This window comes from Molossus molossus, unplaced genomic scaffold (genome assembly GCF_014108415.1).
Source record: "Molossus molossus isolate mMolMol1 unplaced genomic scaffold, mMolMol1.p scaffold_m16_p_18, whole genome shotgun sequence".
Lineage (NCBI taxonomy): Eukaryota > Metazoa > Chordata > Mammalia > Chiroptera > Molossidae > Molossus > Molossus molossus.
Window position 1 is genome coordinate 31,308,630 of NW_023425353.1, and position 130,111 is coordinate 31,438,740.

Below are 130,111 nucleotides of genomic sequence, written 5' to 3' on the forward strand. Positions count from 1 at the left end.
ATAATATTCCATCGTACAGATAGACCACATTTTGTTTATCTACTCATCAGATGAGACACATTTGAGTTTTCCCACTCTGTGGTTGTTATGAGTAATGCTGCTCTGAACATTTGAGCACAAATTTTTCTGAGGACACGTTTTCATTTCTCTTGGAAATATACTTAGAAATTGGTATGTATTGCTGGGTCATATAGTCCCTCAATGTTGAACATTTTGAGTAACTGCCAGACTGTTTCCAAAGAGGGTGTATCATTTTGTATTCTCACCAGCAATGTATGAGAGTTCCAATTTCTCCACATCTTTGCCAAGACGTATTATCTGTCTTTTTTATTATAGCCATCCTAGCGGGTACAAAGTGTTATCGCACTGTGGCTTTGATTTGTATTATCCTAATGACTAATTCTGTTGAGCATCTCTTCGTGTGCTCATTGGCCATTTGTATCTGTTCTTTGGGAAGCTGTCATTTAGAGTCTCTGCCCGTTTTTAAATTAGGTTATTTGCCTACTCAGATTTTAGCCCTTTCTCTATTAAATGGATTGACTTTTAATTACGTTAGGATCTGTACATATTTTAATTCAGTCAGTATAAAAATACTCATTTTAAAATGTTTTTGTCTCCCATGCGCCAAATTGTGTACAATTTTTTACATCATTCCAAAGTTAAGATGGAAGACACAGATCACGAGACATTCAGAGGGACAGACATGAACAGCCAGGAAGACAAGGTTAAGCATGCAGCCTACCAACCAGAGTGTTTGAACACCTGTTGCCCACCTGAGGGGTCTGCACTGGCCATGTAAGGCAGATCAATGCCGGCACCCTTCTTACAGGCTTTCGAGCTGAGTGGGAGTCGGCCTGAGAGCGAGGACCAATGGCACAGGACCCGCCTCTGAGACAGAGGCCAACTTGACCTAGAGGCAACAAATTTGGAAATGACTCATACCTAGGGGAAGCTTCTGTGCCCCCCTCCCAGTCCACCACCCGTTCACCCACCTATTCTTTCATGCCCACACGGACACCTAGCCAGCCTGAAGGGGGTCAGTTACATACGAGTTCACATGAGCAGGAGATCACAGACTGTGTCTCATTCAGCGTAAGAAGCATCCTCTGAGCATCTACTAGGTGCCAGGGTCTGGACCAGGCACCGCAATATTCAGCAAACCATATCCTGGCCTGAGTTCATCACAGTCCGGTGGGGAAACAGGCAGCTTCTGTCCCATGTGATCTGTACTTATAAAGAGGGTCTCACAGGAGGTTTAGGGGCACAGTGGGAGAGTGTGGCTCAACCTGGGTGTCCGGGAAGGCTTCCTGGACAAGGGACCCCATCTGGCTCTTGATGATTTAATAGGAGTCACGCAAGCATCCCTGACTCAAGGCCCCAGCCAGTACCTACCCCAGGAAGGGGGACAACTGCAGTAACTGCAAGTTCATGTTTATTTGATCAATAATGTTTATAATAACTGAACATCTGTACTCTTCATGTTTTTCTTTATTGGTTTATAAACTTATTAAACCTTGGTCAAAAGGGACAAAACTCTTGTGTACAAGAAATTTCCCAATTACAGGCACTTTCTTCAACCCAGCTCCCAATTTAAACAGGTGTGTTATGTTCCCAGGTGGACTAGCTTTCTCAGGAGCAGGGACAACTTCGCTTTGTCTCTGTCTTCCAGGGCCCCTAGCAGGACAGCAACCCCCCAGAGGACAGGAACTGCATCTTTTCTGTGTCTGAGTCCCCCACTCTGAGGGCAGAGTCTGGCCCACAGGAAGGGTCTGATTAGCACTGGAAGATGGAGGGCAGCTTCAAGGCTGAGCTGAACTGGGCAAGCCTTAGCCCCAGGTTAGGGGCTCAATGGGCAGGGCCAGGTGGCATTCATTTGAGGTCTCGACAGCACAGAGCCTGGCACAGTGCCCGGTGCACAGTTGTCCAATGCTTGGCTATTGAACGTGGCTGAAACATTTCAAATGGTCAAATACAACTGAACCATTTTGACAGCATGATGGCCTACTTTTAGATGACTTTGGGGGAGCTAGAAATGAGCTGGCAAGAGTGCTCGGTGAGAGATTCTGTCCCAGCAAAATTTACATCCATCTAATGTCCCCTTCCTACCCCCTACCCTGAGTTCTGGTCTGAGCTGTGTCACCTAAAATGGAGCATCTAAGGCATCAGTTGGGCGTTCTCTGAATTAAGGGTTTTTACTCCACAGGGAACTGGCCGCTAAGGAGAGCTGTTCTGTGTCAAGGAGCCTGGCACTACTGAACCTTGGGTACAGGTAAGAAGGGGGACGGAATTTTAACATATTAGTGTTAGGGCTCTTGGCTAAGCAGGCACAAAGCTTTATGATAAAATCCACTTTCACTCTTTTTCAAATAGAAGAAGAAGAATTTCACGCACCAAACAAAGCAAAGAGGTGAGCAGGTACCAATGTGCGCTCACTGGTCCCCACAGCACCGCGTAAAACCACAAAAGTCGTTTCATTCGAATGGCAAAGTCCATTGGGTTTTAGTGATGGTGCTCATTGTTTTTCTTTTTCTTTTTTTAAAAATATACATAAAATAATACACACACATGGCATTAAACAATCAATAATACCATAAAGTTTACAATGAAAAAAAGCCTCTCCTGACTTCACGAGTGTCTGCGTCAGGCGATGATTGATGTTTACTTAATCTTCAGAGCCCCTCACTGGGACACACCCCGCCCAAACCTTGTTTCCAATTTTGTACTTGTAGTTCTTTTTCTTAGAGGGCCCCCAAATTGTATAAGCTCCAGGTGCCACCAAACCTGGATCGGCTCCTGTCTGACCTCCTCACTATCCCTAATACCCCTGTCCTGCTCCCCAGAAAAAAACTTCCAAATCTCTCTCTCTCTTTTTGGTTAATCCTCACCCAAAGATATTTTCCCACTGATTTTTAGAGAGAGTGGAAAGGAGGGAGGGAGGGGGAGAGAAAGAGAGAGAAGTATCAACGTGAGAGAGACACATCGATTGGTTGTCTCCTGCAGGACCCTAACCAGGGCTGGAGATCAAACCTGCAACCCAGGTACATGCCATTGACTGAGGGTCAATGTCCCAACCATTGAGCCAAACCAGCCAGGGATGTTTTTTCTTTATGCATCTTTATCTCTCTAAGCAAGACACATGTAAGGCCAGTCCTAATGCATTCTAGGCTGTGTCATCCACTACTATTGTAAAGGTGAAAACCCAGCCCTCTCTGTCTTCCCCTCCCCCAGCCATCCCAGGAACTTTCCTCCCATCCTCCCAATAGAATCACATCACACTTTGTGGACGAATTACTATCGTGTGTACATTTCTAGAAACATATGAGTATTGTTCACAACCAAGACAGATTGTGTATTCTAATTACATCTATTTTCTTGTACACGTTTTCATTTTTCCTGAAGTTGAAATTGCCTTACCTTTTCGCTTGCTGTTTTTCTGGGCATCAATCACTAATTCATGCTAAACACTGACCCAGTTGTAAAACAATGCTCATTACAGTCAAATATATGAGATAACCTCTATTCCTTTTTTTCTGGTATCACCTCTCCTACATCCCTCCATCCTCCCACTCTAATCTGAAAAGTTGTTCTTTAGAGCTGCTGCACAGCTGCCACCAAGGTCACCTTGTCGTCAGCTTGCAAATCCCCTTCACCTCGCTCTGGGTCGCCCCCTCCATCTCCTGAATCCCATGGTTTTGGGTTTGCAATGATTCGGGGTTTTTTGTTTTGTTTTGTTTTGTTTACTCCTTTGTGGAGCACACCCTTCTTAAAAAAAAAAAAAAAAAAGGGTGCATGAGAGGTAATTGTTTTATCCTTGACAGTTTGGCCATGCAGAGAATTTTAGACTGGAAAACATTTCCCCTAAGGATGTTGAAGAATTGCTGCTTATCTGCCAGCATCCTGGGTTGCTGTTAAGAAATCTGAGGCTAATTTGATTCCCACTTATTCTTATATGATTCTCTCTCTCTCTCTCTCTCTCTCTCTCTCTCTCTCTCTCCTTCCCTCCCTCTCTAAGTTTTTAGGATCGTTGCTCCATCTCTGGCAGTATGGCCTTGGTGTAGGCCATTTTTCATCCACTGTGCTGGACATGTGACAGGTCCTTTCTGTCTGAAACACACGTCCTTCAGTCTGGGAAATGTAGTTTTATTACTTCTTTGAAAATTTCCTCCCACCGATCTTTTCTATCCTCTCTTTCTGGAACTATCAGTTCGATTTAGACCTTGTAAATGAAGTCCATTATTTTCTTTTCTTTTCAGGTTTTTTTTATGGGGGGGGCGGGGAGGGTCCTATTTTTACCTTTTTTGTTCTCTGTCCTGGAATACTTTCCTGACTTCTGCGTGGGGGTTATAAGCTAGGCAATTAACATTCTTGTGGGAGCTGTGTAAAGGAAAGGGGTTGGGCTCTCCCCCATCAATTACAAACTTGGACTTGATTCCTCTGTTTTTGCCACCACCCCAGAGCCCCCTCTGGTTTGTGTCAGGTGTCCTGCGTTCAGGACCTCCCTGGTAGAGTTTCTTCAGGGCCACCTCCCATAGCTAGCCAAAGAAGAGGTGTGGGGTCTAGCTGCTCCTTACACAGACTTGTAGTCTCTCTACCTGTCTTGAGTCTGACCCTTGTCTACAGAGCCACCTGGACTTCCCCATCCCCGAGATCTCGGGCTCCAGGTGTGAACTGTCAGCGCTGGTGGCGCCCAGTGCCTGCATGTCAGCCACCTCCACACCCACAGCCACCGTCCTAAACACGCCGACCTCTCTCACCCGCCCACATCTCTGCTCCTGTTCTCCGTGTCTGGCGGATTTATACCATTTTTATTCCTTTTTCTTGACACTGTATTGAGATCTCAAGAGGGAGTAGGGATAAATGCATGTTTGCAAATGACCTTATTTAATTCAAAGTCTCTACTTTTATGTCTCCTTTTTTTTTATTCAAATATTGCAATTTTATATTGTTTCATACCAAACAGAGCTGGGATTTGTATTTCACAATTTAAAATGTCAAACCTCTTAGTTTTGACAGGTCTAACATATTTTCAAGAGCCTTAAAAATTTCCAGGAATTTCAAGAAAGGCTACAGTCCCCCGACTTCAAACTCTGCATGCTCGGCTTATGATCCAATCAGCGAGTAGTCAGCGGGAGTCAACTGAATTATTACTACGTTATTACCTTGGATACATAGGTCTCTGCAAGATCTGAGGTGGTGGCAGTAAGTGCAGAAGGACAGATTCTAGACAGGTGGTAAAGGACACACCTTGAGCAGCCTGGACAAGAGGCGGGAGAGAGGAAGGAGAGGGATCTGAGGGCTCCATCCATCTGCTGTCACCCAAATTTCACTGCCATTAGACGGCTGGAGGGGCCAGCCGAACCCAACGGCTGCACCTGTGGGGCACAGGTAGAGCAGAAAGCCCTGCTGAACCTGGCTTCTCCGACTGGACAGCGCGGAGGCCGCAGCTTTCCATCTCAGAAAGATGCTAAGGAGGGAAATGGGATGATAAACCTGAACGCTCTTAGAAAACAAAAGGGCAATAGAAACCGCTGTGTCTTTACCAGATCTAGAGAGGCTCAGACAAGTCTGGTTCTCCTCGTTGTCACATTACTGGGCAAGTACGTTACAATAATCTGCTGTGGAGACAGAAATATCCCTTGCACGTGACAAACGTCAAGAGGGCCTGCAGCGTTCATTATGGAAATTAAAGCCCAGGGCACCCAAGGTGACTCCTGAAGGGATCTGCTGCGTCCCTCTCTTCCTCTGCCAAGGACATCTCAGCGAACACGCGTTAAGATGGTAGCACCCCCAAATGGAGGGAGTCTGGGCCCTAAGTCACGAGGTGGAGGCTAGCTCTTGCTGGCCCATATCAGACTTCATCTAAGTTAGAAATAAACTCTTGTGGGGCTAAGCCATTGAGAGGCGGGGATTTGTTACCACAGTATAACCTAGCCCACCTTAATGAAGAGGTTGGCACAAACAGGGCTGCTGCCCAGTGCTAGTGTCTAGGGCAGGTGTATGGAGATGAGAGAAGAGAGGACCAGTCAGATGCGAAGGCCTTTGCCTCATGCCCGGAGGTAGAGCTGAGGCGAGAAATGGGCCCTGCTTTAGGTTCCATTAAATGTTCTGGGTAAGTAAACAAGCAGTGTTGTATACACAACACAAATTTATTCTTCACAGATCTGAGGGCTGGGAGCTTGAGATCAGGGTGCAGCATGGCGGGGGCCCTCCTCTGGGTTGCAGACTTCCCACTGCATCTTCACACCTGGTGGAAGGGGAGCAGGAGCTCTGTGGGTCTGTTACAAGGCACTAGTTCTGTTCATGAGGGCTCTACCTTCATGATGTAAGCCCCTCCCAAAGGAACCCCCCCACACGAATACCATCAGCGTTGGGGGTCAGGATTTCAACATCTGACTTTTGGCCAGACACAAACATCCAGACCTTATAGTTTTTACAGGGGGAGGAGAGGAAGAGTTCTGAGTGGAGTTTCGGATTGAAACTGTAAACTGAACTGGAGTTTGAATACCTGAACATGACATAGAAGTGATGGAATCTCCCTAAGATGCTGCTAAGGATAGAAACATACCCAGCTGAACGCAATGATTAGAGAAAGGTGACATCATCTCATGTCTATGCCCCCAGCAAGTTAAGACTATTCAATAAACCATACATGCATCCAAACTTGGGCATCTGATTGCCATGTATGTATAAACAAAGATTTTTTTATCGTCATTTTAAAAAAATCATCCCACTCATTTTACTGATGAGTGAAAACCAGAGAGGGGAAGTCGTCTGCTCAAAGACACATAGCCTATAACTAAACCTAGGGCAAATGGAACCCACTGATTTTTGACAGAGTCGAAGGGGGCACCTACGCCTGGCATTGACCTTAACTGTCCCCCTTGGGCTACCAGGGCAGTGCTCTGAATCCAAACCACAGAAGAGTGTCGCGCACCCCAGGACGACCTGTGGCCGTGTGGGAGCCAGCCTACATCGAAGGGAAGGATGCCTGAGACTCTGAGACCAGGGTGCAGGGTCGGAAGGCAAACCCATGCCATGCCCCGTTTTGCTTGAAGCCCGACGAATTTCAAAACACACACATTCACATTCGCACCTCAGTTGGATAAAGGCCAAACCACCCACAAATAGAAAGACCGTTAGATGGTGTACCACTTTGGACAATCCACTCCTCCTCATCCCCTCCAGAACTGCTGACTGCCAAAAAGTCTAACTGAGGGGAGAAGGGGAAGAAAATGTAAATAATCCACGGAAATCCCGTGCCTACCTCTAAGGAAAGATATGTGTTTCCAGGTTTACCTGAAACATCACTGAGTTGTTTCATCTTTCAGAACGACAAGCTGCCAATCTTCCTTTCCTTTCCGAAATTGTGCAAACATGGCACCTCTTCAGCATGCCTTGCTAACCACAGATCCCATTATGTGTTTAATAATTGACTATTCAATAGAGCAGTGATGCATTTTTGTCTGGAACTAATTCACCTTTGTCTGAGCCGCAGCACGACTGTTCAGTGAATCACAGATGGGATCGCACAAGGGCTGCGCGTGCGGCTGCCGACACAGTGCCCCATCCTTGGGATTATTCATGTCAGGCCCCGTGCTCAGAAATGTTCTGGCATGCTAACGCCACCTGAAAGTGTGATTTATGAAAGCCGTGGAGTGCAGGACTGCACCTCATCCCTTCCAATGAGAACTAACAAATCACCGTCTGCAGGCCGCTTAAACCAGAGAAGAAATTGTCAGCTGCAAAATTAACAAAAATGAATGCTCTCACAGCCCATTAAGGCCATGGAGCTACCTACCTGGAGACCGGGCTCAGATGTGTTGGCTGGGGAAGCGGGTATTAGCAAATGCCTATGTCTTGACTTCTCTGTCTATAGAAGGAAAACCCCTGCTCCCTCCTATAGAATTGCTGCCTTGTCTTTATTGCTTGGGAGTTATGAATTTGAGCAGCACCAAAAACAGCACAAATGGTGCATAATTGTGTGATGAACTGGACATACGGTCCTGCAGGGTGCTCTCTTGGGAAGGACCAGCTCTGTGCCTGGGATCAGATGCTGAGCAGGGTTGGCATGGCATGAATGCCACAGATTTAAAGGGGGGAGGAGAAAACTGTTCTTACCCATTGCAATCATTTTGGCTATTTTCATACCAGAAGCAGGGGACTGGCGGGAAGTACCCTCCAGCAAGGGAAGGGGTCCAGTCGCCTCCACCCAGCCATGAAATAGTATTCTAGAAAGGAGAATGGGGATACAGGGGAAATATCTTTCAGTCTTTTGTAGAAGCTGAGTCTATTACTTGATAGCTAATATAATTTTTCATGAAAGTAACCATTTATTTAAAAACTCCAGTCACTGCTTTGGATGTCAAGACTACTTGGAGACCGGGCTCAGATGTGTACCTTCCTGATGTAGCTTGCGTTTATCAATGGAATGTCCATGGTTCCGGGATGCAGGATCTGTTTTTTAATGTTAGTGGGTCTCCGAAAGCAATGATGACTAAATTCATGTATTCCATTAAGGGACTCTTCTCCCGTTAGACACAGTGGAGGCAAAGCACATCCTGACTTTCTCTGCCATGCTCGTTGCTTTCACTTGTTCTAGTCTGATGGTTTGAATGCAGGCCTGCATATTAGCATAGGCCCGGGGGCCAGGCACTGGGGACACCTGCACCTCCTGGGGCAGCCAGAGCTCATGATTTAAACCACAGTTACAATCGAATCTGTACCTGGGCCAGGAATGGAAAAGCTTGGCCTGCCAATCAATTCTTTTCCTCACTAATCAGCAAAGTTGTTAAAATGCCCTCAAAACCTTTGCCCAGGGCTCAGAACCTCTTGAATGAACAGAATCGAGCTACTGCTCCCTTCATTACCCTTCTCCAGGAGGGTCCAGATGGAGAGTGAGCACCCAATATTTCCAGCCAGGAAAACAACCTAGACGTACGTGGCACTTACTAAAAGGCAGGCTCTGTTCTGAACAGTCAAACCTGTGAAATCACTCAATCACAACAATCATATAAACTGATTATCTCAAAATCACAGATGTGGAAACTGAGGCACAGGCAGGTTAGCCACTTGCTCAAGTTCTCGGATAGAACTGAACACAGGCCGTCCGGTGCCACAGTCTGCGAACTGAAATCACCGCGTTCACTGACTCGCGTGGAATAGGAATGCAACATGCGGTTGTCGTTAATGATCCAAAGGCTTTCAAAATTTTGGCCACGGATGTCTTCATTTGGTCTCCAGTAGGCGTGCGGCTCCGTGGTAAAGCTTGAGGGAATGAATGTAAACAGACCCCCGTCTTTCCTCCCCACAGCGCGAGTAGAGCGGAAAGGCCAGCACTCTGCAGTGTCTGCCCACTTGTGAAATGGATAAGCTCTGCCTCCCAGCGCCCGTTACTTCCAGAGGGCTGTGCTCACGTGGGTGAAGTCACTGTAGGGAATGGTCACATCCTAGAAGTGGCTGTGGCGGGATGATGGTGGGCCGAGGTGTGGGGCAAGAAGTGTGTCCTGACAGAGCTTCGGTCTGCTGGGAACAGTGTGCTGTGTTGGGTTTTTGAAGAGGGTGCAGCAGAGTCACCAACTGCAGCCTCATGGGGAACCGGGGACACCAGACACATGTGAAGGGCGCCCCTGGAGTTGTACAATGTGATGTCCCTGGAGTAGGAAATAAAGAATCTGCATGTGGAGATTTAGAGAAAGGGTGTGTGAGCGGGGAGGAGGGACAGCTGGTGAAGAAATATTTTAAAGAGGATATTTAGAACAGCTGGATAAGTCGTGTGATATAACTTCATCTCCTAATGAGACTTTCCCACAAAAGCCACATCACTTATCTGGAGAGCAGTGCGGGGCTACGCATTTTACGGTTCTGGGATGAGTTTCAAAGGGCTTGGTAGTAGACGACTCTACCCAGGAGGAAAGGTTCACTGGCCTGCCTCGTTTCCTGTCCCACAGGCTCTCCAATTCTCACACCTGGGGAAAGAATGGGGTGTTACTAGCTGAGTGCTCAGCTGGACCAGATACTGACGAGGAGGTTCACCCCTGTGAGGCGGGTGTGACAATCCCCATGTCCTAGACGGGGAACTGGCCCACAGCTATGCAGCTGCTAAATGGCAGAGCTGGATATGAGACCATCAGACGTGCCCTGGGCCTGTCTGACCCACTCTTCCCACAGCCTGCCTACCGGACGCTCCCGCCAGCCCCAGCCTGCCTGCCTGGCCTTTCCATTCTGCTGTCCCTGTTCCGCCACTCCACTCCCCACCCATGCCAGGTTATTTGTTCCTCCAAGTGTCACTGGACCATGGCCTGGGCTTTTCTACGTCCTCAGCCCTGTCTGTCCAACACTCCTCACATCTCAGCTCAGGTGCCACTCCTTCTAGAAGGCCCCCCTAGACATTCCTCCTTCCATCCATACTACCACCAAGGCTGAGCTCCCCCTGAGCTCCCATGGCACCTACGCTTGCCTCTATCATGGCTGATCAACGAATGTCATTGTCCTTTGCTTCTCGTACCCTTCGAGGCCAGAGCTGGGTCAGCTTCATTCTTTAGCTCAGAGCCTAGACCACACCCTGGCTCGGATGAGATTCAAGAATTATTTGTAGGAAGGGAGGGAGAGAGGGAAGGACAGAGAGAGGGAGGGAGGGGAATCCTGGCCCCCACAGGTCTGTCATACACCTCCCTTCCAGCCTTCCTTGGTCTGACCTCCCACCACCACTCGACTCTGAGATCGAGGAAGGAACTGATTCCTCTAACCCTAGATCATGTCACTGATTCCCAGGCTTGGACAGTAAATTGACACAGCAGTCAATTTTTAGTCTTCCCAAAGGCACAGTTTGTTGGCTGGTGATCACCGTGAATTTTTAATCACAGACCAGACACTCCCCCTCCCCCTGCCCCTGCCTTGTCTCAGTGCTGCCTGTGCTAAGGGACTGGGGACTCTGTTTGACTAGGATCTGCAGTGGAACTAATCAGGAAAGGGGATTGATGCTTAAGCCTCTGCACTGGCTGCTGAGCCTCCTGCAAACACTGTCATCTGGTAACTGCCACCTTAGTTCAGGGGACAATTCAGAGCATTAAGAGGTATGGGGATGGGTTTCTCACGCCGGGTGACAAGGGCTCTATGGCCATTATTACCAGGAGGATATGGAAGTCAGTGGAAGAAAATATGTAGTAAGGGCCACTGAGGGTCTGGACCTCCCAGGTTCTAAAGACTTTTATGTCTGTGAATCCTCACAACAACATAGGAGGAGAGGTCATCAAAGCTATGATTTTACTGGGTGATCATAAGATACCAGGCACTGCGCACACTTGCTTTCCAAACACTGTCATTTACGTCCACAGCATCTTTGCGACAGCTTCTGTCAGGGTTCTATTTTACAGCTGGAGCTCAGGGTTGCTAAGTTCCTTGCCTAAAGCCACACAGCTAGGAGATGCGAGTCTGAGCTTGAGTCCGGGTCTGTGTGACAACAGAGGCCAGCCCTTGACTGCTTTGGCAAACAGCGTGCCCATTTGGCAGGTGACAAAGCAGTGCACAGTAGAACCAGAACAGAATGTGTGGCCTTGGGCAAGTTACGGAGTCTCTGTCTCCTCAAGTATAAAACTGGATAACAGCACCTGTCTTGCAAGATTGTTTGCTGCAAAACTCCTCAAAGTGCTGCTTTGAGGAAATTCAACGATCCTCACTTTGGCCACCTTCTAGACTCCTGGAGCCGTACATCTCCTGAAGCCAGTGAGTCATTGTCAGCTCGGGCTCTCTGTCTGGGCTGAATGTTCCTTCATGCAATGGCCAGAGGGTCAAAGGAATAATTAGTATTGTGGAGCCCTGAACATGGTTCAGGCACTGTGCTAGGCACTTCCACATGCTCACAACAGGCCTGCCACGCGGGGATTTTTATGCATTTTATAAGTGAGGAAACTGAGGCACGGAGTGGTGAAGCGATAATCTCGAGGTCTGGTCTGGGGCAGAGCCCGGGGTGTCTGCCCCCACCCCCCTGCTGCCTCATCCTGCCTGTGACTTGCCACGGCTGTCAGTCACCTCCCAGGAAAACAGCTTCCTTATTCACCTGCCCTTTCATGAAGAAAGAAGACCAGGTCTCACCTGCGATGTTTGGCTGAGTTTTAGACAGTACAGCTCTACTACAATAAGAACTTAATTATTTGGCTTTTCATTTTCTACTGTTCAAAATAAAATGCATGCATCATATAAGAGCTTTTTCCCCCTGTTTGCAAATAATATTATTTAGCCTTCTTTGTACCAAAGGGAATTTACTTAGGAGTAAAAAAAGAAAGAAAGAGGCAAAAGAGAGAACAAGAAAGGAAGAAATTACAGTGAATAGCAGACCTAGGGGACATAATTACAGAACCACTGCAGGTCCGGCATAAGCTGGGAAATTGCAGCCATTTCATTGTGGGAGTAAAACTATTTTCTTTTATTTTGAAGTGGATCTTTTACCTTCCAAAGGGCTAATTATGGTGCTGCCTACTTGTTGTGCTCATAGGCTCCAATTTCATCTTTTCATTAACCACAATGGCAAATAACAGAAGTACTCTGGAAGTATCTTCTTGATGGCTCCCGGAATGGGCGGGAGAGACACGGCAATCACTCATCTTGTGACTCAGGCCATGTTTTCCATAATTGAGCCCACCGAGGACCTTGTCAGAGGCCCCTCCTCCAGCTCAGCCGAAAGGAATTCATCAGACAAAGCCAGTGGGCAGCAGGAGCCGGGAGGAGGCCCGTGAGCAGGAGCAGAGGGAGGACACCACAATGGCTGTTAAAAAGTAAATGCCCTAAAAGGATGATTATGGAGAGTTTTGAATTATGTGAGAGAATGTTTGAAATATAATGGTTGGGAGAAAAAGCAGGGTATACAACGTGTGGGCAGTATGAGTTCAACTATGTTAAATATATCTCGAGAGACAATTAGCATTGTAATATTTGACTATATTTGATACTTAACAAGTATCCAGGAAAAGATGTTCTGATACTCAAATATAACTCAAGCCTCAATCTCATAGAAATGCAGGAACCCAAAGCCTCTTCCTTGAATGGGGATTTCATTTTTCTAGGGGTTGCCCCTCACCTCTTATTCCAAACCCTCTTTTTGGTTCAGTGATCAATCCCCTCAAGACCTCTCAGCACAGTCCACTGTCCCCTGCTCCTCTCCCTAAGCTGTTTACTCCTCTCAGGGCAGGACTCCCCAAGGCACCAGCCACATCAGGCTGTTTTGTGAAACAGACTTCATCCCAAGGGTTTGAGGGTATGTAGGGGGTGGGCTGCAGCAGAGAGCAGGAGAGTGTTGAGAGCTGAAAATCCAGCTTCAGTCTCGGGGTCACTGGACATCTGTGCCCCAAGCAAACCTGGCCTGGCTTCTCGTCCCTGAAGAGGCAGGCTGGCGCTGATGTCACCGCGTTTCACATCTGCCTGTGTGTGTCCCTGCTCCTCTCTGGCTCCCATCTGCGTGTCCCGCTGTGTCCCCTGCTCTCCGTTCCATCCCTCCGTGTCTTTATCTCTCCCCGGGAATCTCTCACATTCCCCTTATGTGTCTCTGGCTCAGGTAACCCCTTTAGCTTCCCACTGTGTTCACATTCTTTCCTTTCTGATTTCCAGAGCTCCAACAATGGAACCAGCCTTCCTCTCTGCTTTAAGAAGAGAATTCACAAAACTCCTCTTTCAATGTTTCCCACCCAGACTCGCCCAAGAGAGCAAGGGAGGGCAGCTAATGAACCCATTAAGGTGTCTTCCCCAGCAAATGTTTTCCTTGTCCTTCGGCCCAAATGCAGACACAGCTGCAGCTTTAAAAATAGCATGCTTTCATCTTTTGATGGAATTGTGCCAAAATTTTAACACTGGCTGTCTTTGAGTGGTAAAAAGAAATGCTTTAGTGTTATTTATTTTTTCCTACTTTTCTGAATTTTCCATTGTCTCGGGCAAGCATGAACTATTTTATCATGGTAAAATACCAAAGTATTATGCACCTGCCAGATCTCTGATTTAATCTTCACAATAGCCTTAATAGGTAGATACTAATATGCCCATTTAGAGGTTCAGAAAGGTTAGACAATTTGCTCAAGGTCACACAAGCAGAGGGGAAATTAAACAAGAACTTAGTCGCTAAACCATGCTGCTTATAGAGGCCCAGCCTCTACTTCACATGAAGATCTAGAGCCTTTCACACCTGAGAGCTTACTAGATTATCTGAACTACCTCAATGGACTCCTCACTGTCAATGCAAAGGGTTCTGTACAATATGAGTCATAATATTAGCCTTCCCAGGGGAGAATTCTATTCTCCCATCCCTCTGACATCAGGCCTGTAACCTGTGGGAAGACTATACATCTTGAGCCTGTGAACTTGGAATTGGCTTGATTTGCTTAGGTTAATACGCCATGGATGAATGGACATGTCACCCCTGCATATAAATTGTAAGAGCCAGCTTATGGTTCCCCATGTCACTCTTCCCTCTGCCACAGAGCAATGTCCCCAAGTTGGTCACTGTAAATGTGGAGTGGAGCAGAGCTATAGCTGACCCATGATGGACATATGGCCTAAGCAAAAAATAGATCTGCTTTTGTAAGCTACAGAGACATGGGAGTTGTTTGTTACCACAGCATAGCTTAGCCTAAGCTGACTGACTCAATATATGCAAGATTGCAAATACAAGATTGCCAGTTTGTTTCATACTTCCTTCTCTAGGAAGGAAAAATAGGGGGAGTCTTGACCAAAGCCTTAGTGTGACGTTTCATTTGTCCTTCCTGAAAATGATCCTGGGAAAACTATCCCCTCCTCTAGGGTGTATTTCTGCAGCACTCTCCCAACAGGGCAGGCTGTCAGAATCAGTCCCAATTACAGGCTCTGGAACTGCCCAAGGAGAGGCAGGCCAACGACACACGGCTGTCAGTCATCAGAGGACCACATGGAAGAGAGCACTCAGCCTTCTCTCCTCCCCTCAGGGGCACTAAGCTCTGACCAACTGCAGCCACAGTCGGAGGCTGGAGGCTGGAGGCTCAGGTGCCATGGGAGCAAAGCATGAAGCAATAAAGACCAGTGAAAAGAAGGCCGGGGTGGTGCAGTCAATTACCACCTTTGGTCTGAGATCCTTAGAGGCGCTCAGCCTTCACAGACGATCTCTGCTCTGCATGCCTTCAGCAAAGCTGCTTTGGAGGGAAGAATGGCAAATTCACCAAAAAGTTGAAGGCCCAGAGTAAAAGGAATAGCTGCAGGGAGAAAGCAGACACTGCTTCTGCCACAGGATGAAGCAGTCAAGCGATCTTTCAAAGAATCCCTGGAGGGTGGACGTGGTCATCTCTTCCCTAAGTGACTTGGCTGGTAGTCTTGTGGCTGCTGAAATACCTTTATTCAATTTGTTCTTTTCTCAGGGCATCTTCCCCAGGACAGCCCGGGGAGCATGTCCTAATCTGGGCCAGAGAGCCTCTCCTAGGGCTTTGATTCATGAATGAGTGAAATAATACAGAAGAAGTGGCTAGAACTTAATCGTCTGTCTCTGCAGTGGCATTCTGACTAGACCATTTCTGCTCAGAGATCATTCCTAGGGTTTTGACTTTCTAGCTTTTTAGAGCTGCTTCCCCCCATCCTTTCCTAAGCCTGGACCTCCAACCTTCCTGTAAGTTCTGAGGACCCAATCCTACCAATAAACTCACTTCTACTCAGCAGAGATTATTATTATTGTTTGTAACAACAACAGCAAAAAAGTTCCTGACTGATACTCCAATCCCATTTCTGACCAGCTGTGTGTGATTTTGAGAAAATCATCTAACCTCTTTGAATACTCTCTCCTCCTCGAACAATGATGGGTTTTTCCTAAAGTGCTTTCCACTGTGAACAATGTATTACGACTCTGACCTCTTCAGAAGGCCTTCTTTGGATCAAGCGGACCCAGATGAACATCAAGCCCTGGATTACAGTTTTAGCAACAGGAGCAGAATATAAAAGCTCCATTAAGAAAGATAATTCACAGCACTGGAATGCTGCCGCTGGAGAGTCCTTAGGCGATCAAGCCGAGGTAGAGGCTAACCCTACTGCTGCTGGCACCAGAGGGCAGTGTTTTTATTAGCAAATTGGCACTATTTAGTATCTTCTTGCCATAGTTTCATAATTCCACTTATCAACTCTGATTTCAACGGTTCTTAATTATAAGACTGCTTAACTGAACCAGGGTAAAACCTGTTTTTAGGGAGTCTTTGTTTCCCACTCTAAAGCCTCTTCTGCAGTAGACAGGCATCTCCCTAATACAGTGGTTCTCAACCTTCCTAATGCCGCGACCCTTTAATACAGTGCCTCATGTTGTGGTGACCCCCAACCATAAAATTATTTTCGTTGCTACTTCATAACTGTAATTTTGCTACTGCTATGTCTTAGGCGGCCCCTGTGAAAGGGTTGTTCGACCCCCAGGTTGAGAACCGCTGGTGGAACTTCAGAAGACAGAGCAGAGGTCTCCAGAAATTCAGAGTCTGCACCTTCAAGGAAAAATTACTTTGTTAGAACAGCAAAGTGGCCCCAGTTTGCCCTTATGTTCTAGCAAAAGCTCATTGCTTAGCTGCATTTAATAATCCATGAAACATTTCTATTAATTTTAGTGTGTAAATTGTGCAGCTGAAGAATGGGTAAAAAAAAAAAAAATGTGAGAAGCAGGAATAAAATATATGCAGAAAATGAAAATGAGTGTGATCCTAAATATTTCATCAAGGCCTCTATTTTCAGGTAAGCAGTTACCATCTTGGGCCCCCAAATGCCAACAGAAGCTACAGAACACCCTTCTGAATTATTAAAATGACTAGAGGAAACTTTTTTCTTTTTACTACTTCTAAATGAGCATGTAGCCTTTCGAGCTAACCTTTGCTTAAATATTTAACACAGACATTGGGTCAAATATAAAGCAGTAAAAGTTCTCAGTGTAATACTCACCTGTAGTTATGAATCAGATTAGATAATGCATCTCAACCACTTCATTTTATTTTATTTTATTTTTCTCTCTCTACTCTGACAAGTCTTCCCAATTTGAGAGGAATCCAATTTGAATTAGTTTAAAGTCTGCATTCTAGAATAATTTTGTACTATATATTTATTGATTTTATTTATATTTTTCATTGGCTCAATTCATTCATTCCACAAATATTTACTGAACACTTACTAGGTGCCTGGCACTTTTCTAAGTGTGGGGATATATCAAGGAACAAAATATTTAAAAACTCAGCTCTTTTTGGACCTTATACTTAAGTAAGGGAGACAAATAATGAATAAAGATATATGTCAATGATAAAGAATGAGTGCTATGAACAGAGCAGTGTGGGAGGGTTTGTTGTTTTGTAGGTAGGTGGTCTATTAGAAAGCTAATGAGTTCGGGCGGGTTACCTTGGGAGTGGAAAGTGCACCATTTCAGTTAGACAGAAGAGCAAGGCAGTGGCTCGGGGGTGCAAACAGGCCCAGTGTGTTCAAGGGACAGCAACAAAGCCCAAGAAGTTGGAGGTGAGGAATGATCACTGTCAGGAGACAATGTTAGGAAGAGCTTGTCAGGACATTGGAGGCCATTAGGGAGGACTGGGTATTTTATCTTCTTTGTAGTGGAAGCCACTGAGGGTTTCTGAGAGAAGAAGGGTTGAACTGATCCATTTCTAAAGGATCACTTTAACTCAATAGTAAGTATGGCCAATGAAGCCAGGTTGGCAAAATGGTGGCTTTCTAGTCGAAGCCTGCTTCAATAGCCATATAAGAAAGAGTTGGCATTGGCACTATCTGTTTATTGCTGGTAAGAAAATACCCACCTTCTGTAATACTTGATGTGATTGAAAGTTTGCTCTCTTTGCCCTGGCCGGTTTGGCTCAGCAGTTGGAGCATTGGCCTGTGGACCAGAGAGTCCTGGGTTCGGTTCCCGCTAGGGCCACGTACCAAAAATAAATAAATAAATAAAATAAAATAAAAAAGAAAGTTTGCTCTCTTTTATCATTTTAAAAGTCCATCAGTCTCCTTTCTGAGCGCTCGGAAGTCAAGGGCTCATCCAAACGCAGAGCTGACCCAGTCCTCACTCCCATCACCATCTGTCCAAGAGCAAGTTTTCCAGAAGGTGCTCAGGACATATGTCTAGGCCTGAGACAGTTTGCTTCAAGTGCTCCTATTGGCACACCATTAGGTTCTAGAAGAGAGCTGCACAATAATGGTATAACTTGACCTCATTTGGTAACCACACTTTTATGCCTAGAAATAATTTGTAAAATGTTAAAAAATGAGCTAACATATCAGTTCCAGTTTTTTCCCTTATATACCTCCCTCCTACAGCCTTTTTTTAAAGTGGGATAATTCTGAGACATGTTCTTCACACCACTTTCTAGTTTCCCTACAGACTAAGCTCCAATTACCTATGATAGCAGCTGGCTGAACAATGCATCCTTTATTGAACTTCCAAATAAACTACTGAATCCTTGTCTTGGGATCTGTTTCTGGGGGACCCAAAATGAGGCATCTTCTATGTAAAACCCTCCTCTTTCCATAGGTAGCATTACCTGGCCACTTCCTTGAGCCATAATGGCAAATAGGATTCAGGAGAAATAAAACTTACCAATAAAGGAGAGATACAAAAATATAATTCCCATTATACCCATGATCTAGTAGCCCTTTGCATCCACAAGAAAAGAAAATAATTTTCATCTAGACATTTCCTCTTCTAAAATATTAGGAGTTAGTTGTCTCTCCAGAATGAATTTCTCAACCATTGCTTCTTGCCCTTCTCCCACTTAGATTAGGTAAAGTGTGGTCATTGTTCTTACCTTCCACCACTAAGACACACTACATTGTGCCTAGGAAGCCAGGCTTCCTCCTAGAGCAAACTTTAGTTAGTCTTTACCATCTAGAGAAAGAAGCATCCCTGGCATGAGGAAATCATTGCCTAGTTTCTGTCTTGCTCTCTGTGTCCAGCCTCTCCTTCCCTGAGTCCGGGCCCAGTCTCAGAATAAATTAATTCAACCTGTAGAACCAACATGCTACACACAGATTTTTAGAAGACCTTTATCTTCCTCATGAGCCTCTCACTCTCCTGGGAGACAGAGTTATCAAGAAGAGAACATCCAAAGATAATTATCCTTAAATTTTTTTAGATCTTAGAGTGGGAATGGCCTAAGTATGACAGACAATCCAGAGGCAATAAAAAGAAAAGGACAATAAATTTGACCAGTATTTAAAATTTCTGAGTTGTTAGAAAATAGTTTTAAAAATAAAAAATAATAACTATCCTTGAACATATAGATACTGAGTCATTCAATCTTTCTCAAGAGGTAGAGGTTGTTACCGCCAACTTTAGAGAAGGACAATGAGGCTTGGTAAGGTGATTTCGCCTAAGATCACCTTGTTGAGGTAGATGGCATACACAAGTCCCTGATCCTCAGGAGCTAGACAAAAAAGGAGAAAGAGAATGAGCAGAAGAAAGGGAAGGCAGAGCAGAATGTGGACCTCAAGAAGGAATATATCTGCCAGGAAGGACTCCTTGTGGTTAATTGGGCCCAAATCTAAGACCAGCATCTAGCAGCCCTTGCTATAGAGGCCTTCCATGCACTCTGCATTTCAGGGAAAAGCTACAGACTGAGCCTTCAGCCTCCTGTACTGTGTTCCTGACATCTGAGCCAATCCTTAAAAAGGAGTTCCTAGGAATCATCTTTCAACCAATAAGCCAGGACTTGCCTCATCTAATTGAAATTGTGCATCCTCATTTGCATCTGTAGTGACCTATCAGAGTGACTCCATAACAATTAATCAGAATGCATGAAGCTGACCAATCAGGACAGTGCTATTTAGACCAATCAGACTGTGTAAATTTGGATTCCTTATTTGCATAAAAATGGACCAATTCCAACCAGGGCAGGAACTTTCTCTATAAACACTAGCTAGCCTCTCATTTGTCTAGGCAGAGCACTCTTTCAGTTTTCACTTCAGGTTGTGTTTTCTGAGTTTTCAAACTGTTCACCTGAATAAAGTTTCTCCTTTTTCTGCACCCTAAGGGGCTCCTGTTGCCATTAGATTGGTGGTAGCAAACTTTTGTTGATAAAATCAAGTTGAAAGAGCTAAACTCTCCTAGGAGATGGGGTTTCAGAGAGAGCATGGACACTGTTTCTTCAGTCCAAGTAGGGAAGGATGGACCAGCCCCTTAACCTGGGCATTTATTGGGTGCTATCTGTGCATCCTGTGTGCTGATACAAGAGGAACAAGTATGAGCCCTCCTAAAAGTGGGGACTGTGTGCCTGTCCAGCCAACATCATGGAAGCAGTCTAAGGATCTGCTGACCAGGCAAGGGCCCAGAGCCAGCTTTATAAAACTCTCTCCATACTAACAATTTGTCACCAATACTAGGAAAAGCTGGGTATTATGTGTGCAGCAGTCACAAAACCTTGACATCACCCTTGATGTCTGTTTTTTTTTTCACACTCTAATGCACTCCATTAGGAAATCCTATTGGCAAAAACTGATGAATCTTGACATTCACCTTGCCACCCTGAGAGCGCTCGGATTTATGGAGGGTCCTGGGTGGGCAGAGGAAGCCAAGCCACATTGGGGAGGCAAATTCAGGAAGTAAATTACCTAAGATCTCAGAGGATAGGGTCTTGAATTTCCAAAACCCCAGAATTTAGTTGTGATTGTTTTTCTTATTCTAAATAAATGCTCATTTGCAAGCCTTAATTCTGTAGGGCTTTCTAAAGCAGCCTTTCTTTCCACCTTCCCCAACAATTTTATAAGCTTCACATCCCAGAAAACCTTCAACCACTCCTGGTTTGCGGTCTCAAAGCTCACCAGGGCAGGACTTGGGAATGGAGGTGTAAATTTGTCAAGAGAAGGGAGGCAGGGGCACAGTAAGAGAGTAAATCCTCATTTAACATGGCAGACAGTCTAAAGGTAAATCAAGAAATCTCTGCATAAGCTTATTTTTTAGCGACAAGGGGTGACCACCAGAAGAAGTAAATGGAGGAACTGGTATAAAGGGCTCTGTGTGGAAAGCAAGAGAGAGGGGCCTGTTGCTTTCATTATAAGAACATTCAGAAATCTTTATTTTGTAAAAAGTGCTCATGCATTACTTTGATATATATTTTTAATTTTATCTTTAAAAACTAAAGTAAAATTAAGTAAAATAAGAAAGAAAGATCTCTTATCCTTTGAGACAACATGGAGGGACCTGAAAAGTATTATCCTAAGCGAAACAAGCCAAGCAGAGGAAGACAAATATCACATGATCTCACTTATTTGTGGAATATAATGAAGGTAACAGTCTGAGGAACAGGATAGACCCAGAGATGTGGAAGTAGGGCACAGACTGACAATCCTCAGAAGAGGGGGTTGGGGGAGAGAAGAGATAAACCACAGAATTTACATGCATGTATGCATAACAGATGGACCTGGACAACAAAGCTGGGGACGGGGCGGCGTGGGGATGGGGAGGAGGGTGTCAATGAGGGGAAAAGGAGAAACATCTGTAACAAAAATAAATTTTTAAAAAAAGAAAACGCAATGCAAAACAGGAAAATAAAAAGCAAACGCACTTTAGGCGATTGCCAGTGCGTGGAAGCGGGATGGGGGTGGGGCGAGTGGGCGGGGCTTGGCGCGGGGCGCTGAACCCGGTCTTCCTGGGGCTGCCCCAGTGAGGAGGCGGGGCGCAGAGCTAAGTTTCTTCGTGACTCCGCCCACAGCGGGGAGCCCGGGAGCGCTGGGTCAAGGGCGCCTGGGGCCGGTCCCTCGCGCGGGGTCGCAGGGCGCGTCCCGGAGTGGCCCCACTGAGAAGGGCCTTGCGTTGGGAGACCAGGCCCTGTCCCCGCCGTCCGGGAGTGCAGGCCGCGCGGGCCGAGAGCCCTGGATCTGCCCCGCGGTGCCCCGGCCCCCGGAAGTTCCCTGGGCTGGCAGAGGGCCTCCGAGGAGCCGCGGGACGCGCAGGTAAGCGCAGCCAGGGCCGCGGTCAGTCCGCCTTTGCCCGCGCGGGCGGCCGCCGACACTTGGACGCCGGGGCGACAGGTGGCGGCGAGGAGCGGAGCCTGGCAGCGGGCCCCGGGTCGGACGGACCCCGGGACCCTTCCCTGTCCCGCTGCGCGCCCCCCAAGCATTCTTGCCTCAGCGTTGTCATCCTAACCCCATCACTCCTGTGGTTCTGACCCCAGGTCAGCAGACGCGAGTTCGAATCCCACTTCAGCACTTGTGCCCTTAGCAGATCAAATAAGTAACCCCACAAATTCTTATCGTGTGCCACGGAGTGCCCGCCACTGGCCTGAGTGTTAGGGATACAGCTAAGGGCAAACAACCGTGGTGTGCGCCACCCTGGGGCTCACAGTCTGGTGGGAAAGATCTACTCACAAATAAATGCAAAAGTTAAAACTAATCAGCACTAAGGTAGAAAGTGTAGAGTGCTGGGAGAGGTTTTTTGTTTTTTTTTAATCCTCACCTGAGGACATTTTTGCATTCATCTTCAGATAGAGCCAGAGGGAGAGGAAGAGAGAGAGAAACTGATATGAGAGAGACACATCGCGAGACACATTGAGTGGCTGCCACCCACACCACCGCAACCGGGGTGGGGACAAACCGCAACCGAAGTACGTGCCCCTAGCAAGAACCGAACCTGGGACTCTCGGGTCCGCGGGCCAGTGCTCTAACCGCTGAGCCAAACTGGCCAGGGCTCTGGGAAAGGTTTTAACAGGTGGTCGGTCCCCACCTGTAAAGGACGCTGGCGTTCAAACTTCTATTTGAAGCAATGAATTCCAGGGTGGAGGACAAGGAGCAAACGTTTTGTTGGGAGAGAATCGCCCTGTTTGAGTAAAGGAGGGTCTGTGGGCGAGCCTGCAGAGAACTGGGGGGAAAGGAAGGTCCTTAACGGTCTCCTCTCTGAAATGGGACCCTTCCTACTCACTGGCATGGGAAGGTTGAATGTAAATGACTTGGCAGTGTTCCAGGTGTGCAGTAAATGAAGTGTAGGTGAGGACTTGCTGGCTGGAGCAGGATTTTGACCTAATAAATAGGGTGTCTGCCTCTGAACAAACTTACTTCCCCCTTCCTTGACTTCTCTTTCCTTGTCTGAATCTCTCCAACAATCTGTTCTCTAAAATGATGATTGATTTGGTCATTCATTCTGGAAACATGTAACTGGTGCCCACACATGGGCCCTGCCCTCCTGGAGTTCATGTGGGGTGGGCCAGGTAGAATAAACTTAGATCCAGCCTGCTGGGCTGCATGTTTTCGGGACCCAGAGGAGGGGGTCTGACCCTCTTGGCCTTGCCCAGGAAAACCCTCTGCTTCCGGCCAGGTACCCATTTCCCTGAAACCCTCACCTGTTACTCCTGTTGCATAGCCACCCAGAACACCAGGCTCACACTCCTCCCGAGTGTCAGTTCCTTACTTTTATTGGTAGTATCACCCCCTAAAACTGTCCAAAAATCTCCTTACTGAGAACCCCACAGATCTTGAAACCCCGGGGATTTAGGAGAGAGTTTGGGGCTTCAGGAAACACCTGTCAACTGGTATATTTTATTCACTTGAATGAGCCCAGTTCCTTCTTTGGCTGTCACACTATTGATGTGGACTCGGGATTTGCTCCATGAAAAGGGGCTGCAAGGCTCAGATAGAGGCGGAACACAGTTGAGAGAGGAGTCTGGTGCTGTTTGTAGGTGGTGGTAATAAAAAAACACAAAAAACAACAGAACAGATATTAACAGAAGGGTGCTGGAGAGAGAGGGCAGTCTCTGTTTCCCCTCACAGACCATGTGAGTGCCAGACTTGGGGAGAAGAAGGGGAGCTCTAGGCTTGGCAGTCAGACATGGGTTTAAACTCTCATTCGTTACTTCCCAGCTCTGTGAATGACCCGAGGCTGGTCACTCACGGTCTGATTGTGCAAGCTGAACACAGTGCTTGGCACATAGTTTGCCCTGAAGAAATATTAACTCCCCTCTTCGCTGAAAATGAACTAAAATAGGTATAATAATAGTGCCTACCTCAGAGGGTTATCACAGGGATTTACTGAGTTAATGTACCTGGAGTACATAGAGCAGTGCCTGATATGTAGGAAGTTACCACTACTGCTGCTGCTATTGTTATAATTTTTATTCTGGGCAAAAATTGGTGAAACAAGGCAGGTGGGGGGCAAGAGGTGGTAGTGAAGGGATGGCTCTGAGGACTGTGCAGGGTGATTAAGCAGGGGAGTTGGGTTATCTGTTGCAGTGTTTTTGCCAGAAAGCATCAGCCCTGTCAGGAGAGAAGGGGTGTTCTGTATGATAAAGGGCCTCCCAGGCAGCCACACTGTCAGAAGGCCTAAAGACTCAGGCCAAAGAAAACAGCAAAAGTCATGGGGGGGAAATAGGGTTGAAAAAGATCTAAAAGTGTCCTATTCTGGTTGTGTCTACCCACAGCTAGGTGTGAGTCTCCTGTGAGGGGTTGCCCTTGATCCCCATCCCCATGCTGACCCCAACCTCCTGTGGTAATTGCCCAGAATGGATGGATGAATGAATGAATGAATGAATGAATGGACATAAACCCTCAAGGCAAACACCCCTATGTTTAAGTGTGCTGTTAAAAGAAAGGAGAATGAAGATAGAGGAAAACAACTAGTATTTTTTGAGCACTTGCTAAGGGCCAAGCATTTTCATTTATGTTGCAACTTAGTGGTAAACTCCACAGGTGTGGAGTCAGATAAAATTACCTGTGTGACCTCATGTGCATCTCAGAAGCTCTCTAAAGCTCAGTTTGGGCATCTGTAAAATGAGAATCATTGTACCTAACTCATAGGGCTGTTATGAGTATTAAGTAAGGCTTATGTATAAGTATATGAAGTGCTATTCTTAATGCACAGCACATGGTATAGTAAGTGCTCAGTCAATAATAGCTGCTGTTATTATATTTATTAATCCTCCCTGTGATCTCCACTGGGATGGAAGGCCACAGGCACAGATGGGTGGTCTTGATTCTGAACTCTGTCCCACTGGGAAGGAAAGGCTCTGCACACACTAACCAGACAGGTTGTGTAAAATGAAGTCAACTTTATATGCATTTTGTTCATTACCTAAAGCACTTGACTATGTGAAATCTTAAAAGGAAAAAAAAAAAAAAAACCACCTGTAAATTGATCATTTATGTGCCTTTCAAGTTTAGGTATTTTATCATCCAGATAAATCTTCCATGCATCTATGTTAAACCACTTTAGGCTGTCGAAGCTCTTAAATAAAGTGGCTTGTTTTGACCAGTGTCTGTCTTTGCTCGTTTATCATAGTTCCCTGGTGAAGACAGACAGATCCCATTTTGCAGGGCAGGCCGCAGGATGACAGCTCCAACCCCAATGCTTTAGCAGTGCAGTACTGCACAGTGGTGTTTAACAAACCACAGTGGACTCATGATTCCCTCATCATTGTCTCTCATATGCACATAGACCCACAGTGCCCATCTAGGAACCAGGAATAGAAAGGCATTCTGCTGCTGGTGTGAATTTGGAGAAATCAGCTTCAGGGAAATCTAAGGTTCTTAGTGACGGGTTTTTGGGTGAAAGTGCCTTGGATGAGGTTGGCAGGGTCTTCTGGAAATGAGAGCTGTCTGCTCTTATCACCCAGGGGTGCCAACTTTGGGTCTGGCCTTCAGCCCAATGAAAATCTGATTTGCATGTCTGCCTCCCTGCTGTCCCTACCTCTGGCCAGAGCTACCCCTGAAGCTGGAATCCCAGGAGCTACTGCCTCTCTATAGTCCCAGTGGGCACCTTGCTGGGCATGCCCTTCTCCAGCTGCCCTGGAATTACCTCCTCTGAGGGTAGTTCTAATGCAGTGGGCACTGGAGCCCTCTCCTGAGTGACAAGGGTCCACCTGAGAGCCTATTTGTTTTCTCCTTCTTTGACACGCCTGGGCACCAGGGTGAGGTTTCAGCATAGATTTTATCACGTTGTAGCTAGTGACCTGCCGTCTGAGAGAAGAGAAGGTCAAAGCTATCTGCTGTTGTCCAGAGGGTGGGAACACCTGTCTGCATGCAGAGCCGTGCCACCCCAGCTTAGGCCCTCATGAGAAATCAGTGGTCCTCCAGAGGGACACCACACCTTCCTTCAAGCCCATTCGGTTTCACTGAGAACAAGGAGAAAATAACACTAAAAAGGCTAGTGTTAAATAAGATAGGATCCGAACAGCCCCGAGAAACATTCTCTTTCCATGACTGAATATTATTAGAGAGTTATTTTATTTGTTTGGCCAGAGCTGTCGACAAAATACATCTTTGATCCTCCCCAGTCTCAGATAGGGACCTCATTAGGAGAGATGAGCTGCCATCTTCCCTGAAGCAAAGGAAGGGAACTGGCATCACTGTGCAGAAATCCAGAAGGCCTGTGGGTTCCGAGGCGTCCATGTGTCCATCGTCAACCTGGAACTTTTTAGAGCTCCTAAGATGGTTTTAAATTAGAGCCATCTTCCTTTCTGCCTTCACCCTTCCATCAGTACCCCCTCCCTTGCTTCCTCTTACAAAATGAACTCTCTAGGCAGAACATAGCCAGGTAGGAGTATTGGAACTGACTTGCAGAAGCAGAGTTAACATATTAAAGGCAGATGTGTGGGAGTTAATGCCTTGATTCCAGTCCATCCCACGCAGTCACAGTGTTCGGAAGAGAGGCATGCGGAGCAGGGCTGACCAGCCGGTCAGCTAATTGCATGCTAGCCGTTGGAGCTCTGCCGGCAGCCCGTCTGCCCACTGAAATGGGTTTGCACTTGGTGGGGAAAGAATGATGAAAACAAATGATGTAAACGAACCCCAATTTGGGCCCAGTAAGTTGCATATTGGAGAGATTGAAATTCAGTGTCAGTAAGTAAATCCAGGCCAGGTCAAGAGCAGGCTTGAAAAGGCTAGACATTTCTCTGTGAGCAGGTGATCAAAAGGACAGAATGTCTATTACATGAATTAGTGTGTAGGGGTCTAACTTGAAATTACTGACTTTCAAATGTTCATTTTAAAGATCAGAGATAGCTGTGTATGGTACGAATCCGATACTTAGTATCAAAGACTGCTTTGTTTTTTAATTCTCTCATCAGGCCGTCTTTTATGTAACTTTTATGATTAAGGTCATTATTGCCTCAATGTGTTTTTGTGAGAAAAAGATGCCAGTGTCCATTACCCACTTTATATTTTACGGATAATCAAGGGACCACAGATGATAAAAGAAGGGCCACCTGTTTCAGGTAGCACTGCAATGCCACTATCCTTTGGCTTCTTCTGGGATTCTGTCTTAAGAAAATAATTTGAAAAGTAAAAAGAGCTGCTATTTAAGAGGCATCACTTTTTATAATGGTGAAAGCTTAGAGGCGACCTGAATATACAGGATAGGAAGACAGTCAGATTACAGAACACCAGGATGACGGAATCTTAGGCGGCGTTTAAAAACGTGACGAGTAAGGTGGGCAGTTACATGCTCAGTGGACAGAATGCATTACACTACGGTGCAGTCAGGAAAACAGCCTGTGAGGGAAGCTTCAATGCGAACATGAGCTGCATTTGAACGATGGAACTATGAATAACGTTTTCACATATTTCAAACTTTCGATGGTGTTTTATTCCTCTTATAACCTTTTTTTTTTTTAATCCTCAAATGAGCCCAGTTAAATAATGGTATTTCTTCTGTGTGCAGCATTAAGGGCATGAAGTTTGTGGCTTTATTCTGATTGTCTTTCAGTCAACAATTTCTCAAGCCAGGCTTGTCTGCCTGCCTCCCTGTCTCTGGTGGAGGACCATACTCTGGGTCCACCGGCTGAATGGCCTGCAGGTGTGCTCACTCTGGCCCTGTAGACTCAGATTCTTGGGCTTTTTAGGATGAAGAAAGCAGCTGCCCCTTCCTGCCCTGTGGTCTTATATCCCTCTGCCAGCTTCTGTTGTCCTTGTTCCTTACCTGGTTCCCAAGGGTGGGATTGGGGGAAGGTTGGGTTTATAACCTTTGAGGGCCTCCTTGGTGAAGTTTCAGCAACCTCTGCCCCCAACACACACACACACACACACACACACACACACACACACACGTCAGCAATTGCCTGGGGCAGCCCCGCATCACCCGGACTTCTTGTCCTGCTCAGGCCTTGGTACTCGGTACCTCAGGGACTGCTTTGTATGTCTTAATGTCAACTCTCCCTTTGTCAGCCCTGTTCCCCTTTATCCTCTGCTGCCTGGTGCATGGCCAAGGGTTTGTCCTAAAACAGCAGTTCTCAAACTCATGTAATTGGTCAAACATTGGAAAATCATGACACATGTCTTTATTTGAAACAAAGATTTGAGTCTGCGTGGCTTATCTGGGAGGAGATCCCAGGAAGAGCTAGCAAGAAGTAGGGTCATTAGCCAGAGGGGCACACCATCAAGCAGGGCAGCAGTGTGGACCGCTGGAGTTTACACCTGCTTGGAGTCCCTGGCAGCCCGTGTAGAACACCCATTCAGAGTGAGCCTCTTGTGGGGCTGGGAAGGTACATATCGTTGATGTCCCTCATTGGCTGCGCACTGCTCCTGGGAGGAATGAGTTGTCCAGGACATGTGGCAGCTTCCAGTCACCAGGTGCAGCACCAGGGCAAAGGGACGCAGACGCTGGCATGTGGGAATCAAGCTGGCTTCTCTAAAATGGTGAGACACGAGTGCTCCGGGCAGAGCACTGACAGTGTCTGCTGTGACATGCTTCCCCAAATGCCACGCACATTATCAGTGTACTGAACTGAAAATAATCAAATCCATATTTCAGTGCTGAATCAGAGATCCATTTATACTACATCGAAGACTGTATTAAGTACTAACCAACCCCAAAAGTTTATGAAAAATCCTGGGAAGAAAACTTTAAATAAGAAAAATATCCCCACAGCTTTTCCCCTGTGATTTGGGACTCCCAATATTTGACGGAGTGGCAGAGTGCTCGTGTTCTGCAGCTGTGCAGCTTGAGACCCAACATTTCAAAAGAGGGCCTGAGTGTATACTTATCTGTATTGTGGCAACGTCTCCCCTTTTGTTGTAGCTTGATTCTTTTCCCGTTATTTCTCAAGTACATTAAGATGGTCTTAACAGAAAAATCCATTGAGAGAAAACCCTTAACTTCATTTGTATCCAGTGCCATGTTTTAATATTAATACTTGAATTCACTATATTGACATTAATTCCAGAGGATGGGAGAGAATTTCTGTTGTGATGGCTTTAGGCACTGTGATAAATGCTTTGTAGTCATTGCCTTTATATAGTAACGCTCCATCTCCAATTAAAGATTTAGTAAGCTCTTCATCAAAATATCTATTCACAATTGAGGCATACAAGATGGTTGTGCTGACATTTCAACTTAACTCTATAGTTTTGTGGGTCCCAATCCATTTTATGTGCTTGTTTTTTCCGTCACGGAGGAGGAATAATGAGAGGAGTTTGGGGGCATAACGCAGAGTCTAGAAATATTCTCCATGTATTTTCTATTATTATGTCTATTAGAATATTTGTCACTACAAAGGACTTACTCCAGGAATGACTTTAAATTGTTCATGTAGAAAGCTCAATAGGATTTAGTACCTAAAGTTTTTATGCTTTGAGTTATGGGCATTTTAGAATTTGTATGGAAAGGATTCATAATCCCAATGTTTTAGAGAAATGAGGCCGTTTCCCCATGCGTATGGTTCAATAAGCATTCCCTAGAGAATGGCATGGTGAATACCTGGTGTTCAGGCCCCGTTTCTGTGTCCTGTGCATGCGGCAGACTCACTCACTGATCCTGAGCCCGCATCCTTCTCCACAGAGTGCTCACTCACTGCAGTCCACCAGTACTGGCTCGCCAGATAAACCTCTGGACACCCTGTGTTCAGGCGCACCTTCTTACCTGTCTTTGTCATTGCTGTGAAGGGTCAACAAAAGAATTATTCCTAGTCTCTCTGCAAAAAAAAATAAATTAGTCAGAATATGTACACCCCTATGTTCATAGAGCAGTGTTACTTACAATAGCTAAGATTTGGAAAACAACCCAAGTGTCCATCAGTAGATGAGTGGATAAAAAGGCTATCGTACATTTACACAATGGAATACTATGCTGCTATAAAAAGGGATCTCTTAACTTTTGAGACAGCAAGGGTGGACCTGGAGACTATTATGCTGATGGAAGTAAGCCAGTCAGAGAAAGACAAGTATCACATGATCTCACTTATATGTGGAACCTAATGAACAAAATAAACTGACAAACAAAATAGATCCAGAGACATGGAAGCATGGAACCGACTGACAGATCTCAGAGGGAAGGGGGAGGGGTATGGGAAGAGATTAGCCAAAGAAATTGTATGCATAGCCCAGGGACACAGACAATAGTGAGGTGGAGGCCTGGGGTGGGGAAGGAACTTAGTGGAGGGGGAAAGGGGGGGGATGGGAGACATCTGTAATATTCTCAACAACCACAAGAAAAAGAAAATAAAGGATGGCCCTGGCTGCTTTTCTCAGTGATTAGAGCGTCAGCCCTCAGACCAAAGGGTTGCAGGTCCGATCCCTGGCCCCCGTCAGGGTCATGCTGGAGGCAACTAATTGATGTGTCTCTCTCACATTGATGTTTCTTTCTCCCTCCTTCCCTCTTTCCCTCCCTTCCATTCTCTTTAAAAAAATATCAATGGAAAAATATCCTCAGGTGAGGATTAACAACAACAAAAGATGAATTCAAGAGGCAGTGGTGTGACCACCTTGTGTCTTTTGTCACCTCTCTGTCATGCAGATGATAATTATTTAATTTGGTAATGTAAACTTTTTTAATAATTTTTTTATTGTTGAAAATATTATAGATATCCTCCTTTTCTCCCCCATTGACCCCCTCTCCTGCTTTCCACCCCCCTCCTGCTTTTCCCAACCTAATGTCTGTGTCCACTGGTTGTGCATATATGCATATAAGTTCTTTGCTTTATCTTTTTTCACCCCTCCCACACCCCATCCCTCTGAGGTTTGTCAGTCTGCTCCCTACTTCCGTTCTTTTCTCCTATCATATGCATTTTTTTTCCTTTCTTTCCTTTTTTCCTTCAGTGTTGCTCAGAACATCAAGGAGTCCAAGACCATTTGCTGTTTGGTTGAAGTACTTTGTGTTAATGGGAACACATTGAAATTCTTTTTTCTACTTCTTTAGGAAGACTGCTCTGCTCTAGATCACTAGGGACCTCCTCATTGCCAAGTCTCTGGTCTCTCTCTGTGCGTATTTTCTGTGCAACATGTGACACCTCTGACCATGCCCACCTCTTGACCCTTCCATCTTGGATTTACTCCTTCAAGCCGTTTCTTCTTGGATTTCTCCACCTGCTGCATCCCCTCTGCTGCCATTTTCAGTGGCGCATCCCCAGGGTTCTGCCTTCCACCTGGATGATGTCATCCCTGCCCCCGGGGTTTAACTTTCACCTTTACATAGACCTCTCCTACATCCTCATCTCCCTCACCCGCTTTCTGGAGCCCAGGCCTTTGTATTCAGCAGCCTGCTGAATGGTGCTTCTTGTGGTTCACATGTAAGCATTGAGCCTGCATGTTTCACTTGTTCTAGTCTAGTTCTCATTTCACAGGGCCAACGAAACACTTGTTCCTCTCAGGGTGTTCTACTTCCCTGGGGTTTTAGGTAAGCTGTTCTAAGCTTAACAGAAAGCTTCCATCTTGGAAGTGTAAGACTAGGGCGCAAACCAAGAACTTCTCAAAACTTAGGGACTTAAAAGAAAACAATTATTTATTTTCTCTCTCGCAGTTCTGGGAGTTGACTGGGCTTGGCAAGGCAGGGCTCACTCTGCGTCTCTCGTTCAGTGGCAGGTAGATGGTGACCAGGGCGGTTTGCAGTCTTCCACTGGTACAGATACTGCGGCAGCGGAGGACATTTCTCTGCTCTCTCTCATGAGACGATGAACTGGGAGGGCTTCCTCGAGAGCTGTAGCCAGTAATGTGCGCCCTCTTCCCCTAGTGCCCGCCTCTCATGCCATCACGCACTCACCATGCCTCCTGTCCCTGGACCGCGGCCTCCCATCGGAGCTCATGTGTACACTGCCTAGCACGTGGAGCTCTGTCCACACTGCAGAGGAGGCCTGTGCTGCGGAGGGAGAGAAGGAGGCGCAGGGGAAGTGACTGAGGACAGGTTTTGGAGTGGCCTGTTTCCCACCTCCTTTCGTTTCACTTGTAACCACATCACTCAGGGCAGTTGCCACCCGCACTGTGTGTTTTTTCCCCCAGTCTGACACTGAAACTAGAATGTAGTTTCACGGGGTCCTGGACTTTCTGATCCACATACGTTGTTAAGGGAAAGCCCAGTCCCTCAGTCATGGACTGACTGCTAGAGTAAGTCTTAAAGACCATTTAGACAGCCTGTTTATTTTATAGGTAGGAAAACAGGCCAGCCAGGTTAAGTGACTCACCCAAGGTCACACGGTGAAATAGCAAGCGCAGGGCTAACCTGAATTCTGCGTCTAGTACCACTCAACAGCTGTGTGACCTTGAGTAAGCCCCATTACTTCTGAGCTTCAGTCTCCTCACCTGTTTTGGTGGACAGAATAATGACCCTCCAAAAGTGTTCAGGTCTTAATCCCTGGAACCTGTTGCTTTGTTGGGTTACATAGCATGGGGTGATTAAGGCTGCAGATGGAAATAAGGTTGTTAATCAGCTGACCTTAAAATTATCTTGCATCATCCAGATAGGACCAGTGTGATCACAAGGGTCCTCGTACGGCAGGAGAGTCAGTCAGAGTGACGCAGCGTGAGAGAGACTGGGCTGGCCATGGCTGCTTGGAAGGTGGATAGGCTTGCGCCGAGGAATGTAGCAGCCTCTGGAAGCTGGACAGGCAAGAAATGGATTCTCCCCTCGAGCCTCAGAAAGGAACACAGCCTTGCCAACACCTCTGTTTTAGCCCAGTGAGACTCCTTTTGGACCTCTGACCTCCAGAACTATAAGATAATAAAATGTGTGTGTCTTTTAAGATCCAAAGTTTGGCATCATTTGTTATAGCTGTAATGGGAAACTGATACATCTGTATAGGGGATAATCAACCCTTTCTCAAAAGATTGGAGTGTCTAGTCAGGGAGATAATGTCTGAAAATTGCCTAAAGCTCCTGGGTTATAATCGATACTAAACAAATAGTAATGTTAATGGTGGACAATGATGGGGGGGGAGGGGGCCATGGTGATCATTAACACTGTGTAAAGAGAGAGTAGTAGCTGATGGCCGGTGTCTGAAGAATCAAGGTTGGGGACTCTGAGGTGAGATTCAGGGCTAGTAGGGTGGCCAAAGGGAGCCATTCTGTCTGATAGTCCACAGAAGGGCCTACCCTCCTCCGCTCTTCAGCACTTATCCGGCAGCACCGTCTTAGATGGAGGAAGCTGGGTTAGGGAAGGGCTGCCTGGGAGATCTGGTGGATTGCGGGCCTCTCTCTGCCTGGCCCTCTCTCGCCCTAATGTCTATGGCTGCCCGTATGGTCTCAAAGATCACTGCCACCCTGAGCGTCCGCAGCTAAACTTCAGTGAGCTTGTTATGGCCCAGGCAGTATGCTGGGTGCTCTATGACAGAGCTGGTGTCATGTCTCATTCTGTCTTCATGCCAGGCCTCTGAGACGGGCCTTATTTCCCATATTGCAGAGAAGTAAACAGATTCCAGGAGGCGAGGCAACTTGCTTAAGGCCAAGCAGCTCGTCAGTGGCAGAACTGAGACTACAGGCTAGATCCGTCTGACTCCAGATCCAGACCGCGCTGGTCACTGAGCGGGAGGAGACAGGACCCACCCACAGCTGACTGGAAGGGGCTTGGGCTGTGTTTGGATGTGGCTGGCCTACAGGAGTGAGGTTCCCCAAGTCTCCAGAGTAAATGCCCGCCCCGCCCTCCTGCACCTCTGGGAATGATGGAGCCCCAGGTGGGATAGGGTTGGGCACGTTTGTTTCCTGGGGTCCTTGTAGAGGCACCCACATCTGCCGTCTCTCTTGGGGTGACTGCAACTGAATCAATATCTTATTTCCTGAAAAGACATACACTGACATTTGGACTGGTATTAGGGGATAGTGAGGAATTTTTGTTAATTATTGTTAATTTTGTCAGGGGTGACCGTGGTGTTAAGGATAAGTAACACAGTGTCCTTATTTTCGAACATGTCCTTTCTTTTTGAAGTATTCAGTGGTAAATGTCATGTTGTTTATTATGTACTTTAATATATTTCCAGGGGGAAAAGGTGAAGTAACATGGAAAGCTGTTAATGATTGCTTAGAGACCGCACTGTAGCTGTTCATTATCTTATTTCCTCGATTTTTTTTTTTTTTTTTTTTTGGTATTTTGTAATTTTTTAGAATAAAAAGTTGCCTTTTCTTGAAGTCATCACTGAGGTACTCATAAGTCTTAGGCTGAATTAGACACAGCTCTACACTCTGGAGACCCACAGATAAATGACCACAGTGGTGGGGCCGAGCTTGGGGCAGAGGTGGAGGGGTGATGGGCCCTGTGGGACAGTGCTTGGAGGGGCAGGAAGTCATGTGTTGGGACATGATTCTGGCTCTCCCAGGGGTACTGTTGCTTTAGTCCAGTTGTTCATAGTTCTGAGTCAAGTAACTAAGAGATGGCTAGCCGGGTCTTTTTCGATGCCTGACCTCAGAGAGATTTCCTGCAGTGTGTGCCTCTCCGTCCACAAGTGGGCTGGCTTCTCCGCCGTGGTGGCATTATTCCTTTGCTGTGCTATGATATGAGAAAAGGACCATGGTGTTTTGTCATGGTGCATACCACTCAATAGGAATTCCATTTGTCACTGAAGATTTTCTTTGCCAAATTCTGTAATTTTGGGGGTTTTACATGAAAGTTTATTCTTCAGACTTAGCATTGGAATAGATACAGATTCCCCCCGTCTCCTGTTAGCCTCCTCTTTGCATTTTTCCTTATCAAAATAGCCAGCCATTGAAGGGGAGTAGCCTTCAGAGTGTTTGTTCTTACTTATCTTCTCAATATTTCCAAGAATTCTGCCAAATCTGTAGACTGTATTGAGCATCGTTTAAAGCAGACATTGCTAACCAAGAGGCCAGACTTGGCCAAGCACTGATTTAGCTCTCTAAATACAATGTTATTCTTCAACTAAAATTCTATTTATTCCCTTTAAGCCTTTGGACATATGAACGCATAATAGGTGACCTCTGAGCGGTAATTTCATGAATTCTTGCGGAAATGAATTGTATCAGATCAATATATCCATAGACATCACATTTTTTTGAGCTTCAAGGGACTCCAAGATGAATCTGGTACAGCTCTGTAAGTGGAAGAAGCGTTCATTGTAACTGCAGAGTCAATTCTCAATTAACAAGGATAATGGAGTGGAAGGAGGTCAGTGATGATCAAAAATCATGGCAAAAATAAAATTATAGTGAACACTGGATTTTCTGGGGGCTGATTAACTGGTTTGTGGATTAATTGAGGTTAAGACACAGTGGACCCTAGGATGTCATTGCCTTCATAATTGGTCAGCAGCTGCTCACCACCTGCCTCCATCCACCCTCTCTGTCCCAGGGAAGAGAAGGGCGTCTTGGGGGCTGGAGCTGGCAGCACTGGCTGACTTTGGTGGATTGGTACCATGACGGTGCAGACCTGTCTTGGGGGCTGGATGAAGACTGCCTAGGGTTTGTCACAGCTGCCCCTTGAGCAGTGGTTCTCAAACTTGAGCTGCATCAGACACACCTGGAGGTTTTGTGAAGACCCAGATTGCTGGGCCCCAGCCCCAGTCTCTGATTCTGTAGGTCTGGAGTAGGAGCTAAGAATGTGCATGTCTAACAAGTGCCAGGTAATGTTAATACTGCCAGCCCAGGGACCACACCTGGAGAACCATGGCTTTCCAGACCATTCTTTTCTCTTTTTTTGCAATTTTTATTAATGTATTTTTGTTACAGATGCTTCTCCTCCCCACCCCCACCCCCCACCTGCCTCTAGGCCATTCTTTTCATCCCAGCTGCACATTAGAATCACCTGAGGAGCTTTTAAAACCTATTGATGCCTTGATAACACCTTGGCCAATTACATGCATGCCAGGCTCTGGAGGTGGGACCCAGGCATGGGCGTTTTTAAAGGTCCCAGGTGAATTAAATGTGCATCTAGGTAATATTTCCCACTCCTTTGTCATCTGCATATGTCTCATTATTTTTTTCCATACTTTTACCCTCTATATTTAATACTTCTTTAAATAAAGTTTTTTCCATACAAATTTATTTTAAAAGCAAAATATCTATCTCCTTCATGGAGGAAAACTAGTTTGACAGGCCAGATATGGGGCGCACCTAGAAAACAAACATTAAAGTTCTTGCTAGAATCATCTTGCATCTCACCACATGTTGGGAGTCTCTTCTCTAGAACTGTGCTTCTCTCTCTATTTTCTTTTTCACAAAGGTGATGGAATATACTATTTGTGTTCTTTATCCCTCTGTGGAACAGGCAGGACTGTGCTAACTCTGAGCATGATGGGTCTTCTCCCCACAAGAGAAACAGGCCGGAATACAAGTCAGGGTGTCTTCGTTACAGATAACCTCAATTCTGTGGTAATCTTCACTTTTAAAAAAGGAATTCATTCATAGGAGAACAGATAAACTGTAGTATTGCCAAACAATGGAATACTACTCAGCAGTGAAAAGGAGCACACTACTGACGCACACCACCTGGGTCACTCTCACAGCCATCTTGCTGAGTGAAAGCCAGACCCAGGAGGCTATGCACTGTGATTCCATTTCTGTTTCAAATTCTAAAACAGGCAAAAATAGTCTATGGTGGAAAAATTTAGAATAATGTTTGCTTGAGGGAAGGGATTCAGGGTGATGGAGTAAGAAGGGACATGAGGGGACTTTCCGAGGTGATGGGATGTTCTGAACCTCATAGGGTTGGGGTTTCTTAAGGGAGGCTGCTGTGCTGGGAAGGAGGGCTGTGGCTGCCCTGTGCGGGCCCTGCTCCCTTCACCTGTGCTGTGTCCTGGAGGGCCCCTCATGCGGTCGCCAGGCAGAGTCCATGGGTGGGGCTGTGAAGAGGCTGTTAGGTGTGAACTGCAGTACCACCTGGACCCTGCCACAGAGCGGCTGATGTGAGCGGGTGAAGAACGGAGGGGGCTTCTCGGGCTTTTCCAACCAGCAGAACTCCAGAACATGCCCCCGCACCGTGTCTCACTGGGCCCAGGGATGTGGCTGGAGAGAAAGTGGGGTGCTAGGGCATCATGGGGATCAGGCAGGTGCAGTGAGCAAGAGCAGCCTTCTCAGGCTTGGTAGTAGGCTCTCTAGGGTGCCTCACTACACAGTCCATCCCACCCTCAGCGTACCCCCACTTCCCACTCCTGACACCTCCACAGTACAACTCCCCAGTTGAACCCCCAAAACACACTCCCACCACACCCCCTGATACATCCCACAGCACAACCGCACAACACCCTCCATTTCATTCCCCTAAGTCACATTGTCCCAGTGCAACCCCCGTAATACACCCTCATGACTGACCCGTCCCCACATATACCCCACAGCACACCCCTGTAAAACATCCCCTCCTACAACATCATTTCCACCGCGCAGTGCAGCATGGCCCTCCCGTCACCTACCGGACCCCTCACATCCACAGCACACACCTCCCAGGAGATTCCTGTAGACCCGCTCTCCATCAAACCCCCCATGACAGACTCCCTCCGCAGAAGCACCTACAGCACATCTCCTTCCGGTATGACACCCCCTGCGACATACCTCCCCGACACAGCCCAGCACTGCCCCTGGGCACAGGGACCCAAACACCTCCCTGCCTGGGACACGCCCCTGCTGAGCTCTGAGTGCAGGCCCCCTGGCCTGCGCTAGTGCGGGAAGAGGGCCCACACATTCACCTGCTCTTACCTTTTCTTACCCAGGCAAGGACCTTGAGATACCCAGGAAGGGAACAATTTACTCTTGAGGGAAGAACTTATGACCGATATTTAAAGGGTGGTTAATATGCTGATTACATCTGTGTTTCCTGCAAAAGTGAATGAGCCCATCTGGAATACCAAAAAGCCTGGAGCTTAGGGGCGTGCAGTTTGGGCTCCTCTCGGCTCCTGCGTCTTCAAGGCCGCGGCAGGGTGGCGAGGGGAGGTAGTGAAGTGCCTTGGCCTCGTGATCGGCCAGGAGCTGTCCTTGCTGTGTATCCCAGAGCCAGCTCCCTGGGGGGCCCCGGGCTTCAGAGCCCGAGCTCCAGAGTTCTCATCAGAAACAGGGTGATAATACTTCTGCCCAGTATTTCCAAAGATTAAAAATAACATAAAAGACATATAATAACAGACACAGTATAGGTGCTGCCAAGAGTTAGTAGACCTAGAAAGTGCCTAGTCCATGGTACACTAAATACCTCTCAGCTATTGTCATTGTGACTATTGTTGTCATCCGTGAGGGATAAGAATGTGAAAAGCAATATTTAGGACTTCCACAGCGACAGTGATCATTTGTGTTTGTTTGTTTCTTTTTACCACAAATGGCATTTTGAACATTTAAGTAGCTGCTTGTGCGGTGTTTTTCTATGGCTGACCCCCCACTAGAGAGAGTGCCTTGTGAGCAGGGACTGTGTCTGCTGTACCCTCATACCAAGGACCGAGCACAATCGCACATGGAAGGTGTTAGGAATTTGGATGGTTGACAGTTTCTTGATGAGTAAGTCATCTCAATAATAAAACGATTTAACTTGTCCAAGCTACACTCTCAAAACAAAGCTGCCAATGGCACCTTCAAAGCTACAAAACCACCGCATTCTCATTTACATGCTACTCTGTCGATTAATGTTACATGCAAATTAAGTGGGATATGAAGCTGCCAATTAGGCATGTGTTTCTGCATGCTAGCCTCCTTTTCACTTCAATTAGTGTCCCGAATTCATCACCTCCCATCCATTCCCTAGGCTCTTCCTCACCCCATCCCAGCCCGTCCCCACCAAGACAGGAAGTGCAGGATCTCGTTCAGGAGAGGGGTCCGAGATGCCAGTTAGCATGGCTGGATCCTTGCAGAGTTCCAATCATAATATGACCAGATATTTAAGATGCTTGGATGCATCTAAGTTAGCGACCATCTCATCTTTAAAAGTTTCTCCTAGCCTGGCCGGTGTGGCTCAGTGGTTGAGCATCGACCCATGCACCAAGAGGTCACTGGTTCAGTTCCCCAGTTAAGGCACATGCCCAGCCAGGTTGTGGGCCAAATCACCAGTGCAGGGGTTGACCAGTCGATGTCCTCTCTCATCGATGTTTCTATCTCTCTCTCCCTCTACCTTCCTTTCTCTCTAAAATCAATAAAGAAAAAAAAAAAAACACATAACTAGAAATTATTTTTTAAAAAATAAAAATAAAAATTTCTGCTAGAAGCAGAAAAAGCAAGAGTTAGTGCCCAAGATCACCTGTCACCTAAAGCAGCCCGGTTTCTAAGGAGCCATTCGTGAGAGCCCTCAAAGTAGGAGTTCTGCCGCCTGCCGATCTCTTCCCTGGTTTGCTGCCGCCTGGGCCATGTTTTGGCTAAACCGATGGCCGTGAGCACAGGCACCTATCCAGGCCTGGTCTCACACAGCACACAAGCTTGCATCTCATTTTGCAGACTCTTGCTATTATAGTGCCATTGGTGGAAGATGCGCAGTGTCTCATTCTTCCCTCCCTCTGTGGCTCGAGCACTTCAGCAATTTAAAAGTGCTTCTTTTCTTTCTTCATCCAGAGAAGTAAAAATAATTGTAATAGAAAATGGGTAATTTGCAGCTACAATGCCAGGCTGATAATAAAAAACTTGTAAATGGAAACATGAGCATATGTTTATCACTTCTTGAAATTAGAATGCAATTGAAAGTAGCTGTGGCCTCAAAGAAAGGGCATTAGGGAAGGGAAGGCAGGCTTAGTTGTTTGTTGGAGACCTGCCTGCTAATGAGGCTTTTAAGTTGCTGTTGCCTCAGGAGTGGTGAATAAAGGAAGGTGTCCCTGGGTGCTGCTCAGCTGTTCAGGAGACCCTCAGGTAATCACTTGTGGATTGATCACTCCCCTGAATAAAACTGTGCAGGAGCTCACCAGCCACCACCATCAAGATCAAGCTCAATCTTAACAGAGAACACAAGGCCCTTGGCAATCTGGCCCTGAAAAACCTTGTCATCCCCTCCACAACCTTGGCTATTCTGTTGACCCTCTTGTAGCCCCAATATTCACCTAGCCTTCCACATTCCCAGGCTTTTCAAACGCTGTTTTCTCTTCCCAACTCATCCACCTGCCTAATTCCTATTCATCCTTCAAAACCCAAGACTTCTGTTACTTCCTCCTGGAACCCTTCCATACCCCTTTGGTACCCCTCCCTCAGCCTGGCTGGGCTGGGGGCCCTCCTCCAGGTCCTCAGGCTCCCTCTGTTTCCATTTATGCCAGTTCCTAGGACACTGCATTGTGAACATCGTTCAGCCCATCTGCTTCCCACCAGCGCAGATGGGTGAGCCCTCCGGGAGGGAAAGCGGCTGACACTTCCGTCTCTGGCTCCTGGCCTACAACTCCGGACACTTAGTAGGCGCTGATGGATGTTTGTTGAATGAAGAGATTATCAATGGCAGTGAAGGAATTTGAAACAGTTTTAAAGTTTGTCTTTTAAAAAGCACAATTATCACAGTCATTGATCAAATAAATCCCATAATACATTCCCCCGCCAACTGGACTCTTTGGATCCTCTGTGTCCATGTTCACTTTTGTGATGTGCTAAAGGATGGCTCATGAGGCGGGCCTGCCAGTTCTCAAGTCAAAAGCAAAATAGGCCTGAGACTTCATGGTTTTGCTTCTGTTTTGAATTCTGCATGCCTCTGGACCATAACCAGGGCAACAATGGCTTTACTGCTTTGCATCTTATTTTTGTAATATTATCGGAAGCATTGAAGGGCACACAAAGGCTTTTCCCATTAAAAGGAGGTCAGTATTATTAATGAAGTGTTGGTGAGCCCAGCAAGCAAGTTTATGTCTATTTATTCCTTCAGTCTGTAACCCAGTGGCCAGTGAGTGGGCACGTCTGCCTGCCAGTCACTGGGTTTCTCATGAGTCAGTAGGGATGCAACGTTTACATTTAAAGCATCCCCCTTGTTTGAAGTTGACTTTATTTTTGGCTGCAGGTTAACTTGCTGAAGGCTCCCTTATCAGCTAATCGGGTACTTCTCATGCCCCAGGCCATGGGGGAAGGAAGGTAGGATTCCCACCAAAAGGTCTCACCTGTGAGACACTCACACAGAGTGGGGATGTTCCAGAGCATCCTTAGCCTGGGGCTGTGCCATCACTGGACTGTGATGGAGGTCCCTGACCCAGGGACAAGAGAGGAAAGGAGTCTGAGCTAGGAGGCGGGAGGGAAAGCTCTGGTCACAAGGTGCTGCGTGCCCCTGACCAGATCGCTTATCTTGTCTCCATCTTCCTGACCTGTGAACCACGAGGGTGGACTAGAGTATCTGGTCTCTTGCATCTGGCTCTAAATTGCTGTCGTGCCCTGGGTCTGAGTTAGAACGTGTTGCCAGCTATGTGACTAGGCCATGAAGGACTCCAAGCAGGGCGGAAAGGGGTATCACCGGAGCTGGATTTGCTAAAGGAGTAGCTGGAACGCGGGTAGGGCTAGTCTGTGGGGAGGCTTTCTTCTCCGTCGAGCCAGCATTTCTTAAACCCAGATCACACTCCAGCCCTATGCTAGACACAGAGATCATAAAGGCAGTGAACCGAGCCAGACTCTGGTCCAGAGCCCATGAAATAGTCGGGGAGACGGGCCACACACAGTCCAGCCGTATGCAGGCCTGTCCGCCTGCCGTTCCCCTCCCCCAGGCCGGGCCTGAGCTCCCTGCCCGATTCTCCTGCCCCCACCTCCCGTGTTCAACACCTATACTCAGTTTGGTGCCAGTTGTACTTGTTAATAAACCACATAACTTGATTAAATAGCCCATACACAGGTGGATTGTGAGTATAAAGGGAAAGGAGGGTTTTTGAGGAATGAGTGAATGCTCTAAAAAGACTAGAAACGGGAGAGCGCCGCCCCAATCAGTGCTGGTGAGGGAACCAGGCTACGAAAGCTTAACGGTGGCAGAGGCAGGGGAATCGGACCGTCGAGACAGATGCTGCCCTCGCGTTGCTTCCTGTGCGCTCCAGGTCCGCCCTCCACCGCAGGAACTGGAATAGGGAGGGTTGCTGACGCATGGGATTTGTGCTCCAACCCCTGCTCCGAAAACAAAGCCTTGGCCCTGCGTCAGACCACCTGCTTGTGTAGGTTCAGTTTAAAGTTAGAATGCACTTACACTTTTTTAAGCAATCTTCTGATTTAACCATCTGTGTCTGCTTTACCAGCTAGCCAAGGGCGGGTAAGAGGGCTTCTTTGGCTACTGGGTACCAAATGACTAAACGGATGGGGCCAGGGACTGACTACTAAGAGCTGAGACTTATGGAACCAGCAAAAACTATATCACAGACCACCTGCCTGCCTTGTCAGCAAGTTGGGCTCCAGCCCAAGGACAGAGGGGAGTAGGGGAGGAACGAGTTCAGGAGAGGCTAGACAGGAGAGTGGGGAGCAGGATGGGCCATGTGGTAGCCCCATAGATGCGAGGAAAGCCAGGTGGTCAGTGTTACAGAGGGGATGGAGAGGAAGGGAGGTCAGGGAGAGACTAGGAAGTGCAGTGTACAGGATTCAGTGATGGAGGAATTGAGAGGATGGTGGAGTAGGAGGAAAAGAGAGGGGGTTAGAATCACTCTTAACTGACTGGATGGTGGTACTGCTGCTTTATAGAAAATTGGAGCAGGTGGGATGGATAAACTGGGGGAATGGGGCATTCCAGGTGGAGAAAAGAACCCCAAGGAAAGGAAGCAAGCTAGTGGCTCCTGGCCAGATGCCTGCATCACTTATTTAGCAAGCAATTATTAAGCACCTCCTGCAGGCCAGGAATGCTAAGGGTAAGCATGTTGGCGCCAGTGTGCTAGGTCCAGGACAGAGGCCAGGAACTTACCTCAGGAAGTAGAGTCAAGGAAGGGGGTGGAGGGAGAAGTCCTGCTGAAAAAGACTCTCAGAGGTGTGGACACGGAAGGAAAAAGGTTTTGGGGTCTTAAATGCAGCCTTTTTTACTGCACACAGGATTCTAATTTAGGAAAATAATAACTGAGAAACTACTGGTAAATGATGTGTTTGATTGCTCAGAAAATAGCTTCAACTCAAAAAGCATTTTATAGCTTTTTTTTTTTAATTATGAGGATTATAACAGTATCACTTACCTTTGGCATTATTTGATGACACATTGTAGGGTTTTTTGCATTGGATTTTGTTAAAAAAAAATCTTTGCGTCTCATTTTATTTGCAGAATGACCTCTTAGGAACCTTTTAATCTAAGCATAAGTATATTTATAAAATGAAGTAGACACAGAAAATGACACAATAAGGTGACATTTATGAAGCACTGATCCCTTAAGCTGGAATGTCTGGCATTTTTTTCTCCCTGTATCCATTTGTTCCCTTAACATTTTAAATCTGTTTCAATAAAATGGGCGTAAGATGCTTATCATGAAACCCATTTTGATTGGAATTTTTAAAAATCCTTTCTTGAGTAAATGTGCATCTCCCTGGTTAAGCACGTCAAGCTCAGGTTTTTCTTTTCTTTTCTTTTTTGCATTTGCTTTTTGACTTCTAGTTTCAGCCAAAGCTGTTTGCTGTCTGAGCACAGAGCCGCATTTGTTTCTGCAGGGATCCCCGCCCCTCTCAGGGGAAGGAAGCGAGGGCAGTTATTGGATCTCCATCCCCTCTCCTAGGGAAAGAAGCTACAGGGCATCTGTTTGTTTTGCTCTTAAAATTAAAGTGAATTTAATTTAGTTTCGAGAATTTTGCAGTTCTGCTCGAAGAGTATGCTACTGGGGGCCTGGGAAGCCAGGCTGTGAAGTCCCCAAGCACGTGCTCACAGGCCCATGTAGAACTAAGAAGTGCTGCTGTCACCTTGTTCATGCCCAGGTCTTAGGAGTCAAATCCTAGCTCACTCCTATGTAACCTTAAACAAATTAGTTCACTTCTCTCAGCCCCAGTGTCTTCATCTGCAAAAGGGGAATAATGGCATCTAATTAAAATAATACGAAATAGCAGCAGCGCCCCATAAATGGTTAGTAATGATACTATCCTTCTTAGATGCTAACTCTATAGCTTCTCCTTGCCTCATGCACTTGGAGCCATGTATGATCATTTCTGGGCACTAAGCATTTTATGGGTGCCCACACTTAATCAGATTATGCGATTCACTTATATAGCTCTCCCACCAGCCATGGGCTGCCTCCAGGATGAGATGCTGCTGAACCTCCTCTGGGACCCCACACCTGGCCTGGGCACCAGCTGGCTCAGGGCAGGCCCCAAGGTGCAAGAGTCCTCCCCAGGCACAGTGCCCTCCCAGCATCACCTCCAGCCTGGGCTTTCTGGGTTCTGGGTGAGGACCCAGGTAGACCTTTTCCTTTCAGGCCTGAAGATGAGAGCTGGACTCAGATCAAGGATTGGGCCCCAGATATGCCACCAGTCAGTGCATGGATGCTTCCTGAACACCTGCGGAAGGTGGTGGAGGGCATTCAGAGAAACCCTTGCTTGGAAGAGCATAGGAGAAATGGCTGGAACAGGAGAGCTGAACCATGGCTATAGAAGCTCTGACAGACCATTAGATGGATCGTTGGGTGGAGGTCAAAATCAAAGGGGCCATTTTGCACCCTTGCCCAGGACCCTGAGGCCAAGACCTTGGTGTTCACTCTGTCCTCAGACCTGCCAGCCCCCTACATGGGCAGCCTGCACTGTGCCACAGACTTGGACCACCCCAACTCCAGCAGCTGCCTCTGGGATGCACCCCTTGATTCTCAGAAGCCTTTCACCTCATCAGAGATGGAAAAGCAGTTCAGGCCATTGACAGGGGGTCAGCAACATCATCTTCAGACAAAGGGTCACACGTTGTTCGCTTTCCCTCACTTAATACCCTGAATGTCAGGCTCCTCCTCTCAGAGCAGCCTCTGGCCTTTGAGTCCTTCGGCGTGAAGGTGTGGAATCGTTGGTGGAGTTTTTAATCTATTTTGTTTTTTATTATCCCCTTCAGATTAGTTGGAAATGTACCTGCTCCAGCCAAGACCTACTACAAAACCTGCTTTGCAAAAAAAAAAAAAAAATGGGACTTTTTATACAACTTAGAGATGAAAACCTGACAGCAGGCGCCACTGTATAATTTCTAACTCAAGAGTTTTCACGTTACAAATGTTTTATGTTCTGCAGGTCTCGACATAGGATCATTTCTATCAAATCTTCATCCAAACCGGCCCAAATGAGTCTCCTACACTCTTAAGAGATTCTTACAAAAATCATAGTTAAGGTTTCATGACAACTCCATACTCTTATTTTCCAAAATGTTTTCCTTTTCAAGTAGAAATATCCATGTTGGACTAAATTAAGAGGTGATTTTAAGTAATAACTTCTGAAGTATTGTGATGAGGAAATTTTTATGTTTTTAGGTAAAAGACCATGCAGTGGTGTTTTATGCTTATTTCTCGGATCCTATTGTTGAGAAGAAATGAGATATTCCTTTTTGTAACTGAAGTTAGGAAACCTTGTCTGAAGGGTTTGAGAAGTAAGTAACTTCCACCCTGGCCTGATGCACTGGCTTCTGCCTCCCGGAAAGGGCGGAGCAGAGGATCACTCCGGGTCCTTTCTAACCTTGTTTCTCCGAATGTATTCCCTGCACGGAAGGGGCCTTCTGCACTTGTCCCAGGGTGCCAGTCTCGTTAGGCCCGAGGACAAGGGTTGTGTGTCGTGAAGTGTTCCTTGGATAAAAGTTTTAAATCTCCAGAACCACAGAGCTCGGTGTATAAGGCGGCGTCACAGTGTGATGGAAGTCTCAGCCTGCGCTTCGATTCTGGCTGTACCTTCCTGTGTGCCTTGGATAAGCAACGTCACCTCTCTGGTTCTGTTTCCTCAACTGTGAAGTGGGAGGTTTGGACCAGATGTGAACATTCCAACAGAGTCCGATACCCTGATTGAGCATACGCCTTCCAGATCCAGCCCTCGGCTTAGGGAAAAATCCGGCTCCCAACCTTTGTTTTTGTGACAATTTCTTTAAAATACAGGAGATGAAAGTCTTTCCTGAAATTTGTAATAAGGAATCCTAAAATGTCATGACTTTTAAAGATTTGCAGCAAATCTTGGAGAAACATACTTTAAAACACAAGCACTTCAGATTACATAGGGGGGAGAGAGGACTGGTGGTTCCTTTCATTCCACAAAAAGCAGCAATTTCACTAAGAGCCATCACTTAAGAAGTGTTTGTAGAGACCTGTCACCTTCAGAGCAATGCATTCATGTAGCATGTGCCTGAGATGGAAGTGACGCGCACCCCGCCTTCAACCAAAAAAAAACTGTGCTCGCAGCTTTTTGTCCAGAAATCTCATCTCTGCTTTCAGGCCCCGAGACACACTCCCATTCATCTTTCAGTGTCTCCGAACTGAACAGTGTGAGGTTGTGCATATTCCCCCTAGCTGTAATAACACCTTTTGGTATACAGTTGATCAGCCTGACTGTACATGAATCCAAAACAGCATTTCCACTGGCAAGTAACGGGGCGGGGTAGGGGGCTCTTTGTACCCCAGAGCTCTGCTTTCTTATGTGCTGGAGCATAGCTGAGGGGTACTCAGGATGTGCTCCAAGGAAGGAGATGAGAAGGGTCCTTTTCCAAGGCCTGGGGCCCCCCCATCCTGCTGGGTGACTCACTAACACACGGAGGGCTCTGTTCAGTCATGGGCACAGGAACTGTCTGCTCATCGGGTGAGAAAAACACCTTCCAGGGAGTAAGACAACCTTTGCAAACATCCTCATGGAGAATTTCTCAGGAGAAAGCGTTCAAAAGACAGATTCCTCTTGGCTTTGCTATAAACCACCGAATTGGTGCCCCGCTCCTGTGAGAAACACAAGACACACTTGCTTGGAACTTTGGTCTGCTGGCTGCTTTCTTGTTTTCTTTTTTCAAAAAAAAAAAACAAAAACAATGGCAGCACCATTAGTGAGCTTGGTGTAAAAGCCAAAGGTTTTTGCCTGCAGCTCTGCGACATCAGCTCACAGGCGAGCGCGGGGGGCCACAGCTACTTTCTGAAGACCCCTGCTGCACAGTCTTGGTCAGGCAGTTACTGGGGGTCTCTTCTGTTTACCAGACACGTCACTAGACAGGGTTCTCACAGAGTGTTTTTGTGGCATGTTCATCTTTTCTGTCTTAAAACTTTATAAAGAGTCCACGCTTAGGGAAAAAGCATATTTGGATAAAGTAAAAAGTCCAAGTCTGTCCCTTCTCCTGCTGCTCCCAACAGCCCTTCCCTTTCTTTAGAGGTCATGACTTACTGTTTGATGTGCACCCATCCAATAGATTTATGCACATGTATAGGTGCATATATTATATGCTGTTTCTGTATAGGACAACATAGCCAAAATGCGATAATACCATAATACTGTTTGCAACTTGCTTTTCTTTTTTAATTTTTTTTCCTTTATTGATTTTAGAGAGAGGAAGGGAGAAGGAGAAAGAGATAGAAACATCTATGAGAGAGAACATTGACCACCTCCTACATGCCCCCCGCTGGGGATTGGGCCCACAACCTGGGCATGTACCCTGATCGGGAATCAAACTAGCGACCTCTTGGTGTATGGGTCAGTGCTCAACCACTGAGCCACACTGGCCAGGCTGTGACTTGCTTTTCTTAACCCAACATTTACTCATTAATAAACTCTGATGTCAGTACATGTAGTAATACATTACTTTTTAATAGCTGCATAGTATTATATAGGATTTAATCATTCCCCTGTCAGTACTAGACATTTGGGTCTCTAAATTTTTCACCATTTACAGATCAACTCTCTGAGAACAGCCTCGTACCATATCCATGCAGGCATCTGACCATGTTTATTAATAATTACACAGCATTTGTTTAAATAAGTGCTCTCCCAAACCTGTGCAGCCCTATCTGAGCTATGAGGTTAATTTATGCAAAGTTTCTTATTAATTCGGATGTTTGCTTTAAGAACTAGCCTATTTTCTTCATCGCTCAGCCCCCTGCTTCAGGAGGGGACGCTGCTCAGAGCTGTTCCCAAGGACCCAGGAGTGTGGCAGCCTGTTTTCTTAACCTGTGCATCATGGGCCTGACTGTCCTGCAGTCAGCCTTCTCACGTCGCACTGGCTGGAGGCAGAAAGTTGAATTCTGCTGAATACCATCAAAAGATTTCTAGAGTGTTAGGGATGGTTTTTGTACAAACGGAAACCCTCCCCTCCAGTATCTCTATGGGTTTATTAGTGTCCTAGGACTATTGTAACAAATGACGACAAACTTGGTGGTCATTTAAAACAACAGAAATGTATTCCCTCAGAGTTCTGGAGGCCAAAAGCCTGAAATGAGTCTCACTGAGCCAAAATCAAGGTGTCCACAGGGTTGCAGTCCATTCGGAGGCTCTGGGAAGGATTTGGTCCTTGCCTCCTCCAGCTTCTGGTGGCTGCTAGCATTCCTTGGTTTGTGGCTGCATCACTCCAATCTTCAAGGACTGCATTTCCCAATTTCTCTCTGTTCCACTGTTGCATAGCCTGTGTGTGTGTGTGTGTGTGTGTGTGTGTGTGTGTACAATCTTCCTCTTCCTCCCTCTGTAAGGATACATTTGATTGCTTTTAGGGCCTTCTTGGTAATCCAGGATAATCTCCTCATCTCAAGAGTCTTTACTGAATTACATCTGCAAAAGATCCTTTTTCCAAATAAGGTAACATCTGCAGGTTCCAGGAATTAGAACCTGATATCTTTGGGGAACATTAATCAGCTGGCTTAAATGGAATTTTCCAACCTCTTTTCCAATATACTTTAACTTACTGCTGGGGCACACTTAATATTTTCTTTGAACTCTTTGGAAGAATGTATTTTCATTCATAAGGAAGGCAGAAATAGATGCTATTTTACTTTGTGCATTAAAAATGGTCTAGAAAATCAAGGTCGGACAGAAAATCTCTGGCTGACAAGCTTCTACATGGCATGAACCACATATACAACTACTATGAGATAAATACGTGTCATGAACCACATGTACAAATGCTCGGAGTTAAATTACAAACATGCCTGTCTTCCCTTTTTAACTTGGAAATATTTATCTGTATAGTAGTTTGCATGCCCTAGCTAGAAGGAAGTTGAGAAGCCATCTGTCCTACCTTTCCTCCTGAAGATTAAACCACAAAATCCATTTTAGATGTGGATACAGCAGTTCTACTGTTAAAAGCAATGGAGGTGTTGATAAACATTAAGGGCATAAGGCCAGGAAAAGCACACGCCTACTTCTCAGGTGGTTGGCGACATCAAAATAGAAGAATGAGGTTCGTGAGCACACATTTCACTGACGGAGTGTCTGCTCCTTTGCACTCTCCAGTCCTCCCTGTGAAACGCGTATTAAATCTTTGGACTTCGCCCTGCCCTTGCCATGTGAATGCTAATGTCTTCTACTTCCATTTCCCAATTTCACAGCAGACCTGCATGCTCATAAATTAAACTGCATCACTCAGCATTATTGTGTGTATTCTAGGATTTAGTCCAAAATGGCCCAAACTACTGGCTATTTCAGCAAAACTCCCTTTGGCCACTGCCTGTTAACATATTATAGAGACATTAGGACAGCGATTTGAGAGTGCATACTAGGCAGGTAGAGAACACACTCTCCCGCACAGAAGGCAGCCGGGAGTAGCGGAGGCAATGAATACAGGCGATGTTGGCTCCTCATTTCAGACAGAGTGTGGGGCACAGGACCTGCCCCACCAGAAACAGAAGTGATGCCCCTCTCTCTTCTCATAAAGGGTCTTGAATGTGAATGGCTAAAGGTAAAGAAAAATAACAAGTCAGTTAAAAGAAGCAAAATAAAGAAAGCCCTGACTAGGGCTAGTTTTGTCACTTTCTGAGCTAGTGAGGGGGGTTAAAAACATCCCCAACACTTAACCAGGTTGCCAAGGGTAAATGAAATAGAATGACGCTTCGCTTCCCTCTATAATAGACTAAACACTCTTATTTATGTAATCAAAATAATGCCCTGGCCGGTTTGGCTCAGCGGTTAGAGCGTCGGCCTGCGGTCTGGAGAAACCTGGGTTTGGTTCACGCTAAGGGCACGTACCTCGGTTGCAGTTTGTCCCCGGCCCTGGTTGGTTGTGCGGGTGGCAGCCACTCAATGTGTCCCTTTCATGTCGATGTTTCTCTCTCTCTCTCCCTCTCTCTCCCTCCCACTCTATCTGAACAAAAAATGAAGAAATGTCCTCAGGTGAGGATAAAAATAATAATAAAATAATGGATGCGCAAGGTTTTTAAAAATTCAACTAATTCAGACGGGCTTCTAATAAAAAGTTACAACTCCATCCCTTTCCCCTTGCCTACCTCCCACAAGTGGCCTCCTTAGTCTTATTATTTTGGAAGTTAAATGCACAACTCTAGACTGTATCCTGATAAGATAGCCATTGAGTCCTATTATGATACATTGATTTAACTCGTTTATACTCTGTACTCTACCCTTCCTCCTTCCTCTCATTTTTGGTGATTCTATTATTTTTTATTCTTTTATTGGTTACCTTGTTACTTTAAGTAATAAACTTCTGTCTCTTGAAATCACATGTGATGAATTGCTTACTCAATATCCACCCCTTCTTTCTTACAAACAAACCCATGTTTATTGAAAGCAGCTATCTGTCATCTAAAAAACTACACTTAGTTTTCCTTGTGAGAGAGATGATTATGTCATTGTGTTCTGGCCAGTGAGATGTAAGCAGAAGTTGTTGGGTGGGGCTTCAGGAAAGCTCCATTTGATAAAGGGGCTGATTCGGCAAGAAGGACTCTCTTGCCCTTCTCCCCTCTTGCTCATTCTTACCTAGAACACAGATACAATGGCTGGAGCTGCAGCAGCCATCATGTGATTGTGAACATGAGACAACCTTGAGGATAGGTGAAGGGCATGTTCTAAGAATAACAGAGAAATCTAGAGGGTTCCTTTGGTATTGATATCAGAGCTGCTGCACTACCCCTGAACTGCCTACCTTCCAGCATCACTTTATGTGAGAAGAGTTAATGCCCCACCTTTATTGTACTATTTTCCCCATATGTGTTACAACCAAATTTCTTTCTTGTTCATAACCTGTAATCAGCATCTAGACTTTTCATGAGGTAAGAGAAAAATATTGATGCCTCTCCCCTTCTTCCCATCATTCTTTCTCCAACTACTTCTTTACTGGTAGCTATATTCTTAAATTACCATTACTGGTTTTTTTATTCTCTCTTCACAGTTAAACATTCTATGCCTTTTACTAGATTGACTGTAAAAAATGAACATCATTAAATAGCATTTAAATCATTTTGATCACATACATGTTCACTCCAGGGTCAACTAGCCCTGGACCACTCAAAGGGAAATTCCTAATATCAAGGTCAAAATGAATTTTCTTTTCTCACATTCCATCAAGGGTTTAAATTAAGTCACATTTTAATTTACATACATATAAAATAGTTGAAAGAGACGTTTTCACTAGAACTTCAGTTTATCCAACCTCTCAGCATTCACCTTTTTCTTAAAGGCCCACCTTTTCCTGTTCTGCCCTGGGATGTTGCTCTGCAGCCTGTACAACTCTCATCCTAGGTTGTATCCCTTACCTTCTACTTTATTGGTTTTTCTTCCTCATTTTGCTGGAATACATCCTCAAACCACTTTTTAAGAAAGAGTGCCTGAGAGGTAAACTTTGGTCCATTTATATCTAAAAATATATTCTACTCCATACTTAAATGATAGTCTAGCTAGCTAGAGAATTCGAGATTCATAGTCATCTCTTTGAAGTGTGCAGGCATTGCTCATTTTCTCTTGCATCTTGTGTAAATGAGAGGTCAGATGCTAGTCTCATTTTTATTCCTTTGTCTATGAACTTTCTTTTTCCCTAGAAGTCTTTAGCATCTTTTCTTTATTCTTAGTGTTCTAGTATTTTAGATCAAGTGCATTATCAATTAGGTTGATTTTGGTTGTAACAGGATGCCAACTCAAACTAGCTTAATATTACAAAGGAGATTTATTGGATCATGGTCATTGAAATTCTCTAGGTAGGATTGACTTTAAGAGCAGTTCAATCAGGGCTCTATTTCTCTGTGATTCTCTTAGTTTAGACAACTGGGTGGGTCTCAAAATAATCCCGAAAGAACAGAAACCAAGGACTCAAGACAGAGGTTGATGAGCAGTATAGTATAGTTGGAGCCTACCATCAGAGAAGGCTTACCAAAGGAGACCTTTTATTTTAAAATTTTACTTGTGGTGAAATACACATAACAAAATGTACTCTCTTAACCATTTTTTAGTATACAGGTCAGTAGTGTTAAGTACATTCACATTGTTACACAACCATCTCCAAAACTCTTTCATCTGGCAACACCGAAACTAGACCCACTATACAACCCCTCCCCATTCCCTCCTCCATCCAGCCCCTGGCAGCCACTGTTTAACTTCCTGTGTCTATGAATTTGATTGTTTTGGTGCCTTATATTAGTGGAATAATACAGTATTTGCCTTTTTCTGACTGGCTTATTTCACTTAGCATAATGTCCTCAAGGTTCATCCATGTTGTAGTATATATCAGAATATCTTTCCTTGTCAGGGCTGAATAATAGTCCATTGTATGTATATACCATATTTCGCTTATCTATTCATCTATCAGTGGACACTTGGGTTGCTTCTACATTTTAGCTATTGTGAATTATGCTACTATGAACATGGGTATACAAATATCTCTTTAAGACCCTGCCTTCAATACTTTTAGGCTTATACCCATAAGTAAAATTGGTAGGTCATATGATAATTCTATTTTTAATTTTTTTAGGAACTGCCATAATGTTTTTCATAGCTGCTGTACCATTTTACATTCCCACCAACAGTGCACAAGTGCTTTAATTTCTCCACATCCTTTTCTAATATTTGTTGTTTTCTTTATTTTTATATTAGCCATCCTAATGGGTATGAGGTGACATCTCATTGTCATTTTGATTTGCATTTCCCTAATGACTAGTGATGTTAAGCAGCTTTTCATGTACTTAGGCCATTTTTATATCTTCTTGAGAGAAATGTTTATTCAAGTCCTTTGTCTGTTTTTTAATCAAGTTATTTGTTTTTGTTGTTGGTAAGGCCTTTTATGTTGGCCTAGTATGTGCTGAGTGCCAGGGAAACAAAGTCGAATCGGTAGAAGTGGGTAGAAAGGGCATGCTAAGCAGAGGGACCCGCAGGGGCAAGGCCCCGTGGATGGCTGTGCCGGTGTGTTAAGGCTTCCTTGTCACCAGGCTGTGTTGGGCCATAGACACAGACAGGCAAGTGGTCAGCACTGAAGCAGGAAAGGCACAGCTGTCCCTGCCTGTGGTGAACTAGCGTGCCGAGGATGTCCTCCTGGGGAGCACAGGGTGTGAAGACAGGCCCACCAAACACAGAGCTGCCCTCGGAAAGTCCCTGCGGTGCCCGAGGGGACAGTGAATGCAGTTGAGAGGGGTCTGTGAAGAGGCTCAGAAGGCAGCTTTCCCTGAGATTGGGTTCTGAGCTCACAGTGTCAAAAAAAATAATCATTTTGTCCAGAATACTCCCAGTACTCCAGTCCTACAAAAGTCACAGTACAGTTCCACACTGGGGTTCAACATACCAAGCCTACCTAGGTCGCACACAGCAGGACTTCCTCAGGCACAGGCACAGTCCCTCTTCAGCTACAGCCCAGATGAAGCAGCTGTCTGGGCTTGACCCACCTTATGCAGAAAGTACCTGCCTTTACACACTGGTCTCACACTTAGCCCAGGGACAAGCACACACTGTCGGGCGAAGGCAAGAACCACGGCCTCCTGAGGTATATCTGTGTGGATGCTTTGGGCCACAGGTAACAGAATACCTGCCCAGCAGTAGCTGCAGCAATAAAGGCATTTTAGCTGCTCATGAAATAAAGTCTAGAGAGAGGTAGTACTAGGCTAATGCAGTGACTTAAGGAGACCAAGTCTTTGGGTTGCCCTTCATCTCTGCAATTTTTAGACCCTCACTTCGTGGAGACAGAAGGGCTCAGCAGGCCAGAGTGTCACACCCATACATCACAGTGTCCAGGCAGGAAGGGGCAGAAAGGGGGCCTTCTCATTGTTCTTTCATCAGGAGGGGAATCTTTCCCAGAGGCCTCCAGGCACGTTCTCTTACATCTCATTGGCTAGGATTGTATCACATGCCCACCCCTGACCAATCACAGCAAAGGGGATTGACTCCATGGTGGGTGTGCTGCTATGGTTCCTATGTGGATCTGCACCCTTGTCTGAAGCCGGACAAAATCTGGGTCTGTTAGCAAGGAAAAGGAGGAACCGCTGTGCCCCAGGAAGGACCAGCAGATTCTCTGCCACATCTCACTCTCTCTGGAACATCGCTTGGGAAAGACAGTGAGCTTAAATAATTTCATTTTGGCTGCATTTTTTTTTACACTTAAATTTTTATTTTATTGATTTAAGTGAGGCCAGCACATGCAAGAGAGAGAATTCACATGAGCTAGAGGCCTGTGGGATGGAGCTTCTCTGTCTTCAGTTTGGAGCTGATACCTCCAGGGATCTGCATCTGGATTTACCCCAACCTCTGGGCATGAGATGTTTCTTTAGTTCCCTTGGCCTGACTGGATTCTAGCTCTGCTCACTGGCGTCGAGGCCCTAGGATCTGCCTGTTCCCCTGGAGCCAGGACCCTCCCTGCCTGAGCCTCTGGGCAACCTCTCTGCTCCAGCCCCCAGGAGCCCTTTGCTTGTGGCATGTGGCATGCACACCCACAGATCACCATGTATTAAAGTGGCTGTAGCCCTGGCCAGATGGCTTGGTTGGTTGGAGTGTTGTCCCCTGCACCCAAGGAGTGTCAGGTTCAACTTCTGGTCAGGGCACATGCCCAGGTTGTAGGTTTGATCCCTGGTCAGGGCAAATACAGTATGTTTCTCTCTCATATCAATGTCTCTGTCTCTCTGTCTCTCTGTCTCTCTCTCTGTCTCTCTCTCTCTCTCTCTCCCTCTCTCTCTCTCCCCCCTTCCTTCCTCCCTCCCTCCCTCCCTTCCTTTCTTCCTTCTTCCCTCCCTCCCTCCCTCCTTCTCTCTCTCAAGTCAATAAAAACATATCCTTAGGTGAGGATTTTTTTTAATTTAAATGGCCTATAAAAAAAGCCATCAGCCAAAGTATACAGGTAAATACATTAGTTCTTCAGAAATCACAGAAGCAATTAACTTCCTGGCTGGTTTTTAAACTCATGCATAGTAAAGAGAGTCCTGATTTTGTGGGAGGGGGCCGGGTGCAGGTCAGCTGGAGTGTTGTGTATGAGGCCTGCTCGTAGATATTCTGGGCTTCTGGGGCTGCCCAGCCAGGCCTACATGAGCTGGAACGCTGGCTCCATTACATCCCTGATTCTGTACTGTGCAGGGCTGGATGCCCTCAGACCAGTAATGGCTTCATCTGACCTGCTCTTACAGGAACGGGTAGACTCTGTCAGGGACAGTGGTATCTTTGCACATGTGCCAGCATTGAGTCCTATTTCCTAACTCTGTGATGAAAAGCTTCCTCTTCCTCTTAAAGAAGGGATAGTCCAAATGTGTCTCTTTAGGTTATCTTCAGGGCACCCCCATGGATGAGCATTCTATAGAGGACTGGAGGGCTTGTGCAAGGTCATAGAACTTATAAATGCCAAGCTTGTTCCATTACAGAGGTGCCCACGTGCAGGCACAGGCAACCTCAGTTCAAGGCCAGAAGTGCCCCTTGCCCTTCACTGAGTGCCTGTGTCCTGCGTACGTGAGAAATGTTAGCCTGTGCATGAGCTTTGGGGATATTCTGCCAGTCCTGCCAGTGGATTCTACAGCAGTAACTGAGGGGAGAAACGAAACAAGTTTTTCTGTTTAATAATCACAGAGACTGCAGTTGTTTCTATGAACTGCCCACTATGTGGGTCAAATTTTGGGGCAACACAATAGCGATTATACACATCATTAAATACATGTTGGATGAACATGGTTAAAATTTTTAATTAATCATGCCCTGGCCAGTTTGGCTCAGCGGTTAGAGTATCGGCCTGCGGTCCAGAGAGACCCGGGTTTGGTTCCCACTAAGGCCATGTACCTCGGTTGCAGTTTGTCCCTGGCCCTGGTTGGGTCATGCGGGTGGCAGCCACTCTATGTGTCCCTTTCACATCGATGTTTCTCTCTCTCTCTCTCTCTTCTTCTCTCTTCCTCCCACTCTGTCTGAACAAAAAACAAAAAAATGTCCTCGGGTGATGATTAAAAAAAATTGTTTTTTTAATTAATCACTGCCCCCTATCTGCCTCAGGTCTGCTCTGACTTCATAGATCATTGCCCAGATTTGCAGTTATCTGCTCATGACCATGGTAGTCTGCTTACAGCTCAATAAAGAAGGGAAGATGGGCTGCTTGGCTTATAATATCTGGAGGAAATTATATTACATGAGGTGAGAAAGGATTTCTCCAGACTTGGTTATGTTGCACCCAGAGGAATTCTCAAGTGAACACCTAACCTTGAGCAGCAAGACTCTTGCCTGCCCCTTCCCTGCTGTGGTTCACTGGGCCCCCACTGGTCTCTGCCTTCACGGAAAGCTTCCCACCTTCCCGTCTTCCTCCTGTTGTCTGGCGGAACTTGATAGCAGTGGCAACGTGTTCTCCTTTTCAGGGAACAATGAAAGGCAAGCTAAACAAAGTTGCCTTCTCTGTTAGAAGTTTTATATTTGACGTTAGGGCTGGTGCTAAGATTCAGTCCAAGTAAATTAGATTAGAATGGAAAGCAGTTTCACGGAGCAAGGGGAGGAGGTTGCAGAGTAAGTGTTGAGGCTTGTGAAACAGGTCAGGACCAGGTGATAAGGGGCCGGGATGCCAGGCTGAGTTTCCAGCACTATCCAGCACTTGGTTGGGTGGCAGGGGATAAAGCAGGAAATCTAATGTGCATCTTAAAGATCCCTCGAGCAGCCGAGCAAAGGATGGATCCGAGGAGGTGAGACAGGAGACAGGGTAGGAGTGCACTCAGGTCCAATTGTGAAATCATAAGCCCAGTTCAAGGCAGTGACTGTGGAGTTTCAGAGAGAGATGGGTGATAAAGGTATTGCAGAGGTGGAACTGACAAGCCATCAAGGCAAGGAGAGGGGAGAGCGCAGATGGCTGCCACTTTTGTGATTTGTATACTAGGAGTGCCATCGTGCCGTCCCCTGCCATCACTGTGCACTGTTCTGCACTCTGCTGCCATGCCGCGAAGTCCCCGGGGCTGCAGAGGGTGTGGGACTGCTACCTCAACATTAAATGTGGCTCAGTGCCCACTGCTGAGCTTGAGCGGGCCCTGGGCATACACCTGGGTTAGACTTGGGCAGAAGCAGGGAAAGGACAGGAGAGTCAAAGAGTGCCTCGGGGTGGGAATCAGGAGTCAGGATCCCGGGGAGAGTCCCAGGAGAGTCAAAGAGTGCCTCGGGGTGGGAATCAGGAGTCAGGATCCCGGGGTGAGCCCCAGCCAAGGCAGCAGACACAATGTGTGGTGTGAGAGCAAAATTCCAGTCCAGAAGGGGAGCTAACACCGCAGATTGGGTGATGGAAACTTAGATGAGGTGACGCGAAGTGGGCAGACCAGGAGTGCTGGAAATCAGGAGGGTGGGAGAGGAATGACCCTGGAGGGCTGCCACTGTGCTGTGGGGGTTTCCTCCTCGCTCGCTTCTGCTTGTCTCAAGACCATCCTGGGAAGTGGCCAATGTTCTCTGGCTCTCGCTTTGATCTACTTTTCACTTTAACCTTTTCCCCAGTGAATATGGTGAATAGTCCTTATTACCTTCCACTCTGCACTGGATCCCATGGGATCCCTGCCCTCAGGGGTTCACCGTCTGGTAGGCAAGAAAAGTGGGGACACAACAATCTAGACCCTGTCACCTCTAAGAGGCCAGAGGAGGGAGCCCTGACTTCCAGGTGGGCCACCAGGGGAGGCTCCCTGCGAGGGCCGTGCTGGAAGAGACCATTCTGGCTCCAGGAAATGGCACAGACAGAGGCTTGAGGAGCTGGAAGACTGAGAAGACGCATCGGAGAACAGCAGTCGGGGAGGACATGCACTCGGGGGGACATGGGCACCTGTAGGGAAGAGAGGGTGGTCAGGAGATAACGAGGAGAACTAGAGCGAGGCCAAAATCTCCCTGATGCCAGATGAAGGACATGGCCTAGCAAATAAATGCCAGTGGAGAACAAATTACTGAGGGTTTTATCATTGGCTTGGCATAGAGGCCCAGGTTTTATACAGTGCTTGGCACATGGTAAACACTCAATAGTTTATCACATTAGTTTGAGCGATTGAATCCAAACTTTCAAATCTGTTAATCTGTTTTGCAGTTTGGGGCCAGATTGGTGGGGGGAGGTGATTTCAGAGTTTCTCTCACTTTATCAAGTGTGGAAGCCATCCCTGAGGGTGGGGTGGGGGGCCGTCCAGCCCACAGCCATTTCCCTTGTCTGGGAACAGCATTGGACACTGGCGTGAGCTCTAGTGACCATGTCTGTGCCATGGGACCCTGTCCAGGCTGAGACCGTGGCACTGCCCTGTCCCTTGTCCACCCTGAGATCTCATATTCAGCTCTTCCTTTATTCTCTGTGAGGGCTGGTCGCCTTCTAATGAGCCCATGCCCCTTCATTGCTTGCCTTCGGTGGGTAGGGGCACTAACATAACCAGAGCTCGTTTCTCTTACAATTAAAAAAAACAACAACAACCTGATTCATACAAGAAGGTAAAGAAATCCTATAGTGGGGTGGGTCTCATTAGTGGCGGAACGTGAAGACATTATGTAGGGAATATGGGCCATACTAACTATACTGGGGGAACATGATGAAGGATAAAGAGATGTCATAGCTAACAGGCAGGCTTTGATGATGGGTGACTAGAAAAAGTGGAAGTTTTTTCAGAAAAGGGGTATGGGCAGCTGGGAACAAACGTCGGAGTTGGTGAATTCTGTGTTGAACACAATGGAAGGAAAGGAGCTAACATTTCTGGAGAACCTTCTATGTGTCAGCTGCTGTTCTAAGTGGGTCAACTTCAGTAACTGTCGTGACAGTCCCAGGAGGTGTGTCCTCGAACAACATCATCTTGTAATGTTGATGAGATGCCAGAGGACCTTAACTCTTGTTTATGTCCATTGGACTATGGTAAAATTGGTCTCGATATGCATAGTTTCGCTTAAAGTTACAGAACCTACTGACAACATTAAATGAAGACTTACTGTATCTCCATTTTCCATTTGATTAATTCACTGTAGTGGGCACAGGACTATTTACCAAATACTTCTGGCTCTCCACCTTTGGGACACTGAGTACAATTATATTTTCTAACTCGCTAAGGTTGGGTGGGTTTGTTGGAAGTGACATGTGTCAATTTAAGGCCAAGCCTATACTCCTGGTGAGGGACCTTCCAGAGCCCTCCTTTTCTCTGCTACAGTGACTGACCATATTCCAGGTAGTTACTACTCCATCGGCTTGAGTCGTGGATTAAGAGACAAAGGTAACACAGAGCAGAACCACCAAACAGCTGGAATGGGTGTGCAACAAGAACATGAAATAAACCTTTGGTGTGTTAAGCTGCTAGTATTTGGTGGGTTGTTTGTTAATGTACCAGACTTCTCCTGGTGATACACTTGGTCAAGATCACTCAGGAAGGTGCTACTTGGCTTTGAATCCATGTCTGTCTGGCTTATTATCAAACTAGTGCCAGGTGGCCATCCATGGACCTGCAGGGGCCCATAAGCAAGGTCAGGACTAGAGCTGTAGATTTAGGTGTCACCTATACAAGGGCGGTAGGGAGTGGAGAGAAAGGCACAGGGATTTAGTCTGTGGGCTTTGCGGTGAAGTTTCTTTCTCTCTCTCGTGTTCTTTTTCTCCTGAGGGTTTGTGGTCGGCTCTACGTGGCCTGCTGCAAAGTAGGACATCACTGCTGCCGGCTGGGTCTGGTGGTTCAGAGACAATGGCTTGAGCTTGTTGACAGCTGCGCACTCATAATATTGCTAAAAACTTCATAAACTCTGAAGGCTGGAAATAGCCCAAGTGATTTGCGGTTTTGCTCACTTGTAAATGTTTGAGTATTGTGTCCACAAATTGCAAATTGAGTAACTCTATTTTGAGGCACAGCTGTTATTTGGAAAAGACCCATCTAGGAACTCAAACTCCTTGCAAAATGATTGTACTTTATTTTTGTCAAGTATCAGAAAACCATTAAACTGCCAAGCCATATGGCAAATGCCCACTCGAGGCAGAGTGCGACGGTGCACCGTAATGAATCTGTTTTTTGGGGATGGAGATAGGGCAGAGTCTGGTTTTTTGATCCACAGAAAAGCAGATTTGCTGCTGCACATTTCAGCCTCCTAGAGTCCTGAGTAAGGATTTTTCCTCCCATGAAAAATTCATATAAAAAAAATTACGTTACGGTAGACTTTTTTTTCCTTAGGTGTATTTTTTCTTTCAAACAATATCCATTTGCGTTTCTGCATATAAAATACTTTTAACTGGGGCAAGAGAAACTTCTAAAAGTTTACACACTTTTTTATTTCTTTGTATACTAATTCAATGAACATTCATTAGTTCTCAGTATATCAGTTAAAATTAGACTTAGCTGCTCTAACAGAAAAATAGAAAATAATGCTGGCTTAGAAAATTATTTCTCTCCCAGGTCAAGGAAATCCAGAGGTAGGCAGTCTGGGGCTGGTGTGGCCAGGGTCATCAGGGTCCTGGCTTTCTCTTGGCCTATTCTCTGTCAGACCTGCAGTTAGTCCTCCTCGGGATACAATGGAGCTGCCATACTCCAGCCATCACATTCTAGAACACAGGAGTGACAAGAGGAAATAGGCATGGCTTTTTCTTTTAAAGAGAGTTCCTGGAAGTATCACCCAACACGTCTATTCATAGATTACCTGCCAAACCTTAGGCAGATGGCCTCACCCTGTTGCAGAGATGGGGAAAATAGCAATATGCCAGCTAAAAACAGAGGTTCTGTTACTACAGAGGAAGTGAGAATGGATCCTGGGAGCTTACCAACAGACTCTGCCCTACCTTAGATCCTAGGTGTTTTTCTTCCTGCTAGATTATAATCTTAAAGACAGGCACCGAGTTTTACTCACCCCCATCCCTCGAAGGCACTAGCAGAGTGGCTGGTAGTTTTTTATTTTAATTATCTACTACTTTGCACTCCTCACACAGATCCCAGGCATTTCTTCTCACCTTCTACCGGCTCTTCTATACCTTCTTTGTTCCAAACTGGCAAGTCAGCTGTGATTTGGGGCTTGTTTATTCTTCATTATCAGAAGATGTTATTTCTACCAGAATGACATTGAACTCCCCATTCCTCTGTTCCTCAGTAGTGACTCCCAGCTCGGTTTCAGTGATGCTTAGAGTTGAGTGATGGTTGGATAGACGGATGACTGCAGCAGGGGCCCTGGAGGGGCCTTCCTCCGGGCACTGTTCTATGGTCCATCTCCCAGGCTGAGCTGGTCTGCGCGAGCTGCCTAGCAGGTGGGGGGCATTGACAGGTTCCTATGGACTGCTAGGTTTTGATCATGGGTGAATATATAAATTGCGGGGCCTTTTTTGAACAGAGTGAACTAGATTATAGCAGCAGGTGGGATGGTGAATTCTGTTTTAAATATAATGAAAGGAATGAAAAAGGAGCTAGTATTTCTGGAGAACCCCCCATGGGCCAGGTACTGTGCTAGGTGGGTCAGTTCCCATAACCCCGATGACAGCCCTATGAGGTTTGGGAATTATCTCCATTTTCCACGTGGCTCACCAGAATTCAAGCACAAACCCTCCACTTCCAGATGTGCTGAAAGAATCAGCGTCGATGTGTGTCGTTTTCAGCCCAGTGCCCAGCCTGTCACTCAGTAGACCAGGTAGCTGTCACTCAGTTCCACCTTCCTGCAGCTATCGAAATTAGTCCCAGCTCCTGAGGGTAGGGTTGTAAGAGGCCTCGTTCCATTCCTTGGCTCCTTCAAATCTTTTGAAAGTTCTCAAAACTGAAGAGCCAGGCCGCCTGCTTCCCTGGGACTCTCATAATTGGGACGAGGGCTTAATTGGCATGTTTGTTTTCTCCGAGGGTTGGCTGGCAGAGGACCCTCACACTGACAGAGAAGGCTCGCTTCGCTTTTGTTCTTGGCGGCACCGTGTGCCATAGCAACAGCGGGTGAATGCGACAAAGTTGAAAGGAGAAAGCGCCCGAGTTCACGTGAAGGTGGATTGCCCCGGAGAAGTTGACACACTTGCACAGATGGAAGTGATTTTACCGGGGCTTGCAAAATGTGCTCATCGACCCCACAGAGGCAGGGTGGGGCAAAGGCAGGGTTACAGTTGTTCATATGGAAAAGAAAGCTATAACGAATAAATAAGAATACAAGAATGAACTGTTGCACGTATTCACAACCGTGAACCTACTTTTGCACCATCCTCTGCATACTGTGTCGCTTGTTTTCTTTAAGATGAGGAGTCTGGTCAAGAGGTCTGTGTAATGAAAGATGTTTGTAGACTCCATTTCCATTCTGCCCAAAGCCATCTGCTTTATGTCTGTAATAAACAAGGATGTTTTCAGCCAGTTTCCCGGGCCAGGTCCTGTTACAGGCACTCACCGCGAGGAAAGGTAAATTGACTGCCTCCCAAGCCACAAGCATTAGCACATTACATCTGCAGTGACGGGCACTTAACCTTCCCGGCTCGCCTCTCCGCTCCGTGCCTCTGCGACAGCCTGTGACAAATGGGCCGAGGGGCACGTGCTTAGTTAGAATTTAGTACGTGTGGGGCGTCGGCCAGCATCCCATTACCTGGTGATTGAAGTGAAATGTTGGCAGCAGGAAAGACCGTCCTCTGGGAAGCTGGGGGCCACCTGACCTTCACCAGGCAAGGGGTCCTGGGGGTAGCCATCCAGGGCAGGGGTAGGACTGTGCTGGGCACAGTGCAGGAGTTGAGGGGACCTAGATGAATAAGAAAGCTCCCTGTGGGAATCCATCCACTTGGGGAAGAGTGACATGGAAACAAAGCAATGATGGTTCTGTGGTTGATGAAGGGAGGAAATGATCAAGTGTGTAACAGGTACATTAGCACCTGGGGGAGGGGTGCATTGGAAAGACTCCCAGGAGAAAACCTTGACTGCAGGGGTGAGGAGGGCAGTTCCGGGGCTGGGAACAGCACAGGCAGAAGCGAGGAGAAAGGGAAGCACGTGCTGTGTGCGCCGGGCGGGTGAAGTGCTGTCTGGGCGGCTAACGCGGGAAGCAGTGCCCTGGGAAGGGGGCCAGGCCGGAAGCGAATCTTTGCCTCGTCTCCGATTTAATGATTAATTCCAAGAAGGCTGTATGCTGTCTTCTCAACTTGATAAATCCTTCCAACAGCGATTATTGCTCACTCTGTGGACCTCCATTAAATGTTTATTGATGAGGAGCCTTTCCCAATAGCAAAAGTCCCCCACGCTTGCTTCATCTCTCTAGGTATTATTACATGATAGGGCAGACGAGCCACTTTTATGGGATGCTTCTGGCCTCCTGATGAAACTTGCACTCAACTCGCAGCCTGGTTTACTCTCCTGGTGGACCCCTGGAGTGGGTCCATGTTAACCCTATCGTCGTATTTCTCTAGGTCTGGGCGTGGAGGGTTGTAGTCGAAGCAAGGTAGAGTAAACAAGTAGTGCAGGGGCACTGACCTCGGTCCTGAGCCCACCTGTGTGCTCACCGCCTGCCCTGCCCGAGGTGCCGCCTGATGGCGTAAGTCACTGTTAGAGCGACGCGGCTCAGTGTGCCCACGGCAAGGAAAGAAAAGAAAGACCCTTATTAAATAGCATTTGTTCTTTCTCCCAACATCACACTTCACTGCCATTGATGCCACCATTCAAAGAAACGTTCTAATTTACTGTTTCTGGCAACTTTTGGAAAAATGGATCAAAACCCCAGGTTACCTGAAATGCGGCAGTTAACGTGTTTTAATGGCCCTAAAAAATTATATTTTGTCAAAATGAAATAGAATTTTGAAAGGCTTCATAATAGTTTTGAAAAACAGCCAGCCTCTTCAGATAACACTCATCACAAGACCGCTTGTGAATAGTTCAGCACACTCTGCAAATAACATCTCATTAAATCATCCAACCTCCCTGGGAAGAAGTAGCAGCAGCAGCTTGCAGACTGCTTTCTTCTCCTGCAGTAGGGGGTGTTCCTGCTGCCTCAAAAGAAGCTTGAAGAAACCACAGCTCACCTAGGTTGAGAGTTTTTATCTTCACGCTGTAGCTCGAATACATCCAGAACAACTCCTCTGCCTTAGGAGGTGCGCCGGACCTTCCCCCACCGGGATGCAGGCTGCTCTCGAGCTGGCCAGAGCTCTTTTCAGTCTCCACTGAACCCCACTCTGGGCCCAGCTCTGTGCTTGAAGCTGACTGAGGTTCAGAAGTGGAGACAAGAGCACTCCTGCTCTTAACGGGCTTACTTTCTTATGAGTAGGAAAGACACAGAGCAGGTTTTTGCAATAGATGTGGTATGTGGTTTGCTAAAGGTAGGTCAGAGATTAGCCAACCCAAGCTAAGTGTCGGAAGAACCATCTCAGCAGCCTTCTACATTGTCGGCTCCCTGACAGTTGTGTCTCCAACTCTGTAGCAAACACTGTGGAATTCCTGTCCCCAACTCCCTTTACCTTGCTGGTTTCCGCTGGAGAGGCTGCAAAGCTGAACACTTGTTTTTCTAGCCTCCCTTATATCTAGAGTGTGTGACCTAGTTCTGGTCAATGAGACAGAAGCACAATCTAGAAGGGGGTAATTGAAAAGCTCCTGTGTTCTTGACTAAGAGGGACAACCAGTCTACTTCAGCACCTTGATTCTTCTTCGTGCCGTGATTGTATTCATGATGGCTGTAGCTAGAGCAGCAATCTTGTGATCATGAGGGAAAAGCTGAGAGAACTGTAGTTCACTGGGGAGCCAGCGATCCGGTGCCAGCAGCTGCCAACTTCTAGACTTTTTGTCATGTGAGAAACAAATAACCTATTTGTTGACACCACTGAGGTTAGGCTTCTGAAACTTGCCACTAAATGGATCCCTAACTGATAACAGGCACCTAGGAGGCAGTCAAGAGGTAGTGATTGAAGTCATAGTGTGAGTACCTGAACTGAGTCTTAACGATTGGGGTACGCTGGGAGTATTTCAGTTGGAGGAAACTGAAATAGCATATACAAAAGCTTGAAGCAGGAATCCATGGGGCACTCACGAAGGAACCACTCACAAGTAGTTCATTGCTGCTGGAATATAAAGTAAGAGGCTGGCAGTGGTTGGATACAAGCCTGGAGAAGCAGACCACAGGGACCAGATTAAAACAATGTCCTTAGATACATAGAGGGTCCCCGGTTCCAGTGACATAACTCCATGTGACCCCTGGAACTGCAGAATTGCAGCCAAGGCCACCATAGCAAGTAGAGAGACAAGGGAAGTGAATGTATTCCTCCTATTGGCCACTGTATTAGCTACTTGTGGCTGCACAACAAATTACCCCAAAGCGTAGCAGGTTAAAACAATACACATTTATGATCTCATCGTTTCTATAGGTCAGGAATATAGATGTGGCTTAACTCTCTTCAGATTCTTACAAGACTCAGGGCTGCAGTCTCATCTGAAAACTCGGCTGGGGAAGGATCCTCTTCCCCAATCACTCACATGGTCATTGGCAGGATCCGGTTCCTTATCGGCCACTGGCACCAGAAGTCTCCTTCAGTGCCTTGCCTCATGGGTCTCTCCACGAGGCAGCTCACAGCAGGGCTGCTGACTTTATCAGAATGAGCAAGTGAGAAAGCAGAAAAGGGAAGCCTGTGTCTTCTTGTAACTTCTCTCAGAAATGCAATTCCCTTCCTTCGCTGTGTTCTGTTCATTAGCAGCTAGTTACAGGTCCAGCCCACACTCAAGGTGAGGGGACTACAGCCAGTAAGAGATAGAACGAGGAGTCAAACGAGGCCTGACTCCACTGGAGCTCTTCACCGCCTCCAGGAGGCAGCATCGGGAGGGGGGAGAGCCAGGCCTGTTTTCTGCTTTGCTTCAACCTCACCGGTGCTGAAAGCCATGGAGGGCAGAGCCAGAGGGTGGGCTAGGCCCTCTCAAAACACTTGAGCCCCTGATACAGGACAATGGGCAAAGTCAGGAAAGATCTGTGAGTCAGGTAATAGTTCTGCAACAAGATTAATGTCCGGATTTTTAACCATTGCTCTGCTGTTATATAAGAACATGTCTTTGTTCTTAGAAAACACATACTAAAGTATTTAGAGGTAAAGAGGTATTATATCTACAACTTACTCTCAAACATTTCAGAAAAAATATTGTAGGTAAATACATGTGCTCGTGTGTGTGTGTGTGTGTGTGTGTGTGTGTGCGCGCGCGCGCGTGTAGAAAGAGAGAATGAATAATAAAGTAAGTGTGGTAAGGTGTTAACCTTGGGGGAATCTGGGTAAAGGGTATATAGTAATTCTTTGCATAAGTTTTGCAACTTTTCTTGTAAATCAGAAGTTGTTTTAAAATAAGAACTTGTTTAAAGTGCTGATCTACTCTGGGACCTGAGTTCTACTTGGACCATAAAAGATGACATTCATTACATACCTCCTTTCGACCCTGAGGAGACCCATCAGAGACCGGGGAGTGTGTAGAGTTTACGAGCAGAACATGGTCTCTGAGGTCAGTCTGCCTGGGTTTCAGTCCTGGCCCTGCAGCTCCCGAGCTCCCTGAGCCTACAGTAACCATGTGGGGTTGGCGAAAGCACTTAGCGAGACAGGGGATATACTTGGGGAGTGCTTAGCACAGTTCCTGGCCCATGGGACCCTCTATAAATGTTGCTATTGTTATTATTGCCTCCTCAATTATCTAATCAGTGAGATGTCATGTGCTGTGTGTGGTTTAGAGACACTGATGTTGGTGCCAGCTCCCTGACATGTGTTTTTGTCCCCACAAGGCAGCGTGGCCACTGCAGCAGGTGTGGATGTACCTGACAAGATGAAGAGCCGAATCCCTGTGGTACTCCTGGCCTGTGGCTCCTTCAACCCCATCACCAACATGCACCTGCGCTTGTTTGAGGTGGCCAGAGACCACCTACACCAAACAGGTCAGTCAGGGGGCCAAGTCCAGTGGAAGAACTGGTAGGTTGGGCCTCATGGGGTTTTACTAGCTTTTTCATCATCACCATTATTAAAACAATTCAGTTTATTCATTCACAGCCTAACTGGTGACGTACATTTCTTCCATCTTATTCCGAGGGTAGCAGTCCTCAGAATAGGCCATAGAGTTGAATTCGTCTCAGGGTCCCCCCAGGCCCCTTTCCATCTCATGTTGCCCGTGAATGCTAAGGACACATTATAGAATCTGTGTCTCTGCCAGGGCATCCTTCCTGGTGCTCCCAGGAAGCATTGACCTGCACAGCCAGATGAAGAGGTGGCATGTGCCCTTGAGTACCTCTGCTATTCTCCAGTGAGTAAGCCAATATTCTACAGTTGACCTTTAAACAATGTGGGGATTAGGGGAACTGACCCCCACACACAGTTGAAAATCCACAAATAGCTCTTGACTCCTCCAAAACTCAGTTGTATGGAATTCTCATACACTACCAGTAGGAATGTGGATGGTGTAACGGCTGTAGAAAACAGCTTGGCAATTTCTCCCAAGTTAAATATTTACCTACCATGCGATTCAGCTGCTCCATACCTATTTACCCAAAAGAAATCAAAGCATATGTGTATGCAGAGACTGGCGCGCGAATGTTCAGAGCACCTTTAATTATGATAACCCCAAACTGGAAACAGGGCAGGCGTCCGTCAGCGTGTGAGCAGATAAGACAGATGGCGCTGTGCCCATACAGTGGAGTAGTACTCAGCAATAAAAAACGAGGAACCAAAAACACAGATGAATCTCAATTATGCTGAGTAGAAGAAGCCAGACCAAAAAGGAGTATATGCTATCTGTGTTTCATGTACATAAAACTGTAGAAATTGCAAGATAATCTACAGTGATAGCAAACAGATTAGTAGTTGAGGGGTCAAAGAGCAGCGTGGGAAGGAGGGAAGGATCATAAAGTGACCCAAGGAAACTTTTGGGGATGATGGATATGTTCATTATCTCGATTGTTGTGTTGGTTTCACGGGTGTATATACATATGTCAAAATTTATACTTTTTAAATATGTGTGGTTTATTGTATGCCAATTATACTTTGGTAAAAAAATACCAACCTTAAAAATAAAGACTCCACAAAGTTACTTCAGTCATATATAAAATGGGATAAATTCTGTAGGACAAGTGACCCCAATTTCTTTAACAAATAAACAGCAAGACAGAAAGATGAATTGGAAACTGTATAATTCAAGTGAGATTTACGAGACATATAAACCAAATATCATGCATGGACCTTATTTGAATCCTGATTCAAATCAACTATAAAATGATATTTATTAGTTGGGGAAATCTGAACACTGACTAGATATTAGATGGTATTAAAGAATTATTGTTTAATTTCTAAGGTCAATACTTGCTATTGTGTTCAAATAAAAAGTGCCCTTCCCTCTTAGGAAAAAAGTAATTTTTGGTCCAGCAATTCCACTTAACACAATTTATTCTATAGCAAGTATGTGGGGGTAAAAGAGAATATTTCTTTTACGGGGAAAGAAGGAATATTCTCCCTATGTGTTTTGAAATTGTGTGGGAAATAATGTTCTTTCAGGGTGTATAGCTTCTACTTGACTTGCTATAAATATCTGCTTGACACTGTGTGGCTTTTCCTGCCAATTTTGACTCATCAGAAATGCCCCTGGCTTCGTGGCCATTGTCACTGCTGTGAGGTTTATCGGGGCAGAGCCTGTACTCTGCTTTCTAGAGTGTGCTGCCTCACAGACAGCTGCATCTACACACTGTACTGGGGGCTTCAGATAGCTGATGCACTTCCAGACTCTGCTTTATCTGCAGGCTAAGGCTCTGGCCCTGTGAGGTGTCAGAGAGTATTCCTGGTCCCCAAAGGTCAAGGTAACCACAAAATGCATGGATATGTTATATTATATGATTTCAGTCACATGGAGTATTAATAGGTAAAGAGGCCTTAGTCACAAATGACTCAATATCTTCTTTGCCCTTATTCTCGTCATTCCTCTATGCAAAGTACTTGGTCATTTTTGAAAGTCCAGAATGGATTCTCCGCCCATGTCTTTGAATGTGACACATTAGGGTGACACCTTTCAACATCCCACATATTTTCTGCATCCCCCAGGCTAGGCACTGTTGTTGGAATACAGGTGATTAAATTGTATCCCCTGCCCAAAAGGAGTTCACAGTGCAGGTGGCCAGAGACACACAGTAGCAGGTGGTTGTGGTAATAGGTGAAAAGGAGGCGTGTCTCCCACCTGGCAGCTGGGAGAGCTTCCTGGGGGAGGTCTGGGAAAGACTTAGGCAGGCACAGTGTAGGGGGTTATGGGCAGAGAAAGCGGCGTGGGTAAGACACGGGGGTGGAAGAGAACCGTGTTCCAGCACATGGGAGAGAGACAAGGCTGCTGAGGGAGGGAGGGCCAGGTCTTGGAGAAGGGGACTTTTTGCTACTATGAGAGGTATGTGGTGTGACTTTCCCTTCTCTGCACAGTTGGGCATCATCTCCCCCTACCCGCAGCCCCGGGGGCTGACTACAGCCTCCCACAGCCGGCAGATCTGCGCACCAAGCCGTAACCCACCCGCCGTCTCTCCAGGGCCACCTGCCGTCTCTCCAGGGACAAATATTTAAACAGAGCCTTTTCTCTCCATCAGAATCAGCTCACAGTTAAGGATGGATAAAAATCTGGCCCCACAGCTGACTTTCTCTTTCCTTGAAGAAAACTAAATCTCCCTTCTGCTGGTGTATTTTCATTAAAACAACTCACAATTTTCATTTGATATTGCATGCATATAAACTGAATTAAACAAGCCAAAGCAATTTGTTTAGTACCTTTCAATAGAAATTAATAGTGTCTTCCTAGTTTGCTGCAGTAGCTCTAATTTTTAACTCTTTCTCTTTTATAAGCATCCCTTCCTCCAACTACAGTAGTCCTTCCTTCCTTCGTTTACTTCTTCCTTTTTCTCCTGAAGCAACAAACCTTTAAAAACGGACAGAGGCCCTGTAACATATCAAAACTTTTAACTGTCTTTAGGCCTGTGAAAACTTAGATCTGTAGATTTTCACTAATAAAGTAATGAAGACATGCATACTCAAAGAATAAAATGTTGAGCCAGCTATTTTTTTTTTTTTTTTTACCCCCCTCCAACTGGAAAACTGTTGGGGAAGAAGAGCGGGGCCGGCAGGGATGGGCGGCGTCCGGGTTTTCTGGGTTGACAGTGCTGCCCTCTCATCAGAGCATGTCCCTGCCTCTCGCGGCCTCACGGAGAGGGTTCCCGAGGCCTGACGGATGAAGGGACGTAGTGGGTGTGGGTGGTTTCGGAAAAGCTCACTTGGGATTTTTCTTCTTGATTTTCCGGGTTTTGACAGAAAAGGTTTAATCCAACATGTGAGTAGTCAAGAGCATCAGACATATCTAAAGCATTTCATTGACTGCATTAGGGAATCAAGCCTGGATTTCTCTTAGCGTGTTGGATGTATTCCCAGTTGTAAGCAGTTGTTTTCACAACATGTAGTCACAAACTTACTAATGGAGGTGGAATTCAATTTGAATTCTGTTTTCTGTTATTTCAACGGTTTATTATTTCTAGTCAATTTAAGTTGGCCATTGGCCTATATTTCAATAACAGGCCACTTGTATTTCATTTTTAAAATCACACTTTCTGTCAGTTTAATTACTACGTATTCATTCATGACTGTATAGCACCTGTTTGTTCTGTGTATCTAACAAACTCATATAGTCCTTCTGTTTGCCAGGTAGTGTTCAAAATGCATTACGTGAACTCACTTAACCTTCACAACCACCCTACGAGGCGGATACTGTTACTTTCCCTATTTTTCAAATGGGGCATCTGAGGCTCAGAGAGACTGAGTAACTTGCCTGAGGTCACACAGCCAATAGAGACAGTTTGCCCCAGAGTCTGTGTTCCAAACCACCATGCCATGCTGCCTCCATTCATTCAACAAATTACTTGTTGAACTGGGAGCTAGGCTAGACATAGACATAATATGGAAGCAAAAGTGGTCCCTGCATTCCTGAGGGAGTGCTTTCGTCTCCTTGGGCACTAAGTTGTAACAGAAATACTGTGGACCGGGTGGCTTATAAACAGAAGAAGTCTATTTTATAGTTCTGAAGGCTGCAAGTCCAAGGTCAGGGTGCCAGCATGGTCAGGTTCTGGGGAGAGCTCCCTTCCAGGTTGCAGACTGCAGCTTCCCACTGTATCCCCACCTGTGGGATGCACAGACAGAAGTAAGCATTTTCATGATTCTTGTAAGGGCATTAATCCCATTCATGAGAGCTCCATCCTTATGACCCCATCCAAGCCCTGCCTTCTAATACTATCACATTGGGGGTAGAATCTCACTATCTGACTATACAAGCATTCAGTCTGCAGCAGGGAGACAGGCACTAATCAGATCCTACAGAGGAAAAATTACGCAGGTGACATGTGCCACTAAGGGGAAGTTCCCAATGCTATCTGTCAGTGGGAATGGTGAGACAATTTGACAAAGGCAGAAAGTCCATGGAAAATGTTTCTGCCCTGGAAGGGTGGCTTAGTTGGTTGCAAATTCAATTCCCTGTCAGGATACATACCTAGGTTTTGGGTTCAATCCCCAGTCGGGGCGTGTACAGGAGACAACCAATCAATGTTTCTTTCTCCCATTGATGTTTCTCTCTCTCTCCTCCCTCCCCCTATTTTTCTCTCTAAAATCAAATTTAGAAAGAAAAGAAAATGTTTCTGAAAAATGTAAGAACTGAACTGGAGAAGAATAAGCAGGCACTTTTCAGGTTAAAGTGACATTGTCTAAGGCCAGGAGGTACAGGGAAAGGCAGTCTTGGCACAGGCGAGTGACGTGCAGAGCCCTGTGGTAGAAACGAGCATGGCCTCCAAGGGATGAACAGGTTGTTGATGACTGTGAAGCCGGGAGCAAAGGGAAATGTTGCAGGAGGCAAGGCAAGAGACAGAGAGAGAGAGAGAAAAGTGGCAAATCATTAGGGCCTTGCAGGCCATTGTTAAGGAGTTTTTCATCCTAACAGCCTTTCCCTCCCTCCCTGATGCCCCCCCCACACACACATACTCACACACACACTGAAGAGTGGATGGAGGGAAACCAGGAGGCATTGAAACAATACTTTTGATGAGAGGGTGATGGTGGCAATGAAGAGACTTTGACAGATGTGGGAGGTAATTAGAAGGTAAAGTTGACCTAATAATGGATTGGAATAATGGGGAAAAGAATGCCACCCACTGAGAAAGAATCCTGGAGGTGGATCAAACAAGCAAGGGACAAATTCAGCTTCAGACACGTTGCGTTTGAGAGACTGTGAAACATCTAAGACAGCGGTTCTCAACCTGTGGGTCACGACCCCTTTGGGGGTCAAACGACCCTTTCACAGGGGTCGCCTAAGACATAACAGTAGCAAAGTTACAGTTATGAAGTAGCAACAAAAATAATTTTATGGTTGGGGGTCACCACAACATGAGGAACTGTAGTAAAGGGTCGCGGCATTAGGAAGGGTGAGAACCCCTGACCTAAGAGAAGGTGGTGATTCGAGCTCGGAGGAGAGCACAGGACTGGAGACAGACATTTGCAAGGGACCTGTAGATATTCATGAAGATATCCACAGGGCTAAATGAGATCACAGAGTTGCAGAGAGAGAAGCCCTGAGGAGCTTCAGCGTTAGCAGCCCCGCAAAGGGGGATGAGCCTGCAAAGGAGCCTGGGAGCCGAGAAGAGGGAAGGAACCCGAGCCACCTCTGCTGCAGAAGACAGGAAGGGAGAGGGTCCCAGCATTTGCTGCTTCCAAGAGGTCAAGTTACATGAAAACCGAGAGATCCCACCTGTGGGTTTAGCATTGGTTGTACGTGGGAACGCTTTTATTGAAGCAGGGGCACTGCCAACCAAATGGGAAAGAAGGAGGGAATAAATGGAGGCAGTAAGGGAGATGCTTCTTCCAGGAATCACAGGGCTCCAGCGGAAGTAGGGTTTGAATGTGTAAGAGCAGGGAGGGACTTTTCGTAGTGGAGGTCGGAGGGCGCAGACTAGCAGCCCTGGGGAAGCACACATGCCCTGTCCAAAGGGGGGAATAGCCACACCTTCTCAATTCTCAAGAGAAGTTGCAAATATGAATTTTCATGTTGAGAAGATTGTTAACCACTGTACTGTTTGTGATGGCAAGATATGGGAAACAAAATATTCAATTGTAAACAAATATTCAACTCTAATAAGTAAAGTTTCTTTTTCCCAGAGTCATGGGCTTGCAATTCTGAAACTACTTTCTATATATCCTAGAATTAAGCAATAAGTAAATACCTCATGGATCATGAAGTCAGGCATTTCACTGTTGGACAGGGGAATTAAAAATATGGACAGAGAGAACATAGGAATACCCCAGTGGTGTGAGATTGGAATTGGGGGTATTAGTGTGCACTTATAGATAGATAAGATACAAAGATTAGGGAGGGAGGCAGGGAGGGAGGGAGATAGACTTACAGACATGTCTGTTAGTATGTATACAGATACATATGCATTTGTATCTTATCCCTTTCTGCTGAAAGAGCCTAGAAATAATTACATCCCAGTAGTAATAGTATAACTGAACATTCTAATCTTGGGTTCTAAATACCATGCTATATGAAAAGAGCTCCTTGGAAAAATGGTTGATTCTGGGGCTGGGGCAAGGAAAGTATAACGTGGAATTGGAACATCTTGTGGTACAGAAATACAGAAGTACTCTCAAATAACGGGGACATATCAGAAGCACACAGAAGCCAGTTTGAAAGGGTTCCCAATGGTAAAATCTGGGACAATTTGAGCATAAAAATAAAGTATGAAGTAAAGGATTATAACTTATTGAATAAAGTAACAATCCATGAGTCTAAATTGATATAAAGTAATTTATTAGTCAATTATATGAACAAACAGATGAATGGGAAAGAAGGAAAGCTCTTTCTAACACTAAAATGCCAACTAATGTAGGAGTGGAGGAGTCAGAAAATCACTGTTTGTGACCATATATAATAATGGATTCATGCAAGAATCATTAATGGATTCTAAAACTAAAGGATTGAAATAACAAGATATTTATATAGGTGCAAAGTAACTTCTGACAGTAGACTTATAAATTAGAAAGGAAAAAAAGAACTTTACAGCAGAGAAACCTGGCAGACACCACCTTAACAAAATGACCAAAGCTAACTCCACTGGTGTGGGACACAATGACAGTGTGTGTTTCCTGGTCTGATGCACTAAGAAGGGCTCACCTGACTTCTGTGCATTCCCTCCAGAAGTACATACCCTGAGTCTCCTCTTGAGGTAACATTAGGCAAACCTAAAGCAAGGGGCAGTCTACAAAATAATTAGCTTGTACAAGTATCAGTGCCATGAAAGACAAAATAGCAATTCCACATTAAAGAAAAGCTATAGGAACATCACAGCTGAATGCAATCCATGATCATGGACTTATTGATTTATTTATTATTGCTATAATAAGCATTAGTGGGAAAATTAGTGAAATATAAATTAGGCCTGTATATTAGATAATAGGATTATATCTGTGCAAATTTCCTGATTTAGATCATTTTATCACAGTTTCACATAGAAGGATGTTTTCTTTATACCATATGGACCAAGTAAGACATGCCTGCAGACTCAGGCTGCAACTGGCTGTTTTTCAGCCTTCAGGGCGTCCTTCTTGTGGGGATGGGAGGAACTGGGATCCCAAGCCTAAGTGGATGGACTGGCCCCCGGCCGCTGCCCTATTGTAACTGAAGGGCAGGCGGGCAGACAAAGTGGAAGTTGGTGAGTGGTGTTTGGTAGCAGGCAGATGAAGATAGCCCCTTGTATGGGTTCTCTTGTCCTCCTAAGGTAGGTGGCATGGTCCCCATTTGAGAGTGAGGGTGGCTGGGGGTTCAGAGGCTGGAGGAGAGGTGTTGGATGTGCGGTGGGAGACCACATGGGCCAGAACCTCATGAAGCACTGCAGGGCGGTATGGCTGGTCCACCTGAGATCAGTGCTGAATGCAAGAGGCCCCGTGCGAGGGTTTTCCCAGCAGCTCTTGGCTGCTCTGGGAATCAGAGAAAGAGGGTAGCTGGGTTCAACCAGGGAAGGACTTTGCTAGCTGATGTGATGGGAAAATGGAGGGGTATGGGGCTTTGGGTCTTACCTGAGCATCCCCGAAAGGACTGACCTGGGATCTAAGCGGATCAAAAGTGAAGTGCGGAATGAGAGGGTAGATGGCTTGGGCAGCGTCAGGACTGGCCTGGAGACCCTAGCGAGGAGGAAGCACAGTGAAATAAGCGACTGCGAAGAGTTGGAGGGACAAAGATCAGGGACGCTGGAGCAGTCTTGGGGCCGACAAGGTCCAGCACACAAAGGAACCCTTCGATGGCTTCAGGGCACTAAGGAGAAACCTTTGGAGGTGAGGAGGCAGAAAACCAATGTGTCAGACAGGTTGTCCTTGTGGTCTTGGAAATTGTGGTCAGATTGGGGTGGAGAGAATCACAGTGTGCCAAGTGCTAAGGCCTGAGTGTGACCATGGCTTTATAGATCCGTAGACAGCGGCTAAGGAGGTGAGCAGGAACTCTCAGTGAAAAAGGAGACACAGAGAATGTGCCATTATGGAGAAGAGAGTTGGGAGGCGTGGGCAGCTGAGGCAGGGCAGGAAGCACAAAACCTTGTGACCAGAGGGTAGAAGATAAGAGCTTATAATGTGCAGACCTCCAAGTACAGAAGGATTTTATAAAGATGAAGGTAATTCTAGTCCTATTGAGAACCTACGAATCAAATGGGATAAGGGGGCAGGTTGGGAATGTGAAGGAGTACACAAGAACAGCAGCAATGCGCAAGAGAACGTCGGGTAAGTGCAAGGACTGGAACATGGAAAGTGTTCAGTGGTCAGGAGATGTGATATCCCTACCTTTATTGATTGGAAAACAGGCTTGAAGAGGTTGTTACTTGCACAACTAATCGTGAGGGAGCTGGAGCATGAAGCCAGGCCTTGGACCCGAAGGCCAGTGTTCTCCTCACTGCCCCGCCCTGTGGAAGTGCACAGCAGGTTTCTGTGAGGCCTCCTGCACGTGCACATCCCTAAGACAGATTTGGTGAGAGCAGACAGTCTGGGTGGACTAGCGGAAAGTAGACAAGTGGTCGGGTCAAATGAGGAATGTGGACTTAGGTGAAAGGGACTCAGTGAAAGTCTTTAACCAGGTAACCCCCAAGTAACTCCTACTAGGTGAGAGCTTGACACACAAATCCCTGGAGAACCTTTGGAAGAGCAACCGCTAGAATACTCTTAGCAACCTGCACCTGGAGAGCCCAGCTTCCTATCCAGCCCCTGGGTTGCTGACTCTGAGCGCTCAGGCCCCCTTCGCCAGAGCAGACTGTACTCAGGCTTGGGGGCAGGTGCACAGCCCTGGACAGCTCCTGCCTGCAACTTGGCCCGGTGTGCCTTTCCCACATCGTTGCTAAGGTGATCTTGTGAAACTTTGTCTGATGCTTAGATAAGGTTCTGCCTTCATCGCTGTTACTTGCCTGCTCATCTGGAAAGTCTACTGAATAGGAAAATGACTTATTATTCGTGAACTTTTGCTAGTTCTAAGCAGTCATCACTTTTTCTAAATGCTCAGAAATGATCAGTTTCAGACTCTTCCCTGATATTGCTGTGGTTTGAATCCAGGGTCCCAAACTGTAGTCCAGAATTTATCCTTTATACTTTTTCTGTAGTCAGCTTAACGGATGGCTCTAGAGAGAAGGTCTGGTTTTCTAGACTCGTGGAGAGAGAGTGGGCCCAGATGTGCCCTCAGTCACATCTTTGTTCAGCCCAGGCAGGATCCAGAGGCCTGGGCCTGGCAGCTGGCCACACGCAGACCCCACCCAGCCATGCTCAGCTCGGGTTTGGTTGCTCATGGGTCCTGGGATTCTCTATTTCTGCTCTCCCTTAGATGCCACAGCCCACAAGAGGAAGGAATGCGCAATAGTGAACCACAGAAGAGACAGTCCTCCCACCCAGTGACCGTGGGGTCACCAGAAGCACACTGGCTCTGAAGTTAGCCTTGTTGTTAACCCCACTCATTAGTCCATGGCCTGGAGGAGCTTACTTTACCCCTCTAACCTTTTTTTCTCAGCTGCGACATGAAAATAAAATCTCCTAACCTTGCAAGGTTCTTTAATATAAGACTTAAATGAGATGATGTGCATCAAGTGTCTGGCCCACGTGGCAAATCCAGTACGTTTGGCCTCTCCACTTGCTTCCTGAGCAGGCCCCAAGCCAGTGCTGTTTAACCCGCCCCTCGTCCGATGGTCATGACCAGACAGGTTCACGTAATAATCTCATGTCTACACGTGGAAGGGAGGAAACCACAAACAGTCTCTCCTCTTTTCTTTAGCCCTTTCTTGATACTTTATGATGTTATCTCCTAACGATCCGCCCCACATGTTTGTGGCATCCCAGATTAAATTGCATCGTAAAGATAACAACCCAGTTGAAAGCTTTGTCTTTTTTTTCCCTTTGGACAACCTTGAGGAGGGGGAAGGTATTTCATGGCTCCCAGGTTTTCCTGTCAGCTGCTTGCATTTTAAATGAAAGCATATTTATTGCGACATCATTTACATCAGCATTCTCTGTGTTAAATAAAAGCATCGCATCAGTGTCCAGTATGTTGCCCATGACTGTTGCTACCTCCGTGGCTTTAATTTTGACTCTCTAATATACAGTGAGAACAGAGAGAAGTAAATGCATCATGATCAGATGGTGCCATAGAGTCTGAGATAAGGGAGGAATTAAGCTGTAATAATTCTGTTTAAGGCGGTGACAGCTCCAGTTCTGGGCTTTAGGAGATACCACTAGAGCATGAGCAAATATGATACAATTCCAGCATGTTACTTTAATCTTGGGCTCACTTGGACGTTTATTAATCAAATAGAGTGATTTTAATATATATTCATGGGCAGTTCTCCAGTCTGGTCTGAAAGATCGTTCGCTCCACATTTCTAATTGAAAACTTTTTTTCTGGAGGAGATAGATTTCAGAACGTTGGATTACTCCGGCATTTGTTTGGAAAGAAGATAAGTTTTTCCTTACCGTGTGCGACTTCAAGGGTCTGTGGCTACACATGTGTTAACATTCCAAGTTCTTTCCAATGGAGGGACTGTTCTGACTTCATAACAAGTCAGCATTTTTCTTTTTCTTATGTGTCTCCCTTGGGATGTGGCTTAAGTGAAACACATCCTAGAGAGGTCTCTGAGGGGGCAGTTTCCATGGCATTACGCTTGCACCAGACTTGGCTATGCCAGCTTAGAGGTAAATAGCGCCTAACCGAAGAGTGACCTTACACCGAGGCCCTTAGACACTGTGCGAGCCCTACATTCTGTATCACTACTGCTCATATATATGAAAAAATGGGAACCACTACTCATGTCCCCATAAACTATAAGATGCCTCCCTCTTCTTCCCCTGCTCTCTCATCCTCTTCTCCTTCCTCTAGCCAAAGATAAATATAAAACAAATCAAGGGCCCAGACAGTGTGGCTCAGTGGTTGAGCATCGACCCATGCATCAAGAGGTCACCGGTTCGATTCCCGGTCAGGGCACATGCCCAGGTTGTGGGCCTGTCCCCAGTGGGGGGCATGCAGGAGGCAGCCAGTCGATGTTCTCTCTCATTGACGTTTCTCTCTCTCTCCCCCTCTCCCTTCCTCTCTCTCTAAAAATCAATAAAGAAAAAAACAAATTTTAAATCAAGGATTTTTTGTTTAATTTTTTTATTATTTAGTTTTACTTTGTCTTATTCCTCAAAAAAGAGTTGAAGTGTAAACCATGTATCCAACAAAGAACCAGCATCTAGAATACAGAAAGAATTCGCAGAACTTAATGGAAACACAAACAGTCCAGGTAGGAAATGGGAAAAAGACACCAAGGGCCATGTCACTGAAGAGGATATACAGATGGCAAAGAAGCACGTGAAGAGATAGTTAACAACATTTGCCACTAGGAAAACGCAACTTTAAAACCACAAGAAGATATTACTACATGCCTATTAAATGACTAAAAGAAAAAATAATGACAACACTAAATGCTAGAAAAGAAGCAGAGAAACTGGACTGCTCAGGATTGCTGGTGGGAACAACCACTCTGAAAACAGTTTGGCAGTTTCTTGTGAAACTAAAGATGTAAAACAAAATTACCATACGACCCAGCAATTGCACTCCTGGGCATTCAGCCCAGAGAAATGAAAACGTATGTTCACACAAAAGCCTGTACACAATGTTCATTACAGCTTCAGTTATGACTAGAAACCGACAGCAATCCAGAGTCCTCCAAGGGCTGACTAGTTCATCGGTGATCCACCCCTACCACAGGACCTGACTCAGCAAGAAAGAGAAACAAGCTACATGTGACAACTTTGATGAATCTCCAGAAATAATGCTGAGTGAAAAAAGCCAATCCTAAAAGTTTCCATATTGTATGATTTCATTTATATAACATTCTTGCAATGATAAAATTATATAAAGGAGAACAGATTAGCTGCCGCCAAGGTTTAGGGATGGAGGCTGGGGGCAGGGGACAGGAGGAAAGTGGGTGTGGTTATAAAAGGACAACGTCTGAGGGTCTTGGTGGTGAGGAAACTGTCAGGTAACTACTGTGGTGGTGGACACATGACACCGACAGATGTGATGAAGTTTCATAGAACTAAATACACACATACGCAAATGAGCGTATGTAAAACTGAGCGAGTCTGAGCAAGATTGGTGGGGTATGTCAATCTGTGTCCTGATTGTGCTATCAGTGCAATACTGCGAGATGTCACCACTGGGAGAAACTGAGTAAAAGGCGCACGGGATCGGTCTGTATTATTTCTTACAACTGCATATAAATCTATACTTATTTCAAAATAAAAAATTTAATTAAAAATACAAAATATAGTTGAAACGACATAGTTGATTACCGTAAGGATGAAAGGGTGAAGTGAGGAAGTGGCTGCCCATTGGACCACTTCCGTGCCAGGGGTTTTCAGATAGAGTCATGTCAAGTATCAATATTCCCATTTCACAGACATAAGGGAACTTGAGGCCTGCAGAGGTGATATATTTTGCTTGAGATCTCCCCAGCAGGTGAAAAGACAGAGCTCCAGTCTGTTAGAATGCAAAACCAGTGCTCTTATTATCGTGCATGGGGATCCCCATCTCCTGAGCATACTGTTCTGCCTCTGCATGTTGTCTCAGCCTGCTGCTGCTGCTGCAACCAGCCAGGCTGAACTTGCCATTGCCTGAACAGACAGCTCCAGAGTTAATATACCAGGACTTGCAGCCGTCTCTGTCTTCCACACGGGAAGCAAAGATCTTTCAGAGTTAGGCACCAGCATTTGGCGTCTGCAAATCATAAAGAGAACTCATGCAACAAGCATTCAGAAAACCCAGACCAACATCAGATAAAACAGTCAATGAAGTAACATTCCCAGCAGCACAAAGGGCATTGATTGAAACAAATTGAAAAGATGTGTCAGTGTAAATATTTCTAAAGATGAAGTCCTCTAGAAAGAGTTAGACCTTAGGAGATTTATGAGTTACTAATAATTATAGGGAAAATAAATCTGAAGAGAACAAAATCATTTAAGAATAGATTTTATAAACTAACAAGATGGGTTACTTCTAGGGAAGGATGAGAACGGAGCAGAAAGAATAGGGGGATGGGAATAAACAGGGCAGAAGCTAGAGTGAGGGAGGAAAGCCCCTACTCCGTGTGTACCTCTTTCTATAGTCTGACTCTTAGAGCCACGGATTCACCTATCCAAAAATATAAATGTACAGTTAAAGTCAATCAGGCTGTGAAGGGAACCCAAGATGAAATACAAACAGTAACAAGCGAACCTAACTCTGTTGCAAATGACTACATGGCCATGCTGAAGCAGTGGGAAAGGAGAGGGCCAGCCCCTGAAACTCAGAAAGCAGAACTGTGACCAGATACCACAAGGGTAAAGACAAACAGAAGTGTACCCAAGACCTGTTCTCTGGTTAGAAAGTTTGCTTTCCACGGGAGTCTGGGTGAGCAGTTTCAACTACTGTATGAAAATACGAGGAGTAAGCAGATCACTGTGGATGCCAGAGCCAGGGCTGTCACCACTGAAAAAAAGAGTTAGAAATAAGGAAAGGAGGGGAGGCTGGGAGGAAGCCTGGGGTGCTGGATTGGAATCGGAGGTTTCAGTAGGAACTCGTGGTTCACTCCTGAACATATATACACACATACACACACATATATATGGATAGTTATAGGAATAATACAGAAAGGTGTGGGTACACCTGTGTGAACATATAGAGATAATTTCCTATCTCTTCTTTCTAAGAGGTGCCTAGAAATCACAAAACCCCAGTAGAAACGAGCACAACTAGCCCTCTTGGTCTAAATGTCATTCTCCAATAAAAGAAACCAGGGCTCCTTGGAGAAATGGTTGGTTCAGGGGAGGGGGGAGGGCAGGGAAAGTACAAGATGAGCCTGAATATATTGTGGTGCCAGAAAGCAAGGAAGAATTTAATAAACGATAGAAGTGCGTCCAGAAAAACATTGGAGCCAATTTAAAGAAGCATCCATTGGGCAAATCAGGGATAATTTGAGGAACAAAATAGATGATAATAGATTATATTTCATAGAATAAAATAAATATCCATGAGTCCATATTGATATAAATAAATGACTGAATGAATAAATAAGTGCAGCAGAAAGGACAGTTCTTCCTTACAGTAGAACTCTAATTTAATACCATAGAAGGAATGTTGGAAATAGAAATTACTATTTGGAAAACATCATAGTAATGGTTTTTACACACCAGGATCATCAATAGATACTAAGTTAGTGAGCAAAGTATGATGGGAAACATAGTTTCAAAGTATTTTCCCATAGATCCTTATTAATTACAAATACCTTGGGGGAAAATAGCAACTTACAGTAGAGAAATCTGGCAGGCACCACCTCAACCAAGTGCTAGAGTTACTATCACCAGAATCAAGACAAATCAGCATCATGTACCCCGTGACGTGACGCACTGAGGGGCACACAGCATTTCTGAGGGAGTCTTGCTTGAGGTGCACAAAAGCTCACTCTAATTGTGTGAAAACATCAGACAAACCAAATTTAGGGACAGTCTACAAAATAACTGACGAGTACTTTTCTGACGTGTCCAGGTCATGAAAGACTAAGAAGCTGTCCCCAGTTAGAGGATACAGGACAATTAACATGCAATGTGAGATCCTGGATGGGACCCTAGACCAGAGAAAGGTCACTGTGGGACAGGAGGTCAGTGAGTAGTGTCAGCGGTGGCTCCTGGTTTCTATCACTGTACCATGGTTGTGTTATAGGCACCTCACAGACACCAGGAAAGGTGAAGGGAGAGGGCTGTCCCCTCCTCGGTCCTTGTCAGTCTCTCAGGAAAGCCTTCAAATGATTGTGTTACAGCAAAGTGAATGTATTAAAGAAGCAAAGCGAGTAAATGTGTTAAAGAAGCAAGGCAAGCAAACCCATTAAACTACATCCAGCCTAGAGCGTGGATGGACTTCCCAGCCAGCCTGAGAGGCGGGTGTGGTGGGGGTTCAAGGGATCATATACCCTTCTGTCTATAGGTTTTTAAATCCCTCTGTCGAATATCTTGGTACAGATTAACTCTCAAGGTTTCCCTTTTATTATGTTATGGATTCCCCAGAATTCATGAGAAGCACCTGGCAAATTTATCTTGCCAAGCCCCAAGACTGCTGGCTTCTTTGTTTAGGGAGTGAAATGACACTGCCCCCCCCCCTTCTTTTCCTTTCCCCTTCCCCTTCCTTCCCTGCATCCTCTTGTTAGGGAGGCTTTGACCATTTGCTTTCGAGTGTCCTTGGGCTGGGGGAGATAATGGCTTGTTATCCACAACCCAGCTGCAAGCTGTCCCAACTGCTTGGCTTTGTCTAATTTTCTTGTCTCAGTTTCCCCTTTCCTCCTGCTAAGGAATTTTCCAGGTTCTCATTATCCTGTGACAGTTATATAAATAATCAACATTATCAGAAACAAGTGAAGGATATATGGGAACTCTTTGTACTATCTCTGTTAATTAAATGCTTTGCAACTGTTAAGTCTAGAATTCCAAAATAAGATGTAAAATTACAAAGGAAGCCCAAAATTCTGTTGAAATCATTATCTAAATAGTAAGCAAATTTCTTATATAATTTTTTAAATCGTGTTCATCTCATACAACCAAAATAATAGTTATAACATTACATTTGAATGGCTCCTTTGCATTTTACAGAATGTTTTCACATATACTCTGTTATTGAATCCCCAAAACAACCCCATGAGGTGGCATTATTTTCCCTCCATTTTAGAGATGAAGAATCTTAATCTAAGAGGTGGTTAAAACAAGGACAAGACATGTAACAGGCAAAACTTCAGAGTCAGACAAACGGACCTGCTTTCAAATCCCAGCGCTGCTGTTTCCAGCCGGTGCGACCTTGGCCGAGCCAGTTAAGGAACCTTCGGGAACGGTGGCCACGGCCCTCTGAGATTGCTGTGAGGCCATAAACCCTATCAACGCTCTGCACAGAGCCTGGCATGCCCTGGGCACCTAATGAGGAGAGGAGGATGAGGATGGTGATGGTGATGGGATCTTAGAGCTGAGGTACCTAAAAGTTCAGCCCAGCAACTGCCCCCCGTACAGGAGTCAGACATTCCTGACCACGGTCTAGCCCCACTGTGGACACTCAGAGTGGGCACAGCTTAACATTTGAAGGAGTCTCTCTCTTTTCTTAAAAAAAAAAAAAATCTGTGCATATCTGTGTCTGTGTAGAACATAGATATGTTTACATTTATTTGTACATATTGGAGTTAACGATCGGTATATTTGCAGAGTGGTTTCTGATATCAAGATGTCTAAGGAATGAACTGGGATGAGGAGGAAGGAGGGACAGTCACCTGGCAGGCACCCTCTGCACCACCCTCAGGATCATCCCTGATCTGTCTCCAGTGCTCTTGCCATCTGTGGACGTGCTTGGAAAACGTCACAGCTGTTCAACCTGGGGTATCTCTTCCTGAAGCCAGCTCAGGACTCCAGCACACAGGACCAGCTGGGGGACAGGAGCAGGAGGGCTGGCGTCGCCGCGCCCGTGCCCCGCACGCCACCGCACACTATACGAATTGATGAGAACTCTGCCTGGAGAATAGTCATCGCTCCATCATCACATTTTGCACCAAATGGGTGGTCTTTCGTGTCTCTTTTTTCCCCTTAGATTTCAGTGGACTTACATCTCTTCCAGGGCGAGCCTCAAAAAGTAGCACGTGAGACAAATCGTACATAACCAGCAACACTAGAACATTCCTTAAGTCGCCCCATGCCGCTGATATTTGCGGGTAGACAGAGCGCAGATAGTGTATTAACAATGTTCAGTTTTGGAACCAGACTACCTAGGTTCACACCCCAGTGATACAGTTAATTCGCTCTGAAACCTTGGGACAGTTACTGAACCTCGCTGCTTCTTCGCTGTTTGTTCATCAGGAGAATGGGAGTAACAAGCACATTTCTTTCACAGAGGAGGTGTGAGGATTATAGACAGTATATGTAAGGACGTTAGCACCGTTCCGCAGCACTTTGTTAGCACTCACTACGTGCCAGCCATTATTTATTATTCATTATTATTATTACTACTTTAAATATGTTTTTATTGATTTTTTTAGAGAGAAAGGGAGGGAAAGAGAGAAACATTGATATGAGAGAAAAACATCATCGGCTGCCTCCTGCATGCCCCCTACTGTCCCCAGCCAACAACCTGGGCATGTGCCCTGACCAGGAATCAAACCGGAACCTCTCAGTCCATGGGATGGCGCTCAATCCACTGAGCCACACTGGCCAGGCTGTCATTATTATTATTAATGTACTATATATACAGCAGTCCACATGTAAATATAACTTTAATGTCGTTTAGTTACATAAACTGGAGCATATAGCAGAGTAAGTTCTTTTCAGCTGTACCCCTCAGACTAGCTTCATGTTGAGCTGCTTTTAAAGCTCCTCCATCATGGCCACATAGTGAGCACCGGGAACTACTTCCCAACAACTAACTGAAGTCCAGTTCCCACATTTCTGAAAGCAGAACAGGGCTGAATCTTCCCATCAGATAAGCCAACATGTTAGCCCTGTGTGACCATTTTTACTCTTGTCACAGAGGTAATGGGACTCAGTCTTGAATCAGAGGTCCTATTGAGACTCTAAACTTTATATCCCAGGATTCTGCTGTGACACTGTGTCTGGTTCTACCCGATGGTTATTGGGATACCATAGTAACAAGGGATAAACACACGCAACTATATCTAGCCTTACAACCTGGAATAATAACACTGTTTTTTCTCTCACTCCATCCTGGACATTGGAAGGATGGTGGCAACAGTGGGATCAGTGGTGGTGATGGCTGTACTAGTGGTGATGGTGGTGGTGTAAGTCACAATGTAATCGCGACAATGGTGTTGGTTGCTCAGAGTGTGGTGATGGTGGTGATGGTATAGGCCCCGATGAGGTGACTGAGGGTCATGGTCTTGGTCAGTGTATGACGGTATGGCACTATCAATATGTTGGTGATGGTGAGGGGATCACAGTGTTGGTCAGCAGGGCTGATCATGATGATTTGGTGACAGTGGCAGGGTTAGTGGCGATCAAGTAGATTGTGATCCCCAAAATTTAGATCAGTGCTTAGCCCTGGGTGTCAAGCTTGGAAGGTTTGTATTCGAGGAAGCTGGCTTCAAGCCATCTCATAGAACACCCGCAGTTCAAAACACTTGCCTGGGCCTGGGCCTCACAGGCAGCGCATCTGCATGAAACACACGATTCCCCCTAAAATAATTTGCCAGTGGACATAACCTGTGGTCCTCTGAAGACTCACCCCACAGAATGTTCCATGAAAGCGAAATGCACTTGGTAAACCCTGAGAGTTCTTTCCCCTTCTTGGAGAGTCCATGCACCTGCACATGTTAGGGGCTCTCAGAGGATCTGCCCTCTGCAATAAAAGCCTCTCTTTCTGTCTGCCCGCCCGGTGCTTCCCAAGCTGATCGGGTTGCTGAGCCCTTTGTCCTTGGGGGAGCTGGTAGGTGCATATTTGCTGTTACACAGAACAGCTACAGAAACACGAAATAACACTTGAAATGAAAAGAAAAAGAAAACTTTTAAGAAAAATGACCCATGGACTAATTTTTTAGTGCTCGGTGAGAATGGTTAGCTTTAAGTTAGTTTTGCAACTCTAAATTATGTCTTAACATTGCAAATGGAAAGATCATCTATCATTTACATAATCAAAATTGACCGTGGAATACATTAGACATGTAAATTAAGGGTATTGTTAGAAACAAACCACAAAAATGAAATTGCATTAAACTCCATAACACATTTACAACCTAAAAAAAAACACATCCTTTTTTTTTACTAAAAATATTTGTACTGAAATATAATTGACTTTATTCTTTTATTCTATACTCATAAAATTGGTAATTAGTCATTATAGCAAAGTGGTCTTGTTTACAGCCCAGTGCTGGGTTCATGAAAGAACTGTGGATAACAAAAAGGAAGCCTCCCCCCCCCCCCAGTGCTGACCCATGTCTCTCCACTGATGCAGAAGAATCCCATTGCCCTGGGACGGGAACCGGGACTTGGTAACGGTAACATCGACGCAGACCTCACTTTGCAAAATACCAGGAAGTACTGATGTTAAAACATTGTCCCCCTTGCCCTGGCCAGTATGGCTCAGCGGTAAGAGCATCACCCGCGGACCAAAGAGTGCCAGGAACTCTCCATCCTGGACATTGGAAGGATTGTGGCAACGGTGGGATCAGTGGTGGTGATGGCTGTCCCTGACCCCGGTTGGGGTTGTGCGGGAGGCAGCCACTCGATATGTCTCTCTCATATCAATGTTTCTCTCTTTCTCTCTCTCTCTTCCTCCCTTTCTCCCTCCAGCTCTATTTGAAGATTAATGTAAAAATATCCTCAGGTGAGGATTAAAAAAAACAAAACAAAACAAAAAACAACCATTGTCTTTCTCTTTCTCATTCCTCCCAGTGTCAGTCTTAGGAAGAATTCTAGCTTCAGGCGCCTTGTTCCCGCAGCAGGGTCAGCTGGTGTAGAGGTGGGTGAGCGGGCTGGTCAGGTTTCTTCCCAAAGGCCACGTCTGTTAACCTCAAGGGCAAAGTCCACGCCCCCCCAGGTGTGCTTGTAGAATTCGGAAAATGGCTTCCTGGCTCCTCCAGTGATCCCTTCCCATTCACTGAGTCATCATTAGTCTTAGCACGAATAATGCAAAGCGGCAGCTAAGCAGTTTAAATTTTATCCATAAAATTAAGCCTTGTGTTTCACCACAGCATTTAACTCCATGACCTATTTTATTGAATCCCTTAGCAGATCTTGGACAGTTTCCTTGAGTGTAAATTACCATGAAGGAAAATTGAAAAAGTATCAAGAAATGGGCAAGGATATTAGTGCAGAATCAAGGAGTCATCAAGCTTCAGTTGCTCTGAAGATTTTAAAAAAGAAAAGAAAAGAAAGTCTCTTTTCAATACAGTTAAAGTGGAAAGAATTGATTTGATTAACAAGATTTCACCTTTCTTAGGTCACACCCTGCCTTTTGCATTATAATGTGACTCAGTTTAGATGTACCCACCTCCAGAAAATCTGCTCAGCCTATTCAGAGCCTCTTCTGGGCTCCCCGCGGACCTTTGCCTGCATTGACTGCCTGGTGATGACTCTCCATTTTTCCCAAAACTGACACCTCCATGAGGGCAGGGCTCTCGCTTTATTTCAGACTTCATGGTGCTGGTGCACTGCCTGCCTTAAACTACATGTCCCACTGCCAGCTGAATAAAGGAATGTGGTCCCCTCTTCCCTTAAGAAGAGAAATGGTGTTTATAGTGAAAACGAGAGAGGCAGGGTATGTTCCACTGATGTTTCCGGTGTGCTCTTCAACCATGCATTTGCCTGAACTGGTCTCTGCCTCCTACTTTAGCTAATTTGAGTCAAGTAAAGAGACTGCAGAACAGACAGGTTAAGTAATGTGCCACAAGTCACACAGCTCATAAGCAGCAGAGCTGAGTCTCTTGCTCAGATGTGCCTCTGCCTGCTCGCCCTCAAGTTCCTGACTTGAGAGGTCAACTGAAATGATCGACTAGTTGTCCATGAATAGGAAGGGAGGCTGTTTTGCGTAGCTTCCACACACACACAGAGGTTGCCCAAGGCAGTATTGGAGCTGCTTTCCCATGACTCCTTCAGGGGACTTTATCTCAAGCCAGAACTGTGTGATTACAAGCTGCCCCCCACTGCCTTTCTTTCTCTGTGAAGTTCCTGCCAGATCTAAGGCCCCCAAAGAGAAGGTAATGAGTTTCTGAGAAGCTGAGAGACCCTCGCATTTGGGAGTTCTGGTGAGTTCTTTTTAAAACCTACCTACTCTGCAAGGATGCTCATTGTCTTCAGCAGGCAGAGAGACGCAGCCAGGAGTTAAACGATGGAATACAGAGACATGCAAAAGAAAGAAGTTCTCATACCCTGAAACCACATAGGACCCCGAGGGGCCAGCCACCCCATCCGAGGCTTTGTCAGTACTCAGATAAACAGAAGCACGCCCAGCTGACCAACACCAAGCGCCTGCGACTCAGAGGAACTATTGTGGCGAACAGGGAGTAGAGAGAGGCAGCAAAACAGTCCTTTCTATCCTGCTGCAGAAGGGAAGCTTAAACCCTATGAAATATTGCTGCTTTGTTGTTTACTTTGCCAAGTTTTTAGGAAGTTGCCCACAAAGAAAGCAGAGCATTTGGAAATCAAAGAAAAAGAAACCTCCCACTGACAAGCTCAGGCATGGAAAGAGTCTGGAGATCGGAGCCTGGCTGCGTGCAGGAGACATTTTCTGGTTGAAAGAGTGTTCGCACAGAAAGAAGGGACGTGAAGGGCAGACAGAGCTGCATACTCCGAGGGCACTGAAGAGGGGGGTCCTTCGGGTAATGGCCACCACGGTCCCAGCCGGCCCACTGTGGCGCCAGCGGGCCACCAGTCTACTCTGGGAAGATGAGAATACCTGGATGTATTCTCTCCCTCCTCCAGACATCCGCGATGCAGGCACACAGTGGCCTACGAAACTGATGGGCGCTCTGGCCAGCAGTGTGGGGAGCAGAGCAATAAACAGGCGGTCTCCAGTGCACTTGGACCAAAAGCGCGAAGAGCAATCTGGCTGAAGAAACAAGACGAGAAAAAGAAAGCAAGCAAAACTTATTCAATAAGCTTGAAATGTAATGAAGAAAATAAAAAGAGTGCCAAAACGGCCGCAAAGCCTTAATGTCTCAGCCAGATCTTGTTTTCCAGGCTTATCATGGAGGCCAAGTTTAAGCACGATAACCTTTTCTAAAAACCATGCAGGTCCATTTAGTCATTGAGATTCTGGTCTTTTTTTTCCCCCCTCTCCAACCCCTGCTTATCGTCACTCTGGTTCCCTTTCCTTGAGTTGTTCCTGATAGTTCTTAAACTTTTTTTTTTGCCTTTCAAGGCCTTATTTTCCGGGGTGTTTTCCAGCCAGCACAAGCGATGAAAGGAGAAAATGGCCAGAAGGACTTATGAAGTGGGGTAAGGGTTGGCTGTGCCTGGCCCGTGGGGACACTGGGTTTTCTGAGCAAAAGCCCAGACCTGTGCAACCTGAGCCACGGCCAAGCATTCCCTAACACTTTCTCAGTTGTTTTGACGAGTGTAGTTTTATTTTAAATATGTTTGCTGGTTCTTAATAAAAGGCTGATAAATGTGCCAAAGCATTCTCTGTGGAAATAATGAAGTCTTTACACTTTGGAATGCTATTAAGTCTTACTTCATGGTTTGTGAGGCTGCTAGCATTTGAAGCAGCAGTATCATTTTATTGCAGCCCAGTCTTACAACGGAGATGGTCTCGTTGTTCAGATCAGCTCTAGAGGGAGCGGAATTCTGTTGTACACCACAACGACCTGGTTAGGGCTATGCATAGATAGAGGTGGGGCTACCCAGTGGTACCCTTCTTAGACCCAGCTGGCTTCGGGTTCTCCAAACCTCACAGTCAATCATCAGTACAGTGCAATAGAAAAAGTACAGGCAGACCTGGATTTTAATCCCATTCTGCCATTTTCTGGTGGTGTAACCATGGAAAAATCACACAACCTTTCTGAATCTCCATTCCTGTTCCAGTTATTATTACTGCATAACAACTAGCCCAAACTTAGTGGCATAAATTGACCGTTTTGTTGTGCTCAGGGGTTCAGTGGATCAGAAATTTGAACACAGCACAGTGGGATGGCTTGTCTCTGCTCTAGGATAGGACAGGATGGCTGGGAGCTGGAAGCATCTGGAGACTTCTTCACTCTGGCAACTGATGTTGGGTGTCGGCGGGGATGTCAGACGGGATGTTAACATTGACCATAACCCACTCCTGCGACTGACTGCACGGTGGGGTCTCTCAGCATAGGCTAGTTTGGGCTTTCACAGTCTGGTAGCTGGGCTCTCAGACCAAGTCTCCCCATATCACAAGGTGGAACTATGTGACAATTTTATGACCCAGCCTCGGAAGTGACACAGTATCACTTCTGCCATTGAGTAAAGCAATCACAAGTGCCTACCCAGGTCCAAGGGGAGGGGCACAGACTTCACCCCTGGGTGGAGGAGCGGCCAGATTCTAGATGAGCATCAGGCTGGGAGATCGATGTTCTGCCCGTGCGTGGAAAATGCAGTCTGCTGCAACTCTCTCGTCTGCTGACTCACCCGGCCCGGGAGTGGGGGAAGGAACAATTGCTGAGCACAAGCGAAGTGCCACAAGCTGTCCATATGTTTCCTAATCCTCACTAGTTTAAAGTGGAGTATTTAAATAAGTCCGGGGTTCAGGAGAATAGACGGTAGTGGCTACCTCATCTATTCTCTCACAGGGATGGCACAAGCACAGATGGCCACCAGGAAAGCAAGTTGCAAGTTTCTGTGCATGTCGCATCTGCTCGTATCCCGTTGACCAAAGGAAGTCTCATGGCCAGGCCCAGAGTCAAGGGGCGGGGCAGTATGTTCTGCCTCACGAGGCTGTGGCAGAGGAGTGGGTGTGTAGTATTATCATGGCAGACAGGAATTAGGACCAATAATTCAATCTACCATAGCCATTTTCTAGAACAAAGAAAATTGGATAAGGATATTGTGACATTATAGCTAGTGTTTAACAGTATAATCTTGGATGCAAAACACCCGTATAAAATAGTAGGTTATGAAATTGCTAATGGAAGAATAATTCAATATGACCAGGTAGCATTTATCCTAGGTATTCAAGGACAGTATACCATAAAGATATCTATTAATATATCGCATTACTAAGGCAGTATATTTTTATGAAACCTAAATCATCATCTCAATACTTAAAAGTCATTCAATAAAATCCAACATCTACTCGGGGTTTTTTTTAAAGCTCTTACTAAATTAGAACTGTAAGGATACTTATCTAGCATGATAACTAATGGCCTAAACTTCAGAAGCATTCCCACAGAAGCAAGGAAATAGAAAAGAATGCCTACTCACCACTATTTTTTTCCAATGGCATCAGTCAAAAAAAAAAAAGATAGATAGATAGACAGATAGATAGATAGATAGATAGATAGATAGATATAGATATATAGATAGTTATAGAAAGGAGACTCAGTTTTTATTATTTGCAGGTGGTGTTACCATATCCCTAAAAACATCCAAGAGAAGCATTTGAAAAACTTAGAACTAATCAGTTCAGTAAGGTAGCCCAAATTCAAACTAAACAAACCAAAGTACAGAGCGATCACATGGGAAGGAATGTAACTGTTGAATCACTGTGTTGTACACCTAAACTCATTGTGCGTCAAGTATACTTTAATAATTAAAGAAAACCAAGGTAGAGTTACCTGTATAATAGCTGTAATGTAATGAAAAAAAATAGGTATATATAATAAAATATGAGACAAGTGGACCCATTCACAAGAGAAACAGCCAAGGACACAAGCCCCCGGGGCTAACCTGAACCAAAAACACGAAGGGCACCCAGGGCGGCGGCTCTGTCCTCTGCTGAGGGACCCGACGAAATGGAAATAGAACCGGCTCCTCACTGGCACCGTGATTTATGGATTGGTTTTCCAGTGAAAACAGCCCTGGCTATTTTTCTTTATTTAACTTGAGAAAGTATCCCAAGATTCCCCTGGAAGACTAACCAGGTGCTCAGAAAACGCTCTTAGACGTTAAAATGTAATTTTTTAAAGTGATTAAGTGAATGCGATTCTGACTCTACACAGGACAATGAAACATGAAATCTCTATAAAAAAATATGGTAGGAAAAAAACAAAAAGTCAGTGGGGGGGGCAGGTTATTTAATAAAAGGAAATGGGACAGTCACTTGAGTACTTGAAGAAAAAAATCATTTTGATTTTCTACCCTATATATTTCAGCCAGTAGAATACTAAAGATGAACCTTAGACGTAAAGAATTTCTTGTCAGCGGCTGTTTCCTTTGACCTACAGCTCCTTCCTTGAACTACACAAACAAGTGTACTTCTAAGATGCAAAGAAAATTTACAATAAACCTAAATGTTGCCTTTATCCTTTTGCTGTGAACAAAATAATTAAATAGGGACCTGCCCAGGCTCAGTCAGAGCCACCCAGTAGCCCATACTGGACAGAGAGACCTTTCTGGAGTCAGAAAAAGGTCACAGGTCATATGAGAAGCAATTGAACTTCCAAAGAAGGTCCCAGCCTACAGGTTGAGGCCACGTGGTCCTCCACTTAAAAGATAAAATGTTTGCCCTGGCCGGTTTGGCTCAGCGGTTAGAGTGTCAGCCCGTGGACCAGAGAGTCCCGGGTTCGGTTCCTGCTAAGGGCACGTACCTCGGTTGCAGTTTGTCCCCGACCCTGGTAGGGGTCGTGTGGGTGGCAGCCACTCAGTGTGTCTCTCTCACATTGATGTTTCTCTCTCTCTCTTCCTCCCTTTTTCCCTCCCGCTGTATCTGAAGATAAATGCAAAAAAAAAAAAAAATGTCCTCGGGTGACGATAAAAAAAAAAAGATAAAATGCTTAACTCTCTGGCACTCCGTGAGACTCTGGAGGAGAGTGTGGCAGCAGAGGCCGAGCAGCGGTGGTGGAAAAGAGCAGAAGGGCCCTGGCCGGTTTGGCTCAGTGGTTAGAGCGTTGGCCTGCGGTCCAGAGAGACCCGGGTTTGGTTCCCACTAAGGGCACGTACCTTGGTTGCAGTTTGTACCCGGCCCTGGTTGGGTCGTGCGGGTGGCAGCCACTTGATGTGTCCCTTTCACGTCGCCCTTTCATGTCGGTTTCTCTCTCTCTGTCTCCCTCCCACTCTATCTGAACAAAAAAAAAAAAAAGGAAAAATGTCCTCGGGTGAGGATAAAAAAAGGAAAAAGAGCAGAAGGGCTTTCTCGATGAAAAGCGTCCGTGCCAAGTGAGCGCTCAGTGGAGAGGGGACAGCAGGGGGGAGATTCCTGGCAACTCAGCACACAGTTGGCACACCAGTCCAAGGAATTCTTCTAGAACTCAAGAAAAAGATAAGGAAAGAAAATTATTGGAGGACACAAAGAATTGAGGCAAGAGAATGGAGCAGAGGAGCGGTAACAGTCCAGACACCTGACAGGGGATGTGTCCCTGGGGTGAAGACTGGGGTTTTACTCACATGGATATGGGAGTTTCTGGCAGTTGAGACTTTGACCTAATTCCTAGTAGACCCGGAGGAGTTGAGCCAAAGGTCCAGGATTTGGAGTCTGTTTTCTCTATATGGTTACCAACAGACCCAAGAGGCAAACATGTAATATGCTTGTTAAAAAGAGTTTAGACACATCAACAGACAAATGGGCAATGGATATGAACAGGCAGTTCACAAAAGGAGAAACAAATGTCTAAGAAGTAATAAAAATTACACAAGTAATTTTAAGTGCAAATTTAAACCACAAAGAAACTTACAAATGGACAGAATGTAAGTTCCACCAGGACAGGAGTTGGTCTGCTCCATCACCCCACTGTCCTAGCACAGTACCTGCCACTTGCTGAATATTGTTGAACAAGTGAATATTTTTTCCAGTTCCGAGAGCTTCCCCGTTTTCTGATTCTTTCTTTATAAAGCATCCCATTCTTGTCTCATGGATGGGGATATCATCTCTTACATTTCTGACAAGGTGATTGGGAGATTTTTGAAATTTCCCGTTGCTCTCTGCATTGCCTTTGTGTCCGAGTTCCTTCTCTCCTGGTGGTTGCTTCAGTCTCTGTCGTTCATGATCAGCACCTTTCTAAAACGTGTCTCTTCTTGGGCTCTCCACGCATGCTTTCAGATCAGGCCGTAAATGCTGGCTGGACGCTCTGAGTGTACGGGGGGCTGGTGGGGATCGTGGCCATGTGACCAGGTCCTAGGTCCAAGACCCCTGAATATAAGTATCGGTAGCTGTCTTCTCTTGGGTGGGCTTGTTTCCCAGAGAGACATCTCTAATCTAGTATAGTGGGAGCCAAGCTCCATCTTCCTGTCTTGAGGATGGTTCTGCCCCCTCCTCTCAGCTGGACCTGTATCTGCGAGTCAAGAGTCTTTCTGATTCAACCTCAGCAGAATGCAGATATCTGGCCTTCCAGGATGAGAGAATAAGGTAGATGATTGGATCTAAGAGCTCCTTAGGCAAATCCTCAACTAGTCCTGTGTTCCTGCCCTCTCCACCACCCCACGCCAACCTCCGCCAGAGACGTTGCCGGCTCCTCGAGCCCCTGAGCCACTCCTGGGCTCCGCCGAGCAAGGCACCTTGCCCCTCACCCCCTTCCTGCTGCACACTCTGCTTGCTCTGTTATCATTACTCATCAGCTCTCTAGCTTCCAAAATTGTGTTCACCTTTCCCGTCTATTATCTCCTTTCTCCCTCTCTTTGCCCTTGTGATTGCATACTTCTTTTATTCCTTTATTGCCATTTTATTAGATTTTCCACAGGGGGGGGGGAGATAAATAATGAGTTCCATCCACCATGTTAAACTCACAACCATGTATTACTATGGTAACCTCAAGGTAAGGACAGTATCACTTCATACGAAGCAATGTCCTGGGCATGTTACCAGAATGAAGACAGGTACACATCCTTGGGGAGCGATCAGTCCCACGGGAAAGACAGAGGCAAACAGATCATTGTCATATAAGCACTGGAGGTGTATCTGGGTAGCAGTGGGGTCACCGGCAAAGTACACTCATTTAACGACTGGGAGAGGGGGTTCACTTAAGAGGCAACACTGGGGTTGTAAGAAAGGAAAAAGGCTTGAACTCGTGACCATTTGAAGGGCAAGAAGGAGTTGCAGCCCAAATTGTTGCTCGTATGGATGCTTCTCTCCTGGTCGTGACAAAGCAATGATTTCTCGGTGGACGACCCGCCCTGTCAAGATGAGCTAAACCGTCACGGGCACACCTAAGTTTCCAAGGTGCCCAGCAGAACTGCCTGGAGGCCACCCTGGTGCCCCACACCCAGTTTTCTCCAGTCAGAGACAAAGGTGAAGGTTAAATGCGTGTACATTTCCCAAGAGAGTTAGCACCCAGCAGAAGCTAGTTCTTTTTTAAAGAGGAAAAGAGAAAGAACATGTTCCATGTACAACATAGGTCTAAGATGTGTTGAAATATAACTAACTTTGCTTTCCATAACACTCACCTTGCTTTTCAGCCCTATTTTCATGAATGGTAAAAAAAATACACACACACACACACACACTACTTCAAGGTAACTATCTTCTGATATTAGGCTTACTCTCTATACAGGTCAGTGTTTCATCAAGTTAATCTTGTACTGCCTAATTCCCCAAGATTGAATCAAATATCCTCAGTAGCAAATCATCCTGGCATCTGGCCCTAAATGCCCTCTAGCCGAGGGGTCTGCCCTCAACCTTGGCACTCACCTCTGTCCTCTCTGCCTTCACCCTGAAGCTTCCTCAGTGCCCTTGGCTCAGGCACTAACCATCACTACTGTCTGGGCCCATGCCAGGGCTCTCCCTAGTACTTCCGCACCATGGTACCTGCCTTGGGCTGCACACCCTGTACCCTGTACCCTGTCTCCCCCAAGTAGCCTGCTAACTGTTTCAACCTCCTTCACTACTCCTCTCAAGGAGCCTTGGGAGTTTTTGTAGATTTCTGCCATGCCCTGCTGAAGCTGAGGGTTACTTGGAAGGCAGGGGAGGGGATGTTTTCTGGAGCCCTCTCTGCCCACACATGCCATACCACCATTGCTGCTGGGCTGGTGCTGTTCTGTGTTGGCACAGGGCAATGCGAGACGGCCTCCTAGAATTCCAAGCAGAATCTAAGCCCACCAGCTCTGCAGTTTCCAAACCTAACCGGCCCTCTTAACCAGGCCCTCCTCCTCCCAGCACGCACAAGATTTTGTCTCTGGCGGGTAAGAGGGTGTAGAGAACAGGCCTCAACTTGTGTCTAAACTCCGTCACCACACACCTTTTCTCCCAGGCTCTTCTCTCTGCCTGCTGCTCATTCCTCCACCCTCATCCCAGAAAGGGCCTTTCCTTTCCATTTTCCCATTCTCTCCTCTTACTACTGTGGGTTTTAGTAAACCGTGTGCTCTGACTCCCCGCTCTTCGGTTCTCGCTCTTTTTTTCACGGGTAACTTTTGGAATTTGAATAAATCTTTCTCTCTCAATAAAGCCTGACTCTTACAAATGAAAACTTTAACCTTCACAGGTGTTCCTCTGAAATGAGTTTTAGCAGCCAGCGCTGGAATTCAAAAGCTGAATGTCCTCTTTTCACTCTCAGCTGGTTCTGCCATCCCTCGGAGCAGTGGATGCCCAGCCTCCCGGAGGGAGGGCCCCGGGCAACCAGGTTACCAGGGCTAGAAATATGCCTCAGAGAACTTCCGCTTCCAGGGGGCCTGGCTGCACTCTTGGGATCAACTCTCCCACTAAAACACAACAATGAATGGTGAATAAGACATTTTCAAACCTCACTTCTAAAGCTGAAAAGTGGGGATATCTCAGACCAGCTGGGATGAACACCTGTAACCATGGAAGTCAGTAGGTTACTAGAACACCAGAACCACTGATGTCCTATTGAACCCGTGGCCATAGAAGCCATGAGGGAAGGAGTTGAAGGGCTGGAGCCCTCCCAGACTGGGGGGACTTATGGGTGACTTCCTACACATTAAGCTGGACCCCCAAGGGGCTTCAGGGCCAGGGCGAACGACATCTTGACCTGCCTTCTTTCCCCAGCCCCAGGGACCTCAGTGAAGCCTTGTTGCCTTGGTACTAAGGCAAGCAGAAGGAGAAAAAAATAGGATGAAATATCACTAGAAAAAAATTGCTACACATCAGTCTTTGCTCAAATTTGCAACCTTTTGCCTGGATTGGCCAAATAAGCTCAAGCCAAGAGCTTGATTTAAGGTCATCCATGACTTTTAATAACTGCACATGTCTGTCAAAAGCAAACATAAAGCCTTCTGGAAGCCTATCTATCTTAGGCGTGGGGGAGCCTCCACAAATAACTAGTCAGGTACATTGACCAGCAAGCAGTCAAAAATCAGCACAAAAGAAACAATATAAGTAAGAATGAGCAGAAACAGGCAACAGGAATAACCAGTGCAGACTTGGAAATTGACATTGTCAGATACAGATTTCAAATTCATGTTTTTGTCCTGGCCAGATTGGTCAGTTGGTTAGAGTATTGTCCCTTGCACCAAAGGGTTGTGGGTTCGATCCCCAGTCACAACACATACCCAGGTTGTGGGATCAATTCCCGGGTGGGGAGTGTACAGGAGGCAACTGATCAAGGTTTCTCTCTGACATCAGTGTTTCTCTCTCCCTTCCTGTCTCTCTCAAATCAATAAAAACATATCCTTGAATGAGGATTTTTTTTAACTATGCTTTTATTTAAAGAAAAAAGTGACCTACTAGATTTGATGAAGAACCAATCAGTACTTCTAGACATGATGACTAAAATAAACAAAATTAAAAGGTCAATAAAAGTCCACTAAAACAAATAACATTTCTAAATATGTGCATGCAAAAAAAAAACCCTCAATCTCAAAATACACGAAGCAAAAACTGATAGTTTTGAAAAGCAAAATAGACAAATTCATAGTTATAGATTGGACTTCAACACTCCACTCTCAACAATGGACAGAAATGCTCAACAGAAAATCAGCGAAGATTTAGAACTGAGCAGCACAGTCAACCAGCAGGATTTAACTGATATGTATGGAACTCTCCACCCAACAACAGCAGAATATACCTATTTTCAAGCACCCACGGAATACTCATTAAGATAGACCATGTTCTGAGCCATTAAACAAACTTCAACAAGTTTAATCCTCACCCGAGGACATTTTTCCATTTTTTGTTCAGATAGAGCGGGAGGGAGAGAGAGAGAGAGAGAGAAACATCAATGTGAGAGAGACACATTGATTGGTTGCCACCCACACAACCCACAAACTGCAACCGAGGTACATGCCCTTAGCAGGAACCGAACCCAGGTCTCTCTGGACCGCAGGCCGATGCTCTAACCGCTGAGCCAAACCGGCCAGGGCACAAACTTCAACAAGTTTAAAAGAATTGAAGTCATACAGATTATGGTCTCTGACCATAATGGAATCAACTGAAATAAATTTTTAAAAAGACAACAGGAAAATATTAAAGTACTTGGAAATTAGACAATACAATTTTAAATAATCCACAGGTCAAAGATAAGGTCTCATAGCAAATTCTTAAAAATACATAGAACTGAATGAAAATGAAAATACAACTTATCAGAATGTGTTGATGCAGCTAAATCAGTACTAAGAAGGAAATTTATAACACAAAATATTTAGGGGTGGGGAGGAAAGGTCTCTAATCAAGAAATAAAAGGCATATTTATTGTAAAGGAAGAAAAAAAGCTTTCCCAGTTTACATGTAATATGAATGTCTATGTAGACAATACCAAGGAATCTATTTTTTAAATCCCCTAGAACATCCCTGGCCAGTGTGGCTCAGTTGATTGGGCATCTTCCTGTGCATGGAAAGGTTGCTGGTTTGATTCCAGTCAGGGCACATGCCTGGGTTGTGGGCTCAATGCCCTAGGGGTTTTAGAGGAAGCAGCCAATGGATGTTATGCTCATATCAATGTTTCTCTCTTCTCCCTTCCTCTCTAAAAATCAATAAACTATTCTTTTTAAAAACTCCTAAAATAAATTAGTTTAATTGCAAGGTAAAGATCAACAAACAAAAGTCTATCACACTTCTATGTACTAATAAGAGACCAAAATTAAAACACAGTGCCATTTATAAATGATTGAAAGAAAATGAAATATTTAGGTATAAATCAACAGAACATGTATAGAATTTGTGTCCTGAAATTACACAATGTTATGGAAGAACTTAAAGACCTAGACAAGTGGAAAGATTTACAAATTTATAGATTGAAAGATTCAAAAGTTCAATTAATGATTTGGAATCAGATTAGAGAGAAAAATATAGACTTACTGAACTGGAATACAGATCAAATGAAATTATCCAGAATGGAGCAGAGAGAGGAAGAGGTGCTATGTTTTGTTTTGTTTTGTTTTTGATTCCAGAATACAGGGTAGGAGACATGGAGGCTACATATATACAATCAGAAGAAAAAGAGCCCTGGCCGGTTTGGCTCAGCGGTTAGAACATCAGCCCGTGGACCAGAGAGGCCTGGGTTCAGTTCCCGCTAAGGGCACATACCTCGGTTGCATTTTGTCCCCAGCCCTAGTTGGGGGTCATGTGGGTGGCAACCACTAGATGTGTCTCTCTCACATTGATGTTTTCTCTTTCTCTCTCTTCCTCCTTCTCTCCCTCCCGCTCTATCTGGAGATAAATGGAGAAAAAAAAAAAAAACATGTCCTTGAGTGAGAATAAAAAAAAAGAAAAAGAAAGCGGAAAAGGAGCAGAGGCAATTTTTGAAGAGGTAATAACTAAAAATATTTCAGATTTAATAAAAGGCACCACTCCGCAGAACTAAGAGACCCAGTGATCCCAAAGCAGAATTCATAAAAAAACTAAATCCCTATGTAAAAAAGAAAAAATTAAAAACCAGAAAATTACAGATTACCTTTATAGGAATGGCAGTTAGATGACAGATGATTTCTCAACAGCAACAATTAAAGTCAGAAGACAGTGAAATAATAATTTTAGAGTACTGAAGAAAAATGATTGCTAACCAGTTATTTTAAATCCAGTGAAAATATCTTTCAAAATCAGAGTAATATTTTTAAAATATCTTTCAAGAATAAAATCACTAACTTAAAAAAATTCTACGGGATATATTCTGTCAGAAGGAGAGTAATTCCCAGACAGGTCTATATGCAAAAAGAAATGGAGTACAAAGAAAATAGCAAATACATGGGTAAATTTATGTTTTTTATCCATTTTATTTATCTTTACAAAGACCAGCTCTCTTAGTTTCATTGATCTTTTTTATTTTTTTAATGTTATATTCTGTTTATTTCTATTCTGATCTGAACTATTTCCTTCTTTCTGTTTACTTTGGGTCTTATTTGTTCTTCTTTTTCTAGTTCCCTTAGGTATAGAGTGATTGCTTATTTGAGATTTTTCTTGTTTATTCAGGTAGGCCTAGATAGCTATAAACTTCTCTCTTAGAACTGCTTTTGCATCCCATACATTTTGAAAAGTTGTGTTTTCATTTTCTCAAGATAATTTTTGATTTCCTCTCTGATCCATTGGTTGTTTAGTAGCATGTTATTTAGTCCCCACGTATTGGGGGAGGGGGAGTTCCAGTTTTCTTCCTATAGCTGATTTCTAGTTTATGCCATTGTGATCAAAAACAATGCTTGATATGACTTCATTCTTCTTGAATTTATTGAGGTCTGTTTTGTGGCCTAATATATGATCTATCCTGGAGAATGTTCTGTGGGTAAATCTAAATGTGATCAGTGTATAAAACAGAATAATATGGTCTTAACAAGATTAGGGGGATAGATAGACTTAAAATATCTACAACAATAACATGTAAGGAGATGGCAGATGGAGTTAGAGTTCTGAGTCCTTGTGTTGTGGAGGAAGAAGGTAAAGGTCTTAATTTACTTTGGATGTAAGACTACATATGTGAGTTTCGGTATGAGAAAAAACAATGAAATAAAGTCCAAAGACAGGCAGAAAAGAAAAAAAACTGACAAAAGAACACATACACAAAATAAGATGGTAGCTTGAAACTTAAATATGTCAACATTCACATTAAATATAACTAAACCTAATATATTTTTTTTTTTCTTATCCTCACCCGAGGATATTTTCTCCATTTTTGGTACAGATAGAATGGGAGGGAGAGAGAGGAAGGGAGAGAGAGTGAGAAACATCGACGTGAAGGGACACATCGAGTGGCTGCCACCCGCACGACCAACCAGGGCCGGGGACAAACTGCAACCAAGGTACATGCCCTTAGCGGGAACCGAACCCGGGTCTCTCCAGACCGCAGGCCGACGCTCTAACCGCTGAGCCAAACCGGCCAGGGCTAAACCTAATATTTTCATTAAAAATGAATAATTATCGCCCTGGCCGGTTTGGCTCAGCGGTTAGAGTGTCGGCCTGCGGTCCTGAGAGACACGGGTTCAGTTCCCGCTGGGGGCATGTACGTCGGTTGCGGTTTGTCCCCAGCCCTGGTTGGTCGTGCGGGTGGCAGCCACTCGATGTGTCCCTTTCACATCGATGTTTCTCTCTCTCTCTCTCTGTTCCTCTCTTCCCCCCACCCCTACTCTACCTGAACAAAAAAAATGGAAAAAAAGTCCTCGGGTGAGGATTAAAAAAATGAATAATTATCAAACTTGACCAAATTTTGTTTTTAATTTAGCTCTTTACGCATAGACGTGTTTGAAACAGAAGTATAGGTAGGTTGAAAGATTTTTTTTTACTGCCACACATGTACTAATCAAAATAAAGCTGTTGAAGCTACATTAATGTCAGGCCTTTCAGTCAAGTAGCATTGTTAGAGTTAAAGGTGCTCAATTTGCAGAAAGTTATGTAAGAATAATAAATACATAGGCAATAGCACATCCTTAAAATAAGTATACGCCTAAGGGAGCAGGTGACTACAGAGAGAAGGCCAGGATGAGGCATGGAGATTTTTATTTTTTTATCCTCACCCAAGGACATTTTTGCATTTATCTTCAGAGAGAGTGGGAAGGAGAGAGGGAAGAAGAGAGAGAGAAACATTGATGTGAGAGAGACACATCTGCAACCGAGGTACATGCCCTTAGTGGGAACCGAACCTGGGCCTCTCTGGTCCACAGGCCAACGCTCTAACCGCTGAGCCAAACCGGCCAGGGCAGCACAGAGATTTTTTAGCACATGCCTGAATTCAGGCTGCCGAGGGGAGGACAAGCTTTTGTAAGTGCAACGCCCTGTTCTCCTTTGCCTAGGGATGTACCAGGTGATCGGGGGTATCATCTCCCCCGTCAGTGACAACTACAGGAAGAAAGACCTTGCACCTGCTCACCACCGCGTGGCCATGGTCCGGCTGGCCCTGCAGACGTCCGACTGGATCCGGGCGGACCCCTGGGAGAGTGAGCAGGCGCAGTGGATGGAGACCGTGAAGGTGCTGAGGTAACAATGGGCACGCTGTCATGAGATGACGGGGGCCATGGGACACGTCTGCAGGGATGGAGTGTTGAGTGGGGCTTCAGCCAGGCTTCTCAGCCAAATCCAAGCAGTGCTTGGGGGACAGACACCGACAGACTCCGGTTCGCGGAGAGGTCCCGAATGAAGAACTCAGGCCGCCGCCCTTCAGGCGGGCTTTCTGCAAACACCCAGTCTTGTCAGCAGGCTGTACCACCTGGCTCTGACACACATTTCTCACTTGCAAAATGGGGACAGTAAATCCTAATTCGGATGTTAAAGATGTAAATAACTTTTCTGACCCAGAACCACGGAAGAATATTCAGTGAGTGGGACCTTTTGCTGTTGTCATCAAGTAGGTTGAAAACTGTGTGTACCTAATAAGCCATCTTTTCTAATTACACAAATCCTGGGTTCTAGCAATCTAGACTTTAAAATAGGGGGGAAACTATGAATCGAAATAGTTACGTGGGTGGTGGCGGGTTTTTCTTTCGGAATTGCCGTTAGCATTCAGCGTAAGGATTAGCTCTTTGAAAGCCTGGTGGGCCCTGCATGACAGGACGGGTCACCGACTTGTCTCTGGGAAACCTTAGCGGGAGTTTGCTGCAGGAGCAGCAAGGAGCAGAGTCCCACCTGTCCAGGCTGTCACGGGATTGTGAGGTGGCCTGTCCCGGGACGGCCAGCTCAGGTGGAAGGAATTGCCAGTTGTGGGCTGAGGCTTTTGCCTGTTTGGAAGCATGAGGCTTGTCAGAGACGAGGGATAACAAATAGTTGGCAGCTTTGTTTATAATCTGTTTTGATTTTCATTGTCTTAATTATCTTCAAAATCACCGGGGATACAGATGTTTACCTTTTTAGTACAGGTGAACATTTAGTTACATATTCTGGTTCTTATTATTTACCTTTTAGGAGGGAAAGAACCAGCTAAAGGCATTCAGCAGTCACAATGCTACCTCACAACCTGTTGCCAAGTTAAAAGGAGAGCAAATACGAAATAATTGTTAGGACATGCGCTCTCTTTTTTGTTTTTTAACAGAAGGAATAAATTTACACCTAGATAAATCATCTTTCAGAATAAGCCATATAGTCAGTTCTCATTTATCTAGCTAACAAGGAATAGAAACAAAACAATAGACAACCCAACAAATCATTTAGCTTGAGTGTGTAAGCGGAAACAGACGGAAGCTGTCCTCCTTTGCCCGTGGAGTGTGGCCTAGGGCCCAGATTTTGGAGCCCAATTTACTAGTTAAGTGACTTGATATAAGTGAGTCAATCTCTCTGAGCCTCAGTTCTTCACCTTATAATATGGGGATCACACTACTTGCTTCTCTGGGGTACAGTGTAAATTAAAGAGATAATGTAGAAAAAAATACCTGGCTCCTGGTAGGTGCTTAATAATGGTAGCTGCCTTCCCTGAATCTCTAACACTGGCCTGTAATTTATCCTTAAAACAGAGAAGTCATTCTTGGATAAATAGGAACTGACCACAGTACTACATCATATTACTAGTGCGTCTGCTGCAAATGCAGGTGTGAGCTAAAATTTTATTGAACACTTTTTTTTTTCTTCTTCTTTTTTTAGGACCTTGGCTGCACATGAATCACCTAGGGAGCTTTCAAAAATATCAATGCCTGAGTCTTACCCCAGAGGCTGGAATGTCATCAGGATTTTTAAGAGCTCCCTGGTGATCTTAACGTGTGGCCAGAATTGAGGCCACAGGCTCGGTTGCCAATTATGTGAATCAGACTTTCATTAGTACCAAGATTCGTCCAAACCAGTGGTCTCAACTCTGGCTGTAGGAATTATCTGGGATGGCTATTTTGAAAAAATGCTCACCACACCCGGCTGCTATGGTTCAGTGGTTGAGTGTCAACCCATGCACCAAGAGGTCCCTGGTTCGATTCCTGCTCAGGGTACCTGCCCAGGTTGTGGGCCAAATCCCCAGTGGGGGAAATGCAGGAGGTGGCCAATCAATGTTCTCTCTCATCCATGTTTCTATCTCTCTTCCTTCCTCTCTCTGTAAAATCAATAAAGAAAAAAAATTTTTTTTAATAAAAATGCTCACCACCCCCAAGATTGTGATTTGTCTGGTTTGGGGGTATAGGCACAGGTAATTTTTAAAAGGTCCCCAAATGATTTATTCTGTGCAGCCAAAGATAAGAACTCACTGATACAGATGGCCAACACCGTTTTATCAGATAGCTGATTATCAGATATTCTTTCAATATTTAGAGTGAGCTTCATCTTCAGCTATATCTATTACATTAGAAAATTTGTTTGATTACTAATGTTTTTCTATAACTACCAGAAGGTCTTTTTTATAAGGTTGAAAATCTGCTTAAAATTGTAAAGTGATTTTAGAAGCATGGTCAATCTGTCCCACCCTTTGTTCCATTTAATGTCTTCTTGATAGAGTCCACAGTGAATATTCATCATAGCAACAGTGACAAATATCGCTATAAAGTAAACTCACCGTGGGCCTTCTTGAACATTATTTTTCTCCTTATCAGGTTGCTTATGTTTACTCTAATTTTTTTAAATCTAGGTCAGCTGTCATGTTTTCAGGACATTTGATAACTTATTTCACTCACTTTTTCCCCATGTTGTGGGGGGTAGAGCCATGGGTACGTGTCACTTGATGTGGTCCACCATTGCCATCTCACGTACTCCTTTGGAAACATGATCTTACATTGTCCTCGTTTTACAGATGAAGAAACTGAGGTTTAGAGAAGTGACATTTATCACAGTCACACAAGTAGGCACGTGGTGGAGCCCGTCTGTTCGGCTTTGAAGCCATGCTCATGGCCATCTTCAAAACCTGGGGTCTGCAGGTGGGAACGCGACGTGGCTGGCTTTGCTCCTGCTACAGTGAGCCTTGGAGGTGTCCCTGGAGAATGGGGCTGCTTAGGACACAGAGAACATGCTCGCAGGGTCAGTCCTCAGGTACAGGGCTGGGCACACCAGGGTACCTCTCAGGCAGGCAGCACCAGGAAGGGATGCCCACGTCCCACAGAGGCAGAGTGGAGGTCTGTGAGGAAGAGGCCTTCTGCGCTGAAAGTAATCATTTGCACACCAGAGCTCAGAGATCCAGCTAATACTCCAAGCAGGGTTAGCTCTAACTAGGAGCTTCAAGGCAAGTAAAATAAAAATGACAAGCACTTTTTATTGATCACCTACTGTGTGGACCAGGCACTTTCACATAGATAATATCTAATCAGCTCAGCAACTCTGAGAAGTAGGTGGGTTTAGCCCCATTTTACAGATAAGGAAATGGAGGCTCTGAAAGGGTCAGTTACATACTCAAAGTCCTACAGTTAGAAAGCAGAAGTGAGACTCAAACCTACTTCAGTCTGATGGGAGATTTCAGACTAAGCCAGGAGTGAAACCTCAGAGACGCCAACCAAAACCAAAGCAGAAAGACAATGTGTAAACACTGCTAGGCCTCACGAAAACTCAGCTGAGTCTCTGAGATCTCAGGAAAGACTTTGGACCAGAATTAAATGTATGTCTCCGCTCCTTCCATCGTTCCTGAATTCAGCCAACTCTAGGTAAGCAGTTCCTAAGTATTAGGACTGTAAGGATTATTTAAATAATCTCCCTGTTCACAATCTGGTGGGGAAGATAGACTGACAGCAGTAATAATAACAGCAGCCAACATTTATTGGGCACTTTCTGTGTATGGGTTAGTACTGAGCTCTTCAATTAATCCTCACAACAGCTCTCTGGGGTGGGTACTGTCATTATACCTCACTCTACAGCTGAGGAAACTAGAAGCGGATCAAGTAAAGAACCCATCAAGCCTGCACAGCTATGAGCTGGAACCATGCCCGGCCAGTGTGGCTCAGTGGATTGAGCGTTGTCCCATGGACTGAGAGGTCCCAGTTCAATTCCTGACCAGGGCACGTGCCTGGATTGCAGGCTCGATCCCCAGTAGGGAGCGTGCAGGAGACAGCGGATTGATATTTCTCTCTCACATCAATTTCTATCTCTCTCTCCCTTCGTCTCTCACATGCACACACACACAAAAATCAAGCTGGAACCAGAGTTCCAACCCAGTCTAACTCTAGAACTTGAACTTTACACTGAGCCCCCCCAGTAATAATCAGCATTGAGCCTCTTCCCCAGCATTTTCAGAGAAGAGGCACTTCCTTCATGATCTTGGGGTACTCAGTGGAGATGAGACTGGTATTAACTTTTATGAACAATTAACAGGCAAGGTCAGTTAGGCTCTGAAAGTGTTAGCAAGCCATCCAGGGTCATCCGTGCAGGAGAACCTAACCTTGAACCCATCTCCTTTGGCTACAAAGCTTTTACCACCAGGCACTGCTCCCTCCCAAAGACAGCTCTAGTTAATGCCTAGAACAGTAAATAGGTAGAAGATAGAAGATCAAATTAATATGACACAGTGATTACCTGTGTAGGATTTAAAAAAAAGATGAAGACAGCTATCTCTTGATTTGCAGAAGACAGAACACTAAAAGATCCACGCATGCCAAATTGGTGAGTCTAATCATATTTTAAATGGTCATGCATAACGAGATTTGCTCTGTGCACACACTGTTCAGTGCACTCTGCGTGTACAGCTCCTTTAGTCTTCACAACCGCCCACTGTCATTATTCCTTGTGCAGGGGCTGAGCCCTCCACACAGAGACCTGAGACCACTCAGCCAGGGTCAGACAGCCGGCCTGCGGGGGAGCGGTCCAACCCAGACGGTCGTGCTGAGAGCCAGACTCTTAGCCATCAGCCTCTCAGATTCCAAGATACTAACTTATGATAAGAGTGAGCATCTCTTTGGGGAGCCAGCTCTGGGCCAGTGCCTACTGTCTAGTAGCTCATGTACCTTCACAAAAGGCTAAAAAGTGGGTGTTATTATCCCAGCTTTACAAATGAAAATTTGTATTTTGAACTCAGGTCTGTCTGATTCTAATAGTCCATTTCTTTAATCCCTACTCAACTCACTTTTAAAAGTGAGATAGTGAAAGAAAACATGAAAAGAGTAGAAATAGGCTCGTTTCCCCCCTTTTCACACAGGGCTCACAGAGGGCAGTGGACTGTCCTGGATAGGGCACTCTGCAGGACCCCACAGGGTCTGCTTTCTGTCCAGCACCTGGCACACGCTCAGCCCTCAGCAAGTATCTGCGGGATGCGCCACCTCAAATGGACAGAAGCAGGCTGAGACCTGACATCTAGAGCCCCTGGCTGGCTTTGGGGGGCTATGTGCAGCACAGACACACCCTGAGCCCTATGTTTGCAACACAGGCACCATCACAAGGAACTGCTCAGACCTCTGTCCCAGGAGGAAGGCCCGGACCAAGGCCGCGCTGTCTCCCCGGTGCCCGCAGGTGGGTGCCCACCCCCTTGTCTGTGGGAGGGAGAACTGAAGGGAGTCACAGGTCAGCGTTTTGAGGCCTGCCTGGTTGGGGTGACACTTCCCAGGTTGAAAGGTCAAATCAAACAGTCTGCCACCACCCCTTGTAAATCATTACGCTAATTTGGGATTTTCTGCCCCAAAGAGGTTTATCCACCCCTGTGACTTATGCTTGTGACATGGATTACAGTCGAGGCTACACAGGGTAAGTGGGTGAGTGGTGCTGGCTCCTTCTAAAGGCCTCAGCCTTTGTTGTCTTGTTTTTTGTTCTTTGGGGTTTTTTTTTCCTTTTTGAATACAAAATGTGTCATTATAACCCTTAAGCTGAGAAACTAAGCAGTGTAACTCAGTGGTTTACTCAGGAGAGAAAACCCGTTAAAAAAGGAAGTTTCCATTGAATGAAAAGCAGGCTTTCTCAGTTACCAACATTTATCCGGGGCTTTAAAAATGCCCATGCCCCTTCCTTGATATAGTCCCCTCCTAGGAATCTGACTGGGGAAACAATTAGAAATTGGGACAAAGATTTATGCAGAAAGATGTTTATCACAGCAATTTTTACAATGGCAGAATATAAAAGCCACCTCTGTTTAAATATAAGTGAATGTGTAAGTAAATTATACTGTATACATGGGATGAAGAATCTACACAAAAGGTTTCCGTGGTGAAAAGAAATGCTTATGAGGTAAGTGGAGGGCAAACAGGATACAATTCTGTATGTGGAATCTCAAGTATATACAAAACTGTAAATATTTTAAGATACACTAAAATATTGATAATTTGTAGAAAGCAGAATTATTATTGTTGTTTCCCGCTTTTGACACATATTTTTTTATACGTTCCATAAATGACACAGATATGTTTGGAATCAGAAAAAAAAAATACTAGAGCAATTAAAAAAAGAAGGTGGAGTTTTTCTCAGCCTAAGTTTGGCTTTTGATGAGGTGACTTGTATGCTGCTAGAGACAGATTTCTAAAGGACCATTTCGTGTGCCGTGTGTTTTATGGTGTGCCATTCTGCTGTGGGACGCAAACTACGGCTGAGCTCAGCATTTTCTGGCTGCCGGAGCCCTGCTTTGCCCGTCACTCCTGTGATTTGCAGTCCCCCTCGGCCTCCCCAGAGTCGTGTGGATTGCTTGCTGCCTTCTGGGCTCTCCGGGTGTCACCCTGGGATGGATAATGCTTGGGTCCTTTAATAGCCAACTCTGTCTGTCTTTGGTGAAGTCCCTGCCCTCGGCTGACGGGCTGAGCACAGCTCAGCGGCCTTCGGAGGACTCCCTTCCATAAACCCGAGCAGGCACTTCGTCTGACTCCCCCTCACAGCCTTGCCTGGTTAAGTCGGGCGCTGCCCCACAGACGCCAGTCGCTGGCTTTATCTTTGGTGTCCTCCCGTGTAGACCCAGGAGTCCCACACTGCTGTGTGTCTATGTGGCCCACATGGCTGAGTCCATACCCTGGACTAGGCAGGAAACGCCTGCAGCTTCGCTCCCTCGCTCAGTTCCCATAGCGTCCACAGGAGGTTTTGTCCTTCCCATTTTACAGCTGAGGAGGCAGGCTGGTCTGCTAGCCTGTCCCAGGGTCCCAGCGCGTCTGAAATTCCAGCGCAGGGCTGACTGACCTCGCGGTTGGTGCTCCTGAATGTCAAAGATTTAGAGCAACTGGACGTTCCCAGGAAAGGGCCCTGGTGCACTTCCCTCGCAGTCCACGCAAATCTCTGCTGCTCTGCTTTCAAAGCCTGTGGCTCTTCAGAGAGAGCACGCTGAATGCCAGCACACCTACTCATGTCGCCGTGTCACTGCTCAGACAAATCAGATGATGCCTCTATCCACCTCAGGCTGTGCACTTTGGTGGTTTGTTTTTTTAACAACTTTTTTATTCTTGATTGATTTTAGAGAGAGAGGAAGGGAGAGGGAGAGAGAGAAACATCAATGAGAGAGAATATCAATTGGCCGCCTCCTGCATTTCCCCGCATTGGGGTTTTACCCCACAACCTGGGCATGTGCCCTGACCGGGAATCGAACCAGCGACCTTTTGGTGCATGGGTCGATGCTCAACCACTGAGCCACACCAGCCGGGCATCAAGCTGTGCACTTTGGATTCGGACGGTCAGAGCCACTCGATCTGAAGGTTTTGCAGCAGTGATGTGAGTGGAGTTGAAAGGGTTGTGTGAACACTTGTGTGAGGCTTGATGACAGGACTGCCCAGAGCTGGGGTCTGAGGCACTTGCTGCTGGAAGAAGACATGCCTTTGACGTGAGGACCAGAGTCGGGTGAGCACTGAATCCCTGTAGGCAAGAGCTTAGAGGGAATCATGCTCCTACTGTCACTGGTAATGAATCAAGCAGCATCTAATACTGAAGCTGATATGTGGAAATCATCCCACAAATATCTACTGGGAGAAGAAGTGGGTGTCTCCTCTGTTCTCTGAACTGTGGGAATGGGGGGGGGTGCCCTGGGCCTCTGGAGACCCTGGAATTAAATGTACACCATTTAACCTTCCCCATAGGAAGATCCTATGAAAACCATGCAGCTGTTTGAAAGGACAAACTCTGGTCTTCCGCTGTATTACAGCGGTTGCGTAAATAAGAAGTTAGAGTAGCCTGACTGGTTCGGCTCAGCAGTGAGAGCGTCAGCCTGGGGACCGAAGGGTTTCGGGTTTGATTCCCAGTCAAAGCTTGTACCTGGGTTGCAAATTCGATCCCCAACCCAGTCAAGGTCGTGCGGGAGGCAACCCAGCGATGTGTCCCTTTCACACCGATGTTTCTCTTTCTCTCTCCGTCCTTCCCTTCTTCCCTCCCTCCCTTTCACTTTATCTAAAAACTCAATAAAAATTGATTTGAAAAAAAGAAATTAGAGTAAAACCTCACAGGTGCAGAGTAATTCAAATGTTGGAGCATTGGGACCAGCCCAAATGATTGAAAAGTGTGAGTTATTGAATAATTTTTAAATGCAGTTTTATTGATTATAAAAGGCCAGGAGATACCCCATAAGTGTTCAATAGATGTGTCAATGAATGAACTGGTGGATAAGTGGATGGGTGGATGGATGGATGGACAGATGGATGCAGCTAACACATATCACACTTACTCTGTTCCAAGTACTTTACATGTATAAGCTCATTAGATTCTAAAATAGTCCTATTTGATAAGTCCTGTTAATATCATCACTTTAAAGTTGAAGTCACACAGCTGTTGAATGACAGAGCCGTGGTTTGAATCTAAGGTATCTAGCTCTAGAATCCTAGTTTTTAACCATGGAAAATTCATGAATACATGCATTTATAAGTGCTTGAATGTCATTTTCTTATACCAATATCATGCTGCTAGAGTGTTTGAAACGTGTGTTTCCGTAATTACATTTGCTGAGTAAACACGTCCAGTGCCCACCATTTCATAGATGGGAAACTGAGGCCCAGAGCAGGAAGGATCTTGGCTCTAGCCCCACAGCCTGTGCCTAGCTGAGGCTGGAACTCAGACCTCTCCATGACACTTTTTCAATTTCTCAGTTTTCATTTCACAGCTGGTCCAGTGCTCCTTTTTAAATTCGTCTCTCTGGTCCATGTCCAGGTTCCTTCATAGGTTCCACAGTAGAGGAGACGAAACTGAAAGTTTACATCAGGTTTTTTCCAGCAGGTGGTATCTCTAATGCCCCTCCCAACTGAGGTTTCTTAGTGACTGAAAGATGCCAGTGCTCTGTGAGCCCAGTTTTGGCTGTTTACCGAAGTTAGATGCCCCCTCCAAAAGGACCAAGATCCTGCTGGTTGTTTTATTTTTTCCTTTCCAAATCCAGGAAGGGCTTCTAGGTTCTGATGTATGTACAGTTCCTGCCAGCAGGCGGCAGCAGAGCCTACCAGTTACAAATGCCCTAGAGGCTGGCTGGCTGTCAGCTTTGATTCCTGTCTACTCTGCCTAGATGAGTGACCACAGGCAAGTCACTTGCCTCTCTGTGCCCCTGTTTCTCCCTCTGCAAAATGGGCGTAACAATAACTCCTACCTCATAAAGTTGTTCTGAGGCTCAAATAAGAAGGCACCTACCAATCAGTAGTGCTCACAGTAAGCATCCAATAAATGTTAGGTATTCTTTTATCAGCACAATCGCCATTCTGTTAGAAAAAAATGTCAAAGAATTATCCACATTGTCCACTTGTTCTAGAGTTTTGTTTCATTGAAAATAGATAGGAAGGTCGTCAGCTGGGGTCTTAGAGACCTTTGGTTATCCTCTATAATTAACCGTTTTGATAAGGTCTTACTTATAGAAGTATATGCATTAGAGCTGAAATAGATTTGGAGAAGGGCAATATCTTTCCTGAGGCTTTAAGGTGGATTAGTCCCAGGGCTTTAGGAAGCATACCTCTCTCAGATGATGGGGTTCTGGGTACAGCACGGCCACCTTTGGACCACTCTGCCGTGGGATCCAGCAAACACCGAGAATAAAAACTGTTTTGTGTTAGTTGGCACTTTGTCAATATAAAACAAAAGGTTTTTGGACTGAATTATTACCTATAACTTTGTATCCCTGAAATGGCTTCAAGTTCATGCCTTTTCTAAGTCATGAACATAGAGACATTGAGTTCCCAAACATCCCAAGAAAAGCATGTTATGAGCATTTCAAGTGGAATATGTTATCTTTCCTGGCCATGACCCCTCCTATAACTTTGTTGGGATCCACCTTGTTTTTCCAGCTGTGCCAGAGCTGAAACTCCTCTGCGGGGCAGATGTCCTGAAGACCTTCCAGACCCCCGACCTCTGGAAAGATGAGCACATCCAGGAAATAGTGGAGAAGTTTGGCTTGGTGTGTGTGAGCCGGGCTGGTCACGACCCGCAGGGGTGCATCTCGGGCTCACCCATCCTGCAGAGGTACCAGCACAACATCCACCTGGTCAGGGAGCCGGTGCGGAATGAGATCAGCGCCACATACGTCAGGAGGGCCTTGGGCCAGGGGCAGAGCGTGAAGTACCTGCTCCCGGACGCCGTCATCAGCTACATCAAGCACCACAACCTCTATTCCAGGGATGACTCCTGGAATGGCAGCAGCACCCGGACCAACGAAGGAGAGACGAGCTAGGGGGCCAGCCGCTTCGCCACCGAGCTCCTCCGCAAGAGAAACCCTTAAGGTCTTTTTTTTTTTTTTGCTCTTTTACTTTTTGTTTGTTTTATTTCAACAATAATTTTACTTCTGAGGCGTCTGCTGTCCCAGGAAGAGATACCTTCTTTCAGGAGGAGCAAGTGTCTACATCACAAGGATGGACATTTATCAGAGTCATTAACGTGGCGTGCCAGGTCATCAGGGTTAGGAAAAGCTCTCAGAACCTTTGGGCGAAGAGGTCTTCTCCTCCGTGAGTGGTGAGCGTGACGTGTGCACCGAAGGTGGTGCTGCGCGTGGCAGGCTCCCAGGGTCACATCAGAATCCCCCACAATGCAGTTTAACTAGGACCAGGTGCAGCGTGCGGGTCTTAATTGGAGAGATCTGACAGGATGCTAATTACTGACCAGTGGGCTTTGTCAACACCATGTTTCAAACAAAACAATACTAACTGAGGACTTAAAAATTTGGAAGCAGCACTTTGCTGATGTATATCGAATCTTCCATGAAGAAGCGTGATCTGCCTGCTTACGGGCCATTGATACAGTTTAAACTAAAATCTTTCTAAGTAGTTATCTTCAAACGATATTTCTGATACAGCAGATATTTTTGACACAGCTGTTCTATAAATGACCAGGCTCTGGATTTCCATGTTTCTAAAATGAAACTGAGGTAAGACAGATGCCTCGACTCTTCGAGAGTCTTTCTGAATGTTTAATGATGGCCTGCCTGTTTGAGTATTGACAAAGGGATAAATAATAAATTGACATCAAAAAGTACTAATGAAAAGTTTCTCTTTTTCCTTCCTTTGTTGTATTATTAATGCCTGGTGTACCAGCTGTTGCTCTTCTTTTTAGCTACTCCGTGAAATTTGCTGCTGTTGCAACCGAACGGGCCTGAATTGAAAAGCCGATGAGTCCTCGCGGTGGAGGAGGCGGTCGCTTTCCCACACCGTGCGGACGGCCCCCAGTCCGAAGCTCTGGGCGGGCCCTGAAAGAGGAGAACAGGCTCCTGGCTGGGTGCAGGAGGCGCCCGTCCACCCCTGGTGAGGAAGAGGTTTTGATTGGCCTAGTTCTATTTATGCTTGCTGACCAAATGCCTGAATGCATTCAGGTTACTTCATCCTTTCCCCCTGGCTCATCCAGATGTAGTCATGCAGAAAAACAAAGATCAGTCCGAGGAACCCAGTGTCTCCCCAAATATATTCCACCATTTGCATATGTGTCATAACGGCAATGACTGAAAGTGACGTCCTGGGTCCAGAGCAGTGGAACCCTCCTATAGGGGTCCTCCAGACCTCCCTCCTGCAGCCTCTAAAGCTGCTGGCCATTCCCCCTCCCCCATGATGGACCTCTGCCCTCAAGAGGTCCCTATGGACCCCGATAGTGCAAGGGAATAGGAATCCAACGGCCTTGTCCAACATCTACCACAGCAAACGATGTGGCTTTGACTAGCTCCTTTCCCACTGAACCTCAGCTTCCCAAACTCTAAAATGGGGACGTTTGATTAGACAAACTCTAAGTTCTCTCCCAGTTCTGATTTCTTAAGTCTCTGAGTGCCTCTGACTTCAGCCTGTCCACCTTCTTTGGGTCTAGTATATTTCTAGCCAGACCGGAAGCTCTCCAAGGGCAGGGGGGCCTTTGTTTTGTTTGCTGATATGTCTTAAGTGCCCAGAAATTTGCTCTTCCAAGTGTGGTCCCAGGCCATAGTACTTGCATCCCTTGGGAGCTGGTTAGCCATGCAGACTCTCGGGTCCCACCCCAGACCTGCTGACACGGAATCCACATTTTAATAAGATTCCCAGGTGATTCGATGCACTGGCCTAGAACAGTGCCTGTTACAATAAGTATTAGTTTATTTTTAACCAGCTGAATGTATAATTGAAATTACATTACTTGTGCTCTGGTGAATGTCTTCCTCCTTGCTGTCTGGGCACTGCAGCAACACTGTTCCGTGTGGAGTATAAAAGGCAACAGAGGGGAAAACCTGCAAACGGCCGTAGAATCCAGAAAAGGGGAGAGAGAGGGATCCTGTGGGTTTGAGGAGGGTTTCTCAACTTGGGCTATTCTGATATTTGGGCCAGATCATTCTTTGCCCCCCTGTGGGGGGCTGCCCTGTGTAGGATGCTTAGCAGCATCGCTGGCCTCTGTCCATTAGGTGCTGGTAGTAACATCACCCCCACTTCCCACTGTAACAGCAAAAATGCCCCCAGACATTGCCACATGTCCCCTGGGGCACAAAATAATCATCCTGGTTGAGACCCACTGGCTTAAGAAGATGGCTGTGGGGTATGTATGTGAGGAGTGGTTCTGTTTCCCAAGAGGGAAAATTTGGGAAGCGGCAGCTTTAGAATAGTCTCCTCTTTCTAAAAAAGTAGTTTTAGAGAAGTCCCTACCACTCGTGAAGTCGTGTTTATTCTGGGGGACACAGTGCTCTCGACAGTGGGAATTAGAAGCCACCTCCTTGACTCGGAGGCACCCTGAGCTTCAGCCTCCAGGGCCTGGTGGCTTTCTCTCCTCTGTGTTTACAGGCGTCCAACCTGTGCCCTCAGAACTGTCACCCAGGGCCTGGCAAGGGAAGACTGTCAATGAGCGGAAGCTAGTAGTTTTATGATTCTGAATATTATGTTTCAAAATTCAGGATTCATTCATTCAAACCTATTTACTGAGGACCTCTCATGTGCCAGGCACTAGACTATGCACTAGGGGTACCATGATGAGCAAAACAGACACAGTCTCTCCCCTCTAAACGCTTACGGTCCCCTGGGGAGATGGACAGGAGTCAAACAGTCACATAACTAACCCTCTGATCACAAACCGAGAGGAGGGCTCTGATGGCAAATACACTGTGTGCTCCAATGGCAAGAGGCAGCTGGTTCACTACAAAGCTTCAGGTCTAACCTTCCACTTGCCCAGGCCCTCCCCAGCACCCTTGGAGGGGCCTAACTTCCACATTCATAATTTTTATTTTTATTCTGAAAAGGGGCCTTCAAAACTATATAAAGTTTAGACCCCATAAAACATGAGGAATCCACCCTGATGGCAGGGAAGAGAAGATGGATTTTAATTTTAAAATATGAATTCCCAAGACTTTGGGATGGGATGAGGCCATTGGCTTTCAGCATGAACAGCATGTGCAAAGGCCCTGAGGCAGGAAAGGGCAAAAAAGCATGATGAGCTAGATTCAGTATCACCTCCTTTAGAAGGGGTCTATTGTTACAATATGCACCTGACAGCAGGTGTCCTTGCATGCCACATCTCCCCGTCCAGTCTTTGTATAGTCTTAGGGCACCAGGCCCAAGTAGGTTTGGAGGCGATACCTTCATCTCTTTGATTCAGGACTGGATCATGGGGCTCCCACCCAGCAAAACAATCATTTCTGAGCCTTCACATTGTCCTCGTCTAAAGAAAACAGCACACACACACACACACACACACACACACATCCATATTTCTCTACTCTCACCTTGTCCTACTGATTCACGTAGCCTCCCTTTGTTCGTATCAGAAGAGAGACAATGTCTCACCGCCGTGCTCCTGATTTGCTGCATTGACTCTGACGGGCATACCTGATTCCACATGCCTTTCCGTTCCCTCGGGCCTGCTTCGCCTCTGGTTTGCCTGGGTGTTTTGTTTATTTTGCAAGAATAGAAAAACAGTGATTTGGGCTCCTGGGTAAATAGAATTTCCAGCCTTAAATAAAGGTTCTCCTGTGATAGCATTTGCTGCCGAATGAGAGGAGCTCTGTATCCCAGCCTGAGGAAAGAATTTTTCATTTATAATACTCTCTGTGCCATTTGGGACAGAATGATGTGAAATTCCGTTTTAAACCGATAGCACTCCGGATTTGCAAGGTACATTTGGTAATTGGGTTAATACATGAATTTGAATTTCCTTATCCACGTCCTCACATTTCCTATGCTAAGTGGTTCTGCCTTCACTTTCTGCAAAGGTCTCCATGCATAGACTGTGTTCGGTTTCAGTTATGAAGTTATTTTCTGGGACTAAAACTCAGCATTATAGATACACGTGTGTGACCAATAAAGTCTATAATAAAGCACCTAGGCGCACACTGCAGAATATTTTAAAATTGTTCAAATAACCCCAAAAGGCTGTCTTCATGGCACCATAGACTGGAAACTAGAAGGGGCCCTAAAATGCATCTGGTCCCACCTTTCCCAAATTATCAAAACGCTAAAATCCCACAAATTCGTGGGAGTTTCACTTTGAAAAACAATAATAACATTGTGTTCTGTGGACAAGTTTGGGGAGCCAAACCTTTCTCCTGTTGGAGATCCATGGGTGTTTGCATGCCTGTCAGTCTTACTTTATATACATCCCTCGTGTGCAGCCGGATTTCTCCACCCCTCCTGTCACCTCCCAGTCCAAACCATCTCTTCCCTGGGGTCCCGCAGTGGCTCCCCTCCCACTCCTGGCCCCTGCAGTTCATTCTCCACAGAACAGTTCTGTGTGTGTGCGAACCTGGTCGTACTACTTCCCTGTCTAAACTCCTTCCGAGGGGCACCACTCAGAAAGTGGAGGACAACTTAGAGAACGCATTTGCGAAAGGTGTATCTAATAAATGACTTGTGTCCAGAACATATAAAGAACTCTAACAGTTCCCAAAACAAGAAGACTAAAACCCAACTTTAAAAATGGTGCAAAGATTTGCCTGGACATGTGCAGCAGCCCGATGCTGCTGTCTGGAAGGACCTGCTCATGGAAGTGACCCTTGGCTGGCATCTGAGAAGCTGGCTTTGGGAGTGCTGCCTGCGTTTCTACGTGATGAGAAGCCTGCCCGGGGCTCTGAATCCTGCGGCACCAGCTTGCCTGGACTGTGCACACAGCGTGATTTATAACAAGCACCTGCTTCCCCTCTGGGAGCTTGGAGTTTCTGCAATCACAGCTGGTCGTGCAGGCGGAGTGCCGACATCACCCGTCTAGGATAAGAACCTTGGATTAGGAGTCTCGAGCAGGCTTCCCTGGGCAGAAACAATGCTCCCTGTGGCTGCATGTCACTGCGGGAGGGGAAAGTGTGCTCTGTGCACCCCCACCCCAGGAGGGAGAACTTGGAAAGCCTTCGCCTGGGCTCCTCCAGACTCCACCTGCTGTGTCTTCTCCCCTGGCGGGTCCTGCTGGGCGTCCTTTTGCGGTAATAACCCTCTGAGTCTTTCCAGTGTGTCCTCAAATGTGGAATCCCAAAAACCAGACACTTCACCAAAGAAGAGACATGAATGACAAAGAAGTACGGAACGTGGTGCTCAATACTGTTAGTCTGGAGAGAACCATGGTGAGATGCTCCTTCGTACCCACCGGAGTGGTTGAAAGCAAACCAGCAATTCCACTCAAAAGAGATGCAAACGTGTCCACTCAGACATGTGTGTATGTTTATGCAGCATTATCCACTGTAGCCAAAACCTGGGGAAACTCAGATGTCAACTGGTAAATGGATAAACAGGTACATCCACACAATGCAATAACATTCCGCAACTAAATGAAGAAACTAGTGATAGATACCCGCCCAACACGGGTGAGTCTCAAACAGATGCTAAGTGAAGAAGCCAGACATGAGACGGCGTAGTATAATTACCGTTTGCGTGAAATTTCTGGAAAAGGTAAAACTATAGAGACAGAAAGCAGGCCAGTGGTGCCTGAGGGTAGGAGTGGGGATTGACTGAAAGTGGGCACGAGGAACTTTGGGGGATGATAGAAATGTTCAAACTAGGTTGTGCTGATGGTTGCACAATTATATAACTTTACTAAAGCCCATCAAACTATGTTCAAAAATAGGTAACTTTTGTGGTATTTTTTAATTTCTTTTTATTGTTGAAAGTATTACAGATGTCTCCCCTTCCCCCCCCCCATTGACTCCACCCTGCTCCCACCCACCCCACCCCCTTTTATTTATTTTTTATTGACTTTCAGCGAGAGAGAAAGGGAGAGGGAGAGAGAGAGAAACATTGATGAGAGAGAACATCGACTGGCCGCCTCTTGCATGCCCCTCACTGGGGATCAGGCCCACAACCTGGGCATGTGCCCTGACCAGAAATCAAACCAGTGACCTCTTGGTGCATGGGTCGATGCTCAACCATGGAGCTGCACTGGCTGGGCCCACCTCCCTTTTAAAAATTATATCTCAACAAAGGTGTTTTCAAAACAATCCCAGAGCTTCCTTTGCTGGTTCTTGGAGAAGAGACCTGACTCCTCCTGAGGTGGCTTGCTCCGCAGCCCCCCAGTCCTTGCACCGCCCACCCCACCCCTCCCTGCCTCCCTCCAAACCCCCACCCCCAGTTCTCACTCTCTGTGCTCCAGCCATACCTTTGCATATGGTTCCCCCTGCCCGGCTTGCTGTCTCCCTTCTCCCCTTCTTTGGACTGATTCCCATTCCTCTTCAGTTTTCCACCTCAAGCCCCTTAGTCCAGAAAGCGCTGTCGGAGTCCTGATTGAGTTAGACTTGTCCACTCCTAGCTGCCTGCCCTTCTCTTGTACGAGAATTTCATCACTCTTGAAATTATTGATTCGGCGGTGACTCCAAGTTCCCTGAAAGCAAGAATTTGTCTTAATCATTGTTCTTTTTCCCCAATACCACTCCTAGCTCAGTAAATACTTCATGAAATAATATCTGAATAAGCATCTTAACAGTGCTGAGCAGCCCAGGACAAGCATGCCTGTCTCACTTGGTGTAAATCAGTGTTTCTGAAGCATGTTTAGACGGAATCCTTTTTATACGCATACACTTAATCATATGTGGAACACAGCACTCAAAGGAGCCGTTTAGGGAGTTCTTATCTAAAGGTTTCCCCCAGCTTCTTGCTGCTACAAACAATGTTGCGATAAACAGCCTATACATTAGCCCTTACAAACCAGTACTCTCGTGGGACGGACTCCCAGGGGTGTTATTACTGGGTCAAATGGTATGTGTACTTTTTATTCTAATTGATGTTGCCACATTGTAGACTCTAGATTTTTTTTTAAGTAAATTGATTTTTAAGAGGGGGAGGGGAACCTCATAGAGCTGCTGAAATTCGCATTTCCTCGTCTTTTCCAGAAAGTCACTTCCGTCATCTTTCATCTAAGCCAAAGCAATATCTGTCCATTTTAGTAGATCATTTGTGGTGAATTTCACTTGCCTTAGAGAGACATAGCAGTCTGTAGGCCAACATTGCTTCTGGTGTTTGCTGGGCACCCGAAAGGCTCCTTTTTCCATTTTGGTAAATAGGAGCCCTTCGAACTAGCCTGAGAGAGAGATGGGGGCACCAGGTGCCACAGGATGTCAGCAATGGCAGGACCCAAAGAGAGGACACATATGCAGGGTTCACAAGAAACTAGAAAGAGAAAAGAAATTGAAGTTCCCTCCCCCTCCCCATTTCTCCTCCTGCTCTTTTTCCTCTCTTCCTCTCTCTCTTCCTCCCTCTCTCCCGGCCCCCACTCCCCAGATGGGCTTCTGTGCTCCTTGGCCACTGCTCATCATCTAGTGCCCAGGTGACCTCCCACCATAACCCCTGTCTCAGTCTCCCCGGTCCAGAGTCCCAGAAAGAGACTCACTGGCCCTGATGGGCTTGGCCACCTGGCCCTTGTGGCTGAGACATGTGTGCAAGGGCAGACAGGAAGGAAGAGGTGGGTGCTTCCAACACTCTCGTGAGTGCCCACAAAATCACAAAGGGGCCAGAGTTTACGTGCAGGAGGTGGTGCAGTGATGGAAGAAGCGTACCCCTGGAGGGAGAAAGGGATGGAGAGCAGGGCTGGCCCCTGGGCGTCAGTCACCCCTTCTCTCTCCCTCCTCCACCATGGCAGACAGACCCGAGCTAGGGCAGGTTGCGCAGAAGCGGGAAGGAGCTCCTCCCGGGCCCACAGGCATTGTCGGAGCAGGTGCTTGCGTGGGCCTGGGGGAGCTGACTCCACGGAGGAGGGCAGAGTCAATGGACTGCAAGGGGACTGGGGCGGGTCACCTTCAGCCTGATCCTGCAGAGCAGCCAGGGTCCTTCCCGAGAAGCTGCACCAAGCGCAGGACCCAGAGCATCACGCAGGTGTGAGGTCCAATCCCACGCAGCTTCGTCTGGACTTCCAACCTCTCCGGGAGCCCTACCTTGACCAACGCTCAGCTTCCCAGCAGCAGAGTGGCAAGTCTGGGAGGTGTGGACCTCCCACTCGTCTCAGATGCCTCTCTCCTAGCCTCCGCCCCAACTCCCCCAGTCAGAGCTGGGGACAGTCTCTCCTCTGGGCCCTGCAGCCCCGCAGGTCCCTACCACAGCCCCAGTCCCCCGGTTGCCCCTGTTTCCATGGCTGTCTCCCTGAATGGGGTTAGATCATGGCTTTTTTTACTTAAAACTGTGTGACCTTGCCCTGGTCGGTTTGGCTCAGTGGCTAGAGCATTGGCCTGCGGACCAGAGAGTCCCGGGTTCGGTTCACATTGTGGGCACCTACCTCGGTTGCAGTTTGTCCCTGGCCCCAGTTGGGATCGTGTGGGTGGCAGCCACTCCGTGTGTCTGTCTCACATCGATGTGTCTCTCTCTCTCCCTCTCTCCCTCCCGCTCTATCTGAAGATAAATGCAGAAATGTCCTTGAGTGAGAATAAAAAAAAAGAAAACACCTCTGTGACCTTGAGCCAGTTACTTAATCTCTCCAAACTTCATTGTTTTTTATCCATGAGAGAGTGATAAGAATACCTAACCCACAATGTGGTCTAAGGATTAAATTAGGTAATAGATTCAACATTTTGTCATGTGAGCACTCTATCGGTGGCTGGGATCTTCAGCGTCATCTTCATCAAGCTGGTTTTTGTTTTTTTCTAGCTATTCATTGACGCTTAGCGCCATCCGTTCTAATGCTACCACGTCTTGCCTGTGGCCACTCCACGTCCACTTACTGGTCTGCCAAGAAACAAAACAGGCAAGCGCCTTGGCGGGGGCACCGGGAGCCTACGTGGAGATAGGCAGGACCTGGAATATGCTACTTCCTTGAGTACTTGTATCAGTGAACTTTTCCTGTGAAACAAATCACTCCAGAACGTAGTGGCTTAAAACAAGAAGCATTTATTTATGTTTCATCATGAGTCTAGCAGTTAGCTGGAAGCTTCTGGACCAGTATCAGTTGATCTTGGCTGGGCTCACTATCCTGACTGGTGGCGGACTGGTTGCTGGCTGAAGCAACCATATCTCTCTTGTTCATTGGACCAGCCCACGCTTGTTCACTTGGAGTAGGTGTCAGGGGCCAAAGAGCATGACAGCAACAACTGCAAGGCTCCTGAAGGCCCCGCTCAGGCCTGGCACGATGTGACTTCCGCCGCGGATTCTATTTGCCAAAACAAGTCACGAGGCCAGCCCACAACGAAGGGAGCGAAAATACCTCCCATCTCCTGATGGTGAGATAATTACTTTGGCCGTCTGCCCCAGGCCTCAAGAATGTCTCTGAATCCCTGTGTTCCTAGTTATGCCTTGAAGTGAAAACCCCGTTGTAAAATAAAGAGGGCTGGACGGTTGGAGAGACAGTCGGAAGGGTGGCTGGCTGGGCGGGCAGTGTGTGTGAGTGAGTGGGGAGAGGGCGGCTGGTGCATTCTGTGGCGGTGCGTTAGGTGGGTGGATAAACGGGGATTGTTCAGGTGGATCGCGGACTTGTGAACGGGCGGACAGATAACTCGCACATCCGACTCTCATCCCTGGAGCCCAGGGGCAAGGGGGCACAGGAACAAGCCTTGTGCTTGTCACCGTGCGGTCCTTGCACTCTCCTGGCAGCAGAATGAGCCCCCTTCCCGCCCACGGCACCCACCGGTGCTCTGCTCCCCTGGGCTGGCTGGCTGGCTTGCGGAGGCTCATCCTCAGGCTCACTCCCTCCCTGCCCTCTGGTGACGCTCCTATACTTCCACTTTTCAGAGCTCCTCGTTTCCTGCAGGGTAAGTCTAAACAGCTTGGCACAGCACATGAGGCTGCCCGCAGCCTGGCCACACTCATCTCGCCAACATTTTCTTCCAGTGTCAGGACATGCCATCCTTCCTGCCCCCCACTGCACCCCTGGCCACGCTGTGGCCACATTTGATTCTCTCACGTTCCCTGATTATCTCACAGCCTCTTCTACACCCCCTGCTCTGGCACGTGCCGCTCCCTCTTAGGGGTACCCTCTCCACCCTCAGTCAGGCAAGTGCCCACTCATGAACTTTGTCCCTGTGCCCATCCACCACCTCGTCCTTGAAGCGCTGTGCACAAGCCTCTACGTACTACACCTCTGTCCCTCGTAGACTTAACTTCAGCAGGGTCCTGTCTTGCTCGTGGCAGTATCCTCAGCACCAAGCCCAGGTCCAGCGGCCTAGCTACCAGGCGCCATGTGTTTGCTGAAAGGAACCACGCCCTCCCGGGTTTGACACTCCCCCGGTTCTCTCGGTGAGTGTCCGTGCAGCTCCTGTCCCTGTGCGTCCAGCTCATGACCAGGTGCTGTGAGGAATGCGGAAGGGATCCGAAGCCGTCACTGGCCACAGAGCACTGACGGCCCCCGGGGGAGCGAAGCAGGTGCGCAAGCGCGCCCGAGGAGCGGGTCCAGCCCGGGTGGGGGGGTAAGACGACGTGACTGCGAGCGCTTGGCTATGAAAGCACAGAAGACCAAGCCACCAGCCTGAGAGGGACGGAAAGGGAAGGAGCACAGGCTGGGAAAAGATGTTGAGGTCAGATGGCCAAGGGCCTCAGATGACCAGGAAGAGAAAGAAACCAGAATTTATTGAGGATGTGTGTGCCAGACCTCTTGAAACTATGGCTCAGAGACATTAAGTGACTTGCCCTAAATCACACAGATAGGAAATGGTAGGTGTGAGATTTAGAACCAGCCTGATTCGATAACCCAGCTCTGTGCAATTCGCTGGGCTCTATCAATCCAGAGGGTGCGGCGGGGCGGGAAGGAAGGTCACAGGTGAGAAGGGTCTTTATAAAGACTATGATAACGCTATTTGCAAGGTGTTCTCTGTCTCTGAATCAATTCCCTAGCCTATTTCCTCCCTTTTTGGAAGCACAAATCCTCCATGAGCTGCTTCAAAAGTGCATTTACCCTCGACTGCTTCTAAGGAGACAGGACATGGACAGAGCCGGGAGGCTAGCCCTGGACGGAGCAGGGGACCTTGGCCCACCCTACCCCTGCGATCCTCTCCTCTGGGGACAGTGTGAGCCCTGATCTGTATTCATTCTCAGGTCCCCGGGAAGTCTGCGGAGGCCTGGGCCACGTGCTTCCTGGAAATCAATGTGTTGGACCAGCTGCTTCCCTTTCATCTCTTCATTACAGAGTTCTGCCCCAAGAATGCCAAAACATTGCTCTGGCAAGATCTGTTCTTTTTAAAGCTGGCCTGAGCCTCACTAAGGTACATTAATCTTTAACTGTTTATAGATTTTTCTGCTTAGAATATATGCCCTGTGCTTTCTTTTCACCGAGGGATTTGAGTTCTGCTTCCATATTGATGATGACTTAGGAGACTTATTTTCTCTCTGGGATTTTCTTCTGTGGGCTTATTTATCAGATCCAGCATGCCACGATCTCCACAGATCTTTGTCTCATTCAAGGGACAACTGGTGGTTAAGACCCTGGATTTTGGGCCCAGCCGGTGTGGCTCAGTGTTTGAGCATTGACCCATGCACCAAGAGGTCACAGGTTCGATTCCCGGTCAGGGCACATGCCCAGGTTGCGGGCCCAATCCCCAGTGGGGGGCATGCAGGAGGCGGCCAATCAATGTTCTCTCTCATCGATGTTTCTATCTCTCTCTCTCCCCCTTCCTCTCTCTCTAAAATCAATACAGAAAAAAAAAAAAGTGTTTTTTTAAAAAAGACCTTGGACTTTGGGGTCAGACAGAGCCAGACATAAATTCAGTCCTCAGCCCTGCCACTCCACCCATGTGACCTCTTTAAACTGCATTCTCTTCCAAAAATGAAGACCCAATGGAGTTATATCTTACTTGGGTTCTATAAGCAGCACACAGCCCGCATGTGGTTACTTTTGAAACGTTCTTAACTCTGTGCTAGGAATCCTGTCTCCTCACCACACTCCTCCATCCCTCAGCTTTTTCTAATCCCCCCCTTTCCCCAAGGGCTGCTGCCGGCTCTCTCTCTGTCCACTAAGCCAGCCTTTCAGGGCCACCTCCAACCCCCTCCACCCAGCGCCTCTGCTTAGCTCTCTAAGTCGGCCCAGGGCAAAGTACACAAAACCACAATCTTCCTTAAAATGTGGGAAAGTGGGAAATTTCTGAATATATATAATTCATATTTTTTCAAATTTATTATTACTGGCCAAAAATATATTTTAAGAGTCTCATCAAAGTGAAAACACAACATTGATAAATCTTCCGTGAAGTCTCAAACCCTCAAGGCCCAAGTACACCAAGCACTGCTCAAGAGAAGTGACTGAACACACTGCCACCTCCACCCGCCTCTGGACCAGTGGGCCCACTGGAAACGGCGAACACCGTGTGGGTCGAGAATGTGGCTATTCCTCCATCTACAAACCATCAATCAACAAGTGTTGGTGAGGGTGTGGAGAAAAGGGGACTCTAGTACACTGCTGGTGGGAATGCAGACTGCTGCAGCCACTATGGAAAACACTATGGTGTTACCTCAAAAAGTTAAAAATTGAACTGCCGTTTGACCCAGTGATCCCTAAGAAGTTTGAAACACCAATCACAAAGAATATATGTACCCCTGTGTTCATAGCCACACTATTTACAATTGCTAAGATCTGGAAACAGCCCAAGTGTCCATTAGTAGATGAGTGGATAAAAAAGCTGTGGTACATACACACAATGGAGTACTATGCAGCTGTAAGAAAGAAAGATCTCTTATCCTTTGAGACGACATGGAGGGACCTGGAAAGTATTATGCTAAGCAAAACAAGCCAATCAGAGAAAGACAAATATCACATGATCTCACTTATTTGTGGAATATAATGAACAAAACAAGCTGATGAACAAAATAGACTCAGAGACATAGAAGTAGGGCACAGACTGACAAACCTCAGAGGAGGGGGTCGGCAACAAGGGAAGAGATAAACCACAGAACTTACATGCATGTATGCATAACCATGGACAGAGACAACAATGCTGGGGATGGAAAAGGGTGGGGGATGGGGAGGAGGGTGTCAATGGGGGGAAAAGGAGAAACATCTGTAACAAAAACTAATTAATAAAAAAAATTTTTTTAAAAAGAATCTACCTATTCCTGTTTTCTATCTAAAACTCGGCATTCCTAGTTGCCCAGCTTCTCAGATAACTTACCCCTACCCCTCACTTTAGTTTTTTGTGGGCCTGTCCCAGGGGAGGTGCGCTGACTGGCCACTATAGGCAGATAAATGGTATTGACCCTTTCCCACCTATTAGTCACTATGGTAAAAATTAATTGCTAAGAGCATCTCACTTAAAAACTCCTTTGGTAATTGCTTCTGACCAAAAGCCATTCCCGTATCTCTGGCATGACATGGCAAGGCATGGAATGACGACACCTCCGGTCTTTCCATCTACCGTAACTCCCATGTTATCCATGGCCATTTAAAAAGCTGAAATCAGGCTGAAATTCAAAGACTGACTTCTGGTTTCTGGCCACCTATGCTAGTATATGAGATGCTGTCTCTCAGCTAAACCCATGCCCAGGGGGACCGTCCTGTCAGGTGTCTGTAACTGCACCCAGATTCTGCGGTCCTGGCATCTGGGTTGGCGGGCCTGTACTCCATGAGGTCTTCCCTCCTGTATTGGGCTATTGGGTCAGGAGACTTCCAGCACCACCACATCCCTGGCACAGCCTTGACAGTCTTGTGTGGCCTTCCACCAGCGATGGGTCGTTCCCCACCCTGACATGCCTGCCTGCCCCACAGAAATCACAGGATTCCACAAGACCCGGGCTTCATTTCCCAGGAGGCATTTTCCTTGCAAAGAGATGTCTGTGGGGCCACAGGACTGGAACGTTGAGACCCAGTATCTTTGCAGAATGATGCTAAACTGGAGAGGTGGGCTGGGGCAGATAGCATACAGGAGGTTCTCTTTCTTTATAAAACTGCCATGACTAACAACAAATCCTCACTGTGGGTCCTACTGGACCACATCCTCACTGCGGGCGACATCCTTGCCCGTCCTCACCTCCTGCACCACCTGTTACAAAGTGCTCTAGCCATCTGGCAGCGAGCCAGGGGAGCCACCATGCCACCCTGTGGCTAAGCAGGAAGGGATGTGAAAAACACCCCCTCCCTAGAACTGGGCCCTGGCATGACTCAGTGGAAAGCCTCCCAACATGGTAGACAGGGCTGCCCATGGGACACCTCCCAGACCCTGGGAGGCCCTGCTTTCCTGTGAGCCCTGAGCCTGGGCTCATTTGTGACAGCACATGACACTGAACAGTCACTCCCGTGAGGTAACATGCGGGATTAAGCACCGCAGATGGATTCTATAATCCCGGCTGTTTATAATCCTGGCTAAAGAAGAAAATTGCTGCTCACTTCTTAGCACCAAAACCTTCCCCAAATGCAAACTACCCCGAGATACCCTCTTTTACCTGGCAAAAGCCCAAGAGTTTGACAACATAATCTGTGAGAGAGGAAGAAGACCCCATGGTGCATTGCTGCTAAGAAGGTGAAATGGTACCATCCTGAGGAGGGAGATTGGCAATATCTGGCAGGCTCTAGGTATCTGCCCCTTGACACACAATCCCACCTCCAGGAGTCATCCCTAAAATATACTCAGAATATCAAAAGACTTAACTTGCTCATTGCAGCACTATTTGTTACAGCAGAAGACTGGAAGCCGCTCTCAGGAGGGGGCTGGTGCAGTCAGCTGTGATTTATCACACAATGAGGATTATGCGGCGTGAGGGGGGGAGGGAGCGCTCCCTGTATTGCGGTGAGTGGGCTCGAGCATGCTACTTTTTTTCCTCAAAGGATATAGTGTGCTACTATTTATCTAAGAAAGGAAAGGTATGCCTGTTATATATATATATATATTTTTTTTTCTTTATTGATTTTAGAGAGAGAAAGGGAGAGAGAAAGAGATAGAAACGTCCATGAGCGAGAACATCGACTGGCCACCACTGAGACACACTGTCTGGGCTACATTTATATTTTTTAATGAAAGGATAAACCATAAAATAAAAGAGTTATCAACCAATGGCAATATAGCCAACTTGTTTGGATCCTTGTTTGGATTCAAACAAACAGACTGAAGGGAAAAAATGAAAGGGGCAAGATGAAAAAAAAACAAAAACGAGATAAGTGGGCACGTCCTGGATATATGATGATATTAAGTTTTTAGTTCAATAACGGTGTTGTCGCGTAACTTTTTTAGCGAGCCTTTATCTTTTAGAGATACTTCTCAAAATGTTTCCAGATGAAATGATATGATGTCTGATATTTGCCTCAAAATAATTTTGAAAATGGGAGTGGGTGGCAATGTAGATGAAACAAGATTGGCCATGAATTAGTAATTGTTGAAGCTGGTGATGAATCCATGGGACTTCAATATACAATTCTATGTTTATATAAGTTTAAAAATGTCCACAATAGTTAAGGAAGCAAAAAAGAGTGAGAGAAACCCCAGCCGGCGTGGCTCCGTGGGTCAGCATTGTCCTGTGCACCGAAGGATGCCACCATTCCGGCAGGTCGGAGGGGGTGTGCAGGAGGCAGGCGACAATCGATGTCTCGCTCTCACATCGATGTTTCTCTCTCTCTGTGCCTTCCTCTCTCTGAAAATCAATTTAAAAAATCTTTTTAAAAAAGAGTCAGAGAAGAAAGGACAGAAGGGAGGGAAAGGAAAGAGAAAGAAACCCTTCCCATGCAGTTTGTCACAGTCTGTAGACACAGTTACCATGTATCGATGGCAGGTAGCTGACCCACATTTTCTAAACAGAAATAAATTCCCAGGCCACCAAAGGGGATTTACGATTCTGGGGTTCTTGGACATAGTGTGTCATCTGAACATTTGCATAATCAAAGAAGAGTGTCCTCAGTAGACCTTGGTGGCCTCTTGACAAGCCCTCTCCCTCCCTAACATTGTGACACAGTAAGGAAGCTTGGTTGGGCCACTGTGTTCTTCAGACATTAACCTCACAGATGGTGCGGTGACAACTCAGGGATTGGAGCAGGGCCGTTCCACATAACTCCAGAGACTTATTTGAATGCAAGAAAAGAGGAGAGTTTCCAAGTCTCCAAAATAAAATGAGCCTTGAGAAGAGAAGCAAGAATGTGGTGTCAGAGGAGGAAGGTTTTCTTCATAAACACAAGGCAAGGGTATAAAACCACCTGTCGCCTGCCAAGAGTCTCTGGGTGTGGAAGACGCAGCAAAGAGGGCGGGGGTGAGGCTCGGAGGTACGCTCCTGCTCCTGCATTTTGTGAGGAACATCTTTGGGGGGGCTTGTGGGAGTTGGGGGGCAGTTGGAGTCTCAGGTTCTGCCTCAGAGATCTCTGCTGCACCCCATTGCCCTGGGGAAGCTCCACTGGGGACCCTGGGCAAGCTGCTTGGCCTCTCAGTGACAGGGACAGGACCACCCCCTCACAGAGAGACTGTAAGGATCATGGTCAATCCAGTGGAGGATCCCTTCATGGAGCTGGTCCTGAGCTCTAATTTGTATGCCCATGGAGCACACTAATCCACCAAACAATGAGCCAGCACCTTTCCTCCATGCTCCTCTGAGCTGTTCCCCAGGAGCCCACCAGGGGGTCCCGGCTCTCTCCTGCCCTCCCTTCCCCCTCAACCCAGAATTGCACATTGTGCCTCTCAGCAGCCTCGGGCTGGTTCCCCCACTGGACTGGTTCCCTTTCCTGGGGTCTTGGTAGGGCTTTGAGACTGATTGTGGGTCTCAGATCTCTGTGCTCTTTTTTAAGACCAGTGAACAAAGCAAGCCCATCAGGATGTCCTAGAATGCCAGCCTCTCTCGCTCTCTCTCTCTCTTCTCAATCATTAACAAGTCAGCCACTTCCTTTGCACTGCTTTGTTCGCCTACCCCTCCACTCCCCTGGCCTGTCCTCCCTCCTCGGAGCCTCTCTGATCCTGGCTGTCCTCACCTCATCAGGAGGCCCTCACTAATTGCCAA

At 46.2% G+C, this 130,111-nt stretch overlaps 1 protein-coding gene across 6 annotated transcripts; it reads left to right on the plus strand.

Moving 5' to 3' along the window:
- The first annotated feature begins 21,791 nt into the window (after window positions 1-21,791).
- On the plus strand, window positions 21,792-116,817 carry NMNAT3 (nicotinamide nucleotide adenylyltransferase 3). 6 transcript variants are annotated; one of them, XM_036266362.1, is made up of 6 exons: window positions 21,792-21,912; window positions 66,892-67,041; window positions 102,440-102,623; window positions 107,896-107,978; window positions 112,682-113,113; window positions 113,940-115,830. In XM_036266362.1, the coding sequence occupies exons 2-5, from the start codon at window positions 66,933-66,935 to the stop codon at window positions 113,062-113,064; spliced, it is 759 nt and encodes a 252-aa protein (XP_036122255.1). In that variant the 5' UTR covers window positions 21,792-21,912; window positions 66,892-66,932; the 3' UTR covers window positions 113,065-113,113; window positions 113,940-115,830. The 6 variants fall into 6 exon arrangements, with proteins under 6 accessions (XP_036122255.1, XP_036122256.1, XP_036122253.1 ...); XM_036266363.1 differs by having other exon boundaries at window positions 21,795-21,912; window positions 66,896-67,041; window positions 113,940-115,832; XM_036266358.1 differs by lacking the exon at window positions 21,792-21,912 and adding an exon at window positions 45,492-45,511 and having other exon boundaries at window positions 113,940-115,832.
- Window positions 116,818-130,111: the final 13,294 nt, after the last annotated feature.

What these genes read in the sequence shown, in the direction of transcription:
- NMNAT3 (XM_036266362.1), top strand. Translation starts at nt 66,933, where the DNA reads ATGAAGAGCCGAATCCCTGTGGTACTCCTGGCCTGTGGCTCCTTCAAC. An exon ending in AGACCACCTACACCAAACAG is followed by an intron (nt 67,042 to 102,439) that starts GTCAGTCAGGGG and finishes TCCTTTGCCTAG; the next exon opens with GGATGTACCAGGTGATCGGG. An exon ending in TGTCTCCCCGGTGCCCGCAG is followed by an intron (nt 107,979 to 112,681) that starts GTGGGTGCCCAC and finishes TTGTTTTTCCAG; the next exon opens with CTGTGCCAGAGCTGAAACTC.